Source organism: Sinohyriopsis cumingii, chromosome 4 (genome assembly GCF_028554795.1).
Source record: "Sinohyriopsis cumingii isolate HCF-2022 chromosome 4, ASM2855479v2, whole genome shotgun sequence".
Classification (NCBI taxonomy): Eukaryota; Metazoa; Mollusca; class Bivalvia; order Unionida; family Unionidae; genus Sinohyriopsis; species Sinohyriopsis cumingii.
The window spans coordinates 63939199-64076430 of NC_142964.1; the positions used below are offsets into that span (position 1 = coordinate 63939199).

Here is a 137232-nt window from a genome sequence, read left to right on the forward strand (position 1 = left end):
AAAACTTCAACATGTACATTTGAACAGTTCTGTTGAAGCTCCATCAGATGCGGTCTGTATCTAATATATGGCAAGCCGAATTGGTTGTTATTCGAAGAATTTGATATAGTATAATGCGGCACTCTGGTCTGTAACGGGAATTGTAATGCTAAAATATCCAATGCGTTAACATTAGTATCGCTCCCTGGCCTGTAACGGGAATTAAATGTTAAAATTATGCATAGCATGAAACATTAATTCGGTTAGTGGTGCAAGGATACACCTGACTGCCAGTATATTGTGGCTTGCTGTTCTGGTAATACATACCGCAATACGATTTTCTTAACCGCTATTTGTTCACGGTCTGGCTTTCATCCTGCAAATATATGTATTACTCAAAAGTATTTTAATTTATTTCAAGAACCATATTTTATTCTTCTCACAGATGCACGCTTAGCACGAGACTGCAAGAGAATGTAAAACGTGATGCACATTATCATTATTTGGGTAAAGTTTGATTGGGCTATCGCAAGTTAAGGCCAGGGGATAGTTTTCTAGTTAAAAATATTAATTTATAAACTTCATCAGCCCCAGAAACCCGTGTTCATAAATATAAAAATTCCTCAAAATATTTTTGATCCCATGCCTGGAATGTACATACAATTAAGCATAAAATATCTGCTGCGACAGTGATATTTTAGTTTCAAAGAACAACAAAGAGCAAAACATTTAAACGAACGGGATCCGCATCTGATGTTCGCGGTGTAAAATACAGTTTCTGTCAAATCAAAGTGCTTACGTCATGTTACTTTCCTTTTCTTGACTCCAAATATAGATTAACATCGACTTATTTTTAAAGTTAATTGAATTCTAATTTTCAGAACTTTTTTTCAAAATGTCCTAACAAAAAAGGAACAAATGTGGGAATTTTTCAGTTTAATGAAAAGGAAGAGTGGTGGCGAAATTGAGGACGGTTTTGTCGTATGCAAGAAGCAATAAATACTAACGGACGATATAACTGTTTAACGACCAATTTAAATACCCATCTAGTTCGAAACCACAAGACAAGTGGGTTGACAGCATCATCAGCTGTGTCATCCAGTGGCACCACTTTGACCATGGTAAAAAGTGATACAAAAACAATTCCGGCAATGTTTGCAGTTGCACCTAAATATATGTATAGAGACATGAGTGTTCTACATTCGAGCATAGCAAGAGTTATTCTTAAAGATAGGCAAGCTTTCAGTGCTGTGCCAAACGACAGTTTCAAAGAAATTGTTAAGGGTTATGGATCCTCTATATGACTTACCGTTGCTCACGTACTTCTCGAAACGGTTGTGTAAGACTTGTAAAAAGCTTGCAGAAACACGATTGAAACAAGTCTCTTAAACATGTCAGTAACACTTACCACTGATGGCTCCACGAGTAAGGCCACCAAATCATATGTGACTATTATTGCTTCTGTCTCAAATAAGGACTGAAAACTGCAGTTTTTCGTTATAGAGAACGGGGAGCTTCCAGAGTTACTCTGGCTTGAGCATCGCTAAAGCATTAGTTGTGCTATTGACGAATAATGGTCTCTACAAAAATCCTCCCTTAGTGACGGTCAATGTCGCTAATTTGGTTGTGGCTACTTCGGAGTCCAGATGCAAGAATCATATATATATATATATATATATATATATATATATATATATATATATATATATATATATATATATATATATATATATATATATATATATGCTGTTATCCTCTAAACCTAGCAGTGCGCAAAGCATTGAATGTCAACAGTCAACAACGGTCAAGAATTCTCGGTCGTATTAGAAGGATTGTATCATTTTTTCACAGGAACAATACAGCTGCTTCTATACTTAAAGGCAAAACTAAATTGGTCCTGACTTCAAAATGTACAACTGATCTAAGACGTACGCGCCGGTTTAAACTGCACTTTAGTCATGATTGATACGTTCCCGGAATTGCAGCGATGCTGTTTATGCTGCTATAGTTACTAATGAAGTGAGAAGCAGATGTTGCCCTTGCCGAGACATAATTAATTACCTGATTCCACCTCGAGAAAGTTATTTCAACTCTTAGCTTGGAGAAGACACCTACGATATCACTCGTATTTTCATTCTAGAACAAGCTCCTGTCCATTACCTTGGTGCCCAGGAAAATGACTCTAATATTGTCAGATAAATGGAAAAGTCCATTTTTGATGATTTGTCTACCAGGTAAATATACTAGATATAACTATAATACTTTTGACATTTTAAGCATTCTAAAGATTTTACTACACGTAGAGTTAAAGTCATACACGAATTAAAAGTATCAAAACAGTAATACTTGTGCAACTTTAAATAAAGCAATTCAGATTAATTGAACTGAATTTTGTCAGGCCACTTAGCGATTCGAGACGTAGTCTCCACTCCATAATGATATTAGGCCGTCCCTTTGCATGTCGGAGAATGTTAAGTTTTTGTTTAAAAATGTTCACGTCCATGCCCGTTATCTTGAAACGGGCAGCTTAACAAGTTTCACAGTGACCGCTGGCCACTAGAGTTGCTTTATATTGACCATGTTGAATGCAACAAGAATTAGCTCAATTAAGCATTTATGTCGAATTATATTTTGTTAGGCATAGGAAGAACCAAGAGTTTCTGCAGGAATGCACGCTATTAGAACCTCGATATAAGACAGCTTGCTTGACTGAACAGGAAACGTTCGACGCATGCAACCGACTAACTTTGGAAGCATCTCGAGATAACCAAGCTATCAGCATCAATCATTAGCATGGGACATCATCTCAGCCACAGCTTCCTGTAGATCCATCCCTGACAGAAATTGTTGATACTTGTACGTTATTGTATTTTATTATTTTTGCTGCTACATTTGCTGGTCGCTTGGGATTACTGAGCCCACTCACTTCATCTGAAACTGGAGTTCCAATTAGTGCACTGCTAAGCGACGTGGTAAACGTTTCAAGTTCCATTACCTTAACAGAACGTGTTTATTAATCAACCGTTTTGTTTCTTTGTTTGTGGTCTGTACTTCCAAATTGTTTTTGTTGTCGTGGTGGTGTTAAATGCCATTTTTAAGCACAAGATAGACTATACATGGCGGCCAGTATAACTCCACAGAACCCGGAAGAAACCCCAATAAGAACTACTGACCCACGAGAAGCTACTGGAGAGCTTTCTCATGTACATTTGTTAGCAGAGCCCGATATTCGAATCCACGCTGAAATAGGTGAGATGGTAATGATCCGGAACAGTATGCAATTTAGACCACTTGAGCAATCCCCCCTGCAGTAAAAGTTTTCAATGATGAATAAAGCCATATTTTATGTGATTTTTATTATTTTAAATTCATACTTTTACTCGAAAAAATGTAAATAAAAGCCTTGAAAGGGGTTAGCCTACTAAAATTCATTATTCATTTTATGTTATTTTTCAGCAAATGAGGTTAAATCAGATGAACCAGTTCTATCTGAGAGAAAAAAACCATCCCCTGGCCGACTTGCGTCGATTTTGGGTGACGTAATATTTGTCAGGGAGGTCAATCCGACCCAAAACAGACTTGACAGAGTGAAATATGAGGTTGACTTGTTCGGGAATGAATCGCAAATAATATTGGATGCTGATCCTTTGAAATGGTTGAATATTAAACAGTACTACTTTCCACTACATGCATAATTAACCAGGAAAAGGTATAATCCATAATCATTACAGCAACTTCCGTGCCCTCAGAGAGTGTCTTTAGTAAAGCAGGAGAAACTGTAACCGCACAAGGGGGGGGGGGGGCTACTTGGAGTTCAGACGTTGCCGATATGTTAATTTTCCACAAGAAAATTATGCAGTAACCTATTTAGCGTCTTGCTAAAAATTTCAACAGATAGTTCAAATGTGTTGTGAATTTTAAAACTATAGTTCTCTATAGTTTAATTTAAAATATAGCCTGAGTTTTAATTTATTATGTGATGACCTGTCTTCTTTCACGTGTGTGTCGATATGTTTCATTTTTATATCAAGAACAGATTACACAAGGGACGGATTATTTCTATATATACAAGGGACGGATTATTTCTATAAATACAGTCTTAAGACCAAATTAACTAATTTGAAGATTCCAGCAATCAGAACATGTATTATATATTTCAGTCAGGGCTTGTTTTATCACCTAATCATAATACAGCGCACGTGTAACGAGCGTCTCTGAGATTTACAAGTACGGAATAGTGCAATTACTACAATAAGCATGGCTGAAATGAAGACTTTGCACCCATGTGAGCCTAAAGTAGAAATTTCTTACACACCGGAGTGACAGAGTGACTACTGCTTCTGTAGATTATTCCCAATGGAATGTACTGAATTTGGATTTACCTTGTTGTTATTTCTTGTAATCGCAGAGATTTTTATATATGGTACTAACATCTTCTCCTCTATCACATTAAACGGACAAAAGAAGGAACAGTTGGAGCCCTTTATAGGAGGACAGAATTATGAATAACACACATTTATACAAACACAACCAGAACGGCAAACGAGAAAGCAGCAAGAGTAGATAAAACGATGACCAATGAACAAAAGAAAGCAAGTGAAAACATAATTGACAATCAGAGACATTCACAGTCCTAGAATTCTAGGTTGTTCTTGAAAACTTAGTATCAGTAGGGCTTAGGCGTTGATAAGGTTTACGGTAATTCATGTTGTCACTTCCATTATTCCTATTCAAACCCATCCGACCTTTTGAGAGTCATCCAGTACTGTCAGAAAAGAGATATTACTGATTATTGCAAATAAAAAAATTAAAAAGAAATCCATCGCCAAATATGTGTGCATGTATGTCTTATCAACACCAAACAAAACAAATCAAGAAATAGATACACTTACGTCTTTGGTGTGTTCTCGGGAATAATAATCCCAATTAAACTTCAATCCCATAACAAAGGTCAATTCTGTATACGTCATAGGAATGTCTTGTTTTGAATTTCATTGCTTGGATTGGGTCTTGTTAAAAGTGGACAGGTTGTTCAAGAACAAAGTGAAAACGACCATATTGTATTTGCTCCAGATCAGAAAATTGCATCAAATTTGTTCATTCTCATGGAAGAATATATCAAGTACAGAAAGTTCCTTGCAGAACTTCCGGTTCGACACCTCATGAAATCCAACTTCAGTCTGGATTCTATACGTGAAATGGATCATCGCCATGCCCTGAAAGCATTCAGACCATCAGCAGCTTTAGAAGCTATTGTTCCAAGAATGTCAATGTTAGACAGATTATTAAGTGCAGGAGAATCGGTTCCAAAGAGTAACACCCAAAAATGTACAGCCAAACATGAAGATGGATTATATAAGCATGAGCAATTTCTTGGACAATATGTGACTGAGAGAGATCTACAGCATGTAATACCAACTATAAGAATGATCCTACGTCGAGGATCCCCACCGACACATGGAGATCAGGTACCACAGACTATTTATGAATTTAAGTCCATACCTTTGTCTGGGTGTGTTTTGAACAGAAAACATTGCAAATTGGAAACTACCTCATCAATAGGTGCATGTGTCAACAGAGCTTCTTTTCTCTAAATGAGCATGAGATGCCAAGCCTTGACAATATTGATGCGCCCAAGGTTCTAAAACAACGCGTGAAAACTGGAAAGAGTGTTACCATCGCACGTGCAAAATTTAAACCTCAGAAACCTGGTTGCAACTGCACCTAAAATCCATGATCAGGGCGAAAAGAACGAAACAAACTAAAACTTACATTTACCACTTAAAAGATGACGGTGAGATTGTCAGTACAGAAAATATCAGCAAACCTGCAGTTACTGATACCTTGAAGGGAAAACAATTATCAGCAATGTTCTGACTGGTCATGTGAGAGACCTTCGAATCATAAAAGATATCGTTCTAGATATAGATAGTGAGTATTTTCCCAGTCCATGCACATGTGCTACTCCTGAGAATCACAAGGATATACCTTGTAAACAATTTCTATCCCAGCACGGTCCCATTTTGCATCAGACAAAGGATGTGTATGCTCTGAGAAGTTGGACATCAAGCAAAAGAAATGTGAGGCAGAGCTAGCTCAGGCAGATTGTCTTTGTTATATTGCAACCGGACTTAAAGAAGGAGAAAATGTTGTCAGCTATGTATCGTCCGAGGACATTGATAGTATTCCCATACACAGTCTAGCCATTTCATTGTATTTGCCTCTAAAAGATGACGGCAGTTTCAAGAATCATGTCTAGGTCGTCATCAAAAAACCTGGACGTGCTGGTAAGCTTGATATCTACAACATCACAGGAATCGTCAGGGCTATTGAAATAAGATATAATGAAGATAAAATAGCGCTGATTCTGTTTTTTAGTCTCCGCTTGGGTGGTAACGACTTTATTCCTAAATTTCATGGGATCTCACATGAAAAGTGGTTGAAAGGAATATTGGAAAATGAAACCTTTAGGAGAAATCTCTTCAAGATCCGCTCAAGGCCAGATTCTGGGCATCTCAGTGTAACCATTGACCCGGGGGTTTACATAAGTCTACTGAAGAACCTCTACTGCCCTAGCAAGCACGACGCTGAAAGACGTTCCTTGGAAGAAGTAAGACAAATAAGTATAAAACTGCCTGGTAAAGATGTAAGAAGTCCAAAGTTGTGAATGCCTCCAGGTACTAAGTTGGTGATGTAGTAGAGTACGAAATGGGCCCGCATGTCCGCAGACCCAAGAAACGGAAACTGATTACATCCACTCCAAGGTTAGTAATTGGTGATAGGTGAGACAAAGCCTGGGACTACTTGCAGGTCTATTAAGCAGATTGTGTATAAAAAATGTAGATGTCCTGATGGTTGCAAACATGGATAAAATCAAACTGGTAATAATCATCTTTGTACTGGAAGAGGAATATGGTATATATATATATATATATATATATATATATATATATATATATATATATATATATATATATATATATATATATATATATATATGTGTGTGTGTGTGTGTGTGTGTGTGTTTTCAGTTGAATCTGAAGCATGTGTGTCACATAATATGACATTATATTTTAAATACATGTATTTAAATTAGACTTAGAATTAAGTCGTGGAGGGAGTAGGCATGTTGATGTATGCTCTCTGAAGGTATATATACTTTTTAGTGATTGCAGGACTCCAAATTCAGTGCTTGAATACGTTTGATATAAAAGTATTTTTCTACTACATTCAAAAATAGTTTACTTGTTTTTGATAGACTAAAGAACAATTACTCCATATGTTTCGGTTGACAGGCAGAATGGCATTTTGGGTATTTGGTTTAATTTCCATTATTGCTTATCTCTTCAAATTAATGTTGCTTTTTTTCACCAACTTACATGACACACCAAATAATTACGTTACGTTAATTTAAATCAGAAATCAGATTTTTTTTCAAATACAAAATATGTAAAATCTGTTTTATTTTTTATGAGCAAACAACTCATTAAAATGTAATGCCTCGAATAAGCAAACTCTCATGCAACTAAGGCAACTCTAATGAAAATACTTTCCTATCAGTTTTGATTGAAAGAGCTGGCCTTTTACGTTCTTGCTAACTGTAAATTTTTTCTAAGAAAAGTAAATATCAATGGTTTACACAGAATTTACAAATAAATGGCATTAAACAGGAACTAAATATATATGATGGACATTGCATAAATGCTGTTCTTGTATTATGTTTAATGCATGTCTGTAATTCTAACTGACACAGATTAATACGAAGTTGTATTGGGTCCCCTGATGCTGGCACCTTTTAACGATGAGTGACAGTTCTTGTCTGGTGTGAAGAGTAGACTGAAGTCATGCTGAGCCAACCTTGATGGGGGTCATTCTGCAGCTAATTTTCACAAGCAAACATTTGGGGAAATCTCTACGAGTGTTAGGGGTGTTCCTCGAACTCCGGAAGAATGCAAGTCTCAATGTCCTATTATTCTTCACAAATAACTTTGCTATTGAAGGTTTACCACGGTATAAATGTTTCGTCTCCCCGGTAAATATCCAGGTATAGTCATGTTCGTGCAACGTTTTCAGTTTTCTTGTATCCGTCAGAACCATCCCGAAGGAATGTACTTACACTAATGAATGCTGATTGCAGGTTAACATCAGTGTACAATGTCTGTTCTACTGCCAAATCTCAAGCACTTGTGCTCGTGGAACTTGGTGACAACGTTGTTTCCACCATTCTAAACGAATTTGTTGCTCTCAGATTAGCCCCCGGTTTCATCCTATCAAATTTCCAGTAGCAGGCGTACAAGCTAGATGGAGCGTAGTCTTCCTCGCTTCACAAGGTCAAGTGTGTTACAGTGACCTGTCCTTCTTACACTTATGACCTGTTATATTTACTGGTTAATACCATTATGAAATGTTTGTTTTATATATATATGTGTGTGTGTGTGTGTGTGTGTGTGTGTGTGTGTGTGAAATGCAATGTTTGTTTGTTGACCTATTGAAAATCTACAGATGTATGCATGTTATCTAAAACATGGTCGGAGTGTTCCTTTTGTCATTATCCTTCTTCCGCAATGGAAATATAGGTTACTGTGGATTACATTTTTTTACACTAACTGAAACACACAGCAAGTTTTTAAGTCTTAAAACATTAAATAAATATGTCTCTTCAGACTCGACAATCTTGCACTACCCATAATTCTACATCTGAAATAAATTAACATTACCTTATGTAACTGATCATGCTATTGATAAGGAGATCTCTGTATTCACTTGAATGTACATGACCAATGTATTGTGGTGTGTGAAAATAATTTCGCATACAATGTAATTTTTTTTAAATTGTTTGCTGTGATAAACCACTAGACAACCATTATGTAAAAGTAAAGATGATCACGTGATTTGCTAAATAGATCTGCAACGAAGTTTTCAAAATATTTTTTTCTTTCTTTGTCAGACTGATAGCACATAATAAAACTATAGGATTTGATACAAGTTATACAACAATACATAGTACATGTCCAAAATATGTTTTCTACACACATTAAAGGCGGCGTATTGATCGAGGATTCCAAATGTAATTCAAAGTCATTTCACTATTATATTCTGCAGTTTCGTTAAGAAAAATCCGTATTTTATGTCATGTGTTAACTGAAATCTTACATGTGTGCTAATTTATGAAATTCGTCGAATAATGAAAGTCTTTTGCTGGCTAAGGCTCGCTTTGTTCTTCTCTATTCATTGGTTTCGTTTGAAACAAGCATTCATAGAAAACACCGTATGTATTTTTTTTGGATACTGACTGTGTGCTGGCAGAGAATGCGCATCGTTCATTTCTAGCGTTATATAAGTAACACATTGTCAATCCTCATTTCGGTTGAATTACAAAACATGATCGCTGATAGAACACTTCCTATTCCCCTGTCAGCGGACAATGATATCTGACTGAGCGTTACTATTTTTAATAATGGCCTCCACAACATGTGCTCTCCATTTCACACCATTAAAATACCTTGAACGCATATTTCTAAATGTCTCTCTGATGCAATACAGCAATTATGGGCTTTTCGTGTGATCATTACTCGAACTCGTCGTAAGTCATTAATTACATCACAAATTATTTAAAATGGCACGAGAGCGGACAACTAATCCTTAGAAAAATAGCGTTCAAACATTTCATAAAATCCAGATTTTAACGCCAATATGCACCAAACAAAATTAATTTTGCACGACATCTATTTACCACGACTCTTTAAATTTTGACGGGCTAAAAATAATTTAATTGGACATGCATTTAACACAATGTAAATACCATAATAAAGAATATGTAATTCATGTAATTTTATGGGGTTTTTTTTTCATTTTAGGTTTGTAGTCGATTAATATTATGTCGTAACACCCACCCATAAAAGCAGTAATGCAAAACTTTCCTTTTAGTGGCGCTATATAGGATTCTACATGGTCAAGAATACGTTCCAGTTCGTCTCTAATGCCCTGAGTCACAAGATTTCAATGTGATAGCTTTTATTCTCTTCAATACAGACAATTGTCGCGCTACGTCCAACTCGAGAACTGATACAGATTAATCAGTCGGTGTAAAGAAAACGCTTAAATGTATAAGACGTTATCCAGGAACACGGCAAATCTCTAATCCATCAATCTTTTTCATTTTTGTATTCATCGTCGTGACAAACCGTTTTATAGCCTTCCCTAATTTAATCAAAGTAAGATGGCCCGGCCTCATAAATTGTCAATCAGTGCCACCAATGCTTCTGAAACATATCTGGACAATAAAACGACAAGTCGATTATGACAGCTTTAATGACTGATTCGACCTTTTTTATTTGTATGATATAAAGAAATAAATAGTGCATTGCATAGATCAAACGTATATAGCTATATCAACCGATCACTTTTATACTTTTATTTAGACTGCCCAATGCACAAGTGAAATTTCCATGACGTTACAAAACTGCATTTTCATGTTCATATAATGGACCCTTTAAAATGGCATAGTACATGTTCATATAATGGGCCCATTAAAATGGCATATTACATTTTCATATAATGAACCCATTAAAATGGCATATTACATGTTCATATAATGGACCCATTAAAATGGCATATTACATGTTCATATAATGGACCCATTAAAATGGCATATTACAGAAATAAATAGTGCATTGCATAGATCAAACGTATATAGCTATATCAACCGATCACTTTTATACTTTTATTTAGACTGCCCAATGCACTACTGAAATTTCCACGACGTTACAAAACTGCATTTTCATGTTCATATAATGGACCCTTTAAAATGGCATATTACATGTTCATATAATGGACCCATTAAAATGGCATATTACATGTTCATATAATGGACCCATTAAAAACTCTATCCACTCAATTATAATAGATTCTGCTCTAGCAAATACCATACTGCATACTGAATGGAATGTCGAAAGAGAAACCATGCGGAGAATAGTATTATTATATGCTCAATTTGTTCTCCGTTAACTTTACATTGTCAGAATCGTTCAATATTTTACAATATTGCACACCTTCATATTGCACCCACGCGCAGGACACGTGTTCCCAATAGTGTATTACTAACTACTTTGTAAACAAATCATGTACATTCGCATAGTAGGCGCAATACGTTTTGGTTGATTAAATTTGTTTCTGAATAAACTAAAGCAGATGTTTCGTGGACTGCAACATACCAACTGTTTTTGCTACATTCTACGTTAACTTTTTGATACATTGTTTCAGATTTTGCGATAGACACCAGATTTCATAAAATTGCTTGGTACCTACAAATAACATGCAAACTATAAAGACATAAACTGTCTCCTTTAGCTGGCAATAAGAACGGCAAAAAAAATATACTTACAGTTTTACATCCTGAATTTCCTCAAAATATACTTTCTTAGTTCTGCAAATCCGAATTACATGAGTCATGTCATGAGTTCTCAAGCTTGATTACACATTTCGAAATTGTACTGTAATTTCGACTATATTCCAAGTGCAATTACATCTTCTTTACTGTACTCAAAATAAAATAAACATTAAATTCAATAGCCTCTTTTTGATAATTGCAATTGAAACACTTCATATTTTTCCCACATTATGATTTCAAATAGTCAATGACAGAACAAACACACTTACAGATGTAAAAACGCTTCTCCTACGTGGCTTCAATCTGATGTATTTCATGTACAATTTGCACAGATGAATCCAGTCCAAAATCACAAACTTTGGTCGAATCGAAGCAAAATCTATTCATTCCAGATCAAATGGAAATGTTGTTGCAATGCGCATTCATTCACAATATGACTGCAAATTTCAACGTTAACTAGACACGCCATTTTCTTTCGAAAGTTATGTCGAACGCGCGACTAAGTTCAAATTTATCTGGGCGGAGTTATGTGCGCATTAATAATGTTGTTGTGTAATGATAAATCTGCGCTTGTGTATTTAGTTTGGAATACGGCATACATTCATTTACGTTGTTTCTTGTAGTGTATTTTGTTTATGTAATTATGCCTTAGGTAGAATAAAAAAATGAGCATATAATAAAAAGGTTACTGCATTTGTATGGGAAAATACGAACTCGTTTTGTTGGATGGATATACTGCATTCCCAAGGTCGTGCAGTATTCCATTCCAAAAACTCGTTCATATTTTCCCATACAAATGCAGTAACCTATAAGTATATGATATACCTTTGCCCTTTCATGCTGTGTATGGGAGAGCGTGAACACGCCTCGGTTTTACCAGCAGAACGTAAGTCTAGGCTTGAATGTAAGTTTGGAGCACATCAATCTGATTAGCAGAAAGTTACATCCGATTTGAAATTGACCAATCAGGACTCAGTTTCACTAAACATCTCAAAATGTCTTCCTCAGACTGAGAATTTTTAATATAGTTCTTATTGATTGGTTGGTAACATTTTTCTCACATTACATTCAGCATGCATCAGGGATTAAAATGCAGTCATAAAATTGCGATATTTGTTTAAAGGAGTTTTTCCTTATCTCTGCGGACATTGTCTAGGATTTACTAACAATTGAGCACTTGCTCAAGGTTTTATGAAGATTCAGAGGGTTTCCACGTGTTCCATTTGAAACTAAAAGATGGTTAATGTCACCTGCTACGTTGTCTTGATAAAGATGAACCAACTGAAAGTGTTTCCATAGCTGCCTATATCCAATTTAAACGTGAGTATGCTAGTTGATATATCTTTCTCATACCTTTATGGTGTTCAATATCGTTAATAAAATATTAAATTTAATCAACTTAATATTTTGCACACGTTGCTGTGTTCTTCTCCAGGATGGACTCCCGACCAATACCGGTCAATTTTTTTTATTCATTTCCTCACATTTTTATATAGTATTAAACGCTGTTTTATTCCGTAGAGTATCAATTTATTTAGATAAAACTTCATTCGCTATAAGGCAGCCGATTGTGAAATGACTATAAACAAACATTAATGATCAGCTTTACAAATCCTTTAATATTCATTGTTGGTTGTGCATCAATTGTACATCCCAACAGCTTTTTCAGAAAAGCATTATGTAAGCAACAGCAAGAGTCGAGCTTAATGTCACCTGCTACATTGTCTTGATAAACATCTTTTGTTTCTACCCCCATCATATTAATTATCAATCAAGGAAATTAGAAAATGACCAGGCAGATTTAAAGTTCTGCTTAAGCATTTAACAATACCTATTTTTAAATGTTTCGTATGGTATAAACAATGTCATCCGGTAGTCGATGTAAACTGAATCAAAATTAAACAATTAGTTCTACAATTTCGACAGTGTCCATTATCGATGGTGACCTTATAGACATATTAAAGATCTTATTTCAAAATATAATGTTAGTAAGTGTGGGATCAGATTTAAGTGCGTTATGTAAACAAGGTTAATTGGGGGTTGTTTCAGTGGACATATTATAAGCGCACACTCGAGACATGTTGTTGTACATTGGTTGATTCTCCATTGCGATATACAATATATTCTGCATGGTGAAGACTCTGTGAGAAAACCATTTTACTTTTTGTCAAATGGAGAAGATGGCTAAAACAGATATTCTGCCAAAAGATCAATAATTCTGTTTAACTTTGTTTCGTTTCTTTCACGAAGTATTATTTCAGTATAATGCACTACCATTTGCATAATCCTTAATAGTTCGGATTCTAACATTTCCAGTTCATGATCAGATTTACAAACATTCTGTGAGGTTTTTGTTTGTTTCTCGTTCATTTTTCCAGATCATTTGCAGTCAGGTATTTTATTCGTTGCTTTCTTTGTATCTTTCATTTGCTTGTATATTTTTCCAATTCTGGATAAATGTTATTTTTATATTTCTCTTTTATAAATAATAATTTGTCCATTGGTTTGCTATTTTTAATGAAAGAATTTCACAATCTATCTTGATTACGACGATGATGCCTATACAAGACAAATACAATATCAAATTCAAGTTCATGGTACTTTAAATAACGACAGTACACTTCAGAGTACAGTTGTGCTAAAATAAACAATTTAAGCATTCTTATAAACAATTGGCAAGAGTTGTGTATATTTAAAATAATTTACATTTCTTATACAAATGTATCAAGCGTTAAATTGCTGTTATGTTTGATTCCCCTTCACATTTAAATGTAACTCTTTTGTTGTTTTTTTCACTCGATAATATATACATTTCCTTCCTTGTCATACAATTTTAATCCTTTTTAATTTACAAAATATTTTTTGTATGGTATTTTAAATGTCCTTTTCTTCTATCCGTTTGTCTCTGTTGCATTTTAAGCATTTCATAAGTAAAAATCTTATTGGAGAAATTAAAGTAGTAAAATTTACTTCAGTAGTATAATTTTAATTGCTTTCAAAACAGTTATTTAAATATTGGATATTTAAAATAATGCTTTTACTTATTTTTCTGCTATATATCTGCTGTTTACGTTTAATGGATGCGCTAAAATTGCTCATGGTAAACATCTGTGTATGAATACTGCATAATTTAATCAGTATTTATGTAAAGAGCTTTATAGCTTCTTCTACAGAAATTTGAAAGACGTTTAAATGTCTTCAACACTCCGTTACTATTTTACTATAATTACCTTTTCTTTTCAAAATATGGTAAACCAGCATGTAATCTTTTACACTGTATTCGTGTTTCAGCTTTCTCGAGATAAAGTTGAAATCAAATTTTTATAGTTTTTAATATTATCACATTTCATTTCTTCTTCACGCCATTGATTACCACGATAGAATATTGCATACGTTGTAGTCGCATTATCAGTTTTTTCGTGTGCGACATTCTGCTTTTCAGATTCAATCATTTGGAATGTACTTTCTTTATCCCCTCTAACTGTGTGATCAGTATTATGTATTTATTTCATTTTCGAATGCAATATTATTTTAGCACATGTTACGTCAATAATCAAAAGACATTAAGTTTTATGCTCCTATATGCTGTTACATCTGTAATGTGCTTGAATTATTTATTTTAATGACAATATTTACTGCTAGTTCCCAACTGTTAAACGAATCATCATGTTCTTTCCACTTCACAAGGACGTGCTTTGTACCTTTCATTCGTATGGTCTATAAAAGGTGTCTTGTCTGTCGTATAAAAATAAATAAGATTTGAAAAACACGCCGTAAGCATTATCTCCATTTACGTCCTAAAATTTTAAATGATTGGATCACCTTAAATTACTTAGCTGACTTTAATTATTATGGTTAAGAAGATATCCCTTAGCAAAGATTGATTTATGTTTTGAAATTAACTCTGACAGTTCAAGTAATTGTGAAATTAGGAGTTTTGAACGTATTAGTTGTCGAAGAACAAAATAGATCGATCCATACTTTTGATTTGTTTTCTTCCTTGCTTGCCGGAGTAATGTTTATTAACTTATTCATGAATTAGCTTTAGCAAAACGTCATCCATTTTCCTAGTTTCTTTTAGTGTGAAATGAATGTTCTTTTAACTGTAATATTCATGTTAAACATTTCCACTAACCATGCATATTTATCTGTGTAAATGGAAAAGTACGCAATACTTTCCTTTTCTAGCAGACCTTTAATCTTCCAGTTGCAACTAAAATTATTTTCCTACATCAAACTGTATCATTACAGATTTTAGCACTTTGAATATTTCTCCTGAAGTGAAATGCATGCATTTTTCTTTCTGCTTTTTAATTTATCGGCCCAGATGTAATTTGAGAAGGCATATGTCACTGCCAAAATGTATTTATGTGTATCGTTGTAATTGTCTTCATGCTTTAATGTCAACAAAATGTCTGCTTGTCACTAGGTATCTATACTGGGATTGATGCTTCTAAGTTAAACTCGTGAAAACTACTGAATCTATCAAAATAGGGCCATTCATTATTCATGTTTTAATTTATTTTTTAATTTTTTACTATCAATGCTTAGAATGTGGATAGGTTTATTATCTGGGCCATTATTCATGTTTTACATTTATTTATTTATTATTTTAACTCTACCCATTGAACTATCAAATGTTTAAACTGTGGTTTACTAACTAGTGTGTATATGTAGTAATCGCAGTATGAATGGTCCAAGTTCTCCTCTCTCTCGCTCTCTCTCTCTCTCTCTCTCTCTCTCTCTCTCTAAACAATTTGTACCAATTTTAGCTGTAGCTGTAACATTTGCACATTTATTCGAAGAGACACATTTTGTTTACACCATGTTATGTATAATTACTTCAAACTCATGCTTGATTTGATATACATATAAAATGCATATATGTGTTACATTATGTTCGCACCAATGTGGTGTCATATTAATTATGCTATTTTGATTGGCTGCAAAATTACCCAATGAAACTATTTCTTGTTTATTTTTTAAAAATCCGATTTCAAAATCTGTTCAAAGTTACATTTTTGTATATGCATTTTATAATACCAGTTTTGTGACAGGCCAAATACAACACCCTGAAAATGTTAGAATAAGTTATACAATACGTTCGTTGTCATGATTGTCACCAATATAATAATGATGTACTTTGGGGCTAACGGTCAGAATCTGTGAAATGAAACAGTTATCAAACTGGTTTGGCTTAGCTTAGAAAGTTTGATAGCTTATGATCGGGAACAAAGCCTTAATGCGATTTGGTTGTCCATGATTGTCGCAAGAACCATAGAAGAGACAACGAAATGATGTTAACAGTTGCTGCCAGTGTCCATTGTATCGAAAGATTTATGCGTGCATCTTCAAATAATTGCTATGACATTGCATGGATTGGGAAAAATTTGCTCTCTCGATCGATCAATCGATCGATAAAGTGCCATACATAAAAGTTGTTAATTGCTGAAAATTTCCATAGCATTAAAATTATATTAGTAGATTTGTCCAAAAATCCACCATGGTCCTCAAATCAGTTGAGAGACTTAACATTTTGTTGCAGAAAACTACATCTTTCTGTTTGCACGCTAGTGATGGCTTCAGGAGGCAGGGACTTCTTGCTACAGAATCCATTTGTAGTCAATGCAGACTTCATTCCACATTTTATTGATATTTTATACAGGTAAAAGCTTTAAAACTTCTCGAAAATCTTGTTACTGTTGCAAGAATACTCCCGAAGTAACAAAACTTTTTATCTGTTGTAGTTCATCTTGAAACCAGTCATTAGAGTATTTTAGTTACAAATACTATTGTATCAGGTTATAAATACGCGTATGTTGAACGTGTAGAGAGTCCCCAACAACGTGTATTAGGTTTTTCCACACAGTAAATTAGCTCTAAAATGAATATTGTGGTTGATGAATTTACGAATACTGTAACTGGTAATTTGCGAGTGCATTGGAATGTGTATTAACTTTACAATTTATATTATTTTCCCATTATAAATTAAAGTTTAAAATATATTTTGTGACCTCTTGGTAATACATTGTACAGCAGTAGGATCGGTGTTACCATCTCCAGCCTGATGCAAATTGATATAATTGTGATACGACTATTGGAGAATGATCAAAGTTTGTAAAAAATCACAATTTAAAATGTTTGCACATCAATTCAACATTAAATCAGTTTCCACCCCTTAAGGTAAATAGATACAAATTATGAAAAATAAATTTTATTACAAGCTCGAGAAAAGTTGTAATTTGGTTCAGTTGTCAAACATTTATGCATGAACCATAAGTAAAGTTGATGGAGGAGTCAGACAACCTAGTAATTAACAAGTCTTTTGTGATCTGAAATAGGGGTATTTTGTTTTTCTGTCGATGAAACTAAATTCTTCTTTACTACTTGTGATGATCTGGATTTATTAGCAGGGTCAATTCTGTATGATGTACATGTGACTGACGGGACTGGGCTTGATGCAGCTGCACTTGTATTTCTGTTCTGTCATTTATTGTTTGGAGTCATAATGTGTGGGGGGGATATGAATCGTTTTAATTTAAATTCGGAAAAAGACGCAAGATTAAATGTTGTTAGCTAGGGAATATCACAACCATTTCTTTTGAGTGCAATAAAGAGAATGAGATTTCTGATGGAACTGAACTCGAAATGACATTACGATTTCGCGGTATGGATCAATCTTTGGAACCCACATAATTATGATTAGCAGAAGTAACTAAGAAAGTACATGATGAGGAAATTCAAGATGCAAAAGGTAAGCATATTTATTGCGATTGTTATTACCACCTAAAGACGACATAATGTTTATATCCCTGTCACTTGCATGCTCTTTGCTGGAAAGATTGTAGCTATTTACATGACCTGTATCATTTCTATCAATACTATAAATAGAAAAAAATTCTCAAAAAATGTAAAACAGGAAAAATTGCAAAGCAACTGCAGTATGACAACCCATTTTGAAAGCTGAAATAAGGCTTGTTTCTCGTCTTGGTTTATTGGATCTGATGTTCTTGGTTTGATAGCAAAACCCGCCTTCTTCAGATGTATTTTCTTAAAATAGTGTTGGACTGACTTCCAAAATGGAACATCTCTGCTGGAGACCATATAGCTCCTGGCCTTAAAAATGCCTTCCTGTGCAATTTTTATAGACCCTTGTGAATACGGGTCATATTCTGAACTATTCGATTTGCGAATAGTTACGAACATGTCTCCGAAATAACTGTTTTAATTGTCAGAATGAATTACATTTGTTGTGGTCATAGTGGATATCACGTTCATTGGTTTGCTTGGTTGAAAGTTTATTTTGTGACTCAGCGAACTCATCCACATCGTCAACTTCATCATTTCTACTTTCAAATTTATAAAACAGCTTGTTTAGTTCATCCAGAGACAAAGCTTATAAATCAACATTTCCAGCGTCTTTTACATGAACGTACATTGTTTGTTTACAATCAAAAGTTGTTCCTAACATATGATACTAATTTTAGACACAGGACTCGGTGCTCGTTTTCACGCTTTTAAAAAATCCATAAAGTAATGTGCCTATCTGCATACCTAGTGTTTACACTTTCTTTAATTACAACTCATTAAAATGTATACAAAGCCATGTTAATATATATCCACTAAAACTTTCGTTGTGATTTGGCAATAACAGGTGTTGACTCTATGATATATGTTATGGTAATTGCAAATTTATTGCGAGAATAATTCTACCCCACCCCACCTCACCCCACCCCAATCCACCCCATCTATTAAGTGCAATAGTGTAAATGGATCCATATTTTCTACGCATACAGACGCACGCACACACACACACAGATACAATCGTTGAACATTAAAATAAGAAGAAAGGTTTCTGGTAAGTATTTTACATTTTGTTCAACTTATTCAGAAGCTACCCAATTAGAGTACTGCATAGAGACGATGTCAGAAATTAAACAATATGCGCAAAAACACAAAAAATAAACTTTTCAAGTACTTGTATATTTATCACATGATTTGGGAACCGCGGTAGCTCAGTTGGAAAATGGCCAGACTCGTAATCTAATGCTTGCGGATTCGATACCCGACCACGCCAGCCCGAATTCTCCGCTTCATTGTGTCCTTAGGTAATGTACTTGGCTCCCATTTTCTCGCCATGATATAACAAAGAAATAACCGCCCCAAGTTCAATGTTAATTCAAATACGAGCTTCACATGACAAAAACAGCAGAGGAAAACCAACATGTGTATCGTGTAAAAAATAAAAATAAAAACCAACAACTGTTATGTTAACCATGTCATAAAGTTTAAAATGAATGTGGTTATAATACTTAACCGACAACGGGTAAGAACTGCAGCACTGAAAGGAGTGTATTATTTACATAACTGTCTTATTATTTTATACTCTACTTCACACATCAGTATCATCGATCTCAAACAATCGGCATTGACGTTTAGATTGCTAGACAATCAGAATTTTCTGATAATTTCCATAGTTTACAAGGTTTGAACAAAAAGGTAACGTAGATATAAGTGCAGTGTTCAAATATAATTTTGTCCCAAATCCCTTCCTCTCACGCCATTACCTCATATGACGGATGCGGCTCATTAATCATCGGCGGGTGAGCGTGCTAAGTGTTACAAGTCTATGCTCTTAAAATAAGTAGCAGAAAAGAGTGAAAGACAACAAGCTTTGCAAAATTTAACAAATAATTTATTTTCCTAGAATACAAAGTGAAAATGAGAAAAAATAACTTGCGGTATTGCGACTTAAATCCCAAAATAATCCAAGAATTAAGACACAAGTCCTAGTAATTTAAAGTCCTGAATAAAACTCAGTACAAGTACCGAGGAAATCCAAAAGCTGAAGGCAATGACGTATCTGTCATAGCTTATAGTGTCAATGTGTCTTTTGTTGAATCACAGAAATATGTTTCCAGGTTTGAATACACTATAAATTCAAGTGAATGTCTCTATCCAAGAATTTTATCAGAGTATATTTGTATTTCCAGAGAAAATAATCACTTGAATTCAACAATTTGAAGAAACAGATTCCAGTCCGAAATTCAAAAAATCCTGGACACAACATACAACTTGATTCTGCTAAAACTTAAAGCACGAATGACCAAGTCCTCACAGTTGCAAGATTATATATGTATCTACGTGACCTCAGGTCACAATGAGCAGTTTCTAAACAAATGACATTACCTAATGGAAAATAACCTTTGTGAATGACCCTGATGTTTAACAAACAATAACCTGGATTATATATCATTCACTTAGGAAATTCGAAAACTTTAACCCAAATAAACATATTTACTTCTTTGATAATTGATAATACTGATTTTAAACATATATATATATATATATATATATATATATATATATATATATATATATATATATATATATATATACATACATACATACATACATACATACATACATACATACATACATACATACATACATAGAGAGAGAAGAATTGATTTATGTATTAGTTGTTTACAATAAATAAAATAAAAAATCAATTTAGGTCGTGATGAAATGAACTCAATCTTGGACAAAGTCAAGTCAAACAGACAATGTTACAAAACAATAGTATTTAATGAAATTTTAAAAAATATATATAAAAAACTAACAATTAAATTAAATATAACATACGATAAACGGCTGTTTTCACATTTACAGAGGATTCGGATGCGGGTAGGCACAGGAGAGGCATGAAAATACATATTTACTTCAAATATGAACTAATACAACAAATTCAAAAACCTTGATAAAAAGCAGGTATATGCAGAGTTACAAAATATTCTTTTGTGACACCGTGTATGAAAGGACCGGAGTTTTTCCGTCTCAGTCATAACATATATTTCGTAATTTTTGTGCAGTGTCATGCACATGATCAAAGTTCGTAAGACAAAATGGTTTTGAAATCATGAAACACCAAACCGTTTAAACTAGACTGAATCGTCAAACTAATTTAATTTTATATTTAACTGTGTGATATTGAATAAAGGTGTAAAGCAATGCAGTCGCTGACATGTATGCATGAGCTAGAGAGAAAATTAAGGAATGGTCAAAATCAAGAATGCTTTCATCGTTAATATCAAACATGGCTAAAATCAATCCATAAGCTAGCCAAGTTATATCCACTGCAGCTCCTGATGTCACCTGTTCTCTTTGTTATGAAGAGTCCCGAATGCATCATCCAATCCCTGTTGTGACATAATAATCAAACAAAATTCAAATGAACCTCAACCGCTTTCTCTCTCTTTCTCCCCCTCTTCTCTCTCTCTCTCTCTCTCTCTCTCTCTCTCTTTAATAAAATGACACTTAAGTTAATTAGTTTGTGTCTGTACTTCAGCTGGATTTACCATTGAATATTGCCCATATTGTCTATATTAGTCACGCCAAAGCATTCGCAATCCACGGTACGTTTTAATGAAATATCCCTTAACCCTATACTTTCTCTTGCATTTGTAATTCCAGTATATATTTTTTTTTAAATTTGCGAAAGCTTATGGTGATATTTTACAACATTGATTAGTTCCTGGGCTCAGTGCCTATTTTAATACCACTCTGTTATGATTTGCTCTTCTAAACTTCCAACATTTTTTTCTATTAATTTATTTATCGATTTTCCTTTAGATACATGGTAATTACTGCAGAAACTTCAATTGGTTCTATTGCAAGTGTTTTCACCAAGATCAGTAATTGGCGGTAGTCGTATTTAATCAAATCATCACTCAAAACCACGTTGCATCCTCATTTCTGAACTACGTTAGATGTTCAACTTCCCTAGTCAAAGAAGCCTGCAGTTTTGTGGCCAAACATTTAAAGCTTCTATTAAAAGCATCCCAGGAAGAGGAATGGGCGACGCGGAAAATAGAGGAACGAGAGCGACACTTTAACTTTCTTAATTTTTAATTATGTGGAAAATATCCCACCTTCTTCCCATATGTGCAGTTACATCATTAGATTAGCTGACCTTGAAAATACAAAACAAAAGGCTGTGACTTGTAGTTTTGATTAGAATTGGTATTCGAAAAATTAGACTTGGGAAAATTAGAAAACTGTAGAATTATATTAGGAATTAGTACACCTTCATTTACGCAGTGTTAATACGGTCAAACAGGAAGTTTTTTCTTTTCTTAGAAACTTCTACTTGTTATTTCTACTTAGTGTCTGGAAATTTTAAATTAGCTTCTCAGAAGTTTTGAGTTGCGTTTGTATCTGTAATTTCTAGTAATTTTGGGTTACTATAACCATTTCGAAATTTCGACTTCATATCCTCGAAGTTTAAGATTTCGAATCATTCACAGAGGCTGCATTGTTCAGACAAATATACTAAGGTAAAGACCTAGCCGGTTTTGAAAATAAAGATCTGAATAATTGAAAAGTCGTTCGAAATAGTATAAGTTGATGTTACGCCTTTTTCTGCTAGAGAATTCTCATTTCGATTTGGAAAACGCCCAAATACATTAAATGTGCTCCTGGCTTCATTTTTTGTTGGCGTAGATACTCTTAGTGTAATATGTATTTTTATTGTACTTTAACTCAGTGCAAATTGCATCTTCTGTGGCTAATTTCGCTGGAGAAAAGATAGTGAAAATATCTGGAGCCCAAGCCCCCATGCTTTCTCTTGCTTATGCTTTTACTAAACATCCGATCCGTTATGTTTAGATTTTTGCATATTAATGCGTGCTTGTGGGGGGGGGGGGGTAGCTGTTATTGTTGTTGTTGCTGCTGCTGCTGGTTTTGTACATTTGGGAAGTTATTAATACATTTTATGGTGATGTGATTTTGTTCAAACTCCATGAGGAATAAGACTCGCAGAAGATATTTTAAGTACAGTTCGTACAAATTGAAATTTGATTAAAAGTATATCTGTATTTCACCGTAGGACACACACACACACACACACACACACACACACACACACACACACACATACATCACACATACATACATACATACATACATACATACATACATACATACATACATACATACATACATACATACATACATTTTCATACTTATTCGTGGTATACACCGGAAAGATGTTAAACAGCGCATAGTTAGCAGACTCGATGCACATACACTATTACTGAGAATCACATTTTCTGCCATTTACAAGGACTGAACATTATGAGTTTTTATATAGTTCTTGTGTTTTGTTTGTGCGTTTGTTCTCAGTGTTAAACTTCCTTTTGGTAGAACAGGTTCAGCAGCTTGAGAAAAGATGAAGATTGACCTTCTTGCAGGAATGGTATCTGTTTGTTGCCTTGCCCGGCTTGAGTGACCTGATCTCTGCCTCAGTGTGTTGTCACAAAATTGGAAAGTCGTCGTGTATCATTGCACAGCGGGTACACTGGTGACACTTGAGCCACCGCTTGGTACACGAGTGTAGAGTTCTCGGCAGTATTTAATTTATCAGTATCTCGTTTCGCTCTTTTAGACGGTTTCCTGTTTTTTCCTGGATATGTAATGTTCTTGACCGTTGCTTCCTTGCTTCACATATATGAATGAAATAAACTATTTTAAAAGCAAAACGATTTTAAAAGCAAAACACCTCTAAAATCAAGTCGATTATTCAATAGAAAATGAAACAATAAAATAAACAAAAGACACACACACATCGTCCAAGCGCAAACACAACTGTCAAATTAACCAAACACGATAGTCGAATAATATACTTCATTAAAGAACAGAGGGCGCCACTGCGACGTATGGGCAAGATTACCCTCCAGTAGCAGTGAACACAAACGGAGTAGTTGCTGGCATTCATATCGTGGAAAGCATGATCTTGCGGATTCAAGAAACATTTATGTATTTTTGGAAAAAGAACGAGAGGGTGGTCTTATTGTTAAATTGCATGTAATGGGAGTTTCGAACCTAAAACCAGTTTCATTTTATCGCTGTCGCTACACATGCACTACTGGATGTAAGCGGCGAGATCTCACTAAGCTGGGGATTTTTCTTCTTAAAAACGAGCGCGTATCACACCATGTCATAGTGAAAAATTGTGTTTGTGTGATTTTTTTTTAACGTAGCTTTAATAATTGTTCAGTCATATCGCTACTATGTTTGCAGTGTGGCAGTTTATAGCAATTAGCACTGGGCATCATGTCGCAGACATATAGCATGATGATCGATCCCATCATGTAACACCCAGTTATCCTGACACCGGGTCCACCGGTCCTAACACTAACCTCTTAATGCTGAGCGCTAAGCGAGGCAGAATTTAGTACCATTTTTAAAAGTCTTTGGTATGATTCAGCAGGGGTTCGAACCCGCGACCTCCCGCATCAGAGGTGGACTCTCTAACTACTAGGCTACCGGAACGGTATATATTGTTACAAGCCAGAGATCTTTACTTGACCGAGCGGTGTCAAGCCCTCGCGCGATTCCCGCTAAAAGTAATAAGTTTACCCCAAATTTCCAAAGACTTCCATACAACTTCAGTTGTAAATTAGAAAGCCCGACGTGTCCGTTCTTACATAAATTTTACTCTAATCAATGCAAGACCACCACTTTCACGACTTGCCAAATATCTACCAACCGCATATCTGCATGAATTCTCTTCGTTAGGTTTCCGTACAGGCAGCAGTTCACGCCGTAGAAACTATACAACTATCCCCTAACACAGGGAAGTATTTTAACTCCGCCACCTTAGACCAGTCCATTCATGGTTTCCAGGTACATTGCGCCAGTACAACTGCACCACATTTGACACCATGGCGACATAAACGGTATCTGCCGAGTCCCTTCTTATTGATTCCATTGTGTAATTTACTGGTTTCCTACCGTAAATACTGCCACTGCAGTCACTATGTTACTCCAGGGACATTCATTCGGTTTGGTCCTGAATTCACTACTAGTGAACCATGGCATCATGGAAACTCGCTAACACTTCGCTCCGTGACGTTTGCTCCTAGTAAGTGGCTAATTATTTAGGGCAAAGGAATGTTTCTATTGCACCGAATTCCAATAATCAGACAAGTAATCACAAAAATCTAAGAATTCCTTAAAACCGGGCGCTATAAACAAATGCGCATACTCCAAATTTATTACAATATTCTCTTGAATAGTAGTACTGTATTTGGCGAACCATTAATTGTATAGTCTTTGGCCAAACATTAACATTACTGTGTGTAGAAACTGAACTGGTTGTCTGTGCCCATCACATTATGTATGCGTTGGACCTGTGAGATGTTAAGACCTAGAGAATGTTTAAATAGTGCGATTTTTCGTTAAAATTGCTGTTACATGTTTAGGCTCGAATAAACAGCAACACAGAAAGAGTGAAAACAACAAGCTTTTTAAAATTTAACAAATAATTTATTTTCCTGGAAAATTCTGTAAAAAATTAAAAAAGAAGAACTTACGGTTTCAAGAATCAAATCCAAAATTAATCTAGGAATAATCCACGAATTAAATTGCAAAAGTCCTAGTAATAAATGTTCTAATAATTTGGAATTCGAATTCTGATGTAAAATCCAAGATGGATGACGATGACGTATGCTGTAGTCAGTACTGTGTTTATCTACAGTTCCTTGTAGAAATACAAATAATGGCATTCCGATGTTGGAAATCCAAATTAAATTTGTAAGCAATGTATTTCCCTGTGTGAGCACTCTTCAGAATATTTCCAGACAAATAACAGAATTTATCCTTTTTGAATCCAAGTGATTTGAAATAACTCAAACAAGTAATTTGAAATAACTCTAAACAGAACAACATAACACTTTAACTGCCCAACTTCTACTAAAAATTATTTCTCTAAAACATTGAGTTATATGGACTTTCTAAAACATCAACAAGGGTCATGTGATCATGTTTCATGTTTATATCACATACACAGACTATGGCCTTGATTAGACCAGTGACTTTATTCCCAGAATAAAAATTAAAAAAGAGTGTTTACTTCTTAACCTACCTAGTTTCATCATGACATTGATAACAACCAATCATTTTAACATAAAGTAGAACTTTGTTTACTAATTCTGAACCCAGGTTAGAATTTTAGATCAACATCTGTTGTTTATATACTAACAGTCAAGGTCAAACCATTTCCTGAGAAAAGTATCATCTAAAGTGAATAAATTTACATTATAATAGCATATAATAGAATTTTTTTAAAAATTCAAAACTGACAAATTAAATAAAATATGTTAAATCAGATATACGTAACATTGCCCCGGTCACCGACATTTTCATGACTCTCGGCTTTATTGGTACTTTATTGATACAGTGTTAGGCAAAAGAGAAGATTCCAGTACAAATTTCGCCAAGAATGTAATTACTTTTCACAATAAATATATGTCGCTAACGAAAGAATTATATTTCGTGTCTCCGCCGATTCTCACCAATTTTAACAGGGAGCAGACCATTGTAATACAATTACAAAGCACATACTGTCGAGACAATAAGCTGAGTAGGCGAAGATCAATTGGGGTTATGACGTAATAGTCTTTCAATAGTTGTGATAACTTAGTATTATTCCCGTTGAAAGGCACCATAAGTGTGTGAAAAAAACGGAGACCTACTTGGTGGTCTACTTACAGGACGCCAGGGGGCTTTGCACTCACAGAAACAATCATGTCAAACATTTGCGTGAGGCTGCCTTCAGGTCGATGGTTCTTCTATTTCCAATGACCTAAGTGCAACAGTCGTTGTCAAATGAAGGGTTTTTAAACACGCTAATGTCACAAATAATTATTAGTAATCAACCTACGAATCATACACTCCAATTTTAAACATGCATGCTTTTGGTTGTTGGGTTTTTGGTTGTTTTCTTTTCTCTTTTCTTTTTCTTGCTTCACACTCTTCACACTCGTGTGATTCATCAGTACGCTTTCCTAAGAAGTCGAGAGGTATTGAATACCATGTACAACCAAACATGACCTAATACACAGAATTAATCTTAACCCAAATGGATCGATCTTCTTTTGTGTGCATAAGCCGACTGGCCATCAGCAAATAAATGCACATATATCGAAGTTTATTACAGAAATTTACAGTGACACGTTTGCTACATACAGCAGAACAAAACTGTCAATGTTTTACGAACGAAACTGTTCACATCCTGGTTTTACTATTGTGTCTTAGATTTTTATATAATGTTGTTTTCTTGAAAAAAATACTATTTATTGCCTTAACATCTGAAGCAGAATCGGTCTTATTCTTGTGTTCACTTTTAATTTGGGTGGATTTATTTTTTTAAATCATTATTCACTGGAATTACAAAGTGCTCAATAGTATTCATGGATTAAACATTCATTTGAAATTATAGTGATTTTAGACAAGAACATTTCTGGTTATTTTATTGTGATACATCAAAAAGACTGTTAGCATATCGCCATATTCCAGGCCATTTGCAAATTAGCACATTCGAGACATTCAACATTGAAACTTCATACATTTGGACTTGTGAAAGAACTTTTAGGACTATTTGAAATTAATTCACAATAATGTTAGTTCTTTTAAAAAATTTACTTTTGTTTTCTAGATGAATAAATTATTTGGTAACTTGGATTTCTCTCTTTTCTGTGACTTAGTTTAAGACTATAGAGTCGTAATATATATTTTTGGGTATCCATACTTCAGGATCAATGTCACGGTTAATCTGTAGGGTTTTATATAAAACTGCTTCGGGTAAAAGTATCAGCCGCAGTATTCCTATATTACTCATTACAACTAACAGGTCATTTACCATCGTTTTGATCATTCAAAGTCATTACTATTTTTCGCCACAGTCATAATACTTATGCATTTTGAGACAGTGATGAATCCTGGTAACCTTCCTTTCGAGCTCAGCTCAGTATACGGTCTCGCAACAAAGTTTTACAAGAATGTTCATACCATCTGTACTTGCTTTTAGGTCGCGTCAAACTGAAAACAATATAGATTCCGATCTGCCATAGCATAATGACTACAGATAAGGGTCTACGCTGTGTTTTCTACTGATTACTACTAACAAACTGCGTAGACCCAGGTCTGCAGGAGCATTATGAGATGGCGAATCTGGATCTGTGCAGTTTGCAGTTGGACTTGACTTATAAGCGAGTGCAGACGGTACAACATATTTACTGCCGCTAACTGTACTAGACGAGGTTTACAAAATGACGTTACCTAGCTGTAAATGGTAGCGAGCTGACAAAAAGCCACCTTTAATCAAGTGCGAATTATCGAACTTGACAAAGGAGAGGAGAAGATGCATTAAGTAAATTAATTCATATCCGCTAGCCCTGGTAAACCCGGCAAAATGTAGAATTAAAGAGCAAGGTGTCCCACATCAAATTATATATGTTGTTTTGGTCTCATTCTGGTGATAAAACACAGTAAAATAGATGCTCTTTTGTGACATATTATCCACTAAAAGCTACGAAATTAAATGTCGATGATATTTCTCCACAAAATAATGAAAATATATATTATCTCATTCACTGACCTTCACCCATTCTGACAAAAACGAGTATTTGTAAGGCGCTCTGTCTTAGCTTTGTTACATTTGCTTCATATGGTAGGATGTAAAATGAAGGAATTGTATGACAGACGTATCTAAAACCTGAGCTTAAAATAAAAACAAATAAAAAATATATGAAGGCTATCTACTATTAGATTTCAAAATAGTGAGCGATACCAACGTATAGTGAATGCTCAAACCTACTTCTAACATGCGAAGAGAAACAGCAGTACCCCTTTTGAGTAGCAAAATCGCTTTGATCTTATTCGGAAATCATTGCAAATTCCTTGGACATTTCTAGAATTAAAAAATATAAGAATGTAAATTAGCTTGGAAGTTGTCAGTTTGCACCCTTTAACTGAAATTACCATTCGTGTTGAAAATTGTAAATGTAGGTCTCAGCGGGATATTGAAGTTTTACCCTATTTTCAGTCACCTTCTCGCAGCTGATATGCGTGATTTGGATTTCTAACGTAGCTTTAACAATTGTTCACTCATATAGCTACGATGTATGCATTGTGGCAGTTTTATAGTGGTGTCTACCATTGGGTATCATGCCGCAGGCATGTAGCACGATGTCCTACCCAGTCACATTATCCTGACACTAGGCCGACCATACATGCATGTATACATACATACACACACACACACACACACACACACACACACACACATATATATATATATATATATATATATATATATATATATATATATATATATATATATATATATATATATATATATATATATATATATATATATATATATATATATATATATATTACAAATAATGCAGAAAGGGTTGGTAGTGGGATAATACATTTTTCATCAGAATTAGTAGGGCAAGCATAATCGTGACTTGAAGAAAATGTGCTAATTTACTAACCCATTTAAGAGCACGTGTCTTATTTGGTAAAGATTTAGAGGAAGATATTTTGAATATGTGTTAACAAAGTGGAATGTTGTGTGATCACCCTGCAGGAATAATATTTCTTGGTGTATAGTTGTAATTCTTTATAATTAATTCAATATACCTTGATTACTGTCTTATGAATCTGGAATGACTGTGTACTTTGATGAGAATTAATTACTAGGTCGACATGCAAGTGTGCCTATTACGCACGAATGCCTATCCAACCGATGGTCGATATGGTATGGGGTAGGTGCATATAGGCAAGGCAATTGGTGCCGTATATCCACGGATTTGTGTTCGAATCTCTGTACAGTACAAATTAAAATTATCTAAATTTAATGATAATATTATTTATTCGTATTTATAACAATTATTTAATATTATCAAGCATTCTCTTGTAGAATCCAGAGAGCACTTTCCGTTCCGTTATATATCCAACTCCCAAGATTTCTAGATTTTTACGTCAGTGAAGTGAAATTTAAAAACATGAAGTCACGAGATTTTACTCTTTTCCGTAAAAATGTTAGCGGATTAGAATGATGTATGACTCTTCATCTGCACATGTTGATCACTTTAAAGGTAGGTTTCAATGTTAGTGTCAAGTATTAATATGAACAACTTGCTGATCATTGTTCTTGAAAAAAATGTAAGGGGGCTAGTAATTTTTTTCGATTTCAAAGAGCTTGAATATTGCGTACGCCCCTTAATTCTTATGAAAAATATATATGCACTTTCTAAACCTATCTTAGGGATTGCAATTAAAGCCCCTTATTCGACGTTTACATTATTAAGCTTGTAACTGCATCTCCTCATGACGTTCTGTATCACTAGGGATTGGGAGATGTTCTATCATTATGAGTTAAGTGAATGGTATTGAAAGTACATGTATCTCGTGGGAGGAGGGGGATTTGGGTGCGGCATTTTTGGACATGTCTACTAATCTAATTGTATTATAGGCATACTCATTTCATTTATGTCATAGCAAGAGCTCGTAACGCGTTTTGTTTGTTTTGTTTTGTTTTTAAAATTCCACGTTTTCACGAAATGTGTGCATTTTTAAACTTTAATTTCCGTAGCACAAATTGGGGATAAAGTCACGTTCCACATAATTAGCCTTTGCAGGGGAAAGGATTATTTAATTGAAATATTTCTCGGAAAGTGTGTTAAGAATTAAATCTTGAGTGAGAATTATGTTAGAACCAAACTATGCCTTTGGCAAAAGTTTAGTGAATATACTGATAGAAATGTTTCACTCATTGCAATGCTCACTTTTCACGAACCGTCAAACTGCTTTCAGAAATAGTTATTGTCATCTTGATATATTGGTACATACACTTGAAGACATCATAAATATTTATTGTCATCGCGGACCCAAAATTAGCAAAACAAATTTCACTAACCCACATGAGCACAAGAATAAAGTATTTACTGATCCTACCTATATTATAACGATCCGGCTTAAATCAGACAGAAGCTAGAGTACGAACTCGAAACAACGACTTTTTTGCTAACAAGATCCAGCACAAGAATAAAGTATTTACTGATCCTACCTATACTATAACGATCCGGCTTAAATCAGACAGAAGCTAGAGTACGAACTCGAAACAACGACTTTTTTTGCTAACAAGATCCAGCACAAGAATAAAGTATTTACTGATCCTACCTATATTATAACGATCCGGCTTAAATCAGACAGAAGCTAGAGTACGAACTCGAAACAACGACTCTTTTGCTAAAAAGATCCACGAATGGTGCGCACTTTAGCCATCCTCTAAATATTCGGAGCAGAAAGTGTACATCACATCTTTCCTTTTCATTGTCTCGGCATTTCTGTTACTGCCTTAATCTCTTCTCTTGATTATATGTGCGACCATGTTCTCTCTTTTCATTTAAGTTCTGCCGTTTCGGCTGCGCACCGTGCAAATATTTCCCGCATTTACAACTGTCAACGCACAAGGTATCGAATGTTTATTAGCTCTGATAAATATTAAAACACATTGTTCTGAATAATTCTGGATTATTCGTTGAGTCGGCAAGTAAGACTTTTCCCGATTGGTCAATACTGGCCCGAGTCCCATTATCTTTTGTTATCATCAGTAATAAAAAGAATTAAGAGAACTGACACCATAGGAAGATAAACCATTCCAAATAAACCCAAATATCAAGTTATACCATATGCATCATAAACAATACAGATGCCACAATTATGTAAACGATATAAAAAAGATAAAGGTATATATATATATATATATATATATATATATATATATATATATATATATATATATATATATATATATATATATATATATATATATATATATATATATATATATATATGGAACAGAGGAACTGAGAGATGAACGGCTTGCTGGCTGGACGTAGATAAATAGATATATAACAATCTGATCAAATCAAATTAAGTTTACTGGAATCACTGTTAATTGCCAGAATGTAGCAACACGCCAATCCAAACACCCTATGCATCATTAACAATAACTAAACCGAGGCGAACTGCACATGGAATGGTAACTTATACGAATTAATATAATTTGATAGTACTGAAAACTTTTTTCTCAGAATCTGATTAGATCCATTTCAGAACGATAGTCATTCGAGTAGCAGTGGGTACCAACTCTTCCAGCAGTTCCCAGGGGACTTCCATGGCGTCATTACTGACAATTTGCTGTTCTCTACGAACATTTTACATAAATTCGATATTAGGAAATGTGTCGTTTCTGATTTGGTAAACATCGCAAACGAAGACATAATTTTATCAGGACAATGGTGGCATCAGTATTAGACATGGCCTCCAATATTGGATAACTCGGTTACTGTCAATGTTCATTATTGTACTAAGCTATAATAAGTTTATTTGTTACAAAGGTGTCGGGCATTAAATTTGAAACAAAATAGCTTTTATTTCTACTACCGCCTCCTGCTGGTCTCTCACGAAGCGGGTGTCAATACTTGTCAAGAATAGAGAATGGCATTTGTTCCCTGGTGTCTCAAAGCCAACACCTGGTACCAATATACTGTGAATATGTTACAAAATCAAATTAATGGAAACAGAGTTGACGATGGTAAATGCTATTTTTTTGCTGTGTTGTTTTTTTTTTTTTTTTGAGGAGTGTGTAACAGCCTCTTTTGGCCTCTCTTTCACGGTCGCAGAGACCCATACAGGTTCTCCTGGCCTAGTAGAGAAGGCATAATACGACACAGATGCCATCCTTTTGAAAATCTAGCGGGAAAATTACATAAATCAGTTTGATTCAATTTTAAAACCAAAAACAAAACAAAATATGCACAAACATTCATCCGCATCTGGGAGCAAATCATTTCAAGGGGAATACAAGCCAAAATTAAGTATAGTAAATCTAATTCTTTGCAGACTGTTAACTTTTGCATCCATAAAAGGCATTTGTTCAAAAATAACCATTATTATTAAAGCATACCATATACTTGACCCCAGTTTAGTGGAAAACCGAGATCCAGCAGTCTCTGCTTCCGACGTCGGCAGAACCAGCGTCATAGTAGTCTGAGTGTTCTAGTTTACGTTTTATTTAAATGTAATGTTTTGTTTTATTAAAATTTTATTTGCCATTGTATTTCCTGGATTATGCTCATATTTCATTATGAAGCATTATGCAAAACATTCCATCACTCCTTTGACCTTCTGCACTAAGTCACTCGTTTGAGCAAGCTATGCATGCAGGGGTCAACTTTCTGTGATAATATCGGTCAGTTTATTCCCATATCAAGATCTGTTTTCATGCATGACGAATTTGCAAAAGCAAAACTCTGCTAAACACGAAAAGTAACCTCTCCATTTCGAGCATTTATTTTTTCTAAAGACTCAACAACAATTCCAATTCAGCCTCCTCTATAACCTGTCTACATGAAAGCTGCTAATATATTGAAACATAAACAAACGTATGTGTTAATTGCTTCGTAAACCTCATTCTTCTAATGCTACTTTCCATATTCTAACAGGACACTTATCAATACAAAACTCTCCACATTCGTTGCTTTAATAATCCAGTTAGCGTAACACGATTACGTCTGCTCATTCTACAATATAAAATTAATACCAGAGGCATATTCTGCACATCAATTTGTGAAAATATTACCAAAAATGGCAAATTTATAAATTTTTACATGCCACATGTTATATAGTAAGGTCACAAAAATTAACATGCATGAAAATTTATAACCTAAAAGACAGCTTACAGTTACTGGGCAGACTTGGAAGTAACCTACGTTAGTAGTGAATAGGGATACCCTACGGACAATGGGAATTAGCATTACAGAACCCCTTGGGACAATCTACGGACAATGGAAATTTAACATGGCGAAAAATCGTGGGACAATCTACGGACAAGGGGAATTTAACATGGGAATAAATCGTGGGACAATCTACGGACAAGGGGAATTTAACATGGGATTTTTTTTTTTAAAATTTTTAAAAAAAGGGGTAGGCAATTCAAAGACTATCTCTTTTCGAGAAATATGGCTGGCCCTGAAAAGGGCCTTTGGTTTATGTTAATATGCCCTTAACATAAAGGGCATTTGCGACATCTTCTTGTCCTCAAACTTCGTCTTACAGCAGGGCCATACATCAGAGTCCTCTTGAGGCAACCTTGTCTCTCTATATAGACTCTTCTTATCCACAGGCTGCTGTTGGTCCTGTGGACAACGGTCCACTTGGATCGGACATACATGAGCATGTCCGTCCTGAACATCATTGTTGACACAAGGGTTGAAGATTCAACGTCGGTCCACATGTTGAGGCTCCGAGAATAGGTGAATCAATGCAGTGAACGGCGCTTATTTATAGGGACAGAAAGGATTGAAACGGATTGAGTTCATTCACCAATCCGAACACGCGTTACAGAATTCAGTCAGCCCGCATCCAATCCGAAGAGAGCAGTCTGTGACGTCACGTAGTCAATATAGATTCGCTAGCGCTTGTGTGCAGTCAATCTATGCGACAGTGATTCAACATGACGGAAACTCAGAAAACGATCCATTGGGGTGCACCAGCAGGGGAGACCGCCCAAGGGAACTCGGACTTACTTTCAGAAGAGGTGAATTGGGATTTTGTGGATTTTCTCTCCTCGCAAGAATTTGTTCCGGAACCTTCGTTACCTTCTTCATTACCGCAAGTGGAGAATTTTAGACAGAGACAGAAAGAAGAATTGGAGAAATTTATACAACGACAAAAGGAAGCCGAACAAGTTTTTCTCCTACAGCAACAGCAGCAAGAAGAAGAGGTAAGAAAAAAACAACAGCAGCAACAGCAAGAAGAAGTAGTAGCAGCAAAGAAACAAGAGGGTGAAAATCAAACGGTCACGGTACTGTTGGACATTTTAGCGGAGTTAAGAAGTCTGAAACAAATGTATCAGACTTCATTATCACGACCGAAGAGAATACGACCTTCCCGAGCTAAACACGTCAACCCTGTGACTAAGCCTACCGTACCACCCTTAGTGATTTCAACCCAATCATCATCAGCATTACGCAGTTCAGAAGTAGGCCTTGGCCGTGGCAAAGGCATAAGGCAGTTAAAATTGATTGGTTAAACTCACCCCTGCACCATAAAGAAAAAAGGCCCTTTTCAGGGCCACCCACATTTCTCGAAAAGAAATACAATTTCAATTTGCCAATAACTCAAAAACCCACCCATTTTACCCTTATAGTACGTGTCTGTGTATGAGTGCGTGAGTGTAGCTTCTTATTTTAAAATCATAACTCAAAGACTCTTACCTTATATCATTCATTTATTCTTTTCTCCATTTTTTACAATCCAATTCACAACACAACACTTTAATAAAAAGTTCATTGATTTCTTCTGTCTCCTTGTTTAGTCTCTCTGTTTTTTGAATTTCTTCACCGTCACACTCTTTTCCTCTTCTTCTTCCTCCTCGCTTTCTTCCCTTCTTCTTTTTTTCTCTTGTTTCTTTTTCTTCACCTGTCTTCTTTCTTCCTCAGAAGAATCCCTCTCTTCCTCTGAAGAATCCCTCTCTTCTTCTGAAGAATTCCTCTTTTCTTCTGACTCCTCTTGTTTCTTTTTTGGGCAATCTGGAGACCAATGTCCTTTTTCTTTACAATAATAACAGGTATCTTGACTTTTGTCTTTTTTATCCCCTGTTTTTTTTCTTTTTTGACGGTCTGGACACTCTGAAGACCAATGCCCTTTCTTCTGACAGATATAGCAAGTATCTTGACTTTTATCTCTAAAGGAAGGAGAGTAGTCCGTAGGCTGGTCTGAAGAGAATTTTCTAATGACCCCTCGCAAAGCTCTGACGAAACGTTCCATCTGGTCAGTCTCTTCCATCGTTGTGTTCGGCTTGAGAGTGAAATGAATAGTGAAAGGACAAGACACACACCCTTTTATATACGCTGGTCTGCTATGATTATAAAGTAGTTTATGGTGTTTGAACTTGAGTCATTTGACGTTTTGCTTTCAAGATGAAACGATCCCATTCATTCGAGAAGAAAGAAGAAGAAAGTAAGAGGCAGAAACGTGATCTATCGCCTCGTACCAGGGCTGAAATCTTGGCACAAATTCATGCCAGTGATTTTGAAGAGGACATGAGTGAACCAGAATCCGAACCCTCTAAACCAAGTTCACCACCCTTTGTCAACCCTGAAAAGTACTATTCCATTCGAGAGACGGAAAAGCGCTCCTCTAGAAAATTTAGAACCACGGCTTACAAATACACGGTGAAGTTTAAAGATTTCAAGGCTGAAGTGCCGTTAGAGAAAGCAGAAGTGTTCATCACCGAGGTGTGGGATTCTTTGCTCACTGCACTCAAGCAGCAATGTCAACCCAAAGAAGACGATCGCTTGAGACTTTCCATACAACACGACGGTTTGAAATCCCCTGTTTGGATCGAGTTTAGCACCCCTGCAGAATTGACTGCTTCCAAAGTCATGGACAAGATTCAACACGTGCAACAATCTAATGACCAGTTTGACATCACCGATGGAAAAGCCACACTGGACATGACCCACGTCTCTCCTCCTCAAGGGACTGGACGCAAAAAGATGTTATTGGTAGACGACCTTCGCAACACCAAAACAAGTCTCGTCCGAATTAACAACCCTCAAGACCAGATGTGTTTAGCCCGTGCCATCGTGGTGGGACGAACCTATGCCAACAAGAACGACACGGTAGAATGGAAAAGAACCTGGGACACTATTCAACGTTCCGACCGAGCCAAACAACGAAACGAAGCAGAACTCTTGTTACAACAAGCCGGATTGCCCAAAGACACACCCTGCGGCATTCCTGAGATGCAAAAATTGCAAGATGTCCTAGCTCCACGATACACCTTGAAAGTGCACCCTCAAGAAATGCGCGGACCTCTATTGTTTCGAGGCCAAGATTTTAAGGACGGAAAATACATTCATGTTTATCATCACGATGACCATTTCGATACGATTACCAGTATCACCGGATTTCTGGGATACGGTTATTACTGTGAGAAATGTGACCATGGTTATAATAATCGAGAGCAACACAAGCATTGTGGATTGAAATGCTCAGGATGTTTGGCCTCTTCACCCTGTCTGAGCGAAGAACCAGTGCCTTGTTCCACTTGTCTGCGCACGTTTGTCAGCCCTACCTGTTACCAACAACATCTGAAAACGCAAGGTTCACAGAAGAAATGTGCTTGTCAACTCCTGAGATTGTGCCCTACGTGTGAACAAGTCATATGTACCAATGCTGCCAAGGCACACGTATGTCGAGGAAAGAAAAAATGTCACATTTGTCACCACATCGTGGACTTGGAACACCAATGCTACGTGCAAAAATACCAACCCCCACCAGAGAAAGAAGACGGTCACAAGAAGAAAGGCAATTTCATCTTTTTCGATTTCGAATGCATGCAAGAGACCGGCATTCACATTCCTAATTTCTGCGTGGCTCATCGAGCGTGCGAGAAGTGCATTCAAGAACCTATCTTCAGTCATTGCCCTCACTGCAGCAAGATACCCGGAGGGCGTGAAAAAATCTTTCGGGGACCAAACACGTTAGCCGATTTTGCCCAATGGGTCTTAGACCCCGTCGACAAGACGTGGAGCCAAGAGGACATCGAACGTTACGGAGATTGTCATCGTCATGCCACGGTGATGGCTCACAATTTCTCCGGATACGATGGACAGTTTCTTTTGAGGTACTATACGGAACAAGGCACCGAGCGTCCTAAAGTGACTTTGAACGGAGCCAAAATCATTTTCATGCAAGTGGGACAAGTACAGTTTAAAGATTCGATGAGCTATTTGGCCATGCCTTTGAGTCGAATGCCTAAAACGTTTGGAATGACAGAAATGGCTAAAGGGTACTTTCCACACTTTTTCAATACGGAAGCCAATCAACATGCCGTTCTACCCCATTTGCCTGAGGTTCACTATTACGACCCCGACAACATGCGTACCGAACAACGAGAAGCTTTCTACGCTTGGTACCAGATTCACGCCTCGGACCCTTTCGACTTTCAGGAAGAAATGCTAAAGTATTGTCGTTCCGACGTGGACATTTTACGGCGTTGCTGTGGAAAATTTCGAGAACTGTTCATGGAACACGGAGGGGTCGATCCTTTGAAAGAAGCTTGCACCATTGCCAAAGCGTGTTCCTTAGTGTACCGCCAACGATTCATGCCTGAAAACACCGTGGCTGTCATCAGTCCTCAAACGACCCACTATGTCAAGCGTCAATACTCGGTCAAAGCCCTACGTTGGTTACATTACTTGTGCGACAAGGAAGACAAATGGATTCAGCATGCCCGCAACGGAGGAGGCGAAAAGACCATTGGAACGTATTCGGTTGATGGCTGGGACTTAGAAAACCCCAAGATCGTGTACGAGTTTAACGGTTGCTTATTTCACGGATGTCCCGTCTGTTACCCTGACCGTGGCACTAAAAATCAGTTTTTGCAACGAACCATGGAAGACTTGTACCAGGACACTTGTCAGCGACGCCTAAAGTTAGAACAGCAAGGATACCAAGTGGTGGAAATGTGGGAACACGAGTACGATCACCGTATGAAAACCGATCCCGAGTTTAAACACCTCGTGGAAAGTTACCAGTTCATGGACCCGCTGAACCCGAGGGATAGTTTGTACGGAGGAAGGACCAATGCCACCTGTTTGCTGTACCAAGCCGACGAAAAGAAAGGAGAAGAAATCAAATACTTGGATGTGTGTTCGCTGTATCCCTACGTGTGTAAATATTGTCGCTTTCCTGTAGGGCACCCGCAATTGCTGACGGAACACATCGACCTGAAAAACATTCGACAATACGAAGGCTTGATCAAGTGCAAAGTTTTGCCTCCCACGAACCTCTACCATCCCGTCTTACCTCACCATTGTCAAGGCAAACTGATGTTTCCCTTGTGCCGTACTTGTGCCGAAACGTGCAACCAAGACCAGCCTTGTCATCACAGCCAGGAAGAACGGGCCTTGACGGGAACCTGGGTCAGCGTAGAATTGTTCAAAGCTCTGGACATGGGATACGAACTGTTTGAAGTATACGAGATTTGCCACTTTCCCAAGACACAACAGTACCGCAAGGGTGATCCCAGTCAGAAAGGCATTTTCGCCGACTACGTGGATGCCTTTTTGAAACTGAAGCAAGAAGCCAGCGGCTATCCTTCCTGGTGTCACACTCCCGAAGACCAAATACAATTCAAAGAGAAATATTACGAACAAGAAGGCATCACTTTAGACCACATCGAGAAAAACGAAGGCAGGCGATCGTTTGCCAAAGTGATGTTAAATTGCTTGTGGGGTAAAATGGCACAACGACCGTGTTTACCCAAGACGGAATATTTGACAGAACCTTCCCGCTACTTCCAGATGATTCACGACAAAACCAAATACATGAAACACGTGGACGTCGTTCGAGAGAATTTGATCTTGGTCAATTACGAAGAAGATCTGGACTTTGTACAAGACGATCCTTTTGGAAATGTCATCATTGCGGCTTACGTGACAGCCCATGCTCGCTTAAAATTGTACGAAGCTTTAGAACTGTTAGAAGAACGCGTCCTGTACTTTGACACGGACAGTTGCATTTACATCCATCACCCGATTCAACATCACCCTAACATCGAAGGAGACCGTTTAGGAGCCTGGACAGACGAGCATCCCGACGACAAGATTCTAAGTTTCGTCAGTGGCGGTCCCAAAAATTACGGCTACGAATACCGGGACAAACAAGGAGAAGTGCACACGACGTGCAAAGTGAAAGGACTGACTCTGAATTATCGTACCAGTCGTGTGGTCAACTTTGGGGTATTGAAAGAAGCCTTGCAATCGGGAGAGGATGGAAACTTTAAAGTGACCACTCACCAACCGAACAAGATTGTACGTTTACCCACTCACCACATCGTCAGTCGACCTTTGGAAAAAGTTTATCAAATCGTGTACCAGAAGCGAGTTCGACTTCCCAATCATTTCACCTTACCGTATGGACACGTTGGTATAAAACATTGGTTGTAAGAGGATAGCCACCCACCAGAAAGATGACTTCGCCACAGCAAGAATCGAGTGAGAAAACCGATGAGAACTCCAAGTTCAAACCCTACCATTTTCAAGTCTTCTTACCTGACTATTGTGATTGTGCCCGTCGATTGGACACGTTTCAGAAATGGCCTACGGATAGGGAAGGATTACCTTCTTCGCATGTTTTAGCTAGAACAGGATTTGTCTACTTGGGACCTGAGTCAGGATTGGGATACGAGGTACAGTGTTTCGCTTGCGGACTGAAGTTACGAATGGATCTATGTATCTATAAAGATTCAGCTATTCTGGAACATACTCGATGGTCTCCGCACTGCCCTTACCTTTCTATGGCCTTTCCACCCATTACACTACGGTACAATGTTGACGGTACCTTAGAGACGGTACCTTCCGAAACAAGACATAAAAAACGTAAAAAAGGAAAGATGTACAAACTGGAGACTGCATTGCGACTAGTATAAAAAAGGGGCTATGGTCAAGATCGATAGTTCATTGTGACTACCAAGACCGAGCTAACAAGATGAATACTTTGAAAGAGACATCGTTCCAGTTTGGGGATTGTAAAAAAGCTGTATCTTTCTCTACTGGATGGATAAGACCCAGACATTGCGACGGAAAATGTCCGGAAGGAAACTGCGATTGTCCATGTGGTTACCATTGTAATTGCGTAACGGAGTTTGCAGACGAGTGCGATTGTGAGCCTTGCGATGGATACGATGCTGTACGTTGTGACCTGAGCGATGCCGTAAAGCATCATGGGAACTTTAGTGCCCCTACCCCTATCATGGAAAGTGATGCTGTGCGTGTCAAACCTGTCGGATGCGAAAGTGATGCCGCTCGTCCTCTTGGACATTTTACTGGGTTTCGTTTTAAAGGGGAATGTTCACCTTCACGTCTACCCCCCTACGGATGTCATCCAGCCTTGAGCAAACTCCTACCCATGTCACTCAACCCTCATCGAAACGAACCTGTGAAAAACGAATATTCGTTTCCTGTGCGTTTGTCGGAATACTGCGACTTTGAAAATCGTCTTCAATCGTTCAAAGGAAAATGGCCAAAGTATCTGGGAGGACCGACCCCCGAAGAATTAGCCAGAGCCGGATTTTTCTACTTGGGCGAAGGAGATAAAGTCAGGTGCTTCAGTTGCGATGTGACACTTCACCACTGGGAACCGCAAGATTCGGCCTACGTAGAACATGCTCGATGGTCACCGAATTGTCATTACTTACCCTTAGTGGGACCGAGACATTGAAGTAACTTCTTACCATAATCATCTGTTCATGGATACTTTACAAGAGAACATTGGTGCTTTGCCTGTGGAGTTGAGAGAACGCATTTACCGAGAGCTGGTCAAAATACAAGTGAAACGTAAAGAACAATTGCATCCGTCACGTCACCGGTGTTTGAACCACTGGTACCTGAAGGCTATACAAGGATTGATTCAATTGAAAGTGTTCCATCGGACAGACATTGATCAACGATCCTCTAGTTTTAAAAAGGATTGGTTTGGTATGGACGATTCTACCTACATCATTGTAAACGTACTGCATCGAATTCCAGAGGAAGAGTTAACGAATTACCAACATCTTGAACACAATGTCAACTTGGTGAAAGAGGAAACTTCTGAACGAATTGTCATGTGTAGATTAGTGACTCAACGATTTAAATTCGACACTGAAGTGAAACCATGTTTGTGCAAAGAGTACATTTCTTGTGTCAGACCAAAGAGGATTTAGTATGACCTATTCATGGATACTTTGCTAGAGAACATTCGTGCTTTGCCTGTGGAGTTGAGAGAACGCATTTACCGAGAGCTGGTGAAAATACAAGTCAAACGTAAAGAACAATTGCATCCGTTACGTCACCAGATCTTTAACCACTGGTACCTGAATGGTATAAGAGAACTGATTCGTCAGAAATTGTTTCAGTGGTCAGACCTTGTTCAACACTTTGAGTTAGTGAATGATCGAAATGTTCATTATTTTGGTTACTTCGAGATTCACCTACAGCAATACATTGAGGAAGACAAGTTAAAGGATTATCAACATATTTTACGTGGAATCTACTTAGAGGAAGAGGAAACTTCTAAACGAACTCTGAAGTTTCGGTTACAGTATGCAAGATTTAGATTCCCTACTGGAGAACGAAGATCTCTGGCTAGAAAGTACGTGTATTGTTTCCGAAACAAAGAGACTATAAAAACAGGCTGCCATGCCACGACTTATGTCACATGTCATCCAACAGATTCCGTGGAAGGAACTCAATGACCATATTCAAACCGTGGATCATTACCATCAATTATTACAAGAACTGTATCCATTCAATTTTGGACGACAAGTGGTGTGTGTCTTAGTGACTTGTTTTCTGGGATTTCGTTTACCAGCCGATTCTTTGTGGACTCTTTACGATCAGTACTTACCACCTCCATGGCCTTAAATGGTCACGAAAAACTCCTTTTGCTCAAAGCCTTGCGGTTTCATCTGGATACTTCTCGACCTCAACAGGAAAAAAAGATTCGTCAACTTTTAGCGACCCAAGACGTGTATGACGATGTGTGTGTAGCTTGTGACTTACACCCTCATTGGACAGATGTTCGTGATTGGAAAAAGGGGGGTTTTGAGGCTTGGACCCAAGAAGTGGCCCAGTATGCACAAGAGTTGTTCAAGGAAAAAAGTTACTTTTCAACCTGTGTTAGTGACGGTGCCAGAAGAACCCGTCACCGAGAACAACCACTCGCTTCAGGACAGGACTGTCATGGACATGCCTGAAAGGTCATTCCGGGAGGACACTTGTGTGACAATACCTCATGTAGAGACTGTAAGAACATTACACACTGTCCCTAGGACATCTTGGTTAACCAAAACATGTTGTACAGACACTTGTTTATATTCCACTTTGATCGCTTTGCTGTGTTTTATATTCCTGTACATCACTATTTGGGTTGTATGTATTTTTGTCTTTCGTGTTCATATTTGAAACATTCAATAAACGTGTTCTGAAAAAGTATATAAACTCTTGTCTTGTTTGTTTTTTCGTGTCACAAGTGACATTTCTCATACCATGGCTACCTCTGCTGTCTCTGCTCCCTCTTCCTCTACTGTCAAAGTCATCGACGAACACTTAGATCGTGCCAGTTGGGAGGCTTTGTATCTTCGCCATCCCTTTAACATGCTCATTGCTGGACCTAGCGGTTCAGGCAAAACCGAATTCGTCAAACGTTTGATCGAACATAAACATCATTTGATCGATCGGCCCCCTCAACGGATCGTGTGGTGTTACAAAGAGTGGCAATCGGCGTACAGCCTCTTGCGAGAAAGTCAAGGCGATTCCATCGTGTTTGTGGAAGGCATTCCTAAAGAAGACGACGGCATCGTCTCTGACTCCCGTCAAACCCATTTGGTCATTTTCGACGACATGTTAGGAGAAGACGAAGAAGAAATTAAATTGTGGTTCACGCGCAAAGGGCATCACCGTAATGCCAGTGTCATTTACATCACCCAAAATTTGTTTCAACAAAGTAAAGCCCATCGCACCATCAGTCTCAATGCGCATTACGTGGTCTTGTTTAAAAGCCCTCGAGATAAATCGCAAGTGCAAGTCTTAGCCAAACAGTTAGGAACGCCTTGGCTGACTCAGGCGTACGACGATGCCACTCAAACACCACACGCCTATTTACTCGTCGATTTGAAACCTACGACCCCCGATGATTTGCGATTTCGTACCCACTTGTTTCACCACTGGTGCCAAGACGGAGGGCCTGTCCTGTACACGTCTCCGTCCTCGACTTCATTTCACTCCCCATGAAAAAAATCTATAAAAACCTCAGACCCTTTTTCGTCTGTCTCACACAGTGTGAACATGACGTCCCTTCAGTCGCATCTTCCCGTCAAATTGATTCGTGCCTTGTATGGCATCAGTCGAGAAAAAGATCCACAAACACGAGCCCGTGTCTTAGAAGCTAGTCTCAAAGAAGTCTTACGATGGTTCACGGTGACGGCACGTCAATTACTCCAAGGAATCATTCAGATTCCTCATCAAACCAAACGCTTTTTCGATCGAAACAAAGTCGCTTTGGTCCAACTGGCCGATCCCCGCATCGACACTCAAACCAAAAAACAAATCATTTTGAAACCTGGAGGGAGCGGTACTCTAGGAGGGGTCATCATTCGCTCACTCTTAAGATGGGATCCTAATGCCCCCAAAGTTATCCCCAAGACAAAAGTCCAACGAAGCCCCAAGAAGAAAAAGAAAAAGACCAGGTCCCCAAGAAGAATAACTTCTCCAGTGGCAGGACCCTCCTCTTACCAGACACCACCACCATCACCCCGGAAAAAGAAAAGAAGCCCCCAGAAAAAGAAACAGAGAAAAAGTCCCCAGAAAAAGAAAAGTCCACAGAAGAAAACTAGTCGCAAGAGAGGCACTTCGGCCAGGACGCAACCTTACACTCGCAAACCACGACCTGCCACAGCAGTGACTGCGTCTCCGGCATCCTCACGTTCATCCACTTCTCCGTTGATGACACCCAGAACTGAAGAGTACTTGGAGACGTTGATCACACCAAGAACATCTCCGTTGATGACCCCCAAAAGAACTTCCCCAGTGGCAGGACCCTCCAATTTAGTGGCAGTGGCTGCTGCTCACAAAGTACCTTCTCCCAAAATCAAAGTCCAAGAAAGATCGGGCATGTTACAAAGTTTACTGGATTTGTCCAAGCAAGAACTGGCTCGATTTAGTCCGTTGCGTACCCCTGCACGACGTGTCATGCCTGTCCTCAAACTGATAAAACGTAAAGACAATCAGTGGCGACGCGTTCCAGTATAAAAAGAGCCTGTGACCAAGTCGGGGTATCAGTGAACTTGTAAAAGATGTCACCTCCAAGAAGCCACAAAAGAAAGAGACAAAGGCAGACGCGTCATCCGACAAAGCGCTTAGCCAAGCATCGACATTACCCTAAGAAAAGACACAGTCGTTCCAAGAAAAAGAGGCGTCAACAAAGGGGAGGATTCCTTGGCGATTTTGGGAAAAACATTGTCACCTTTATGACAAAGCGATAGTCCCAAAAAAAGATAAAAGGGTGCGCGTTAAGTCATCGACGTTAGTGTCTGTTCGGTGAATGTCCCGGAACCCACAAGCAAAAATGTCACCCTCCAGAAAACCCCAAGGAAAGAAAAGGAAAGGACTGCCACCACGTTTAGCTAAACATGGGGACCTGTTATCTGTCCTGTCCAAAGCTTCTCCACCCCTACGAAAAAAACTCATTCAAACGGCCTCCAAAGAGGTCATCGATACCGTCTGCGAATGTTGTTTGAACGTTTTGAAAGGCACGATCCCTTTGTCCAAACACCAGAAACAATGCTTAGGCAAACATCGTCACGTTCTTCGCCAAATGGTTCAAAAGAAAATTCCCATTCGTCAAAAAAAGAAGATGTTGGTTCAACGTGGAGGCATTTTGCCTCTCTTGTTAGGCCCCATACTGAAAGGAGTCTTGGGAACCATGTTGGGAGGACTGATGGGAGCAAGATAAAAAGGCCTTCGAAAGTCCCAAGATCTCAGAATTGACCCCTGACAACCCCATGGAAGGACGAAAACTAGCTTTAGTGCCTTACAAACGATGGATGGAATACCATCGGTGGCAAGAACAACGCACCCCGCATTTACCTCCCAATCCCAATTTGAGCGAGATGTCCCAGTTACAACACGAATTGCAGTCCTTGATGGATCGCCAAGATTTGTCCGAAACAGAAAAATCGCAAAAGTACGGTCAACTCTTGCAACGACTGCAACTCTTTCACCAGAAAGCTTTAGACGAAACAGCTCTACCCACTCTGAAAGATTTTAAGACCTTGATGAAAAGTCCAGCACCATCACCAGTACCAGTACCAGTACCAGTGGTCAAGACAGAAAAAGGAGAAGAAGAAGAGGAAGGGTTTCTAACTCCACCAGAAAAAGTACGCAAGTTAACAACACCACCTACCTCCAGAATTGGATGGATTAAAAAGATGATGGCCACCCCTTCTTCATCACAAGAGAAAAAGAAAGTGAAGACAGAAGTGAAACAAGAACCGATATCCCCTGCTCAGACATCCTCCTCTTCGACACCTATTGCCGGTCGCACACGCAAAGCCTTGCAATCCAAGAAAATACCCCAAGAGAAAAAGAGTAGCCTCTTCCAAGAGTGGGTGCCTTATTAACACAAAAAAATGGAAAAAGTCTTAGCCAGCATTTACTACGATCCCTCGCATCCTGCAGGTTACGCAGGAGTTCAAAAATTGTATCGTGCTGCCAAAACTCGACTGAAAAGTCTCCGTTTACCTCAAGTGCAACGATGGTTACAAGAACAAGCTACCTACACTTTACACAAACCCATTCGACGCAAGTTTGCCAGAAGTCGCACCCGAGTGGAAGGCATCGATCATCAATGGCAAGCCGATTTAGCCGATGTCTCTCATTTGGCCAGCTACAATCGCGGCTACAAATATTTGTTTTGTGTCATCGACGTCTTTTCCAAATTTGCCTGGGTCGTGCCTTTGACTTCCAAATCGAGCAGCGAGTTAGTGCGAGCCCTGCAACGGGTGTTGAAACAAAGCGGTCGTCGCCCTCTTCGATGGCAAACGGACAAAGGCACCGAATTTCTGAACCAAGCTTTCCAAAAAGAATTAAAGAAACGTGACATTCATTTTTTTACCACCGAGAATCCCGAAACCAAAGCCAGTATCGTGGAACGTTTTCAACGTACTTTGAAAGAACGCATGTGGAAATATTTTACGCATCACCACACTCTGAAGTACATCGACATCTTACCGCACCTGGTGCAAGCGTACAACCAATCTTACCATCGAAGCATCGGACGTGCCCCGCAAGACGTGACTCCCGACAACGAAGTGCTGGTGTTCGAGCGCCTGTTCGGTACGTCCCCGACGAGGGCTGTCCCCAAGAAAAGTGGAGAGTTGACCGTGGGAGATTGGGTGCGCATTGGCAAAACCAAACGCACTTTCGACAAAGGTTACTTACCTAACTGGACGACCGAACTGTTTCGCGTCACTGGACGAGTACATGGCCGTCATCCTGCCGTCTATAAATTGGAAGACATGAACGGAGAAGTACTCAAAGGAACGTTTTATTTGCCCGAGTTACAACGTGTCACCAAAAAAGAAGACGACGTGTACGATATCGAAAGCATTCTCGAACGCAGAACCCGTAAAGTGGGCAAACGACGTGTCAAAGAAGTCAAAGTACGTTGGAAAGGATATCCACCCAGTTTCGATTCTTGGATCGACGCTTCGCAAGTCATCGACTATAAAAAGAAGAAGTGACCATCATGCCCTTTCACACAGCAGCAGACGCAGCTACGTCGACCAGTCCTTCTTCCCCTAGTTCTTCTGTGCAAGATTTACAAAAACAACCCTTGTGGGTGTGGTGTGGAGAACGTGTGCCTAAAACGCAAATCGTCTTTTTCTGCCAAATCTTCGTGGTGTATTGTGTCATCGGGGCAGCCATCGCCAATTTGAGTTTGCAACAAGGAGACAAACAATTGTGGACCATTTTATTGAGCAGTTGCATCGGTTACCTGCTTCCCAATCCCTCCCTGAAATTCTCCTCGAACGGGAACGTTGTGTCCAGTGCCAGTGCCAGTCACCACTCCAACAACCACAACCAGAACCCCATTTTGGGCGGAGACACACCTCTGACATCCACTAATATTCCCTCGGACAGCCACAGAACTCTGGAATTATGAGTCACCAAAACCAATTTTACTTAACCTTACCCAGTGACAGTTCCATGGAGGTGTTTCCCCACAACACGTTGTGCTGTTACACGGCCAAATTACCTCAGGCCATCCCCTTAGATCACGAAGCCCATTGGGAAGTGGCTTTAGTGGAAATCATTCACCCGACCCAAGTCCTCAATGTCATTCCCAATCAAAATTTTTTTAATGTGGAAGTTCATGACGAGTCATTGCAACAGGAGTTGAATAAGAAAGTCACGTATGACAATAAAATCTATAATGAGAAAACTCAAAAATGGACCTACCACTTTTTAATTCCCCCAGGTTATTATTTCAGTGGTCAACATTTGGTCAACGTCATAGCTGCCAAGTTTAATGGCGTGTTTGGGAAAGCTTTGGAGCATGCCAAAATAAGTGTCACCATGGAGTACCACAAAGTAGCTCGTCGCTTCTCGATGAGATTTGAGCGGAGTAAAATCATGTCCATTTTATTTTGTCCTGAATTGTTTGACATGTTGGGCGGAGACATGAACCTGAGAATGAGCATACTCAAGAACAACGAATTACCCATCGTTTACGATAACGAGTCTTTTAGCAAGTTATTTCGTACCCCAGTAGAACTGAACCAAGGACTGAATTTGATGTTCGTGTACTCCGATGTGGTGGAATACAACGTGGTGGGACACACCTCCGTGCCGTTACTGCGTGTCATTCCTTTCAAAGTGGATTCTGCCGCAAACGCTGACGAGGAAGGTGGAAACACTTACCACGTTCACCGCGAATTTGTCCATCCTCATTATTTGCCGGTCAGCAAGTCGTATTTGGACACGGTCAACATTACTATAAAAGGAGATTTGGGACAAAATATTCCATTCACCAAAGGAAAAGTCACGGCGAAACTCCATTTTCGAAAACGGTTCTCTCACGATTCGTAAGCAAGTCATGTATCCAGTGTACCAAGGGGTTGCACGACAGCGAGGACACGGTTTAGGAGATATGTTAAAATCGGCCTTTCGTTCGGTGGCCCCGGTGTTGAAACCGATGGTGACACGCGGATTGCACGCCTTGAAAGATGCGGCACTGACGCAAGGCAAAGAATTTCTCCAAAATGTCATCATCGACAAACAAAACCCTAAAGAAGCCTTCATGAGGGCAGGCAAAAATGTCCTGCTGCAAACGGGTAAAGACATTTTAGGCCGACGAGACACACCTATAAATGCCCTGCACGCTACCGAGTCAGGCATTCAGCAAGGACAAGGCAGAAAGAGACGACGAAGAAAACACCCTTTCACCAGACTTCAAGCTAGAAAAGCCAAGAAAAGAAGAACCGTTCGAGACTTAGACGTTTTCGATTATTGAGACACAGAAAAAATGATGCACCGAGAGTCATGTGCTTGTTCCAAGACGGAACTGGATATGTTTGCCATGCCCCCCACCATGATGACGATGCAAGAATCCCAGTGGGTGGAATTTCATCCCGTCTCCTCTTTGACGGATTCCGCTCCCATCGAGTTCGAAATCAAAGGACAACCCGAAGATTACATCGATCTGAATAGCAGTTACCTGTATTTGAAAGTCAAAGTGATCAAAACTGACAACACCAATCCTGGAGCCAATGATAGGGTAGCGCCCGTCAACAATTTCATGCATTCCTTGTTCAGCGAAGTGGACTTGTACTTGAATAACAAACTGGTCAGCAGCAGCATGGATACTTACCCATATCGTGCCTACTTGGAAAATCTCTTGACGTACGGAAAAGAAGCCAAGAATACTCATCTGGATGCTTGCGTGGTATGGAAACCTGACACGGCAGGTGCAGGCACGTTTAGCGACACAGCCCTGACAGAAGATGACAATCCTCACAATGTGGGGTTTAACACACGTAGAACTAAAATTTTGCAAGGACGTAGTTTAGAACTGATGGATCGTTTGCATTTGGACATGTGGTTACAAGAAAAGTATTTACTGAACGAAGTTGATATTCGCCTGAGACTGAATCGTAGCACTGCCGCTTTCCATTTGATGGCCCATGCCAACGAATACAAAACTGTTATCCAAGAAGCCATACTTTACGTACGCCGTGTGGAAGTGTTACCTAAAGTGGGAAACGACATCAGTCAGACGTTGAGCAGAACGACCGCCAAGTATCCCATACGACGTGTGGAAGTGAAAACGTTCACCATTCCTGTTGGACAGCGATCCATGATCGAAGATCATCTGTTCCAAGGACAGTTACCCAAGCGTTTGATCGTTGGTATCGTCAGGAATTCAGCTTTCAATGGACTTCACAACGAAAATCCTTTTGAGTTTCGACACTCTAGCGTGTCCAAAATCGAAGTCAGTCGTGACGGCAAGACCTTGTGTACACGACCCTTTGAGCCTAACTTTGCCCAGAACAATTACTTGAGATCGTACTTGTCCCTGTACGAAGCCACCGGACAGTTAGGAACCAATACCAGTCACGGTATTACGTACGAAGATTATGCAGGAGGCTACGCTTTGTGGGCTTTCGATTTCACTCCAGACCAAGGCAGCGACGAGGGACATTTCCACCCTATAAAATCTGGCCAGATTCGTGTGGAAATTCAGTTTGCAAATCGAGACCCTGCTGATCCAACGTTGAACGTGATCCTGTATGCAGAATTTGACAATACGATAGAAATCAACAGTTTGAGAGAAGTCATTCTAGATTACTAGAAGCCATGGAAGACTGTTATCCCTCTTTACCTAGTGAAGAAACTTTGGACATGAAATGTGAGGAGACCGTGGAAGGAGAATCCCAAGACAAAGACGAAGAAATTGTCATGATGAAGTCGAGATGGCCAGAACAAGAAGCCCATTTAGTCTCCTGTTTTGCCAAACACTTGGTCGACAAAATGACGGAATTGATCAAGAAAAATTGTTATGGATGTCAAAACGATCATCCCAGTCAAATTCAACACGATAAATGCCTGATGTTGAGTCAAGAAGAAAAATTGGACGAGTATCTGGACGAAGCTTGGAGTCTCATCTCAAACAAAGACGTGTTGCACCAGTGGTATAAAGACTTGCGTGAACATTCTTGTCCACCATTAACCACTCAAGAGATCCATCGTATCGAAGCTCTCCTGAATCAGAGTGAGGAAACAGAACGAATAACCGTTTATTCGTCAGACATTTTCAAGCAAAAAGTCAGGATCGAATTGACGACTTATTATTACCTGTGAAGAAGAAAAAAAACACAAATCAATGGATACCTGGGAACTTTATTACCTTTTAAACCATAGTTCGTATACGGCTTCTTGGAATCCTGTCGTCTGTGCTAAAGATGAACTCCCTCATCGCAAACCTAAAGACCATCAAGCTTACGTGATCAACACGGACGAAAGTCATCTCCCAGGAACCCACTGGGTAGCCGTCTACTTTCCTCAAGAAGGATGTGTGGAATATTTCGATTCGTACGGATTGCCCCCTTTGGAAGACGATATCATCGACTTTATGAGAAGAAATGCTCAAACCACCCGATTCAATAACGTGAAATTACAAGGCACAGATTCCTTGGTGTGTGGACAGTACTGTGTGTATTTTCTGCATCATCGCAGCCTGGGCTATTCCTTAGAACATTTAGTGACTCATTTTGATCCTCGTTCTTCTGCTAGAAACGATGTGAAAGTAGATCGATGGTTTTGTGACCATTATGCTTATCTTTTGTCTCAAGCTAGGAAACGTAGTGTCCATCAATGGCCTAATGATTTCCAACAGTGGAAATCACAATTTCATTCACAACGTTGTCAGCCTTGTTTAAAGTAGATGGTATTTGAAGAAAAAAATGTTTGTGATTTGAAAAAATTATTTGATGTTATAGTGTTGGATTATTGTTAAAAATGTTAGAGTTGTTGTTAAGTGTTAAGTGATTTTTGAATAAAAAAATGTTGTGTTTTGAAAAAATGCCTTTGTCTTTTGTTTAGCTATAAGAATGTTGAATTGATGCTCTTTCATTTCTTACTATCCCTCTCATGACAATCACTGAACGTTGCGAATCGAAAATCGTGTGGGGATGTTTTCCTTCACGTCCGCGCTTTAACTTTAAGAACCGGGTTGTTCCCAGTCTAGCCATCCATTGTCGACTCATCCTCCTAAGAAGATGTGCTCCAAACTAGCTAAGCTCAACGAAGCCTACGTGAATTTGCATAGGGTCAGACACAGTCTGATACCGAAGCCAGAAGAAATAGAGAATGTGAGAATGTTAAAAATCACTGAAGACCTGATAGAAGAGCTCTTCAGAGAAGAAGTGAACAGAGAAAAAGAAGAATGGACGGAGAAGTACAGACTTCAGAGACAGCAGCAACAGCAGCAACAACAGCAACAGCAGCAACAACCTGAAGCTGACAGAGGCTTTGTCGATTGCCGTATCGACACCAAAGAGTTCTTCTTCTCTTTCCGAAGAAGCAGACCTATCGCCAGAAAGTCTATCCTCAGAGGACATCGCATTCTTAGAAACTAAAAAAGAATGCCATAGCAAAAAAAACAGCCCTTTTCAGGGCTACCCCAATACTCTAGAAAAGAAGTAATGATCCATTTGCCAATGTGTGTAGGTAGAGTAGTGTGAAAATAAACACTAACTCTTTCTTAAAAATTGTGAGGGTATGTGTTGGTGTGTTTGTAAGTGATAAAGTAGGTTGGTGTGGATAGTAGATTAAAATGATGTTAGTTTGTTTTTTTGGGCTGCTTGAGGTGTATATTTGGGGTTAGATTGGATTGCTTTGAGTATGTGGATAGTCTATTGAAGTGATGGGTAGCATAAAAAAGTGAGCGAGTGTTTCTTTTAGGTCCGCGCGTTGTTGTTGATTTTGGTCATGATCTAGGTAAGATGAATTTTATGTTATTAGGGGGATGTTTTCCTTCACGTCCGCGCTTTCAGTATAAATTGAAACTCGTTCGGCAGTCCAGCTACCCTTGTTGATTGATCAACACCAAAAAAATGAACACGAGACTTGAGAAACTGTTGGAGCTTCATGTGCATCTGGAATATGCCAGGCGCATATTAAATGAACTGGCCGCGGAAGCCATTGTCGAGGAGGGAAGGATAAGAGAGGAGGAAAGAAGAAACAAAGAAGAAGAAAGAAGATATAAAGAGGAAAGAAGAAACAAAGAAGAGGAGGAGGAAAAGGAGAGAAGAAATTTCAAAATCCCAGAGAGCGAAAATTGGGATTCTGAAGCGACATATCCTGCCTCTGCTCTCTCCCCCCAAAAGGTAAAAAGTAACTGGGGGATAAGATGTGTATGTGGCGCCAGGCCTGGAAGGTGCCACCATTAACCAGGTGTCCATGAAGTTCCAAACAAAAACAGCCCTTTTCAGGGCTACCCAATACTCTAGAAAAGAAATAACTATTAATTTGCCAATGTGTGTAGGTAGAGTAGTGTGAAAATAAACACTAACTCTTTATTAATAGTGGAAGTGTATGTGTTTGTGTGTTTGTAAGAGCTCAGGTATGTTTGTGTGAATAGTAGATTATGGGTTTCTTAGCAAATGTGGAGAGTATAGTTAGGGTTATATTATATAAAATGAGAAAGTAGGGGGATGTTTTCCTTCACGTTCGCGCGATGTTGGTCATCATCTAGGTAAGATCCATTTTATGTTTTAGGGGGATGTTTTCCTTCACGTTCGCGCTTTTCGTATAAGAACCCACAGTATTAGTTGTTCAAACCATTCTGCAAAGAATACAAAGAAGAAGATGGCGTCAAACCAAATGGACAAATTACAAACCTTGCAAGACGTTTTAGACAACTTAGGAATAATGGAACAGATGCTAATAAGACTGGTTGAAGACCATTATTCCTATAGTCCCCATCGTGTGAAGATGGAAATTAACAATTTAAGGAAAGCAAAGGACAAGATTAGTGGTGTCATGAAAGAGATCAAGGAGGAGAAGGAGGATGAAGAGGAAAAGATAAGAATAAGAACATGGAACGAAAAAATTGAAAAAGAAGAGGAAAATGAAAAGAGGAAGAAAGAAGAAGAGGAGGAAGAGAAGAAAGAAGAGAAGGAGAAAAAAAAGAAGAGAAAGAGTGTTGGAGCTAAAATAAGAACTTGGTGGAGGAAAAGAAGAAATTAGAAGAAGAAAACCCAAAGGCCCTTTTCAGGGCCAGCCATATTTCTCGAAAAGAGATAGTCTTTGAATTGCCTACCCCTTTTTTTAAAAATTTTTAAAAAAAAAATCCCATGTTAAATTCCCCTTGTCCGTAGATTGTCCCACGATTTATTCCCATGTTAAATTCCCCTTGTCCGTAGATTGTCCCACGATTTTTCGCCATGTTAAATTTCCATTGTCCGTAGATTGTCCCAAGGGGTTCTGTAATGCTAATTCCCATTGTCCGTAGGGTATCCCTATTCACTACTTACGTTCACTGTCCTGTCTAAATAAGCATTAGAGCAGTGCGGGATAAGGGCCTTCCAGGGCCCTAAGCAATGATAATAATATGGTGCCCCCAAATGCTACAAAATGCGAAACTAAAAAAAAAACAACACAATATTGAAAGCTAAAAAGATGGGAAAATACCAATGCCGCCATCATTACAAATTAAAATACTCGTGCGTGAAGATCGAAATGGTCATGTTGTTGTTGGTGGTGGTGTAGGGTTTAACGTCATTTTAAGCATAAGATAGGCTATACATGGCGGCCAGTATAAATGGTGGAGGAAGAACCAGGGAAAACCCCGGAAAGAAAAACCGACCATGAGAAGCTACTGGCAAGCTTTCTCACATACCCACATTGGTCGAACCCGAGACTCTAATCCACGCAGTCACGGGTGAGATAGCAATGACCCGTAACGGTGAGCGCTTTAGACCACTCGGCCACCGAAATGATCATATATAATTTATCAAACTTTATCATCAACAATTAATTTGATTTTTTTCTGGTGCCCTAAGCACGTGCTTATTGTGCTTAATGGCTAATCCGTCATTAGACAAAAGAGAAAATAGGGGGTAAAATAAATTGATTAGTAATCCTGACCTCATATTCTCTAGCCATGGTTCCGGTATGTTAACCTTTGATAGGGTTAACATATCCGAACCTTGACTAGAGATGTCTTGACACTGAAGATAAAATTTTGTGTTACAAGAAATGTCACAAAACTATTATGGTTAATCCCTATACCTCAAACAGTTTTTATAATACAAAGAGAAACAATAGAAACCAGAAAATACAGACTTGTGAGCTTGACCTTGAGGATCAGACCTCAAACTTGCAATGCAATACATCATCCAATGACAATGACAAGGATACAATATTGAGCCATGGACCTGAAGATAGCACCACAAATGTACTACACAACACATTCTTATCATGATGTGTAAATATGCAAAGTTTCACTTGTTAATCTCTTACAGCTTTTAAGTTCAAGAATTGAAGAGCAAGTGTGATGAAAACATAAAAGATTTAGTGGGAACCTTGAAGTTTCATCCCTTGCTTTCAGATGGCTTTAAAGTTATAAAGCAATATAAAGCAGATACTAAAATGGTCTGGGCTAAACGCAAATACTATAAGCAATGATTTCCGTAGAAAATGTGTTGGGGGGAATACTCAAAATATGGTCATTTTCTGAAAATTAATTTTACAATCTTACATAGCCCAAAATGGCATACTAATTTGTTTTTTTTCTTTTTCTAACCCTCAGCAAAGATAATATTAACATTCACAAAAATTCTTTATTTGATTTTAGTATATATCTTAAAAAAAAAACTGATCTGGTGTGCAATGATTGCACGACAGTTTACTGTACCAAGGGGAGTAACCACAATTGAATCGATTTCCTTACATCCGATAGCTGAAAATGGAGTTATGTTCCTTTACATATAATTTAAAAAAAAACAAAATAAAACCTTAAAGGAGAGAATATTTTAAAGGCACTTCAACATCATTCAGTGGCAATGAGTGTTTAAAATCCCTAACTGCCAAAAAACTAATACATTAATATTTGAAAATACTGAAGAAAAGATTGTCCATGTCCATGTACAATTTGATTAAAGATGAGATTTCTGACAACAGAAATTTAATGGATGGCATTATTGGATAAAGTCCTGTTGATCATTATATTCACCAATCAAATTACAACTTTCATATTTATACAAGTGAAAAGCTTCATTTAGAACATAATCTTAATGATGATAATTTTCATTAAAGGGAAACGCAATGCTTTATATGATTGTAACACATGAAAAAAGGGGACCATGAATTCCGAAATTCACTAGAACATTAATCTCTGTCAAATGTACTTACTATAAGTAGACCTCAGTCTTAATCAGCCTGGTCCACGTATACATATTAATTGCAAGCCTGAGTCAGCGAGCAGGAGTTCACAGAATACCTACACTTCTGTGACACAAGTCATATAAGTGAAGTGTCCTTCAACAGTTTAATGTAGGATTAAATGATCATGGTTGGGTATTTATCAATGTACAAGTTTTACCTATCACTCACAAACTAAATAAAATCCAAAGTTGATAAGTACCCAACCATGATAATTTAATCCTTACAATTCCAATTTTCTTAAGTTTCTGTCACCATATCAGTGGATTTCATCAACAAAGCATTCACTTTTGAGTAGCTCATGGTCTTGAACTAACTGCTTCACTGCACCAGAATATGTAGCCCCATCTTCACTAGCCAAGAGTCATTGACTCTTTATATAGAACTTATAGGGTAGAGTGTCAGCATGGGTCATGCCAGTAATCGAAGGAACTTGGTATGGTCATTTTTAAAATTGTTTGGGGATTGTTGTTATTTAAACCAAGCAATTCCTTGTTTTAACATTACACTTGTGTATGGCATGTGTTGTTTTAGCATTCATTGTTCTTGCTTTCTACACATTTCAATCTTTCAAAAGTGAAATCATATCCATTGTTTGTGAGATCCCATGCTTGTCATATGACCGTGACCGTTAATAACAGCTGGTGGAACAATGTCAAAACAAAATGCAATAATTTCTGCATACTGGCTTGTATAGCATGCCTTATGCTTTCTAGGGGTTAGTACTGAAATGCATGAGGATAAAGCTGTACCAATGTCACTTTTTGCCGATTATGCCGATACTGCATATAGCCGATTATTAAAATTGCTGATACCGATTATTTCAAGAAACCGCCTGTTCTACAGTTAGTGACAGCACTAGCATTTGATTGACAAGTAAACCATGCTGTATTTTTGTTATAAATAAGTATGCCTAAAATGGGTGCAGATTTAAGTTAATAGTTCAAATGTGGTCTCAAGCTACCATACATGTGATAACTATTTCCCACATTTTATATCCCACCTTATTTCTTATTGTTAACTCATATATGCAAATAAAATTTTTTTTATACTAAATAACATATTTATTCAGAATTAGTTTTTGGGGGGCACATATGCTCTGTGATATGTTATTTCATTCCTTCTTTTAATTTAATGATGGTAATCAATGCTTATATATACGGTACAGTAATGCCAGGTCAAGTTGACTCGTGTAAGTTTCATTGGTGGGAACGGAGATCATAATTTGCTTGTCGAGAAAAAATCTACAGCATTCAGTGATCATTCCTGGGATTTAGGAAGCAATTCACTAACAAGCAAAGCATGTAAAGCGTGGCAAAAATAAATTTCTGAACTCCTAGTTGACAACGATGTACTTTGTGAAACTAGCCATTAAAAAAATGGGGGGGGGGGGCATTTAATTCCTGAATGCACAAAATCGATGGTCGCTTTATACATCACTTATTTTACATTGAAAAGTACGATCATTGGGTTTTAGTATTAAAATGTCATTATCTAAATAAACTTTCTTACAAAACTATTAAGTGGAAAATAATATAAATAATATAGATTTGTTTAATACCTGATGTTTCTATTAAAAAAAGAGAGACTGTAGGAAAGTAGATATTTTACATTTAATAATGCATTTATTTCAGGTGACAACAGTTAGACCTATGCACTAACGGTGATGCGCAATGCAAAGACCATGGAAGTAGTGCAAAACAGTCATGTAATGGTTTATTTTGTAATATTATGGATGTATTGCTTGTTGTCAATTAAGTAATAACTATCCCATCTTTTTCAATTTTCATTGCCTATTAATAGTCTTGGAAAAATATTCACTACTTATTCTGGCGACATTTTTTGAAAATTGGCAACAAAATATTGAGATTAGTGATTTTTTTTTGCGACAATTTAGCCAGGACCATCCCTGTAATGTGTATGCTGGAAGTTCAACAGCCACACAAGGCCTCATTGACTGGTTGGCTGCTGTGATTGGGATGAGTGCATGCATTTTATTGATAATTTGTTGTGAGCAGGCAATCAGTGGTAGTTTACAGTAAGCATGTTAAAAAGTATTTACTTTTAAGAATATACTGTCTTTCAATTAACCCCCAAATCAAATGTTTATTCCTTAATTTCCACTATTTAATTCTGATTAAATGTATATTTTGGACATTTGTTTACATCGGCACCAATTATTTCTGCCAATACCGATTATACTTATTGTTCCAATAATCGGCCTGATTATGAGTATGGCCGATTAATCAGTACAGCTTTACATGAAAGTCTGTGTGATTACACTGTTTTAACTTCTAATGGGTGATTTACACTGGGGGTTGTAAATTTTGATCAGAAATCACAGGAGGGTTGTTGTTGTTATTATTGTGTAATGCATTGGTATATATAAAGCTTCACATAACATGACCTAGAAACAGGGAACCAAAATTTGTCTGCAGAATTCACCAATGTGTAAATAATTCCAGATCGATATCACATGACACTTTAAATCCAATTAGATTGCAGAAAACTTGGTCAATTCATAACAAATGGAATTATATGGTATTGGAATAAAATAAGTTTAAACAAATGTTGAATAATTCCTGGAAAGTAGATCACAGCAAATACATAAGAGTTTGCAGCTCCCAAAAAATTAATTCAAATCTAGTTTTAATAGGTCTTAGGAAATAGGTTACAGTACATGTAAATTATTTTTGGTGCACATTCTTCACAAGATGCATTCCCAGTGTGATCATGGTGGCAAAATATGACAAGATTTGAGCCCTTTCAATTAAGTCTGAATAACTCCTGAAAACTAGGTCTCTTTGACTTATTTATGATGTGCAACACACCATACAGTTCTGGTGGCAACAGTCATAGAGATATGTTAGAGCCTGCACATGTCCTTTTAGCAGTAACTCTGACAAAGTACGTCCATCTGACTCTTTTTATGTACCAAACACCCTGATTCCAATTTGCATGCTCACTTCAAGTTTGATGATAACAGTTCAATAGCTATTGGAGGTAGTTGTAAGCAATTTGGAAAAATGTTTGGAAAAAAGGTCACAGCAATAACATGATGCACTGACAGTTCATTCCATGTCAATATGACTAATGATATAGCAGCTACAATGAATAAAGTGAATTCCATAGAATATATGCTTTTATTTTATGCTAAGCAGTGAATAACTTGATTTTCAAATTAAAATAATATTGATATTTCACTGTAGTGAAAAAATAACAATATTTTTTCACTACAGGAACTACTTTTTGGGGTCAGAACATACTAACCTCCCTTTGATTTTCTGTCAGTGAACTACTTTTAACTTATATGCATGTCATTGACATTATTAATAATCCCTGTCTGTTATCCTTGAAACTTGTAGTTTATTATTCTGGAAATATCAGTTAATTTATATCAATCTGATGTGGAACTTATTTTGTGCACAGGTACACATAGCACAGTAGAACATGTAAGGTAAACAGCTGACATTACCGTAAGAAATCTGCTAATTCACTGTGTCACAAACTTTAGGTAGCCAACTTATGTGAGCATAAAATAAAAAGAATATTTGTTTGAAATGAGTGAATAATGGATACATTTCATCTCGTGGGTGAAAAACTATAGTATTTTCACTCGTGGCTTCGCCATTTGTGAAAATACTGAATTTTTCATTCACTCAATGAATTATTTCCGTTATTCACTCGTTTCAAGCAAATATCCTCTATATATTCCAAGTTTTTATCAAAAACTTTCTATAGTGTACAAGGTGAAACTTTCTAGCTGCCAAGTAAGCTCTTAACACATGTAAGAACTACATTGACAATTAAAGGATGCTCAACCGAACAGTGTGAATGAAAAAGGTAACAGCTTTGATTTGACTGGTAAAGAATGTTGAGCCCTTCTGACTGTAGATGTTTCTTTCGAGATATAGAAACACAGGACATTCTTATTAATAAAGATTTTATTTCATGCCAAATATTTTTTGGACAGCAACAATCCTGTATTAAAACAAGGTAGACTTTCACAAAACATCATATTACTTTATACACAAATTTGACAACAAAAACTATCTCTGCATTACAATGATTTATTTGTGATCTGATGAAATAAATCAGGCATAAAATCACCATCTCCATTTTAAGTCTTTGCTACAAAATCACCAAAATTGATAAAACGGCACATCACATGTAATTTTACAGGTCTAAATCTTTGACTCTAAATGTAACCCTTCCAAGATTACAACAGAAATATAAATTTAACGCTAACCTTTCTTCAAAGAAAACCTGGATATTTTGTTCTTGTTAAAGAACATTAAGGTGTGTATTTCAAAAAGCAAACCATTACTCATTCTTTCTGTTGTATTTTCTCTCACTGATTCCTGCTTGTAAAAATATCCAAAAGTCTACTGAATAATCCATGATTTGTTGGTGATGATCCTTGATGTGGAATTAGTAAATCCTCTCTCTTTATTGGTTTCTTTGACACGTCTTTATTGTCCCACTGGGCATTAAAATTGGCAATATCCTCTGGAAAATAAATAAATAAACAAAAAATAATATTAATAAAAATAATAATAGTAATACTAATTATAATTCCAGCCTTCTCTGCAGATGTGACAACTGTTGGTCCCAATAAGGCTATTTCCACTGTACTCAAATCTTCTTTACAAAGCAAGAAGTCCAAGTTCAACTGGGAACTGACACATGTAAGCATGTAAATGAAAATTAATTCATGTATTGAATCTGTGGAGTGGAAAGAAAAGTTTGTTATGTGTCGACATGTACATATAATATAATATGTATTACATGTACTGTCACACATATTTGGGTGCTTTAAAAGTGTAATACTTCAAAGTTTAAGTTTAGATATTTAGCTAACATAATTTATACATGCATAAGAGAAAAATAATACCTCCATTATGGGTGTTAATTAAAAAAAATTAACATATCTTTTTAAAAAAAATATTTTTCACAGATGTAAAATATTAAAAAAACTATAGCACAAGTATTTCATTTTTCTCAATCTTTTTCTCTCTCCCACTCTTTTAGGTAAAATGAGAGCAAACAACTATGATTCTTTTAGTGTAATATAAATTGCAGATACCATGTACAGGCTGAGAATGTTTTGATCATATGTCAATGAACAGTCATCATGTCAACTATCAAATGTGCTGCTTTATTGTTGTGTCAATTTACTCTGCTTGTCATATCAACTATAAAAATATGCTTCTTTATGACTGTGTCAATTCACTCCTTTTATCATGTCAACTATCAAATATGCTGCTTTATGACTGTGTCAATTCACTCCTTTTATCATATCAACTATCAAATATGCTGCTTTATGACTGTGTCAATTCACTCCTTTTATCATGTCAACTATCAAATATGCTGCTTTATGACTGTGTCAATTCACTCCTTTTATCATGTCAACTATCAAATATGCTGCTTTATGACTGTCAATTCACCCCTTTTATCATGTCAACTATCAAATATGCTGCTTTATGACTGTGTCAATTCACTCCTTTTGTCATGTCAACTACCAAATATGCTGCTTTATGACTGTGTCAATTCACTCCATTTATTATATCAACTATCAAATGTGCTGCTTTATTGTTGTGTCAGTTGACTCTGTTTATCAAATCAACTATCAAATGTGCTGCATTATGACTGTGTCAATTCACTCCATTATTATATCAACTATCAAATGTGCTGCTTTATCATTGTGTCAATTCACTCTGTTTATCATATCGACTATCAAATGTGATGCTTTATTGTTGTGTCAATTCACTGTTTATCATATCAACTATCAAATGTGCTGCTTTATCATTAACTCAATTCACTCTGTACTACTTTGTCACATGAGCAATAAAAGAAGTGGTTACCTGAATCACCAAAAGCTTTTTTCTGATTAAGTCCAAAGAAAAGATATCATTTCTAGGTGAAGAAATAAATATAATATTTTTTTGGCAGACAGTCACTCTTCCAAAAAGACAGAACTATAATGGAGAAGTGAATGAGGTTACAATGCCAGGAACAGCAATGAGGTAACTTTTATGTTCAAAAACACATTTATATTTAACAACTTAACAGCAGTTAAGGATCCAGATGACAATTGTTTTATTCTGACCACAAAATAAATGACAAATAAATGACTTCAACAATTTTGGCAATAGTTTATAAATAAATACAAATTCCAATATTTTTTTTTAAAAATATTTTTTCTGTATATGTGCTAAATTTGAAAATTCCTTAATAGTTATAATTGAGTTCTGAAAAGCACTTCTTAATCATAATATGGACACTCTTAATTATGCACAAAACAATAACAAGAACTTGTGAAATCAAATATTGGATTAACTGAAGACTCTGGTCATATAGATGCATGGCATAATGGAAATCATGCACACAAATAATATACATGAAGGGGTACTTTTAATAAATAAGCAAGCTTGGAATATCACTGTCCTATCTCTTTATCTTGTAAACTGTGTCAGGGAAAGAGGGTGAGGGTTATGGAAATTCAACAACTGTCTTTGGATGATCTTAAATATGCAAATACCAAAAAATGTTGTAACTTTTATATAAATGATCAATATAAACTGGATGAATATGAAAATTCTGACATTTCATTTTACCATTCATAATCAGTTATTCTGGGAAGCTCTCTAAAAAACGACACATGGAAAAACAATATCATAATCAGTTACTCTGGGAAGTTCTTGAAATAATGACACATGGAAAAACAATACCTTAATGAGTTACTCTGGGAAGCTTTCTAAATAAAGACATAATGAAAAACAATATCATAATCAGTTAATCTGGGTAGCTCTCTAAATAATGACACATGGAAAAACAAAAAAAAACAACCATCTTCCAGGAATAAACTGTAAGATCAACTGGAAAAGGAGAGAGAGGATAAATTTAAGAAATTGTACAACAGCAATCTATGTGATGATAAATCGGATGAAATCACTATTTTAGAGGAGCTATGGTTGCTCAGTGGTTAATGTGCCAGACTCACAACTGAAAGGGTGTAGGTTCAAATCCTACCATTGGACCAGCCTGGGTCAGTAACTGTGATGTGTCCAAGGCACTTTACTTCTATTGACTAAATAACCTACTTGTGTTGCTGTGCAATAAAGCACCAAACCAAATTTTTTTAGAAGCATGATTAAAGAGTATTAGAGCATAAATAGATAATATACTCAAGGTAAAAGCTAAATGAAAAGTAATGACTGAAAAATGCAGCAACTCTTTTGTAACTTGGAAAAAGACACTGTATAGAAAAACTGATGCCTTAAGTAAATCTTCATAACGGATTAGAAATATCTTAATCCAACACCATTCTCCAAGAACAAAAGTCTTTCCATGAAAATCTGTTTTAACATAGAAATCGTGTCAGTGAAGATAACCACATAAGTATATTCTGACCCCTCTTAATCCATTTTTAAGTTAGATATCTATAGATGACATTGACCTACTTAAAGGCCACCTTCAATACCACAAGGTTTACATGCTTTTACTCTAGAATATACAAGTTCCTGTGGTCAGATCTTGGACATTTTACAGCAAGGGCTCTGAATTATGCATAGTACAATAGTTCCTTCTCCGCTACACAAAAACAAGGGATCATTACTTGTATTTAAAAACCAGGAAAATCAAATTTCTGTTTGAAAATCTGGAGACATGTCTCTTAAATTCTGATCTCAGAACTGCATCTCCTGATCTAGGAAACAACTAAATAAAAAATATTACACAATTGTACACAATTTATGATTTGACTGAAAAACAGAGTAGAATTATATTCCAGCAATGTTAGATGTACACGTACTTGTCTTTGAAAATCTGCTGATTCTACAGAATGGTCTTTTATTGCACAATCTGTGAAATTTGTTAAATTCTATTCTAAAATGGTTCAAAACCTTCTAATATACCTTATCCAGTTATGTGCTAAATAATGGACATATTTCATATTTTTACAAATGAACATGTTGTCAGACAGGATAAACCCCTTTCACCATACTTTATTCATGTTATAGTTGTAGAATTTTAGTTCTGCTATAATAAATAACTCTCATAAGAATGGAATAGGTTTTAATAATTCTCAATATCAAACAAGTCTGTATGCAGTTGATTCTACCCATATCCTAGTTGAAGACACATCTCTTGACAGTTGAGAGCTTCTCCTAGTAGGGTTTGTACTGAGACAAAGAAATCCCAGTCAAAGGGTTGCATTACTTGTCTCCCCATGAGGCAAATAATGTAATCCAATGACTAAAAATTTCACAATTTTGCTTCTCACCCAATTTCTTCTAATTAAATTAAAATAACCATCCATTTTTGCATAACAGTTAGCAGATTCAACACCTACAGTATTAATCAGGTACACCACTCACTCAATAACTCACACCCTGATAACTCGCAAACCTGCTTATAATGCAGGGTCAGGCATGGATCCCATTATTAAAAAAAAAAAAAACTGATCCCAATTTATTGAACCTGAAGTAAATCACGATGAAAATTGGTAACTGAATCTTTGATATATTGCTCATTAATTGTAGATAGGGCCTAGAAAATTATCAACTTTTAATGAGAAGTCATATATTTCTGCTATTTTCTTTCCGAACGACATTCTTAGTACACCTTCAGAAATGGAATGCAACAAAATTTAAATCAATGAAAATGTCACATAACGTCAAAGTGGAGGCAGTACTTAAATATTCAATGAAATTTGTATTCAATGAAAATATCACTTACATCTAGTTGTGGCAGTACTTAATAAATTAAAACCAATTAAATACGTTTTTTATCATGTGAAATTTTGTACTTTAGTTCTCTCTTTAAGATTGGTTTAAGTGTAATCATTATAAATGCTAGACGTCCTCTTGAATTTAAACATAAAATGTGTCAATCAACTGTAACAGCTATGTCTGCGAACATTTCTCTGAGAACCTAATTAAGTACCAATCGTGTTTTGATATCTGACATGCAGAAATGCTTCTTCTATTGTTACACTGAATTAAAAGCTGATTTCCTTTGTACAATGATGTCAATTGTGTCTTTTGTATCAAATAGGGGGAGTGGAACAAAAGAAAAGTTAAAAGACATACGAATCCTACATGCGTAGGATCTATTGGTCACAGTCACATGTCTGGTGAACTCATTTCAATTGATCAATTGAACACTGTTATAAATATTATTGTGTATGTACTATAAATGAAATACCTTAAACTAACCTACTCAATCATAAATGTAATCAAAGTGAGCAAAGCAACCAAGTGAAATGAATATGTTGTAAAATAAAGATCTTTGTTTCACTGATACAGATCATGGTGGAGAAACAAGTTTCAGAGAATTCCTGAGTTGGCACTTAGAGATATCCTCAAAGGATGAGAAGTTTCATTATTACTTACAATGATATGATGGCATCAATATTTTACAAACTTAACAATACAAAAATTGAGTTTTGATGTAGATGATTAATGTTGCTAATCTTTGAAAAAAAGGAATCTTGTTTGGTGATGTATCAAGTTAGTCTGGTTCCCAGCTTTGTGACTCCCTGCTTCACACTCAGTTATAACAAACCAAGCAGAGAACCAGACTAATTAACAATAATAAAAAGAAGTAATGTAACACACAAATATTGTCGCATACACATAAAGGTTGCTGAAAAATGTTAACTATTTTCAGATGTTGGGCATCTTGAAAATAGATATAATTTATACAGAATGAACAACTTTGTTAGGAAAAATGCTTTATTGATAATTATTCTCAATACAATTATAAAATGATTATTCAATCATTAACCCACCCCACGCAGTTTCTTGATGTCTAGCAGGAATGGCATCATTTCTTGATCTTTTTCAGAGGTCCCTTGGTAGCTCGTGCCCTCGCTTACAGTGCGGTCTCTGTTTTTGGACCTCACTGTGCATGAGTTATTGAGGGAGAGGTGTATGATAATTGCTTCTCTATTATTACGGTCATAAGGTCTGGTACTCTTTTACGAAAATCTGAATAATTATCTAAGTAGAATCTGGCTTTATATGCCGCTTTCATAAACGAAAGGAAAAAAATCAAGAAAAAAGTTATAATTGTTATGTGCTGGAAGTACTACACAATAAGCATCTGAAGCAAATGCTATTTGTTTGTAAATAATAGGCATTAATAAAAAATACGTTAATAAGGACAATAGGGTGAACTGACAAACCTAAATACACAAATTCTAAGCATGAGAAAATAGAAACATAAAATATTTGATATTATTATTGTATTATCCCATTTAATCAATGAATGTCAAATGAAAATAACAATAAGTAATTAATATCTTTTATACAATCAACTTTTAACTTTCATCAGTTCAAATTTGGAAAATGTTCTATGGTAGGCAATGGTACGATACTGTGCAGTACAATACTGGGTACACAGTTCTAACAAAGTGTGTAGTGATGTGAGCAGATTTCTAATTCATGGCTTTCTTGGGCAGTTATATTTTCTGTCTTTAAATTATGGCAAGTATTGCTATTACTAATGCAGTGATACACTGCATGGAAATCTTCTTGTGGAATAGCGTGTGAACTGATGAATGAACCACTCTGATTGGTAAGTGCTGGAGTTTTCATTTGTAATTGCATTATTATGTTTGATTCAACTGGGGCAGATTGGGGGTGTTTGACAGCTTCAAGAACCACTTTGATATAACACATTTCTGCTTGTTGCCAGCTTTGCAGTAGCTCTTGAAAGAGTTTGGATTTTTGTAGCCAGTGATGTGTATTGCCTGTGTGTCTGGAGCTCTACCAAATAGCTCAACTGTGTGCTTGTGTGTGTGTGTGTGTGTGTGTGTGTGTGTGTGTGTGTGTGTTTGAGTGTGTTTGTGTGTGTACATATGAAAATGATTTTTATGGTGAGTTATCAAAGTTGGTGAGACGATAAGATGTTGTTGTTTGATTTTCAAAAAAACTCCATCAGCAACTGCAGAAGACAACAGGGATTTCTTCTTTTTAAATTTAGTTAATAGTGCATGAACCATGGCTAAGACAACCGGATTGAGAGAACCAGACCGATGATACAAGTAAGGTTAGCAAATCAGGTAGATTACTCTGTTGAATGGGTGAGAAAAGTACTTCATAAAACCACTTATTAAATGAGTCCAACTGCAAACTGCACAGTTCCAGATCTGCTGTCACATAATGCATTGACAGATCTGGGTCTGTGCAGTTTTTAAGAAGTAATCAGAAGAGCAAACAACAAAGACTCTGATCTGCAGGCACATTATGTTACTAATGAGCAGAACTTACACACAATTATAACACTGATACATATTTTATGGAATTCTTAATGCTATATCTAGGGCTTGGAAATATATCGTATATCTAACGGTTGGAAAAATATCATGAAATATAAACAAAAGCTTTCTTTTGCTATTCCTAATACTTGGAAAAATATAAAGACTAAAAAAATCTTTCTCTTGCTATACCTAGGACTTGGAAAAATAGCGTTAAACACAAACAAAACCTTTCATTTGGTATATGTAATGCTTAGAAAAATGTCATGAAAAATAAAAAAGAATTTGTTTTGCTATATCTAGGGCTTAGAAAAACATCCTAATATATAAAATCTTTCTTTGCAATACAGGCAGCTTGGAAAAATATAAAACATGAACAAAAACTTTCTTTTGCTCTATCTAGGGCTTGAAAAATATCATAAAAAATAAATAAAACTTCTCTTTAAGATATTCATAGAAACAGCACAAAGAATTAACTTTTAAAGTCCAGGACAAATGAAATGTTATACTAAATCACAATTACAAATATGACATTCAATATGTGTGGATCCCTACCATTATTACCCTCATTCAAGTTCTTGGTCATATATATTCAATGTTTGATCCATAATTAGAAAGAAATTTCAGTTTCAGTCTAGAACATGAGATAAAATGTAAAATGCTGAGCAAAAATTCTAATACTAAGATGCTCTTAATAATTATCTAAGTAAATTGAGAAGTTGAAACACTCAATTCCACAAGACAAAAGCTGACATGTGCATACATGTTCAAAACTAATCTTTACAGCTGAACATGCATATGTAAAACCATCAAAACAGGATGCTTATCTCTTATGCTAAATACCATACCATCTGTCTTACAAGCATATGTAAAACCATCAAAACAGGATGCTTATCTCTTATGCTAAATACCATGCCATCTGTCTTACAAGCCCTATCTTGAGCTTTTATGAAATGTAAAATATGAACAGAGAAGTAAAAACAAAGATGAATAACCCTTATTTGTGTGGTATGACATTTTTTTTATAACAAAACATTAACAGAGACAGCTATCAGCTATCTTTGCTACAAACACTTTGCCTAGTTAAGGCAAGGAACCTTCCTCATGGGTACTTGGAATAACTAGCCAGAAGATTAAACCTTGCAATCCGCTATTTCTATGCTGGGCACTCTACCAACTGAGCTATGCAACTCCTAAAAGTAAATGCTGAGCAGTAAAACGACTTACTTTCATCGATATTTTGAAACGTCTCCACTGTTTCACGTTGCCCATTTTTATCTTTTGTTGTAACAATATGGCTTTTATCTCCTATAGTCCGGGTTACAGTTGTTTCCTCATTACCACTTGAATCTCTCACAGTCTGTCTTATTTCTGCTTTCTGTGTATGATAAAACATAAAAACAGTCAATGAACTAACCAAACTTACACTTGCTAAGTTATATTTGACATGAATGCTTGTCATCCTATAAACAAATTTCTGGCAAATTTCTTTTCTTAAAAAAAATGTGATTATCATTGAGAAAATATTCAGTATACTGTATGATAAAGGTTGTCATTTTGTGTTTAATGCCATTTCTAAAAACAAGATAGGCTGTACAGGGTGGCCAATAATATGATACTTGATTTACAGCCATATATATATACATGTATATATATATATATATATATATATATATATATATATATATATATATATATATATATATATATATATATATATATATATATACACACACACATATACATATACATACATATATACATACATACATACATATATATATATATATGTTTATGTATATCCTCATTGAGGTAAAATCTCACAGTACCTTATAAGTCCAACTGTCAACTGCACAGACCCTGATATGCCATTACATAATGTGCTAACTGATGATCTAGGTCTCTGTAATTTATTATAAGTAATCAGCAGAACAAACAAAACAAACCCTGATCTACCAGTGCATTATGCAAATGCAGTTCAGGGTCTATATTGTTTTCAGTTGGACTTGACTTATAAGCATGTATATATCGTAACTTGTTGCCTTTCAGCATGTAAATCCAAGATCAACACCTATTATCTATGTTGTGATGTTCCATAGGAGTATGTTCTTGGACCAGTTCTCTTCATTCTGTACACTCAGTCGCTCTCAAGTGTCATAGATCATCATCCAGTGTCTCACCAACTGTACACTGATGACACCCAAATATACAAATCTAGCCATCCAACTGAAGCTGATGCTACCATCCAAGGTGTAGAGAGGTGCATTTCTGATGTGAAATCATGAATGACATGTAACAAGCTGCAGATGAATGATGATAAAACTGAGGCCATTCTGATCACAACACAAAGACTTTCTCATTCACATCCTTTACCTCAAACAATAAATATCAGCAACACCATCATTTAATTCGCACAATCAGTAAGAAACCTAGGTATTACTCTGGGCAGTACTCTCACATTGCACCAACATGTCATAACATATGCAAGGCTGCATATCTTGAGTTGAGATGTATCAGCTCAATTCGCAAATATCTTTCAGTTGATGCCACTAAAACACTTGTGTGTTCATCAGTACTTTCAAGACTGGACTATTGTAACTCAATTATGTCTGGTCCATCTCAAAATCTGCTCCAGAAACTTCAAAAAAGTTCAAAAAACCGGTGCCCGGATCATACTTAGTGTACCACGATCAGAGCACACCTCCCCGCTGCTCTGTACCCTACACTGGCTATCCATTTGATCCACAATCAAACACAAAATTTGCTCTCTGTGCTACGTTTCACTGTCGGACTCTAGTCCAACATACCTATCTGACCTCACCCATGTGTACACGCCAGCAAGATACTTATGCTCCTCTTCTGACAATCATATACTCATTATTCCCACTATGAAAACAAAGTCATATGGACTGCGTTATTTTGCATACCAGGGCCCAGCAACGTGGAATGAATTGCCCACTGAACTTAGACACAAAGACATAGTGATCACATTCAAGAGGGCTCTCAAAACTCACTTATTTTGACAGCAAGAACAAACTTAAAAACCTAATAACTTTCCTACCTTAAATATGTTTTTTTAATGTTTTCTAATTTCAAGGTGTTTGTTTTTGTAATCATACCATTATATGTTTTTTATCTTATAGGTGTTGTCTAATGTTGTAAAGCGATTAGAGCTTCTTAAGATTAGGCGCTATACAAAGTCCTCATTATTATTATTATTATTAACTATGTCTTGAAAATGTTTTCAATAGTTCAGGCTATTTGTTGTTTTTGGTAAAAGTGAACGCAAATAACAGTTTTCATTCAATTTGGATTATGTGCACTGAAGACGAAAATAGTTCAAAGAATATCTAAAAGAAGTCACTAAATCTCATAAAATAATTCTGCAAACTTCACAGATGGAAGCCTGAAAGATGAAACACCATTAAGGCCTTAATGTGACCACACGTTTAAAATAGAAAACTGAATTTTTTTATCTACATGTGACTTTGACTTTTATCACACATTTATTAGTGACTGATAACATCTATGAAGAACACGAGATTGAAAGTCCCATCTAAACATACCAAAAAAGATCTGGGGTTGATATGATTTTACTCTGATGGCTATGAAAGTTTTAAGATGCTGTGACGTTATGACAAAATATTTGTACAGCATACATGATCAAGACGAAGTCCTTTAAATCAGGTTAATAACTGAAATATGATGACATGATCATGTGGCCATGATGGCAAATTCATATTTGTATGTTGTTCGACTAACATGCTGCCACAATATGATTTAGGTATGTAAATTTATTATGTGTACATAATCATGTCAACATATTGTAATCAGTTACTCATCTTGTTGAAATTCCGTAAATATTAGCTTATAAGTTGAGTCCAACTGGAAATAACATAGATCATGATCTGCAGTAGCCTAATGTGCGTGCATATAAAGGTCTATTATGTTTGTTCTACTGACTACTTCTTACAAACTGCACATTATGCAATGGCAGATCTGAGTCTGTGCAGTTTGCAGTTGGACTCATAAGCAAGTATATGTGGTTAATGATGTCTTGATCACTTATGCAATATAAATATCTCATCATGAAAACTGGCAGCTTAACACTTCAACTTAATACAGCAACTCTATCACCACAGATGGCACTGTGTTAGTGCTAATGCGGGCCATTGAATAAGGTCCAACTCAATGAGAATGACCAGTTTGGCAAGGATGGAGGTGGGGCTGTCATTACAACAGATGCAACAGACTAGTCAACAACAGAAAATGAAGTGATATTCACATGCATGCTGAATGCACATGTAATATTATAATTTCTCCAGATCATGAAAGCAAGATGGAGGCATATCAATATCTTTATTTATGTGTGGATTCATGGTTATAATCTGGATCAATCCAGCAAATTTTCACAACTACCCTTACCCCATCTGCACCCCTGACGGTAACTGAAGACCAGCTCCTTCCAAACGACCTGGAAAATCCATGGGGCTCTTGTTGCCCAATGTCAAGAGAATCATTGTCTCTTTCATCAGCATTTTTAAATATACTGGAAATCCCATACTTGTCCACATCTCCATCTAAATCTGTTGCAGAAATGATTATAAGTGTTATTATTTTCTTTCTTAAGAATATTCCTGTCAGTTATACATGTATTCATGTGCATGCTCATGTTTTTTACAAAACCTACTTCTCTTGACAATCCTGATATGACCAGAGGAAGTGATACAACAAAACAGACATAAAAGAAAATATTTACACCAAGGAAAGTGCTGTGTTTCCAGTACCGTAACTAACCATGTTGCATGGCTGCTCACCCAATTTTTTTTCTCAGTATTAGCCAGTTGTAATCATGTTTCTGAAGTTTATAAAAAACCAAATTAGTCAAAGGTAATTGGTACAAAACACAACCATATAATTTGCTGACATTAGAACTCCCTTTTTACATTGATCTCATTGTATGATACTATATGCCTAAAACCCCATGAACTGCAAGTCCACTATGCTGAAAATTAGTTCAATCATTACTGCAATTATACAGCTCCACTCTGTTATAATGTTGTTCAGTATAACATGATCTCAGATATAACACATTTATAATGTCCTTCATTATAATGCATTTCCAGATATAACACATTTATAATGTCCTTCATTATAATGCATTTCCAGATATAACACATTTATCATGTCCTTCAATGTAATGCGATTCCAGATATAACACATTTATGTCTTTCATCATAATGCAATTCCTGATAAAACACATTAAATTTTATGTCTTTCATTATAACACAATTCCAGATACAACACATTTATAATATTCTTTGTTATAACTACAGATATAACACATTCATAATGTCCTTCATTATTAAATGATTCCAGATAAAACACAGTTATTTCTTTCATTATAACATGATTTCAGATAAAACAGTTATAATGTCTTTCATTTTGACATGATTCCAGGTATAACAGTTAAAATGTATTTCATTTTAACTTGATTCCAGATATAACAGTTATAATGTGTATGCGTGTGTGCACGATTATGATTTTTAACGTAGCTTTAAACATTTTTCAGTCATATCGCTACAATTTCTGCAGTATGGCAGTTTATAGTGATGTCTAGCACTGGGGCATCATGCCGCAGACATGTAGCATGATGTCCCACCCAGTCACATTATCCTGACACCAGGCAAACCAGTCCTAACACTAACCTCTTAATGCTGAGTGCCTAGCGAGGCAGCTGTTAGTACCATTTTTATGAGTCTTTGGTATTCAACCTAACTCATGAGTCCATACACTAGTCCCTTTCCTATTAGTATCAACAGTTTGTTTTGGGTCAAGTTTGTCAGCAATACTTTGATCATGGCTTCAACATGAAAGCCCTGGGTCTTCTTGTTTTAGATTAGGATTAGACCTAAAGATGATTAACTAGATAATTAAAATACTAGACAAGTCATAGTACATATGGATTAAAATACATTTTGTACTACATGTACCTATTATTTTTTGTGATTTATATTTATTCTGTTAAATTATGGTTTATTATAGGAATGTTAGTTTTTCTTTTAAAATGTAGTTCTTATATATATATATATATATATATATATATATATATATATATATATATATATATATATATATTTAGATAGATAGATATAGATATATATATTAAAACAATTCATTTTTTTCTTTAACTTCATGAAAGAATGTGTGCATCTTCAGTGACATATATCATGACCATTTTGCAGATTCTGTCAGTGCTACCACAAGCTGAAATCTGCCACTTTCCTGCAGAAATCCCTGCTAATTTATACCTCATATTTCATGGACTCCACAAAATGTAACAGTAAATACAGAAATTAAAGTCATGAGCCAGAAACTTAAGCATTATTAATAAATGTTTCAATGTTTTTGACAAAATTCATTAAAAATGACAACACAAATAAGACTAACCTCAGACTCAAATGGTCTGTGTAGGTACATGTAGTTGCATTGATTAGCCATGACTCTGACGATCAGTGTGGTTCCTCTTACGAAGCTGGGGCACCAGTATGATAACCAATGTCCCTCAGAGGGACAATAATACACAGCACTAACATCTTTATTACTGTTACTGATGATATAAAATGCTATTCAATTTTCTTTTTTTCTCAACTTTAATTTATGTATTAGATGATACATCATTTTTCAAGTGCTAATACATACACTGATATAATGTCACACCTGTAATTTTACGATATTCTAATAGTAGTGCAGATAATGATGCATTCTATATCAACACAGAAAATATCATGTCATTACATATCAATTAATTATTAAAAACTGAGTACTGCTAAGATATCTGCTTACAAAGTATTTCAGCTGCAAGATGCAGCATTTTTGAGGTTTTCTTAAAAGTCAATTATAAACTGGTGGTCTTGCAATGCCTAAGTTATTGTGTTGTTAGGAACTAGTATTTAATAGGTGGTAATATGCAAGAATAGATGTCCATAATTTTCAAAAAATGCAGTTTAGATATAAAAAAGACAGGATTAGTTGATCTATAGGTCTCATTCATTATAGTACCCTTCACTACTGTTCTACCATCAGGCCAATCCCCACCAAAGCCAACAAACTGCATCTGCAATATTTACCACTCAAGGTGTTTTGACTCTTCCAAGCACTCATCTCTTAACATATAAACTCACCTCTGTCTTCTTTCTTTTGTGGGATGGTATCCTGTGTCCATGAGAAAAAATTTCCAAACTGAAGAAAAAATATTTTCCTGTGTATATGATGGAAATAGCAATGGAATAATTTCTGCAAATTTTAACAAGAAGCAAGCAAAATTTTGTGTCTCCCCTGCTCAACAATGTCATAATCCAAAACTAGCCTAGTCACTAAAGCTACTGGAAAATGCACTGATCAAGTTTTATAACATACTCATGACAGCACAAACTCTTTTTACTTTTATAACATGGGTGTCACAGCTCATACACTTTTAGTTTCATAACGTGCATCACAGTTCATACACTTTTAATTTCATAACATGTGCATCACAGCTCTTACACTTTTAGTTTCATACCATGTGCATCACAGTTCATACACTTTTAGTTTCATAACATGTGCATCACAGTTCACACACTTTTAGTTTCATAACGTGGATCACAGTTCATATACTTTTAGTTTCATAACATGTGCATCACAGTTCATACACATTTAGTTTTATAACATGCTCAGGACAGTTCATATTCTTAACTTCATACCATGTCCATCATAGCTCCTACTCTTTTAGAATATATTGCTTCCAAAATGCTGCTTTCATCTCCAGGTAATCTAAATCTTAGTCAATCACATATATGTATTAGTACATAACCATGCCAACCCAACCTTGCTTCTCTTATCACTGAATGAAATCAAATCAAAAATGCATGAAAAGAACCAGACAATGTATGGCACCTCAGATCCACTTTATTGTTATCCCATCAGTATATTGTGATATCTGCTACATGCTACTTAGAAACAGTCAGCCCTGTGTTCCAACATTACTGGTAAAGAATTGCCTACTTTTCCTTCTACTGAATTTGACAAATCTACGTTATTCTGCACTGAAGCTACTGATGAAAAAAGAATGCCGCAAAAGAATTTTAAACTGTGCGCAAAACGGTTATCAAAACATATGGTTTTTACCACCAATTTACAGCACCGTGGCATTGGTGACATCCTATTAAAGGGAGGTAACTCACTGTGAAGGGTCTGGTTTCATAGTACAAGTTACTTTTCAAGGACTTCATTAAGTATTCTGTTTATTACCTGATTACAGCATAAATAGGTACAAAAGTAGAAAAAACAACAGGAAACCAATTAGCATGCCACTACAGCAAAGGTATGCTACTCAATCCAATCACTACCTGTATTGTGTGTCATTTGATCCACCCACTTGTCTTCCATTTTATGTACTTATGTACTCGTTATTTTTGCAATTTAAGTAAATAAAAATATTTAATTAAAAATTAACTTTCTGTATTCCCTCAGAAATATTAAAAGAAATTTGGAAAAATGTTTTTCAATAAACTAAGACTTTTCAAGCAAAAAACAAATGTTTCCAATAGTTTTCAAACAACTCTCAAATTTTTGAAATCCTGACAAACCATGTATAACAACAACAATGCCTTTGTCACTACCAGTGTCTCCCAAAATCACTAATTGCAATAAAATTTTTCAGATGGTGATTGAAAATTAAGTAGTGTGAATATATTTTAGCCATAAAGTCACTAGTGTAACATATTTTTTTAAGTCTGTATATATGATACAAGTGATACAATACCTTAACAGAAGGAACATGCACAATTTTGGCAATAAATCAAGCTTTTGTTAGTTTAAAAGAAAAATTTAAGGAAAAGAAGAGAATCAAGAGAAAAAAACAATTGTAAATAATGAGTAATGACCTTAGATGAATAGATGGCACTTCTGCAAGAGAAAACTGAATTGTGCTGATGTTTTCTGGAATACTTCATAATCAAACTTGTCAGTATTTTTCAAATCAAAATTTGGCAACTATCTGGGAAATTCAGGCGCCAACCAAGACTGTCACAGGGAAAGTTCTACCTATGTTTCACCTATTTTCATAACGGAGACAAAAACCACAGAAGATGAATATGACTGGAAAGTGGACTGTTGTATCACAGAAGATAAATATGACTGGAAAGTGGGTTGCCGTATCACAGAAGATAAATCTAACTGGAAAGTGGATTGTTGTATCACAGAAGATGAATATGACTGGAAAGTGGATAGTTGTATCACAGAAGATGAATATGACTGGAAAGTGGACTGTTGTATCACAGAAGATAAATATGACTGGAAAGTGGGTTGCCGTATCACAGAAGACAAATCTAACTGGAAAGTGGATTGTTGTATCACAGAAGATGAATATGACTGGAAAGTGGACTGTTGTATCACAGAAGATGAATATGTGATGTGATGTGATTTGGATTTTTAATGTAGCTTTAACAATTTTTCAGTCATATCGCTATGATGTCTGCAATGTGGCAGTTTATGGTGATGTCTAGCACTGGGGCATCATGCCGCAGACATGTAGCATGATGTCCCACCCAGTCACATTATCCTGACACCAGGCCGACCAGTCCTAACACTAACCTCTTGATGCTGAGTGCCAAGCGAGGCAGCTGTTAGTACCATTTTTGTAAGTCTTTGGTATGACTCGGCTGGTGATCGAACCCACGACCTCCCACATCTGAGGCAGATGCTCTAACCATTAGGCCACCAGAGCAGTGATGATGAATGATGACTGGAAAGTGGATTGTTGTATCACAGAAGATGAATATGACTGGAAAGTGGATTGTTGTACCACAGAAGATGAATACGACTGGAAACAGGATTGTTGTATCACAGAAGATGAATAATGCTATGCAAGTCTTACAATTGTATCTTATCTATATGTTGAGTACAATTATTTAAAATGTTGCAAACATTTGAATGAGATCAACTGACACTCATTCCATCCATTCTGATGATTATTAAAACTCGTCATTATGTTTCGAGTAACTGTTAGATACTTATGTATTACTAGATGATGATATTTTGTTGCCTTACTTTTTTACAGTGTATTTTAATAAAATATTGCCTCCCGGAATGTGTTCCACTAAGTTTCTAATGGTGCCATTGTTCTCAGCATTCTATGTTGCTGAGCACAAGGTGGTAGCATTCCCATTTCTAACCAGAATTGGAGAAACTCAAGTGTCCCCATTGTTTATGTTTATGTAAACATCCAAAGTTCTCCAAGGGTACCGAGAGTATAAATAAGGATCCGTCATTGCAGACGTGAGACTGACAACATTGAAGTCAGATCAGTCTGTCTCCTTTCAGACCAAAATTTCAAAATTCTAAATCCAAATTTTTATCAGTCATGACTAATTATATTCAGGTAAAAACCATCTCTGAAAGTGTTAGGTTATTACAATACCAAAATTCGGATTTGCCCAGATTTTGATTTATACAAATTTTGGACTTGTCCAGATTTTGATTTATATAAATTATGGGTTTGTCTAAAATTTCAGAATTGCCCAGATTTTCATTTGAAGGTTTTACTTTATAGAGAGTTTCTATAAATAGGGTTAGTACAATTCTCCACCAATAGGATTATACTTTGATGTTATAATAACATAATCTTCATTATTTTTAAAATTTAATTTATAAAACATTTATGCTAAAATCATTATTTCTTAAAGATACATGAAAAATTGTGTATTGATATTAATCTTGTTTGCTTATGTTGTATAGTAAATGTATGGTCATGAAGTAACTTTATTATTGTGTATGTCAATGTAATTGTGATTTTGTGAATACTAGAAAAAGGAAATAAGAGAACACAATAAAAAGTAAAACATAATTTATTCTGTATTTATTTACATCATAAATAGTACACATTTCTTCGTTCTTCTCTATAATTTCCTCTGTCGTTCTAGCCTTTTATTGTCCAAAAATATCAATACAAACACACAATCAAAATGCTACATTCATTTCACCTCAAGCCAGTACCAGGTGAACCCAGAATGTTATGACTGAAATAACCGTGCCAAATAGTTGTAACAATATGACTGGAAAGTGGATTGTTGTATCACAGAAGATGAATATGACTGGAAAGAGGATTATTGTATCACAGAAGGTGAATATGACTGGAAAGAGGATAGTTTTATCACAGAAGATGAATATGACTGGAAAGGGGATTGTTGTATCAAAGAAGATGAATATGACTGGAAAGTGAATTGTTGTATCACAGAAGATGAATATAACTGGAAAGTGAATTATTGTATCATTTAACCCTTTACCCCATGCAAGTGTCTTTGGACGCCTCTACTCCATTCACATGGAAGCGCCTTTTAACGCCTCTACTCCATTCACATGGAAGCGCCTTTTGACGCCTGCTGTAAACATCAGCCATTTTGAGCTGGTTTTCATAGCGCCACCTTCGGGTAACCCCCCCCCCCATTAGATACTACATTCATTTCTGCGAATGACAATTACCTCAGATCACGTGGTCACTGTTTATGCACTGGTCGATATCTGCTATTTAAAGTAACTGGGTCATAATCTTCACTCTCCAAAATGGTGGTCGCGGATTTCATTCAGTATTTATGAAGTTTTCACGATTAGAATCACAACTATGAAAGATTCAGTAATTTAGGTAAAGGCTCTGATATTGATGTAGGCAGCAATTAGTTTTTATAAATTATCAAATTCAGATGACTTAGTAATGTAGACGCAGACGAAAAACATGTAAATTTCGAGTATGAAAAATGGCATCTACGGTAAGTCAAGCGGCCTCACTGACATGACGGTGAATGAGTTCTCTCAAAATTTTAAAGCACATAAAAAGTTTTTCTGTGAAAAAATAATTACACAGCTATAGCAATCAGACTTTACTCTTAAATTTTTCCACATATATGTGTACCAAAAATGTAAAATGGTTAAAATTGCTGTTAAACGTAACATGCACTACATTGCTTAACAGTTCACAGGCAAGCCTATGCGTATGCGGTCGGCTAGGTAACAGGTGTTCTATTTATAGCGTGCTGCACTTTGTCACTATGCTCTGTGAGGTAAAGGGTTAATATGCAGCTTCCCACAACTTCTTGCTCTACATCAAGAAAGAGATCTACATTCCTAAATCAACCCTGCACATCTACAAACCTCCAAACTATAATGCGATGTTACAACCTGGAATAATGTACAAGTTATGAAATATTCAGCATTTAACAATGAAACACAGGTAGGCTTACATTGGCAGAATCATATTTGTTGTCTGCAGACTGCATGTATATAGTACAGATTTGTGACCACCAAATTACTACAAGCAAAATAAGGTGGTGCCTTGGGTACTGACACTTTAAAGAAATATACATTACTGTCTATATTTAAAAGAATCAAATACAAGGGTCACTTTCAAAATCATAAACCTAGCATTTTCAAATAATTACCGGTAATGCTGGCCTCGATCTGTGTCCCCATTTTGATCTGCTATCATCTTCATTAGATTCAGAATCTTTCAGCATGTAATCTCTTGGGTTATTCAGACTGGGCTCTTTTTCTGGCAACTCAGTGACTAAAAAAATGAGAAAAATGTGAAAACAATAAGTTATAGGCCAAATACTGCCTATTCAAGCCATCGTACAGTAAATGTATCATTTCATCAAGGTTAATCTTCACAAACATCATCCATCCTTACATTTAGTTTAATATAAGTTATCAGTGACCATGACAAATGAGGTCAGAGTTGTGAACTATTCTGTTGACAAATCTGGTATTGAAACTCAGGGTATCTTTTCATGACAGGCTTCAATTTTTCTGTACAATCAAAAGATATGTCCCCTCCATCACAGAACTGTAAAAAAAACAAATGTAACTCCAAGCTTGTAAACATTACTCAAAATTAACATGCAGCCTTTTGATTTGTCAGGATCTGGATTTGACTTACAGTTTTATAACGGAGGGACCTTGTTCATCATCACAAACCACTGGTGAAACTCAGCTATGCTTCTTTATTACCCACAGTTGCCTCTGCCAAGATTTTATAGTTTCTATAAGAGTACTCATAAACAAAAATGCAACATCAGCAACATAATGAAACAATCTTACTTGTGCTGATATTGATTGGTTAAGCAGATATGCAACAAAAGGACCTTGGTTTCAAACCGGTTTTGTTTCCTCTCTTTAGAAAAAAATACATTCAGTTTTTTACAGCAGCTTGTCCTAATTCAGAGACTTTTTATAGACATTTTCAATTATGTGGGGACTTGTAAAGTACAAGCCATACCGGTACAGGTCATGCAGGCATGTTATACTATTTCAGCAAATGGTGTCATTTTTCCAAATCTGATTACACATACCTTCAGTTATTTCACTTGCTCATTAATAGTGTAAGAAGTATTGGCCATTTTTTATGAGGCCATCCAACATGTGTAATCCAGCGTAAACCCAACTGAATGGTTGCACGTACTTTTGTGGGTTAGGTTTAACACCATTTTTCAGCACATGATAGGCCACCATGGCCATGGCTATAATTCGACATTGAAAGTTCGACATAATGGGGGATTATTACCCAGCACTAGTATTTAGTAAACCCAATGTCCTATTTTCTTGACGCAGTTTATTATTCAGCCATGATTGTAAAAACTGATAGTGATCAATAATTCTCATCTGGAATTTTTTTGATGACAACTACGAAATACATCAGTCAACTATCAGGACCAAACAGATTCTATAAAAAGTATAATAAGCATTGAATTATAGAATAATTAAAGGAACCTAATGACAATACTGATGTACACTTTAGTAAGTGCATTTTAAGAGATCTGAAATTTTAAAGTACCAACTTCAGAGGGTTTACCATGTTTGATAAAGAAATTTTTTAACATGCAAATAAAATGTACTAATTCTATTGAAATATTATATTTTCTACAAAATAAAGATTTAATGATTGTTTACTGTGTTGTGATCTTTTCTTTTTAATTCCAACTTCTAACTAATTGACTTCCCTGTAATAGATGCTCTACAGCCTGAAAAGAATATCCAAGAATTCAAGAAAATAAAAATGTTTCTTTTTTTTGACTACCGGTACTGCGTATTGGAACCATCACTGAGATTCTTGAGCAATAAGATTCTGAAATTAGCCACGATACTGGGTGTAATATTGGCACCATTTTCATTAAGGACCAACCAGACAATATTAGAAGACTTTACGTGAAAATCCCATGCCAATTATGACCATCCATTCTGGAGAAGTTGGAACACGATTTTCATTTAAGGGCCAACTAGATATCATATCTTTTCATGAAAATTCTTTGTCAAATCTGAAGAAGTAATGAAAACAAGATGGTCACTACGAAGATCAGTATCATTTTCATTCAGGACCAACTTGACCTCATAAGAAGTCTTAAGGAAAAAGCCTACGTTGATATATCCATTGAGAAGGAGTAGCAACAAGATTTTAAAGATGGGTGCCATGGTGACCATATCTAATGTCAGATCAGCACTGCTTTCATTTAGGACTAACCAGATATCATAAAAAGTCTTCAGGTGAAAACCCCGTGTTGATATAACTTTCCCTTTAAGAAAAGGAGCAATAACAAGATTTTCAAGATAGCCACTGTGGTGGTCTTACTGAACATTAGCACCACTTTCCTTTAGTATGATCAAGAGAATTCTCTGGTAAAAACTCCTTGCCAAGATAACTTTCAAAATTTATGTGTAGTGTTAAAAAGATTTTAAAGCAGGCTGCTATTATGGCCATATTGGATGTCAGATCAGCACCATTTTCATTTAGGCCCAACCAGACTTCATAAGATGTCTTTCATTGAAAACCCCATATAGATATGACCATTCATTCAAGAGGAGTTGTGATAAGATTTTCCAGATGGCCATGGTGGCCATATCTAAGTAGGACCATTTTATTCAGGACAAACTAGACATCATAAGAAGTCTTAGTGAAAATACCATGTCAATATGATTTTCCATTAAGGAGTAGCGATGACAAGATTTCAAATGGCCATGGAGGTGCCCTAATTGGATATCATATCAGCAACATTTTCATTTAGGACTAACGATAGGCATAATAAATAGTCTTTCAGTGAAGCCCCCATGTTGATATGACCATCCATTCTGGAGAAATAGCAATTACAAGATGTTCAAGATTACTACTATGGTGGCCATATTGGATTTCTAAGCAGCACCATTTTCATTTAGGACCAAACGGATGTAGAAATGAATGTGTACATAAAGTTTCATGGTAATCCTCCATATAGTTTAGGATTCATGGAGGAGTAGTTATAGTCAGCTTGTGCTAATGGATGGATAGATGATGGATGACTGACAACAACAGTCTATCCCATGCAATCTTCTCATCTATGATCAACACAGCCCAAAGCAAATAAACACAGCATCATAATATGCTTTAACAGTACCCCATTTGTTTTGAAAAATAAAATCTTGTTTTCTGTTGATAACAATGCATGCCATATGAATATGCTAATGTTCAAGACAGTGGCAGTTTGACACTTCATTACCTGATTGCACTCTGTCATGCTGCCTTGTATGTGTGAAGCCACATGATCTTTTTTCCATGTGATGCTGTGTGTTTGTGTATAAAATGGCTCCATTTTCTGGGACATTTAATGTGACATAATGAAGGTAATTAGCAGTGATATAGTTCATGGCTCCAGGAATAAGACTTAAGTGTAAGATGGATGTGAATCATTCAAAATATAGAAATGTATAAATTTAACAAATGGTATCAAATGGTCTCTAAGATTTCAATCCATTTTCATTAAGGGGACAGAGGTGTGTGTGTGTCTGTGTGTGTGTTAGAGAGAGAGAGAGAGAGAAGGAATAAAAAGCAAATTCATAACAGAGTTAAAAGTTGTACGTATTTAATCAAATTTAGTAATCCCACAGGAATGTGACCTTCATCAAAGCTGTGTGGGAATATAACATTTCAGTTTGTGAAATATAAATCCAAATGTAAAGTCACCACAGCATCAGACATAAGCACATAGTTTTAGTGTGTGTGTGCGTGATTAGTAATTTTAACGTAGCTTTAACAATTTTTCAGTCATATTTGCTACGATGTCTGCAATGTGGCAGTTTATAGTGATGTCTAACACAGGGGCATCATGCCGCAGATATGTAGCATGATGTCCCACCCAGTCACATTATCCTGACACCAGGCTGACCACTCCCAACACTAAACTCTTAATGCTGAGCGCCTAGCGAGGCAGCTGTTAGTACCATTTTTGTAAGTCTTTGGTACGACTCAGCAGTGGTTTGAACCCACGACCTCCTGCTTCCAAGGCAGACGTTCTAACCACTAGGCCACCAGAGTGGTCCATAGTTTTAGTATCAGTAAGGAACCATATCACTTTTACTCACAATCCCCTGGCAGCTTGCTGTAGGTAACTTAGTTTTATTTTAAGTGTCAGTTTTAATCAAACTTTAAATTAAAAATTTTCAATTTTGGAAGGACATATACAAAATGCAAATTAACTATTTAAATTTGAAGGGAATCAACTTTAGACCAGTGCTTAAATGAGAATAATTTTATGGTATGTTAGAACTATCATTTATACCAGGAGTCTCAAACTCAAACCACAGTGAGGCCATATGAGGGCATTTTCAGTGGCCCAAGGGCCACACCACCTTTGTTAACTCTCATGACCCCTTGTGATGTCAATCATTTTGCAGGTCACAGGATATGGCATGGCAAGCCGCATGTGGCCAGCATGTTTGAGACCTCTGATTTATATTATCCTTATTCTTATCCTGCATGAATTAATCACTGAGAACATTTAAAAGTATCTTCTTCCTATGCAAACAGCGTAAACGAATTGTACAAAGAACAAGAAGTGTACTTAGAAAGGCATATTTAGAGGGGTTCAGCTGAATCCCTTCACTTCAATAAAAGACTACATTTTAAGTGTAACAAGACTCTCTTGAAGGGTTGTTGTTATTGTTGTAGGGTTTAACGCCATTTTCAGCACACGATAGGCTTTACATGGCAGCCAGTATTAATGGTTGAGGAAGAACCCGGGAAAACCCCGGAAAGAACCACTGACCCACGAGAAGCTACTGGCAAGCTTTCTCACATACCCACACTGGCCGAATTGGAGACTCGAACCCACGCAGACAGAGGTGAGATGGCAATGATCCGTAAAGGAGAGCGTTTTAGATTACTCGGCCACTCGGGGCCCCGTCTTGAAGGGACTGATTCTCTACTGGAAGAAAATAATTTCCAGGAAATGAAGCTAAGATCATTACTGTTCAGTGTGAAAACCATCTCTGATATTCTTCAGTAATGACAAGATTATCAAATTAGCTGCTGTGGTACACATTCTGAATGTCACCTTTGCACCATTTTCATTTAGGACAAAGTCGACATCATCAGAAAATTTTACCTGAAATAATAATCATCCGTTCAGGGATAGTGACATGATTTTTAAGACATTCATCATGATAACCATACTGGATATACAACCGGCACCATTTTTATTTAGGACAAATTATTTATCATGAGAAGTCTATTGCAGAAACCCCATGTTAATATAGCCATCCATTTGGAAAGGAGCATAGATAAACAATATCTTCAATATACAAGTCAGGATTAGCAATAATGTGATTTTCAAGATGACTTTTGTGGTGGCCATAATGGACATCAGAATGACAAAATTTCATTTATGAGTAACAAGACATCATCGTGAAAACCCAATGTCAATATGACTTTCTGGTCAAGTAGAGTTGTCATAACAAGATTGTTAAGATGTTGGCCATAGTGACTGTCAGACTGACACCATTTTTTATTTTGGACCAACTCGACATAAAAACCCCATGGTGATACCACCATAAATTCTGAAGCAATTAGAAGATATTCAAAAACTACTACAGTGATGACCATATTGGACATCAAATCAGCATCATTTGTATCTATCACCAACTAGACATCATAAGAAGTCTTTCAATGAAAACCCAATGTTGATATCACCATCCATTCAGGAGATGTAGCAGTAACAATATGTTCATGGCTGATGTGGCAGTCAAACTTTAGTTAGATCAGCACCATTTTTATTTAGGACACAACCAGACATCATGAGAAATCTCTCAGTGAAAACCCAATGTTGATATGACCAAATATTCAGGAAGAGTAACAATAACAAGCTGGCCACTGTGGTGGCCATATTGGATGTCAAATCAGCACCATTTTCATTTAGGACCAACAAGACATCATGAGAAATCTCTTAGTGAAAACCTAATGTTAATACGACCATCTATTCAGGATGAGTAACAATAACAAGCTGGCCACTGTGGTAGCCATACTGGATGTCAAATCAGCACCATTTTCATTTAGAACCAAATATGAATGAAGCCTTTTGAACATTATAAGAATGCTAACATGACCATCCATTCAGATGGCTGGCATGGTGGTGATATTGGACACTAGATAGGCATCATTTTCATTTACATCCAATTAGACATCATGAAAACTCTTTTAGTGAAAAAGTAGCAATAACAAGATTTTCAAGATGACTGCTGTGGTGGCTATATCGGTTGTCTGTGCTGCGCTGTTTTCAATTAGAACCAAGTAGACTTGGAGGATGAATGTGTGTAAAAATTCAAGGCAATCCTCTACCGATTAGGAGTAGCAATGACAAACTTGTTAAACAGACAAAGATATGACAACAGACAATGGACAACATACTACCCCATATGCACTTCTGGTCTATGGCCTGTAGGGCTAAAAACAATTTTTCTTATTTTGTGCAAACTGAACCACACGTTAAACTTCTGTCCAGAAAACAACATCTGGAATTGCCTGTAATTTATTACATCTTTTACCAATTATTCTTTTAGTATAAAAGTTTAATAATGTTGGGCCATGTGTGATGCCAAAACTTTACACTACTCTGAACCAGAATTTTCAGTAAAAATGAAATTTAAAAAAAACTGAGCTTAAATTCTGATTCATCAGACTGTATTCTACATGGACACCTACCAGGTGGAATGTGTGGATGTCCAAAATTCATGAAAAGCTGCTCAAATTCTTTGTTAAACTCTTCTATTTGCCTCTTCATCTCGTGATGAAACTGAGAAAATGCATCACCAAAATCACCTGGCTCATCACTTGCATCATCTGAATCATCATCATGCATTCTGTTTTAAAAGGGGATTAAGAAATTAATGCATATAAAGTACAAAGAAAAACTGATTTCATTATGCAAGAGGAAATTTAAAAGAATAAACAGAACATGAAACAAAAATCTGGAACACATGACGTAAGCTAGGATTATTAGGTAATGTGATGCTTTGTGGCAAACATAATTTTTTACTGTAAATTAATTCTACACATGCAATTATTCAATAAAACAAACAGTGTATCCATTAAGGACCTGTATCATGCAATGCAGTCATGTAACAAATCTGTACATTGTATTTACACTTACATATCTTGCTATACTACAAGGCTCTTGGTTTTCAAAAAGGTACAACTTCATATTTAGTGAAAAAATAATTTGCCAAATTCAAAAAAATAACAACTTATCTTATAAGCAGATGATCTAATTTTTTTCAGTATGTTCAAGTAGAAAATAAAGCAGAAAACATTATCAACACAAGATCAATAAAAAGATTAGCAAAGCTTTGAATTATATTACCGTACTCATGTTAGAACCTCTTCCCTGGTTCTGAGGTCTGTAGACCAAATACATGTGTTGAGGTACAAGTCATACCCACAATACTTTGCAGAAAATTACCCAGAATCCTTGTAAAAATAGCATCTGGTGTACATGGCTTTATGTTGCTGTAAGCACTGCAGTGTCCCTGCTAGTTGTATTTAGAAGGGTGTGGCATCCTGCACTGGTTCCTTAACAACCTTTTATTTTTTCATTTTGCCACTTTAATTTTCCATAACTCATCATCTTTTTCTACTCGACCAGAAATGAGTTTGGCTGTCTTCCTGGTTTATTTTTAATGTTTCATACTGTTACAAGCCACGGGGTCTTTACTTTACCAAGTGGTGTCAAACCCGGGCACAATTCCAGCTAACAGTAATAAGTTTACCCCAAATTTCCAAAGACTTTCCTACAACTTCAGTTGTAAATTAGAAAGCCCAACATGTCCGTTTTATATACAAATTTTACTCTAATCAATGCAAGACCACAGAAAAAACAACCCGCCAAATATCCACCAACTACACACCCACACGGCATCTCTTCATTCAGTTTCCATACTGCCAGCAATTCTCACCAAAGAAACTATGCAACTGTCCCTTAATATTGGGAACTATTTTAACTACGCCACCTTAGGCCAGTCAAACTATGGTTTCCAGGCACTTTCCAACAGTATAACTGCACTACATTTGCCACCATGGTGACATAAACAGTATCTGTCTAGTCCCTTCTTATTGATTTCATTGTGTAATTTATAGGTTTCCTAGCATAAATACTGCCATTGTAGTCACACCACCAATGTACACCACTAGATCTTAGTAGGGACTTTATTATTCCATGGACATTGATTCAGTTTGGACCTGAATCCACTACTAGTGAACCATGCCATCACGGAAACTCACTAACACTTTACACCATGACATTTGCTCCTAGTAACTGGCTAATTATTTTGGGCAAAAGAATATTTCTATTGCATCGAATTCTAATAATCACACAAGTAATCACAAATATCTAAGAATTCCTTAAAACGGGGCACTATAACTAGATGCACATACTCCAAATTTATTACAATACCATATATACTCACTTATAAGTTGAGGCAAACTGCAAACAACAAAGATCCTGATCTGCCATAGCATAATGCACCTGCCTGCAGATCTGGGTCTATTTTGTTTGTAATACTGATTACTCCTAACAAACTTAGCCTACCCAGATCTGCTGATGCACTATGAGAAGTCAGATCTGGGTCGGTACAGTTTGCAGTTCCACTTGACTTATAAATGTGTATTATTATATATGATACTGACAGAACTGCATACAATGGTTGCCACAAAGTACAGATGATGCTGTCAATTCAATTTTTTAAAAGTGCACAAGATTTAATAACTTGCGGTCAGAAAAAGATTGTTGAATGCAGTGAAAGCTAACATTTAAGTTCTTTTTGTATCTATGAAACTGTTGCAAAATTTCAAACATGAAAAAATCCATCATTTTACTCTCATTTGTGCCAAATATATGAACGGAATTTGACATATTGCCGTTGAAATTTAGAAATGCTTCAAAAAGGAGATAACTAAAGATTCTGACTACTCAACCTCACTATCTAATTAAAATAACATTTAAAACTGTCGTATATATATAAGGTCAGCAGAAATGGTTTTCTTATCCGACAGGAGCTGGATTATTTAGCTGGCTACTTTTACTTTACACCCTGGTCCTTTAAAAAGTCTGTACCCCACTAGGAGAGGTCCCCCAAACCAAATGCCCACTTTGGCAACTCACCCTTCAACTTTAAATCTAATGGAAGTTCCTGCAGCAATATATATGACATTATTTCTTATCAAAATAAAGTACCTTGCTCTAAATTTTTTAATTTAAATAAGTGGTTGAAAAACGTAAAGAAACATTTTAGCGAATAAAATAATGTTGTATATGTGTTCATATATATCAGTAAAGGAAAGCTAGTCACATTATTACATTGACTTTTATAAGTTGAAAACAGTTTCAAAAGCAAATTTTGTGCATATATATTATAAGTACTATATACTATACATGTAGGCTGATGTGCTTGTCCATATTCCTATTCAAACATGCGAATATCTCGCCATAAAGCTTTCCATATAACTGGAGGTTCAAGGACGTGTTAAAAAGAAAATCTATGCAAGCAAGAGATGGCGAAGCATCTGATGAAAGAAATGCACTCATTAAACACACATTACCTAATGGTAGCAGTTAACCAAAACTAATAGCAAATCCTGATGATTGTAATGACCCCACTCATCCACCCACAATATGATCCAGGGGTGATGCACTCCTGCTGTCTGTACAGTTGAGATGAGCAACTGTTACTGTAATAGCCATTTTTGTGTATTTAACTTTAGACCCCTCTTAGATTCACTGGGAGGTGACCAGACAGAACTTGCAATGACTGCAGTCATCAGAGAGAATAAAGCATTAAAAATAAACTATTCAGGCCAACATGGACACAAAAAGTCAAATTATTAATAAGTATGTCTTAAAAATATACCTTTTTGTATTCATTTGAATGTGGTATGTACATTGCCAGATTATCCATTAAGCATACCAAGCACGTGCTTAAGATCTGCAGCCCAACAGTGGCACCAGAAAAAAATTATTTTTTGCTGATGATAAAACTGAATGAATTATATATTATCATTTTGATCTGCATGTACAAGTATTCTGATTTGGAACAGTGGCAGCACTGGTATTTTCCACCCTTTTTTTAGCTTCTGATATGTTTTTTTTTTTTATTTCACATTTAGTAGTGGGGGCGGGGTACAATAATATTTTTAGTAATAAGGGCCCTGGAAGGCCTTAATCTGGCAATTGTTATATATTATCATTCTCTCTTCATCAATATCACACAAATAAGATGCCATAACAATGGAAACATCATTATATGGATGACAATTCAAATTATACAAAATTATCATTTGTCATATAAACATAAAAGGAGCCAGATGACTACCGATGAAAGTAGTGGTCACAGTGTAGAACAACAACTCCTCATTTGATTCCCCGTTGTCATATTTACATTCTGGAATAGATGATGTAACCCTGAGATGACTAGTTAGTGATGCTTTCTTTGTCAACTCATCATTTACCCATCTATTTCAGCCAATAAACCACAGGGAACTAGATACATGGGTACAACACCCAACAACCCCAACACCAACCTTGCAGATACAATACCATCCTTTGATGGAGTCCACGGACTATTTTAGCTTGTATTGGATCCACAGCAAATTGATTTTATTTCTGTAGTGGCCAGACTGGATTTTTAAATATAGCAGACATGGAAAATTCATATATGCCATAATCTCTTAGTGCACCTCCTCTGTGAGATGCTCATTTGTATACTTTAGAGCCTGTTTGACTTGATATATGCCCATAGTATTGTCACACAGGTAATCAACTGATATCCTGGGGAATTCATTCAATTTCCAAGTGGATGCATCCATCCTGAAGTACAATTTGTGCTTATTCAGCAAGTAGTTCTCTTGAACCAGTATTTAAACCTTATTCTGTTACAGGAATTTATTCATTTTCAAGCCAAAAAGGTGGAAATAGTCATCACTGAATAAGGAAGAAGGAAGATCAAAGTTAAGGTATGACTTTGTTTTAATTAGCTCATGCAGACCTAGTAAAAGTGATTTAACATCTGTTCTTGGATAGTTTTCAGACTTGTTGCAGTGATAGATTGCAGGGATTCATTAGTGAAGATTTCTAAATGGAATTTGCAACATCTACTATTTGACTTTATAAAAATACTAAACTCTGCAAAAGACTGGGTTATGGCACACACTGGGACATTAACAAGCTGTTTTGATGTCCATATGGTCTATTACATACAACATAATATCTGTGAGATCTTGATGTCGATGGAATTTGAAGTTAAACTGATTGTGGGCCTTTTTTGGCATCATTTGAAGTGTTTTAGACCATTCACCAAATTGTCATATCTGACATAAAGTCTCCTAAAGTCTCATTTGTTAGGTGCTTTTCATACATTTGATAGTATTAACTTTAGCAGTCATACTTAGTCTATAACGATATACACAGCCTGCAAATTCCATATAATCAGTTATTGTAGGGATGGAGCCAGAAACTAATTTTATGAACCGTATCTAAAACGAAACAACTCAGCTTATTATGTATTATTTATCATAATTCCTGTTTCATATCATAAATTCTTGTCATCCATTATGTCATGTTACACCCCAACATTTTTCATTCCAGAACAGTTTTGGTCTAAATATATTCTATGCCTGATATGTTTCATGGTTAGTGCCAACTACTCGCCCCACCCCATGTTTGTTTCCACTAGAAAAAATAGGTAGATGAACATTCTTTTAGTGCATTATTAATGCCATTATTATTAGTGTGTGTGTGTGTGTGTGTGATTTGGTTGTTGTTGTTGTTATAGGGTTTAACGCCATTTTTCAGCACAAGATAGGCTATACATGGCGGCCAGTATTAATGCTGGAGGAAGAACCCGGGAAAACCCCAGAAAGAACCACCGACCCACAAGAAGCTACCAGCAAGCTTTCTCACATATCCACATTGGCCGAGCCCAAGACTCGAACCCACGCAGACAGAGGTAAGATGGCAGTGATCCATGATGGAGAGCGCTTTAGACCACTCGGCCACTCGGGGCCCCAGTGTGATTTGGATTTTTAACGTAGCTTTAACAATTTTTCAGTCAAATTGCTACAATGTCTGCATTATGACAGTTTATAGTGATGTCTAGCACTGGTTGTTGTTGTTGTTGTTGTGGGGCTTTAACGCCATTTTTCAGCATGCGATAGGCTATGCATGGCGGCCAGTATTAATGATGGAGGAAGAACCCAGGAAAACCCCGGGAAAAACCACCGACCCACGAGAAGCTACTGGCAAGATTTCTCACATGCCCACATTGGCCGAGTCCTAGACTCAAACCCATGCAGACAGGTGAGATGGCAGTGATCTGTAATGGAGAGCGCTTTAAACCACTCGGCCACTCAGGGCCCCTTCTAGCACTGGTAGTAGTATTTTTAATAGTAGCAGTATTATTCATAGTAGTGGTACTTATATTCAAGCAGGATGTCCTTTGAATAAAAGATTTTCATCTGTAAATTTTATTATATTTAGGATTTTCTGTTGTTATAATCATGTTTTTCAGGTTATGAGGTTATCATTTAATGAAATAAAGAAAATATGCTATTGTAATACATATGCAGTATTTAGATAAATAGATTGAACTAACTTGTTTTGTTAATTTTCATTTTGCTGGTGAGGAGGTAGGAATACCATGAGTGTCCTTTTCAATTAATAAACCATAAATCAATTCAGTTACTTTAGCTTCCACTCTGACCTTGGGACATGTTTACCAGTTTGTAAATAAAATATGTAATTTATAATTTCAGTAATTGCTAGGAAAATCATTGATTTAATAGGCAAGTAAAAATTTATGTCAGTCCAAAACCAGTTTTTCTTGATTTGGAATGATTAGGAAAATGTGATAAAACATTAAGCCTTAACAATATTAGCACTAACATACATGTATTTAAAAAAATAACTATGGAATAATAATCACTTCACAACACTGGTTCCACCACAATCATTTTCTGATGCAAAGATATTTGGCCACTCTCTTCTTGTTTCCTTTTAGATGAAAACCATACCCATAAAAATATTATACTTTAGGAACATAAAAATAAAATGATTTGCAAATGATTTAGGCTCATATAATTACTGGTTATTGGCGCAGAAGTAATGCAAATAAAACTTTCAATTAAGAAATCATAAATCAGTTCAGTTTCCTGGCTTCCATCGTGACTGTGGACATGGATCCCACTGTTTGGAAATGGTTTCTAATTTCAGTAATTGTTAGTAACATCAATGATGTAGTAAGCAAGTTTAAAATTTTTATGTCAGTCTTAAAATGATTATTCTTGATGTGGACGAGTGCACTAGAAAATGTGATAAAAATTCAGTATGAAAAAACTGAATATAAATATATTTGTATGAAAGTTATACTATCTAATTATGAAAGAATAACCGCTTCACAACACTGGTTCCACTACCTTTATGCTCTGATGCAGACTTGATTGGCCACCCTTGTAATGTTCCATTTTAGATGAATAACATACTGATAAAACTCTTTATCTTGCAGGACATAAAAATGATTTTCAAATTGTGCATTATTTTTTGCAGGTTCTGAAAACTTAGCAGTTACTAATTTTATTTCAAACCTGTAAATTGACAGCAGTTGATATTATGGATATTATGTCTTAAAAAGGAAAATGTTAAAAAGCAAATATTTTTAGCCCATTTGGGGGAATCGAAATTGGGGCAACAATTTGGTGCAAAAGATGCTATAACATTTGAGCTATTGAAACTTTTGTTGATGGTTATGTATATTGTGCAGATGACACATTTTTTCCAAGCAGATTTATATAACTGCAGACAACTGTTCTTTGCCCAGTTATTGCTTTAGTTTTAAAGAATTAATTTGTTACTGCATGACAAGAGACCAAGTTAAAAAAATTTAGTGAAAAAATATGCAGGACGTAAATGTTATTTCCATCAGAAAATTTACAAATTCATTTAAAGATAACATGTACAGAATTGCACTGTAATAGTGAATTAAACGTAGCAAATGGTATCTTGATGGAAATGAAGAAAAAAAACTTTTATTAATGTATAAAATAAATTATATATATATATATATATATATATATATATATATATATATATATATATATATATATATATATATATATACTTTCCCTATTGTTTACAGCATCCTTTTGAAAAAATACAATTCCATTTAAGGGGCACCGAGTGGACGAGTGGTCTAAAGTGCTCTTCGTTACGGATAACTGCCATCTCACCTCTGTCTGTGTGTGTTTGAGTCTCGGATTCGGCCATTGTGGGTGTGTGAGAAAGCTTGCCAGTAGCTTCTCGTGGGTCGGTAGTTTTTTCCGGGGTATTCCCGGTTTCTTCCTCCACCATTAATACTGGCCACCATGTATAGCCTATCATGTGCTGAAAAATGGCGTTAAACCCTACAACAACAACAACAATTCCATTTAATGTTTACTCCATGTAGTCTTTGTTTACATATAGTTCCAAATGCCTCTTCAGCTTCTCTCTGAAAAATTGTTCCCAAGGCAATTTAGAAAGAATGAAGAAAGAGATAAATGAATGGATAACATTGGTTTTAAAATATCTGAATCCTTATTATTCCAGGAATTTTTTAAATATAATAATGAAGGAAATAATACAGTACACTCTTGTAATGCGGGTCTAATTGCTCACGGTAGCGATACATAGACAGCTATGGTGCAACAGGGAAAACTACAACAATGATACACAGACAGCAAAATTCAAGATTTTTTAATTTTTAGTGATTAGCGCAACTGTGAACACATAAGTTAATATGCGAACCTAAAACTTTTAATAAAAATTAATCAGTATAAAAAACCTTGTCTGAACATGATCAAGCCTGCGTTTATCTTATTTCTAGTGTCAAGTTGCTCAAATGTAACATTTTCTCTTTAATTTCCCATACCAGTCCATGTTCAAAGGTCATGTTTAGGTAAGAAAAAGAAATTTATATGTATATTTAATGTAGAATAGGGTCAATTATACATCGAATAATACAATGAGACACAGAGTTGTGATATTTACAAGAATGTTTTTCCCCCATAAAGTGGCCCTTATTCAATATAGTCCTTTGTAGACCCATTAAATTCATGTTGGTAATGATTAACCCTTGTGATTTTCTTTTTCGTTTTACTTCTACCACAATCAAATCTATCCATCTATCATTCCACAATGTTTCTCGAAAACAGTGTCGAACTTTTGTATTAAAAAAATATAAGTTGGATCAAACAATAAAACTAGAATGTATCCAATTAAACACACAAATTAGTAACGTAGTACACGTTGTTTTTGTTTTAGTGCTATGTCTTACTATCCAAATAACAGCCTTGTATAGCGTGTTCCGATGTCATTGACATTGGAATGAGTGATCAAAGTTTCAGGAACATCTCACACACTTGATAGCCTATATTGACACTCTTCCACTAATTCATGTGTAATTAATATACTTACTGTGCTCTTTATCCTGGCAGAATGAAAATATGATACTAGCAAATGGATGCATTTTCACATTCCGTTGACATACATTTGAATTTGTTGCAATGCGATGGTAGTCAAGGTATGCCAAAGTAAGTTCAAGTAGGTACATGTTGGGGTTATGTTTCTTGAATGAAAGAAACCACTGTTTAGGCATGATATATTTTTTATTCATTTCATTAAAGAATAATATTTCAACTTAACCTGATTTCGGCATTCCCGGCTTTCATCACTTTCCAGCCAACTGAAACGTAGGCTAACTAAACTTAAAAACAGGCCCATTTCTTTTGTAAGAATTTGAATTTATTAGAGGAAAGACATCTGAGTAAGTAAAGTCTGACTAAAACATTATGACTTGACTTTGTAGAAAGCATCATTATTTTAGCTGTCAGTTGTGTGAAATATTACTGAAAATTCTACTTTCATAATGATGTTAGTTGACATCAAAACACGCTACACAGCGCCGTTAGTTAGGCTGTAAGACCTTGACGCCCACAACATAAATATCAGCGTCAAGGTCTTACATGTAGGATTAGCATTAGTCCTACATGTAAAACATAGCACATTTTGATTTTGTTTAGGTGCTATGTCTTACTATCCAAATAATGGCCTTGTATAGTGTGTTCAAATGTCATTGACATCGGAATGAGTAATCAAAGTTTCAGGAACATCTCACTCACTTGGCAGCCTATATCGACATTTTTCCACTAATTTATGTGTAATTAATCTACTTACTGTGCTGTCTTTATCCTGGTGGAATGAAAATATGACACTAGCAAATGGATGCATTTTCATGTTCTGTTGACATACATTTGAATTTGTTGCAATGCGACGGTAGTCGAGGTATGCCAAAGTAAGTTCAAGTAGGTTCATTTTGGTGATCAGTTTCTTGAATGAAACGAAACGTTGCTTACAGTTCCAATAGGCATAATATAGTTTTATTCGTTTCGTTAAAAAATAATATTTCAACTTAACCCGATTTCGGCATTCTTGGCTTTAATCACTTTCTAGCCAAATGAAATGTAGGCCAAAGAAACTTGAAAACGGGTCCATTTCTTTTGTGAGAATTTGAATTTGTTAGAGAAAAGGCATCAGAGCAAGTAAAGTCTGACTAAAACATTATAACCTTACTTTGTAGATAAGCTTCGTTATTTTAGTTGTCAGTTGTGTGAAATATTCCTGAAAATTTTACTTTCGTAACAATGTTAGTCGACATCAAAACACACTACACAGCGCCGTTAGTTAGTCTGTAAGACCCTGACGCCCAAAACATAACTATCAGCGTCAGGTCTTACATGTAGGACTAGGATTAGCATTACAAACTCTAAGTTGTACCATTTGTTGCCATGTGTAAGTCATTTGGTTGACGAAAAAATGATTAAAACAGCATTTGTATTAATTTTTAATTAAAATTTTATGAAAATGCCTTTCTTTTGGAAGAATCGAGAGGACTGACTGTAGGCGACAGTTCTCGAACTTCCATTTCGAGATGTTTCCACAGAAGTGCACTAACTTATGACTGATTCAAGCCCTATCAGAAGTACACAAGATATTTATAAAAGGAAGGCGAAATATACAATCCAGTACAGCATACCTTGTTCCAAAATTATGGTTTCCGAAGCCGAAAAAACCTTTGAACAAATTGTTGAAATCCATGATCTCTATATTTTTTCTGACCCAGCTGACGAAATTTGTTCAGCAGTCTTGATCAAGAAAGTCTTTGACAAATGAATTATGACGGTTAAAAAACAAACCTTTCAATGATCGAGATCATGAAGGACGTGACTAAGGTTAACTTATACGAATGGCTCGATGTCAGTATCCCAAAAAAAGTTATGCCGTTAACAGTTAGTGGGTGCGGGTATGATCTGGATTTATAACTGTACTTTCAACACATTACAGTATACTTGAAAAGAAATTGAATAAACGTATGCCATAAACAGTACCAAAAGCGAAATAAATAGATAGATAAATAAATAATACGCTTTCTAAGTTGTCATCGGGGTCACCAATTAATAAACAACAATAACGAAGCTCCAAAACTGAATAGTTAAGGTCGGATTACGTACACATAAGACATGAAGGAGATAAAAATGAAAACCATGAGTACATACATTAAACCACCTATCACACGTTCTGGCTCATGTATGTTGCTAATTCACGAATTACAACATAAAACACTAAAACCCCGTAGCACGATCAACTTTGACTAATAACATACATAAAATAATTTGTAAACAACAGTAAAACTTCACAAATTATAGGATAAACATAGTAAACAATGATAAAGACAACATAAGAGACATTGTAAACTACAAGAAGGTAATATGGAATGGATGAAATAAATTGCACACCTCACATACAAGATATATCAACTATCTGACATAACAGTAATACACACCCATAAAAAAAATGCATAACTTATAAATAATCGACGTTGTGCCCTAAGAATGAAAACTGTACTGATACATCTAAAAGAGTACGAATTTTGCTTAAAATGCACAAGATCGTGCAAATAACTTTGAGATTTCTACATCTAGAAGAGTACGCGTTTTGTTTCATGTGTACAAGATCATGTAAATAACTGAGATTTCGACATCTAAAGGAGTACTAGTTTTGAATAATGTGTTCAAGATTATATAAATAACTTTGATACTCGTATTTATAATCTTAGAAACTTGTAGTGTACTTGACTTGGTCTTCTTATTCTTAGATACGATAAATTGTATCTTTCTATAAACTTGTAGTCATCATCAATGAATCTCAGTCAGATAAATTAGAGTAAAAAATGCGTACGGTTATACTCGATGCTTTCCAACATACAGTATTGCGACTGATTTATCAGACGAATGAGTAGTAAATTGTAAGCTTTCCTGTTCTATTACGGTACTTGCTTTTATTATCTGGTTGTTTTGATACATTCTTACATAATTCTGATACGTAAGAAATAAAAACTAGTTGAAAATCCACTAAAATTCGTAAGAGTTTAAATCCCTCTTCCTATTCAGTGGTAAGTAGTGAAGGAGGTACTTTACGGACAAGGGGAAAATACACTACAGACCCCACCCCTTGGGCACGTCTACGGACAAGATTTTTCAGACCTCTCCCCCCCCCCCCCGGGCACATTTACGGACAATGGGAATTGAACATAGGGAATATCGGGGCTGTATACGGACAAGGGAAAGTAGGGTTGTCACGTAGAATCAAGCGAACAGTGCACGTCGTGATGGAACTCAACACTGCAACACAAGGCTTGGCGCCAAGATGGCTGCCCGGTATCACAGTTATTCCTGCACCAGCCCTAAGGGCCATTAAGACCCTCGGGGAAAAAAAAAAAAACAAGCTACCAACTGGAGTTTGAGAGCTGGAGCAAAAAAGAACCACTCTACTTTTAACCTGGGATACCACCACTGAGGGAGAGGACTTGAATATCGAGAAAATGAGAGACTATGGTTTAGTCTGGAATAATATTAGCAGGAGACCTAGAGAGAGGAGGAAAGCTACACAAATAAGGACGGCAAACCACTCGGATACGCCAGCTAGTAATTCCAGCAGTAAACCAAAAAACCTAGAGCAGATACAGACCCCCCCCCCCAAATGTTGAATAGAGTAACAACAACAACAACATCCACCCAGACCAATGCTCAGCAGGGAAAAAGGAAGGAAGCAGAAACTCAGACTGATATAGCCACAAACGATGCTACTACTGTTACTGAGATACCGCTAGAAACTGAAGAACAGAACTCAGAAGAAGAAGGAGCAGTAGCGGAAGAAGAAAACTCTGATGAGGACAATGGAGAGGAGAAGGTTAGGCTTGAACAACGAGCCAATGAGTTAGGAATACAGGAAACTCTTAGTGGCCATAAAAAGGCAAGGAACTTTAATTAGCTGTATAAAGTGCATGGCGTGGAGGTCACTTTGCATGAAGATGAAACCGACACCCCACCACCCCACCCACCCCCAGCAATGGTTGTTTGCATAGCGTACCCAAAAGTATACCAGGAATATCCGCTAACTAGCATTGTGGACTATGCAGACGAGCTGTCACTACTGTCCGGCTATGAGGTATATCCCGAAGAAATATATGAGGGACAATACACGGCGGCTGAAACGTAGGACTACGAGAAACGCCGAAAAACCTTCCGACTGCTGACATAAAAGCCCTTCTTAGGGCTTTAACAAAACTGCGTTATCTAGGGAACCGTTTTGGCTTGGTATCCCATTTTGATAAAACTGTCAACCTTTTATGACCTATTAGTGACCAAACTTTTTATATGTCGCTTAGACATATTAAACAGGATAAATTAGGGCATTGATTATGTACACTATGTACTAGAATTATATAGATTTGTTAGAAAGTAGGAAACTTTGTAGACTTGTTGGATTTGATCTAATTGCACAGGTGGCTAATACATTATTGGTATTTTTTACTGTCCAATAGAATAACTGGACTAGATTTTAAATAAGTATGGGATGGCTTTTCTGGGAGTACACGACATCCATTGCAGGCTTGCCGAGTTCTTTGCCTGCCTTGCCTCTCTCGGAAATCTTACATTGACGGAGATGTGGAACAGTTTCCACCAGTCTAAACACCAGGTGTCCTAATGTGAGGTGGGAAGGTGTCTGATACGACGAGAAGTAAAGGAGCTCGTAAGAGCACACCTCTTTGAGTATTGGTTAATTTTCACATTTTCATATTTTCACATTTTCATTTTGTGCGTTTTGTGATCAATTTTTTATTACAATTTTGACTGTATTTTCAATTTTCAATTTCAAGTTTGTTTTGTTTTTTTTTCAGTTTTCATTATCTTTACTAATCCAATGGTTTTTTGTGTGATTTTTTAAGTTAATTTCAACTGTCTTGTGCAGCTGTATTTTGCATTTTGCATACAGTTTCATATATTTTGACATTTTGCAAGAGCAATTTGCAGTCTAGTTAGACAGGTTTTTGTGCATTTGATAGAACGGGACCCACTGAGTGATATTCATTTTCGCTCGGTGAGTTCTAATTATGCACTTCAATTAAGACAGAGATTAGTACATGTCTAACACAGATTATCTCCGAAGCAAAACAATATGGAGACAGCACCTAAGTATACATACAAGGGAGCAAAGCTAAAAAATTATTTCCATTAAGTCTGGAGAAGGGAATAGGAAGAGATATCTTTGTAGAACAACATCCCTCGAGCTGCCAGATGTTGGACTTCGAAGTTATAAATGACTGTCCCCGACAGTCCGACATAATTACTGTCTTGAAATTAAAAGGGATTTCAATAGACAAGATAGAGAGAATTCAGAATGGAGGGATAAATAAATGTATTATTTACCCCAGAGAGTTTGATATTCCCCTAATTGACGAAAGTGAAATAGAAGTCAGGAGATTTAAAGCGCTGGTATCAAGAGCACCACCCATAACAAGGGAAGTAGAGCCAAAATCGAGAGAGATCTTCATATCCGGGCTCCCTCTCGAGGTGGATAGCGAAGTATTAGTAGAAAAGATGCTACACAAATTTAGAGTAAATATCAAGGCAACGGTATGGGGGTACCAAACCATTAAAACGGGAGTAATAATTATTGCCTTAGTGAAGGAAGACACGGGCATAATCCCAACATTGTTTTATGTACTGTGTTTTTAGTCAAATCCTGGTATAAGGATTGTGAGAAGGAAAGAGCCTGTACACGATGTATAAAAGTGGGCATGTGCCTAAAGATTGTCCAAACTCCTTATGTCCTAAAAATCTATGCTCGCGTTGCAGCAGCAACGTTAGCACCAAATGAGGGGGAAATTGACAAAGATCCAAACACCCAAATTCCGACTACAGATGATCAAACAACAACCCCAGTGACAATTGCCCAGATTACGACACAATTAGTAGTTAATACGACGGGGGTTAGCAGCGCACAGGTGCAACCAAATGACATTACAAAGGGGAAAGATCTAGCGTGGGATGATTTCCAAATACCCCTAAAACCTCTAAACCAGAAGTAAGTGGATTTGAGGAGAATATCCTAGCAACAAATCCATACTTCTTGATTCAAATTGAAGATGACAATCCCATAGAGAACGAAAAAATTAGAGAAGAAGTAAGTCCGGTGGACTTAATGGTGTGTTATACCCCTCACGTCCACCGCGGCCCCAAAAAAAAGAGGAAATACCAGACTGCCTTATTAAGCTCTTCCCTGGAAGGAGTTGAGCTTAGATGACATTGGACAAAAGTAGTGAAGGGGGGCACTCTACGGACAATGGGAATTAGCATTACAGAACCCCTTGGGTCAATCTACGGACAATGGAAATTTAACATGGCGAAAAATCGTGGGTCAATCTACGGACAAGGGGAATTTAACATGGCAATAAATCGTGGGTCAATCTACGGACAAGGGGAATTTAACATGGCAATAAATCGTGGGTCACTCTACGGACAAGGGGAATTTAACATGGCGATAAATCGTGGGTCACTCTACGGACAAGGGGAATTTAACATGGCGATAAATCGTGGGTCACTCTACGGACAAGGGGAATTTAACATGGGGAATAGTTTGGGCTTGTTTAGGGACAAGGGGAATGGAACATGGGATTTTTTTTAAAAATTTTTTTAAAAAAGGGGTAGGCAATTCAAAGACTATCTCTTTTCGAGAAATATGGCTGGCCCTGAAAAGGGCCTTTGGTTTATGTTAATATGCCCTTAACATAAAGGGCATTTGCGACATCTTCTTGTCCTCAAACTTCGTCTTACAGCAGGGCCATACATCAGAGTCCTCTTGAGGCAACCTTGTCTCTCTATATAGACTCTTCTTATCCACAGGCTGCTGCTGGTCCTGTGGACAATGGTCCACTTGGATCGGACATACATGAGCATGTCCGTCCTGAACATCATTGTTGACACAAGGGTTGAAGATTCAACGTCGGTCCACATGTTGAGGCTCCTACAATAGGTGAATCAATGCAGTGAACTGCGCTTATTTATAGGGACAGAAAGGATTGAAACGGATTGAGTTCATTCACCAATCATAACACGCGTTACAGAATTCAGTCAGCCCGCATCCAATCCGAAGAGAGCAGTCTGTGACGTCACGTAGTCTATATAGATTCGCTAGCGCTTGTGTGCAGTCAATCTATGCGACAGTGATTCAACATGACGGAAACTCAGAAAACGATCCAATGGGGTGCACCAGCAGGGGAGACCGCCCAAGGGAACCCGGACTTACTTTCAGAAGAGGTGAATTGGGATTTTGTCGATTTTCTCTCCTCGCAAGAATTTGTTCCGGAACCTTCGTTACCTTCTTCATTACCGCAAGTGGAGAATTTTAGACAGAGACAGAAAGAAGAATTGGAGAAATTTATACAACGACAAAAGGAAGCGGAACAGGCTTTTCTCTTACAGCAACAGCAACAAGAAGAAGAGGTAAGAAAAAAACAACAGCAAGAAGAAGTAGCAGCAAAGAAACAAGAGGGTGAAAATCAAACGGTCACGGTACTGTTGGACATTTTAGCGGAGTTAAGAAGTCTGAAACAAATGTATCAGACTTCTTTATCACGACCGAAGAGAATACGACCTTCCCGGGCTAAACACGTCAACCCTGTGACTAAGCCTACCGTACCACCCTTAGTGATTTCAACCCAATCATTATCATCATTACGCAGTCCAGAAGTAGGCCTTGGCCGTGGCAAAGGCTTAAGGCAGTTAAAGTTGATTGCTTAAACTCACCCCTGCACCATAAAGAAAAAAGGCCCTTTTCAGGGCCACCCACATTTCTCGAAAAGAAATACAATTTCAATTTGCCAATAACTCAAAAATAAACCCCACCCATTTTACCCTTATAGTACGTGTCTGTGTATGAGTGCGTGAGTGTAGCTTCTTATTTTAAAATCAAAACTCAAAGACTCTTACCTTATATCATTCATTTATTCTTTTCTCCATTTTTTACAATCCAATTCACAACACAACACTTTAATAAAAAGTTCATTGATTTCTTCTTTTCTCCTTGTTTAGTCTCTCTGTTTTTTGAATTTCTTCACCGTCACACTCTTTTCCTCTTCTTCCTCCTCGCTTTCTTCCCTTCTTCTTTTTTTCTCCTGTTTCTTTTTCTTCACCTGTCTTCTTTCTTCCTCAGAAGAATCCCTCTCTTCCTCTGAATAATTCCTCTCTTCTTCTGAAGAATCCTTCTTTTCTTCTGACTCCTCTTGTTTCTTTTTTGGGCAATCTGGAGACCAATGTCCTTTTTCTTTACTATAATAACAGGTATCTTGACTTTTGTCTTTTTTAGTCCCTGTTTTTGTTCTTTTTTCACGGTCTGGACACTCTGAAGACCAATGCCCTTTCTTCTGGCAGATATAGCAAGTATCTTGACTTTTATCTCTAAAGGAAGGAGAGTAGTCCGTAGGCTGGTCTGAAGAGAATTTTCTAATGACCCCTCGCAAAGCTCTGACGAAACGTTCCATCTGGTTAGTCTCTTCCATCGTTGTGCTCGGCTTGAGAGTGAAATGAATAGTGAAAGGACAAGACACACACCCTTTTATATACGCTGGTCTGCTATGACTATAAAGTAGCTTATGGTGTTTGAACTTGAGTCATTTGACTTTTTGCTTTCAAGATGAAACGATCTAATTCATTCGAGAAGAAAGAAGAAGAAAGAAGTAAGAGGCAGAAACGTGATCTATCGCCTCGTACCAGGGCTGAAATCTTGGCACAAATTCATGCCAGTGATTTTGAAGAGGACATGAGTGAACCAGAATTTGAAACCTCTAAACTAAGTTCACCACCCTTAGTTAATCCTGAAAAATACTATTCCATTCGAGAGACGGAAAAGCGCTCCTCTAGAAAATTTAGAACCACGGCTTACAAATACACGGTGAAGTTTAAAGATTTCAAGTCCGAAGTGCCGTTAGAGAAAGCAGAAGGGTTCATCACCGGAGTGTGGGATTCTCTGCTCACTGCACTTAAGCGACAATGTCAACCCAAAGAAGACGATCGCTTGAGACTTTCCATACAACACGACGGTTTGAAATCCCCTGTTTGGATCGAGTTTAGCACCCCTGCAGAATTGACCGCTTCCAAAGTCATGGACAAGATTCAACACGTGCAACAATCTAATGATCAGTTTGACATCACCGATGGTAAAGCCACACTGGACATGACCCACGTCTCTCCTCCTCAAGGGACAGGACGCAAAAAGATGTTATTGGTGGACGACCTTCGCAACACCAAAACGAGTCTCGTCCGAATTGACAACCCTCATGACCAGATGTGCTTAGCCCGTGCCATCGTGGTGGGACGAACCTATGCCAACAAGAACGACACGGTAGAATGGAAAAGAACCTGGGACACTATTCAACGTTCCGACCGAGCCAAACAACGAAATGAAGCAGAACTCCTGTTACGACAAGCCGGACTGCCCAAAGACACACCCTGCGGCATTCCTGAGATGCAAAAATTGCAAGATGTCCTAGCTCCACGATACACCTTGAAAGTGCACCCTCAAGAAGTGCGCGGACCTCTATTGTTTCGAGGGCAAGACTTTAAGGACGGAAAATACATTCATGTCTATTATCACGATGACCATTTCGATACGATTACCACTATCACTGGATTCCTGGGATACAGTTATTACTGTGAGAAATGTGACCATGGTTATAACAATCGAGAGCAACACAAGCATTGCGGATCGAAATGCACAGGATGTTTGGCCTCTTCACCCTGTCTGAGCGAAGAACCAGTGCCTTGTTCAACTTGTCTGCGCACGTTTGTCAGCCCTACCTGTTACCAACAACATTTGAAGACGCAAGGTTCACAGAAGAAATGCGCTTGTCAACTGCTGAGATTGTGCTCTACGTGTGAACAAGTCATACGTACCAATAATACCAAGGCACACGTATGTTCAGGAAAGAAAAAATGTCACATTTGTCACCACATCGTGGACTTGGAACACCAATGTTACGTGCAAAAATACCAACCCCCACCAGAGAAAGAGGACGGTCACAAGAAGAAAGGCAATTTCATCTTTTTCGATTTCGAATGCATGCAAGAGACCGGCATTCACATTCCTAATTTCTGCGTGGCTCATCGAGCGTGCGAGAAGTGCATTCAAGAACCTATCTTCAGTCATTGCCCTCACTGCAGCAAGATTCCCGGAGGACGTGAAAAAATCTTTCGGGGGCCAAACACGTTAGCCGATTTTGCCCAATGGGTCTTAGACCCCGTCGACAAGACGTGGAGCCAAGAGGACATCGAACGTTACGGAGATTGTCATCGTCATGCCACGGTGATGGCTCACAATTTCTCCGGATACGATGGACAGTTTCTTTTGAGGTACTATACGGAACAAGGCACCGAGCGTCCTAAAGTGACTTTGAACGGAGCCAAAATCATTTTCATGCAAGTGGGACAAGTACAGTTTAAAGATTCGATGAGTTACTTGGCCATGCCTTTGAGTCGAATGCCTAAAACGTTTGGAATGACAGAAATGGCTAAAGGGTACTTTCCACACTTTTTCAATACGGAAGCCAATCAACACGCCGTTCTACCCCATTTACCTGAGGCTCACTATTACGACCCCGACAACATGCGTACCGAACAACGAGAAGCTTTCTACGCTTGGTACCAGGCTCACGCCTCGGACCCTTTCGACTTTCAGGAAGAAATGCTAAAGTATTGTCGTTCCGACGTGGACATTTTACGGCGTTGCTGTGGAAAATTTCGAGAACTGTTCATGGAACACGGAGGGGTCGATCCTTTGAAAGAAGCTTGCACCATTGCCAAAGCGTGTTCCTTAGTGTACCGCCAACGATTCATGCCTGAAAACACCGTGGCTGTCATCAGCCCTCAAACGACCCACTTTGTCAAACGTCAATACTCGGTCAAAGCCTTACGCTGGTTACATTACTTGTGTGACAAGGAAGACAAGTGGATTCAGCATGCTCGCAACGGAGGGGGCGAAAAGACCATCGGAACGTATTCGGTCGATGGCTGGGACTTAGAAAACCCCAAGATTGTGTACGAGTTTAACGGTTGCTTATTTCACGGATGTCCCGTCTGTTACCCTGACCGTGGCACTAAAAATCAGTTTTTGCAACGAACCATGGAAGACTTGTACCAGGACACTTGTCAGCGGCGCCTAAAGTTAGAACAGGAAGGATACCAAGTGGTGGAAATGTGGGAACACGAATACGATCACCGTTTGAAGACCGATCCCGAGTTTAAACGCCTCGTGGAAAGTTACCAGTTCATGGACCCGCTGAACCCGAGGGATAGTTTGTACGGAGGAAGGACCAATGCCACTTGTTTGCTGTACCAAGCCGACGAAGAGAAAGGAGAAGAAATCAAATACTTGGACGTGTGTTCGCTGTATCCCTACGTGTGCAAATATTGTCGCTTTCCTGTAGGGCACCCGCAATTGCTGACGGAACACATCGACCTGAAAAACATTCGACAATACGAAGGCTTGATCAAGTGCAAAGTTTTGCCTCCCACGAACCTATACCATCCCGTCTTACCTCACCATTGTCAAGGCAAACTGATGTTTCCCTTGTGCCGTACTTGTGCCGAAACGTGCAACCAAGACCAACCTTGTCAGCACAGCCAGGAAGAACGGGCCTTGACGGGAACCTGGGTCAGCGTAGAATTGTTCAAAGCTATGGACATGGGATACCAACTGTTAGAAGTGTACGAAATTTGCCACTTTCCCAAGACACAACAGTACCGCAAGGGTGATCCCAGTCAGAAAGGCATTTTCGCAGACTACGTGGATGCCTTTTTGAAACTGAAGCAAGAAGCCAGCGGCTATCCTTCCTGGTGTCACACTCCCGAAGACCAAATACAATTCAAAGAGAAATACTACGAACAAGAAGGCATCACTTTAGACCACATCGAGAAAAACGAAGGCAGGCGATCGTTTGCCAAAGTGATGTTAAATTGCTTGTGGGGTAAAATGGCACAACGACCGTGTTTACCCAAGACGGAATATTTGACAGAACCTTCCCGCTACTTCCAGATGATTCACGACAAAACCAAATACATGAAACACGTGGACGTCGTTCGAGAGAATTTGATCTTGGTCAATTACGAAGAAGATCTGGACTTTGTACAAGACGACCCTTTTGGAAATGTCATCATTGCGGCTTACGTGACAGCCCATGCTCGCTTAAAATTGTACGAAGCTTTAGAACTGTTAGAAGAACGCGTCCTGTACTTTGACACGGACAGTTGCATTTACATCCATCACCCGATTCAACATCACCCTAACATCGAAGGAGACCGTTTAGGAGCCTGGACAGACGAGCATCCCGACGACAAGATTCTAAGTTTCGTCAGTGGCGGTCCCAAAAATTACGGCTACGAATACCGGGACAAACAAGGAGAAGTGCACACGACGTGCAAAGTGAAAGGACTGACTCTGAATTATCGTACCAGTCGAGTGGTCAACTTTGGGGTATTGAAAGAAGCCTTGCAATCGGGAGAGGATGGAAACTTTAAAGTGACCACTTACCAACCGAACAAGATTGTACGTTTACCCACTCACCACATCGTCAGTCGACCTTTGGAAAAAGTTTATCAAATCGTGTACCAGAAGCGAGTTCGACTTCCCAATCATTTCACCTTACCGTATGGACACGTTGGTATAAAACATTGGTTGTAAGAGGATAGTTACCCCACCAGAAAGATGACTTCGCCACAGCAAGAATCGAGTGAGAAACCCGATGAGAACTCCAAGTTCAAACCCTACCATTTTTCAGTCTTCTTATCTGACTATTGTGATTGTGCCCGTCGATTGGACACGTTTCAGAAATGGCCTACGGATAGGGAAGGATTACCTTCTTCGCATGTTTTAGCTAGAACAGGATTTGTGTACTTGGGACCTGAGTCAGGATTGGGATACGAGGTACAGTGTTTCGCTTGCCGACTGAAGTTACGAATGGATCTATGTATCTATAAAGATTCAGCTATTCTGGAACATACTCGATGGTCTCCGCACTGCCCTTACCTTTCTATGGCCTTTCCACCCATCACACTACGGTACAATGTTGACGGTACCTTAGAGACGGTACCTTCCAGAACAAGACATAAAAAACGTAAAAAAGGAAAGATGTACAAGCTGGAGACTGCATTGCGACTAGTATAAAAAGGGGGCTATGGTCAAGATCGATAGTTCATTGGGACTACCAAGACCGAGCGAACAAGATGAATACTTTGAAAAAGACATCGTTTCAGTTTGGGGATTGTAAAAAAGTTGTATCTTCCTCTAGTGTGACTAATATTGGATGGATAAGACCCAGGCATTGCGACGGAAAATGTCCGGAAGGAAACTGCGATTGTCCATGTGGTTACCATTGTAATTGCGTAACGGAGTTTGCAGACGAGTGCGATTGTGAGCCTTGCGATGGGACCGATGCTGTACGTTGTGACCTGAGCGATGCCGTAAAGCATCATGGGAACTTTGTTCTCACTGCCCCTGTCATGGAAAGTGATGCTGTGCGTGTCAAACCTGAGGGATGCGAAAGCGATGCCGCTCGTCCTCTTAGACATTTTACCGGGTTTAAAGGGGAATGTCGACCTTCACGTTTACCTCCCTACGGATGTCATCCAGCCCTGAGCAAACTCCTGTTCCTGTCACCCAACCCTCATCGAAACGAACCTGTGAAAGACGAATATTCGTTCCCTGTGCGTTTGTCGGAATACTGCGACTTTGAAAATCGTCTTCAATCGTTCAAAGGAAAATGGCCAAAGTGTCTGGGAGGACCGACCCCCGAAGAATTAGCCAGAGCCGGATTTTTCTACTTGGGCGAAGGAGATAAAGTCAGGTGCTTCAGTTGCGATGTGACACTTCACCACTGGGAACCGCAAGATTCGGCCTACGTAGAACATGCTCGATGGTCACCGAATTGTCATTACTTACCCTTAGTGGGACCGAGACATTGAAGTAACTTCTTACCATAATAATCTGTTCATGGATACTTTACAAGAGAACATTCGTGCTTTGCCTGTGGAGTTGAGAGAACGCATTTACCGAGAGCTGGTCAAAATACAAGTGAAACGTAAAGAACAATTGCATCCGTTACGTCACCGGTGTTTGAACCACTGGTACCTGAAGGCTATACAAGGATTGATTCAATTGAAAGTGTTCCATCGGACAGACATTGATCAACGATCCTCTAGTTTTAAAAAGGATTGGTTTGGTATGGACGATTCTACCTACATCATTGTAAACGTACTGCATCGAATTCCAGAGGAAGAGTTAACGAATTACCAACATCTTGAACACAATGTCAACTTGGTGAAAGAGGAAACTTCTGAACGAATTGTAATGTGTAGATTAGTGACTCAATGATTTAAATTCGACACTGAAGTGAAACCATGTTTGTGCAAACAGTACATTTCTTGTGTCAGACCAAAGAGGATTTAGTATGACCTATTCATGGATACTTTGCTAGAGAACATTCGTGCTTTGCCTGTGGAGTTGAGAGAACGCATTTACCGAGAGCAGGTGAAAATACAAGTCAAACGTAAAGAACAATTGCATCCGTTACGTCACCAGATCTTTAACCACTGGTACCTGAATGGTATAAGAGAACTGATTCGTCAGAAATTGTTTCAGTGGTGAGACCTTGTTCAACACTTTGAGTTAGTGAATGATCGAAATGTTCATTATTTTGGTTACTTCGAGATTCACCTACAGCAATACATTGAGGAAGACAAGTTAAAGGATTATCAACATATTTTACGTGGAATCTACTTAGAGGAAGAGGAAACTTCTAAACGAACTCTGAAGTTTCGGTTACAGTATGCAAGATTTAGATTCCCTACTGGAGAACGAAGATCTCTGGCTAGAAAGTACGTGTATTGTTTCCGAAACAAAGAGACTATAAAAACAGGCTGCCATGCCACGACTTATGTCACATGTCATCCAACAGATTCCGTGGAAGGAACTCAATGACCATATTCAAACCGTGGATCATTACCATCGATTATTACAAGAACTGTATCCATTCAATTTGGGACGACAAGTGGTGTGTGTCTTAGTGACTTGTTTTTTGGGATTTCGTTTACCAGCCGATTCTTTGTGGACTCTTTACGATCAGTACTTACCATCTCCATGGCCTTAAATGGTCACGAAAAACTCCTTTTGCTCAAAGCCTTGCGTTTTCATCTGGATTCTTCTCGACCTCTACGGGAAAAAAAGATTCGTCAACTTTTAGCTACCCAAGACGTGTATGACGATGTGTGTGTAGCTTGTGACTTACATCCCCATTGGACAGATGTCCGTGTCTGGAAAGAATGGGATTTTGAGGCTTGGACCCAAGAAGTGGCCCAGTATGCACGAGAGTTGTTCAAGGAAAAAAGTTACTTTTCAACCCGTGTTAGTGACGGTGCCAGAAGAACCCGTCACCCAGGACAGGACTGTCGTGGACAGACCTGAAAGACCCTTTCGGGAGGACACTTGTGTGACCTTACCCCCTGTTGAACTGGTTAGAACATTACCCAAAAGATGTGATTGTTGTACAGACACTTGTGTTTATTCCACGTTCATCGTTATCATGTGCCTTTTATCCTTGTACTTAAGCCTTTGGCTTTTATGTATTTTTGTCTTTCGTATTCATGTTTGAAAAAAACATTCAATAAACGTGTTCTGAAAAAGTATATAAACTCTTGTCTTGTTTGTTTTCGTGTCACAAGTGACATTTCTCACACCATGGCTACCTCTGCTGTCTCTGCTCCCTCTTCCTCTACTGTCAAAGTCATCGACGAACACTTAGATCGTGCCAGTTGGGAGGCTTTGTATCTTCGCCATCCCTTTAACATGCTCATTGCTGGACCTAGCGGTTCAGGCAAAACCGAATTCGTCAAACGTTTGATCGAACATAAACATCATTTGATCGATCGGCCACCTCAACGGATCGTGTGGTGTTACAAAGAGTGGCAATCGGCGTACAGCCTCTTGCGAGAAAGTCAAGGCGATTCCATCGTGTTTGTGGAAGGCATTCCTAAAGAAGACGACGGCATCGTCTCTGACTCCCGTCAAACCCATTTGGTCATTTTCGACGACATGTTAGGAGAAGACGAAGAAGAAATTAAATTGTGGTTCACGCGCAAAGGGCATCACCGTAATGCCAGTGTCATTTACATCACCCAAAATTTGTTTCAACAAAGTAAAGCCCATCGCACCATCAGTCTCAATGCGCATTACGTGGTCTTGTTTAAAAGCCCTCGAGATAAATCGCAAGTGCAAGTCTTAGCCAAACAGTTAGGAACGCCTTGGCTGACTCAGGCGTACGACGATGCCACTCAAACTCCACACGCCTATTTACTCGTCGATTTGAAACATACAACCCCCGAGGATTTGCGATTTCGTACCCACTTGTTTCACCACTGGTGCCAAGACGGAGGGCCTGTCCTGTACACGTCTCCGTCCTCGACTTCATTTCACTCCCCATGAAAAAAATCTATAAAAACCTCAGACCCTTTTCGTCTGTCTCACACAACGTCAACATGACGTCCCTTCAGTCGCATCTTCCCGTCAAATTGATTCGTGCCTTGTATGGCATCAGTCGAGAAAAAGATCCACAAACACGAGCCCGTGTCTTAGAAGCTAGTCTCAAAGAAGTCTTACGATGGTTCACGGTGACGGCACGTCAATTACTCCAAGGAATCATTCAGATTCCTCATCAAACCCAACGCTTTTTCGATCGAAACAAAGTCGCTTTGGTTCAACTGGCCGATCCCCGCATCGACACTCAAACCAAAAAACAAATCATTTTGAAACCTGGAGGGAGCGGTACTCTAGGAGGGGTCATCATTCGCTCACTCTTAAGATGGGATCCTAATGCCCCCAAAGTTATCCCCAAGACAAAAGTCCAACGAAGCCCCAAGAAGAAAAAGAAAAAGACCAGGTCCCCAAGAAGAATAACTTCTCCAGTGGCAGGACCCTCCTCTTACCAGACACCACCCCGGAAAAAGAAAAGAAGCCCCCAGAAAAAGAAACAGAGAAAAAGTCCCCAGAAAAAGAAAAGTCCACAGAAGAAAACTAGTCGCAAGAGAGGCACTTCGGCCAGGACGCAACCTTACACTCGCAAACCACGACCTGCCACAGCGTCTCCGGCAGCCTCACGTTTGTCCACTTCTCCGTTGATGTCACCAGGAACTGAAGAGTACTTGGAGACGTTGATCACACCAAGAACATCTCCGTTGATGACCCCCAAAAGAACTTCCCCAGTGGCAGGACCCTCCAATTTAGCGGCAGTGGCTGCTGCTCACAAAGTACCTTCTCCCAAAATCAAAGTCCATGAAAGATCGGGCATGTTACAAAGTTTACTGGATTTGTCCAAGCAAGAACTGGCTCGATTTAGTCCGTTACGTACCCCTGCACGACGTGTCATGCCTGTCCTCAAACTAATACGACGTCAAGACAATCAGTGGCGACGCGTTCCAGTATAAAAAAGGCCTGTGACCGAGTAGAGTATCAGTGTTTTTAGGTGCTCCTAAAGACTCAAAGATGTCACCCTCCAGAAAACCCCAAGGAAAGAAAAGGAAAGGACTACCACCACGTTTAGCCAAACATGGGGACCTGTTATCTGTCCTGTCCAAAGCTTCTCCACCCCTACGAAAAAAACTCATTCAAACGGCCTCCAAAGAGGTCATCGATACCGTGTGCGAATGTTGTTTGAACGTTTTGAAAGGCACGATCCCTTTGTCCAAACACCAGAAACAATGCTTAGGCAAACATCGTCACGTTCTTCGGAAAATGGTTCAAAAGAAAGTTCCCATTCGTCAGAAAAAGAAGATGTTGGTCCAACGTGGAGGCATTTTGCCTCTCTTGTTAGGCCCCATACTGAAAGGAGTCTTGGGAACCATGTTGGGAGGACTGGTGGGAGCAAGATAAAAAGGCCTTCGGAAGTCCCAAGATCTCAGAATCGACCCCTGACAACCCCATGGAAGGACGAAAACTAGCTTTAGTGCCTTACAAACGATGGATGGAATACCATCGGTGGCAAGAACAACGCACCCCGCATTTACCTCCCAATCCCAATTTGAGCGAAATGTCCCAGTTACAACACGAATTGCAGTCCTTGATGGATCGCCAAGATTTGTCCGAAACAGAAAAATCGCAAAAGTACGGTCAACTCTTGCAACGATTGCAACTCTTTCACCAGAAAGCTTTAGACGAAACAGCTCTACCCACTTTGAAAGATTTTAAGACCTTGATGAAAAGTCCAGCACCATCACCAGTACCAGTACCAGTTCCACCACTACCCGTAACCAAGACAGAAAAAGGAAAAGAAGAAGAAGAAGAAGAAGGGTTTCAAACTCCACCCGAAAAAGTACGCAAGTTAACAACACCACCTACCTCCAGAATTGGATGGATTAAAAAGATGATGGCCAACCCTTCTTCATCACAAGAGAAAAAGAAAGTGAAGACAGAAGTGAAGACAGAAGTGAAACAAGAACCGATATCCCCTGCTCAGACATCCTCCTCTTCGACACCTATTGCCGGTCGCACACGCAAAGCCTTGCAATCCAAGAAAATACCCCAAGAGAAAAAGAGTAGCCTCTTCCAAGAGTGGGTGCCTTATTAACACACAAACACAAAAAAATGGAAAAAGTCTTACCTAGCATTTACTACGATCCATCGCATCCTGCAGGTTACGCAGGAGTTCAAAAATTGTATCGTGCTGCCAAAACGCGACTGAAAAGTCTCCGTTTACCTCAAGTGCAACGATGGTTACAAGAACAAGCTACCTACACTTTGCACAAACCCATTCGACGCAAGTTTTCCAGAAGTCGCACCCGAGTGGAAGGCATCGATCATCAATGGCAAGCCGATTTAGCCGATGTCTCTCATTTGGCCAGCTACAATCGTGGCTACAAATATTTGTTCTGTGTCATCGACGTCTTTTCCAAATTTGCCTGGGTCGTGCCCTTGACTTCCAAATCCAGCAGCGAGTTAGTGCGAGCCCTGCAACGAGTGTTGAAACAAAGTGGCCGTCACCCTCTTCGATGGCAAACGGACAAAGGCACCGAATTTCTGAACCAAGCTTTCCAAAAAGAATTAAAGAAACGTGACATTCATTTTTTTACCACCGAGAATCCCGAAACCAAAGCCAGCATCGTGGAGCGTTTTCAACGCACTTTGAAAGAACGCATGTGGAAATATTTTACGCATCACCACACTCTGAAGTACATCGACATCTTACCGCATCTGGTGCAAGCGTACAACCAATCTTACCATCGAAGCATCGGACGTGCCCCGCAAGACGTGACTCCCGACAACGAGGTGCTGGTGTTTGAGCGCCTGTTTGGTACGTCCCCGACGAGGGCTGTCCCCAAGAAAAGTGGAGAGTTGGCCGTAGGAGATTGGGTGCGCATTGGCAAAACCAAACGCACTTTCGACAAAGGTTACTTACCTAACTGGACGACCGAATTGTTTCGCGTCACTGGACGAGTGCATGGCCGTCATCCTGCCGTCTATAAATTGGAAGATATGAACGGAGAAGTACTCAAAGGAACGTTTTATTTGCCCGAGTTACAACGTGTCACCAAAAAAGAAGACGACGTGTACGACATCGAAAGCATTCTCGAACGCAGAACCCGTAAAGTGGGCAAACGACGTGTCAAAGAAGTCAAAGTACGTTGGAAAGGATATCCACCCAGTTTCGATTCTTGGATCGACGCTTCGCAAGTCATCGACTATAAAAAGAAGTGACCATCATGCCCTTTCACACATCAGACGCAGCTACGTCGACCACTCCTTCTTCACTCAGTTCTTCTGTGCAAGATTTACAAAAACAACCCTTGTGGGTGTGGTGTGGAGAACGTGTGCCTAAAACGCAAATCGTCTTTTTCTGCCAAATCTTCGTGGTGTATTGTGTCATCGGGGCAGCCATCGCCAATTTGAGTTTGCAACAAGGAGACAAACAATTGTGGACCATTTTATTGAGCAGTTGCATCGGTTACCTGCTTCCCAATCCCTCCCTGAAATTCTCCTCGAACGGGAACGTTGTGTCTAGTGCCAGTGCCAGTCACCACTCCAACAACAACCACAACCAGAACCCCATTTTGGGCGGAGACACGCCTCTGACGTCCAGTAATATCCCCTCGGACAGCCACAGAACTCTGGAATTATGAGTCACGAAAACCAATTTTACTTAACCTTACCCAGTGACAGTTCCATGGAGGTGTTTCCCCACAACACGTTGTGCTGTTACACGGCTAAATTATCTCAAGCCATCCCCTTAGATCACGAAGCCCATTGGGAAGTGGCTTTAGTAGAAATGATTCACCCTACACAGATCCAAAACATCACCGAAAAGCAAAACACTTTTGAGGTCGAAATCCTGAACCAACAATTACAAGAAGCCATGAATGACATCGGGTTTTCAGGGATCACAAGACCATCCACCAGCAATCCAGCCTTCAAAATCTACACCTTCAAAATTCCAGCAGGGTTTTATTTTAGTGGCCAACATTTGGTGGACACTATTGCGGACAGGTTCGAGTTCACCTTTGGCAAAGCCCTGAACAGAATCAAAAAAAGTGTCACCCTGGAGTACCATAAAGTGGCTCGTCGCATACTGATGAAATTTCAAGATACCCAAATATTGTCCATCAGTTTTAATCGTGACTTGTTTGATATTTTAGGTGGAGACACAAACATGGCTCCAAATTTTAATCCGAAGATCAACAGCAATACGGAATTTTACAAGTTTTTTCGATTCCCTGTAGAACTGAACCAAGGACTGAATTTAATGTTCGTGTACTCCGATGTGGTGGAGTATAACGTGGTGGGACACACCTCTGTACCGTTACTGCGTGTCATTCCTTTCAAAGTGGATAGTACCACGACCAGAGACCAGGAAGGTGGAAACACCTATCACGTCCACCGGGAATTTGTGCATCCTCATTATTTGCCTGTCAGCAAGTCTTATTTGGACACGGTCAACATTGCTATAAAAGGAGATTTGGGACAAAATATTCCATTCACCAAAGGAAAAGTCACGGTGAAACTCCATTTTCGAAAACGGTTCTCTCACGATTCGTAAGTAAGTCATGTATCCAGTGTACCAAGGGGTTGCACGACAGCGAGGACACGGTTTAGGAGACATGTTAAAATCGGCCTTTCGTTCGGTGGCCCCAGTGTTGAAACCGATGGTGACACGCGGATTGCACGCCTTGAAAGATGCGGCACTGACGCAAGGCAAAGAATTTCTCCAAAATGTCATCATCGACAAACAAAACCCTAAAGAAGCCTTCATGAGGGCAGGCAAAAATGTCTTGCTGCAAACGGGTAAAGACATTTTGGGCCGACGAGACACACCTATAAATTCCCTGCACGCTACCGAGTCAGGCATTCAGCAAGGACAAGGCAGAAAGAGACGACGAAGAAAACACCCTTTCACCAGACTTCAAGCGAGAAAGGCTAAGAAAAGAAGAACCGTTCGAGACTTAGACGTTTTCGATTATTGAGACACAGCAACAACAAAAAATGATGCACCGAGAGTCTTGCGCTTGTTCCAAGACGGAACTGGATCTGTTTGCCATGCCCCCCACCATGATGACGATGCAAGAATCCCAATGGGTGGAATTTCATCCCGTCTCCTCATTGGCCGATTCCGCTCCCATCGAGTTTGAAATCAAGGGACAGCCCGAAGATTACATCGATCTGAACAGCAGTTACTTGTATTTGAAAGTCAAAGTTCTAGATAAGGATAATGGTGAAGTAGCAGACACTGAGCCAATAGCTCCCGTCAACAATTTCATGCATTCCTTGTTCAGCTCAGTGGACCTGTACTTGAACAACAAACTGGTTAGCAGCAGCATGGATACTTACCCTTACCGTGCCTACCTGGAAAATCTCTTGACGTACGGAATAGATGCCAAGAATACTCATCTCAATGCCTGTGTGCTGTGGGAACCTGATGAAGCGAAGGCATTTGAGGAAACAGATAAAGACAATGACGGCTTTGTGGAAAGACGAAGCAAAATCCTAGGTGGAAAGAGTTTAGAACTGATGGATCGTTTGCATTTGGGCATGTGGTTGCAAGAGAAATATTTGCTGAACGGGGTCAATGTCCGCTTGAGACTGAATCGTAGCAGTGCCGCTTTCCATTTGTTGGCTGATGCTGCTGCTGGCAATCCTAAAAGCCAAATTTTAGAGGCCAAACTCTACGTACGACGCGTGGAAGTGTTACCCAAAGTAGGTAACGACATCAGTCAAACGTTGAGCAGAACGACCGCCAAGTATCCCATACGACGTGTGGAAGTGAAAACGTTCACCATTCCCAAGGGACAACATTCTATGATCGAAGATCATCTGTTTCAAGGACAGTTACCCAAGCGTTTAATCCTTGGTATGGTCTCGAATTCAACCTTCAACGGAGCCTTCGCTGAAAATCCTTTCAACTTTAAACACTTCGACGTGAAGAAAATCGAAGTGAGTCGCGATGGCAAGACCTTGTGTACCCGACCTTTCGAACCTGACTTTGATCCCACAAAGATGAATTACTTGAGATCGTACTTGTCCCTGTACGAAGCCACCGGCCAGTTAGGAACCAACACCAGTCACGGCATTACGTACGACGATTACGCAGGAGGCTATGCTTTGTGGGCTTTCGATTTCACTCCAGACCAAGGCAGCGACGAGGGACATTTCCACCCTATAAAATCTGGCCAGATTCGTGTGGAACTTCAGTTTGCAAAAGAACTACCAGCAACAGTGAACGTCATCCTGTATGCAGAATTCGATAATACCATAGAAATCAACAGTTTGAGAGAAGTCATTCTAGATTATTAGAAACCATGGAAGACTGTTATCCCTCTTTACCTAGTGGAGAGACTTTGGAGATGAAATGTGAGGAGACCGTGGAAAAAGAAGAAGAAGAAGTAATCATGATGAAATCGAGATGGCCAGAACAAGAAGCCCATTTAGTCTCCTGTTTTGCCAAACACTTGGTGGAAAAAATGACGGAATTGATCAAGAAAAATTGTTATGGATGTCAAAACGATCATCCCAGTCAAATTCAACACGATAAATGCCTGATGTTGAGCCAAGAAGAAAAATTGGACGAGTATCTGGACGAAGCTTGGAGTCTCATCTCGAACAAAGACGTGTTGCACCAGTGGTATAAAGACTTGCGTGAACATTCTTGTCCACCATTAACCACTCAAGAGATCCGTCGTATCGAAGCTCTCCTGAATCAGAGTGAGGAAACAGAACGAATAACCGTTTATTCGTCAGACATTTTCAAGCAAAAAGTCAGGATCGAATTGACGACTTATTATTACCTGTGGTGAAGAAGAAGAAAAAAACACAAAACAATGGATACCTGGGAACTTTATTACCTTTTGAACCACAGTTCGTATACAGCTTCTTGGAATCCTGTCGTCTGTGCTAAAGATGAACTCCCTCATCGCAAACCTAAAGACCATCAAGCTTACGTGATCAACACGGACGAAAGTCATCTCCCAGGAACCCACTGGGTAGCCGTCTACTTTCCTCAAGAAGGATGTGTGGAATATTTCGATTCGTACGGATTGCCCCCTTTGGAAGACGATATCATCGACTTTATGAGAAGAAATGCTCAAACCACCCGATTCAATAACGTGAAATTACAAGGCACAGATTCCTTGGTGTGTGGACAGTACTGTGTGTATTTTCTGCATCATCGCAGCCTGGGCTATTCCTTAGAACATTTAGTGACTCATTTCGATCCTCGTTCTTCTGCTAGAAACGATGTGAAAGTAGATCGATGGTTTTGTGACCATTATGCTTATCTTTTGTCTCAAGCTAGGAAACGTAGTGTCCATCAATGGCCTAATGATTTCCAACAGTGGAAATCACAATTTCATTCACAACGTTGTCAGCCCTGTTTAAAGTAGATTGTACATTGAGAAAAAATGTTTGTGATTAGAAAAAAATGGTTAGATGTTATAGTGTTGGATTATTTTTAAAAATTTTAGAGTTGTTGTTTAGTGTTAAGTGATTTTTGAATAAAAAAAGTTGTGTTTTGAAAAAATGCTTTTGTCTTTTGTTTAGCTATAAGAATGTTGGATTGATGCTCTTTCATTTCTTACTATCCCTCTCATGACACTCACTGAACGTTGCGACTCGAAAACCGTGTGGGGGATGTTTTCCTTCACGTCCGCGCTTTCACTATAAGAACCGGGGTTGTTTCCAGTCTAACCATCCATTGTCGACTCATCCTCCTAAGAAGATGTGTTCCAAACTAGCCAAGCTCAACGAAGCCTATGTGAATTTGCATAGGGTCAGACACAGTCTGATACCGAAGCCAGAAGAAATAGAGAATGTGAGAATGTTAAAAATCACTGAAGACCTGATAGAAGAGCTCTTCAGAGAAGAAATGAACAGGGAAAAAGAAGAATGGACAGAGAAGTACAGACTTCAGAGACAGCAGCAACAGCAGCAACAACAGCAACAACAGCAGCAGCAACCTGAACCTGACAGAGGCTTTGTCGATTGCCGTATCGACACCAAAGAGTTCTTCTTCTCTTTCCGAAGAAGCAGACCTATCGCCAGAAAGTCTATCCTCAGAGGACATCGCATTCTTAGAAACTAAAAAAGATTGCCATAGCAAAACAAAAAAACAGCCCTTTTCAGGGCTACCCAATACTCTAGAAAAGAAATAACGATTGATTTGCCAATGTGTGTAGGTAGAGTAGTGTGAAAATAAACACTAACTCTTTCTTAAAAAATGTGAGGGTATGTGTTTGTGTGTTTGTGTGATTGTGTTTGTAAGTGATAAAGTAAGTTGGTGTGGATAGTAGATTAAAATGATGTTTGTTTTTTTGGACTGTTTGAGGTGTATATTTGGGGTTAGATTGGATTGCCTTGCGTATGTGGATAGTCTATTGAAGTGATTTATAAAAAATTTTACAATAGTGATGGGTAACATAAAAAAGTGAGTGAGTGTTTCTTTTAGGTCCGCGCGTTGTTGTTATATTTTTTAGTTCATGATCTAGGTAAGATCAATTTTATGTTATTAGGGGGATGTTTTCCATCACGTCCGCGCTTTCACTATAAATTGAAACTCGCTGGGCAGTCTAGCTACCCTTGTTGATTGATCAACACAGCCAGAAGAATGAATAGCAGAATAGTGAAACTGTTAGAACTCCAGATGCACCTGGAATATGCCAGGCGCATAGTAAACGAACTATCAGCGGAGGCTATAGTAGAAGAAGCAAGAATGAAGAAAGAAGAGGAGGAGAGAAGAGAGAGGGAAGAAGAGGAAAAGAAAAGAGAAGAGAGGATGTCGTTCAATATTCCCGAGACAGAGGATTGGGGTGTTGAAGCGAATCATCCTCCCTCTGCGCTCCCCAAAAGAAAGGTGAAAGAAGACTGGGGAAGAAGATGCGTGTGCGGCGCCAGGCCAGGAAGGTGCAACCATTAGATAGGTGCATCAGGAGTTCAAAAAACAGCCCTTTTCAGGGCTACCCAATACTCTAGAAAAGAAATAACGATTGATTTGCCAATGTGTGTAGGTAGAGTAGTGTGAAAATAAACACTAACTCTTTATTAATAGTGGAAGTGTATGTCTTTGTGTGTTAGTGTTAGTAAGAGCTGAGGTATGTTTGTGTGAATAGTAGATTATGGGTTTCTTAGCGTATGTGAAGAGTATAGTTAGGGTTTTATTATATGAAAAAAGTAGGGGGATGTTTTCCTTCACGTCCGCGCGTTGCTGGGTCATGATCTAGGTAAGATCCATTTTATGTTTTTTAGGGGGATGTTTTCCTTCACGTACGCGCTTTAAGTATAAGAACCCACAGTATTCGTCGTTCAAACCATTCTGCAAAGAATAAAAAGAAGATGGCGTCAAACCAAATGGACAAAATACAAACCTTGCAAGACGTTTTAGACAACTTAGGAATAATGGAACAGATGCTATTAAGACTGGTTGAAGACCATTATTCCTATAGTCCCCATCGTGTGAAGATGGAAATTAATAACTTAAGGAAAGCAAAGGACAAGATTAGTGGTGTCATGAAAGAGATCAAGGAGGAGAAGGAGGATGAAGAGGAAAGAATAAGAATACGCAATTGGAACGAAAAAATTGAAAAAGAAGAAGAAAATGAAAAGAGGAAGAAAGAAGAGGAGGAAGAGAAGAAGAAAGAAGAGGAGGAGAAGAAAAAAAAGAAAGAGAAGAAGAGTGTAGGAGATAAAATAAGAACTTGGTGGAGGAAAAGAAGAAATTAGAAGAAGAAGAAAACCCAAAGGCCCTTTTCAGGGCCAGCCATATTTCTCGAAAAGAGATAGTCTTTGAATTGCCTACCCCTTTTTTAAAAAAATTTATTAAAAAAAATCCCATGTTCCATTCCCCTTGTCCCTAAACAAGCCCAAACTATTCCCCATGTTAAATTCCCCTTGTCCGTAGAGTGACCCACGATTTATCGCCATGTTAAATTCCCCTTGTCCGTAGAGTGACCCACGATTTATCGCCATGTTAAATTCCCCTTGTCCGTAGATTGACCCACGATTTTTGGCCATGTTAAATTTCCATTGTCCGTAGATTGACCCAAGGGGTTCTGTAATGCTAATTCCCATTGTCCGTAGAGTGCCCCCCTTCACTACTGACAAAACAAAACCCAATTAACAGTAATTCCGCCAGTAAGGACAACAATTGTGACAAGAACAACAAAGAAAAATAGACAAATGGACGAAACGGAAAACGAAACAAGGACAGACAACAACAATGATATGGAAACGAACCAAGACTGACTTAGAAATAGATACCGAAGAAGGAAATGACAAAACAGAAGACGAAACAAGCTTAGAGGAAATAACCGAAGAGGAAGTTAAAAAATCTAAAGAGGCTCTGGGAATAACCCAGAGCCCTACTAATATATAATAAATAAACTCTAATCCAACAAACTTAAGATAACAATAGATATGTGTGAATATTATAAATTACAGCGATGCGGCCCCTGGTTAAGTGTAGCCATAAAAATGGAAGAAGTAAACTTCCGAATTGCGACTATTAATAGTAACGGAATAGATAAAGCGAAAGTAGAAAAACTTACCAAAGAAACAAACTTTGATATGATCCTGATACAAGAAACGCACAATGGAATTTCACCAGAACTAGAATACGTATTAGAAGACAAACTAAATGAAGTTGTTATCTGCAACGATTATATAAAAAAGGACACTAAGAGTGGAGTAGCTACAATTATATAATTAAAAAAACAAGGAATAAGTTGGGAACGTTTTGATGAGGGTATTTTTTAAAATGCGTCTAATACATATTAAAATTTTTAAAAAATGGCATATAATAAACGTATATATACCAGCAAATAGAAGCAGAAAACATTTTTTTAAAAAACTTTTTCCTTATTTACAGGAATACTCAATGGAAAACTGAATCCTAGGGGGTGATTTTAACTGGGTAGGAGATGAAATTGACAGAATATCTAATTTGACAATAAATGATTAGCTTTTTAGAAAAGAAATGATAAACCTAATAAACAAACATAAAATGTGCGTTATGAAACTTAATCGAATAAGAAGGGAATATACCTATGAATACAAACTTGGCAAAGCAAGCAGTCTAGATCGATTCTATGGGACAAATTTTAATCCAACAATATATAAAAATGCAAAAATAACTGATTTTAAATTATCTGATCACAATATGGTGTTTGTTGAACTAAAAATAAAAAAACAGATGTAAGTGGGGACCAGGACAGTGGAAAATAAACAATAACATTTTAAATGACGTAGAATTTACAAATATAGTAAGAAATGAAATTGATGCCTTTAAAAATGTAGAGACTCTCGATATGAGGAGTGGAACTTTTTAAAGAAGATAATAAAAAAGAAAAGCTATACAATATTCAAATACAAGGCAGAGAAATTAAAAAAAGATAAGAATCATTTAAAAATAAATTTAGATAAAACAAGGAATGAAGAAGAAAAGAAACAACTAATAAATAAAATAAAGGAAATAGAAGAAGAAGAATTCCATGGAAGAACTATCAGGGCGGGGAAATTCACGAAAATGTATATATAAAAAAGCGCAGAGTCTATATAAACGGGAAGAATTGAGAAGAAAAAAAGGGTGGGGGGATAAAATCCTTGACAAAATAAGAGTAAATAATGTAATCTATACAGAAAAAGCGGATATTTTAAATAGTATTTTCTCTTACTATAAAGATTTATATACCTCATAATGCATCGATCATAAAGCAATTGAAAACTACGTAACACATATTGAGTGTGAGATGATACCAACAGAACACAAAGACTTGTGTGATGATGTCATCTCGGACGAAGAAATCACGAGAAATATCGCTACGCCTACGAAAAAAGAAATCACCAGGGAAAGACGGGCTCACCGCGGAATTCTACCAAAAATTCCAGGGTGAACTAATGCTGATCCTGAATGCTTTATACAATAACTTTTTAAAAAGCAAAAGACAAATGTCTAAATCAATGAGGAAAGGGATTATTACAATTATTTATAAAGGGAAAGGGGATAGGGATGACATCAAGAATTGGAGACCGATATCACTTTTGAATACGGATTATAAACTTGTAAGCAGGATACTAACAAATAGAGTAAAGGGTGGGTTAAGTAAAATAATTAATGTAAATCAAACCTGTTGGGGAAAAGGGAAAGACATTCAAAATAATATTTTAAATATTAAAACTATAATAGACTATATTAATGAAACAGGTACGAAGGATGCTATGGTACTCTTCGACCAAGAAAAAGCCATTGATCCATTAGAACACAACTATATACAGAAAGTATTTTTTAAAAATTTGGTTTCGGATCAAATTTCCGAAAGTGGACTGAAATCCTATGCACAGGAATAACCTCATGTGTACAGGTAAATGTAAAATGCACGAAAGAATTTGACATTCAACGATCCGTGAGGCAAGGTTGCCCACTATCAATGTTATTATACGTAATAGCAATTGAAATTCTAAGTCACAAAATACGCAACAACCAAGAAATACAAGGTATCCAAATACCAAATCTAAAAGAGGAATTTAACATGCTCCAGCATACTGATGATTGTACAAACTTTATAAGAGATACAAAATCATATAAACTTCTAAAGAAAGAATTTGAACATTTCGGGAAAGCATCATGCTCAAAAATCAACCATGACAAAACCGAAATCTTGAAAATAGGCAACTGGAGAGGGATCCACCCCGGGCTCATCCCCACCTACTGAGAGATACCGTGAAATCTCTAGGGGTATATTTTGGGGGGGAAGGGACACTATAGAAAACTGCAAAAATATAATCAATAAAATAAGAGAAAATGCGAAAATCTGAGCTTTAACGCCACTATGCATCATGGAGCGGGCCCAAGTGGCAAAAACATTTTTATTCAAATATTAATTATACAATTAGATCAATAGACATGGAAAATGAAATTCTGAATAAGTTGGATAAGGAAATCATAAACTACATATGGAACTACAAAACCCATTATATTATTAAAGAGACTCTGTACAGAGCACAAAGTAGAGGGGGATTGGGACTGCCAAGCCCACTACTGCTAATAGTAACTAATATAATAAATAGATTGAAAAAAGTACAACCCGAATCTAAGACAGAGTGGGAGGCACTATATATCTACTGGTTCGGCTTCACCATAAGGGGCCGACGGAGATATACAGAAATAATAAAATTAAGAAAAAAAACTCGAAGTGCCACGAAAATTCAGATATGTTAAGGAAATACTTTTAAAATATAAAGATCAAGCAGAATTATAGACATTGGATACAGGAAAAACATATGATTAGAAGTAGTTAAGTGGGCCACTATACGTACAATGGAAATTAGCATTACGGAGACCCCTGGGCCACTATACGTACAATGGAAATTTAACATGGCGAAAAATCGTGGGTTAATATACGTACAAGGGAAATTAACATGGGAAAAAACTGTGGGCCGATATACGTACAAGGGGAATTTAACATGGGGAATAGATCGTGGGACTGTCTAGGGACAATGGGAAATTTAACATTACGGAAACCCCTGGGGGATATAGCCTCAAGGGAATTTAACATATGGAAATTGAACATGGTGGGTCTGTATAGCGTCAAGGGGAATTGAACATGGTGGGATTGTCTAGGGACAATGATGGTAGAGGGTCAAACACAACAGAGACAGAAACATACATACACTAGTACAAGCGTGAGATTTATATATAAAGCATTACCAATACCTGAAATCTTGCTGGGGTGTTCAAAAATTTGCATAATTGTAATGATGCTATAAATAGCTATAATCAAGGAAATGCTCAACGACAAAATGGATGTGACTAAAAGTAATGCTAAAATGACGAAATTGTCCCAGAATTTAAAGGAAAATAAACATATCCCCGAAAATTAAGTTACAATGGTTTAGACTAAAATGGATAAAATTAGTAACTACTTACAATATCAACTTCTGTGACGATCGTGGATAAATACCTATGTATCTATAATCAGCTGAAATTCCTATGAAATCCCACTATCTATTTATAGCTCCAACTTGTGGGTTTTTCCTTTGGAAAATCCCACTATCTTTTTATAGCCTCAGCTTGAGTGACGTTCCTGTTTATGAATTCTAGTATATATGTATAGCTACAAAATGTGGAAATCCCCAAGTCGATATTTATAGTCTCAAAATTTCCAGCGTCAGTGACGTCACTGTACTGAACACTAGGGGATAAATGGCAACAGTGTTGCAAGTGGCTGACCTGAATACGCGCTACTGTAGGTAGGTAGGTAGAGTGTATCTGATAGGGATAAAGTGAGTTTTATAGGGACAAACAGAGACCAATACACACACACACACACACAACATACGCGCGCAGACTCACACACACACACACACACACACAGAGGGAAGAGGAAAAAACAAACCCCAAAATATACTATCCACACTCGGGAGGAAGAAAAAAAACAACCAAATATACGATCTACACAACGTACGCGAACAAACACACACACACAAACAACATACGCGCGCAGACTCACACACACACACAAAGAGGGAAGAGGAAAAAACAAACCCCAAATATACTATCCACACACGGGAGGAAGAAAAAAAACAACCAAATATACGATCTACACAACGTACGCGAACAAACACACACACACACACACAACATACGCGCGCAGACTCACACACACACACACACACACACACACACACACAGGGAAGAGGAAAAAACAAACCCCAAATATACTATCCACACTCGGGAGGAAAAAAAAAAACAACCAAATATACGATCTACACAACGTACGCGAACACACACACACACACACAAAACATACGCGCGCAGACTCACACACACACACATAGAGGGAAGAGGAAAAAACAAACCCCAAATATACTATCCACACTCGGGAGGAAGAAAAAAAAACAACCAAATATACGATCTACACAACGTACGCGAACACACACACACACACACACACACACAGAGGGAAGAGGAAAAAACAAACCCCAAATATACTATCAACACAGAAGGGAGATAATACAAACCCCAAATAAACTATCCACACAAACGTACGCGAACGCATACAAACCCCAAATATACTATCAACACAGAAGGAGATAATGCAAACCCCAAATAAACTATCCACACAAACGTAAGCGAACGCATACAAACCCAAAATATACTATCCACACAACGTCGCTAACGCATACAAACTCCAAATATGCTATCCACACTCGGGAGGAAGAAGAAAAAACAACCAAATATGCGATCTACACAACGTACGCGAACACACACACACACACACACACACACACACAGAGGGAAGAGGAAAAAACAAACCCCAAATATACTATCAACACAGAAGGGAGATAATACAAACCCCAAATAAACTATCCACACAAACGTACGCGAACGCATACAAACCCCAAATATACTATCCACACAACGTCGCTAACGCATACAAACCGCAAATATACTATCCACACTCGGGAGGAAGAAGAAGAAAAACAACCAAATATGCGATCTACACAACGTACGCGAACACACACACACACACACACACACACACACACACACACACCACAGAGGGAAGAAGTAGAAAACCATTATACACTATCCACACGCAGTGAAGAAATAACCCTTTATATATATACTATCAACAGAGAGTGAAGAAAATAACCCATTATATTCCATCAACACAGAGTGAAGAAGAAAAAGTTTTCTGAAAGCACCTAAGCCCTCACCTGCAATGACCAACTCTGCCAAACACCTACACCCCACCCACCCTCACTCCCAACACTACAAAACCCATTTAACCCGTTATTTTATGGCATCAGTGTGTGATTTAGGAAACATCAAGACACAAAATGATGGACGAATAGACTGACTATTGTTTACGGACTTGCATGCCTAAAGAGCGTGCGTGAAGGAAAACATCCTTCCATTTCAATTCTAACTAAAACATGATCCAGAGGGATAGAGAGAGGTGAAAGAGCACAATTTCATAAAGTGTGAGTAAAAACAAAACACGCCATCCTTATTATACAATGTCAAGACCAAGAGACACTTACGTTTTCTTTCTGGTCTATTCTCTTTTAGAAGGTAGTATGAAATTTCACATCAGGGCCAACGCATCGGCTCACATTGTCAATTTTTCCATTTCCATGTTTTTACTGGCACAAGTTCTTCATCATCTTCAATTTCTTCTTCTTCTGAATCCCTCTTCTCTGTTTCGTCTTGTTTTTGTTTCTTCTCTTTTCTCGTAGGGCACTCTGAATTCCAGTGTCCTTTCTCCTGACAACGATATTAGGTATCTTGACTTTTGTCTCTCTTTCTTAGACGAAGCAGGTATTCTGGAGACAAATACCCATTTACCTTTGCAGATATAGCAAACTTCATTAGCACTTACACACTTTCGTATGACTCTCATCAAATCAACGACCAAAAGAGTAAGTTTTGTTGCCACTTTCGCCTGTGAATTATGCTTTCGTATGACTTTTAGCAAATATTTGACCAGCAGGTCGATCTGTGCTGACTCTTCCATCTTCTTGATCGTTCGAGAGTGGGGTGAATACTCTGACGCTAAGACACTCTCCTTATATACATGGACCTGCTGCGTATGAAACCTAGTCAAATGTAATTTTGCAATAAGATGAAACGATTTCATTGAGGAAGTAAAAAGCAATGATGTACCGTATCGCCTCACACAAAACCTGAAGTTTTAGTTCAAATCCGTGTCAGCGATTTCGAAGACGACATAACTGAGCTTTAATCAATGCTCTCCATTATGCCACAAAACCACGAGTCCTGATTCACGCCAAAAGAAATTTCGTTCGGTCCATAAAAAATAGTATCACATCTGAGAAACGCAAAAACGAACTTCCAGAAAACTGAGAACGACGGCTTACACCTACAACGTAAATGTGTGAGTTCAAGTAGTGCGTAAAACTTAGTCAAATTAGATTTTTATAGTCAAGACGAAACGATCTCTTTTCGAACAAGAAAGCAGACACCAAGCGACAATGGCGATCCGTGTCACACAACACTTTTCAAAATGTATATTATCAGAGGTATGTTCTAGCGATCTGCACGGTTAAATTAAATGTTGATGTATTTTGCAATAAGACGGACACAATTTCCATGGGATCGCCCATGGTACGATTGTTCGTGCATTAGTTTAATTTTTAAAAATATTTTTTTATATAAATCGCCTATAGGATAGACCCAGTAAAGCATGGCCATTCTCGTCACTGTCTGAATAGCTACTCAAGTCAATTCGAAGCGAACGCGGTAAGAAAATAAGTATAGCCAATGAAATGGCTTACAACGGGTGATGCATTGTTTTGTTCTAGGGCTGTGTGGCATAATAATCCCTATGTTCTTGCGTTGTTACCATTACAGTGCAGACAGACTGAAATGTGAACTTACAAGCCCTCTTTGTGTGTGTTGTACCATTTCCTCTTACCACATCAAAATACTGAGCGTCACAGTATTGGTTCGCGTTTTCAAGCTGACCATTTTTTTATATCTCACTTAAATATTTCGACATAAACACTCACATCGGTAGAGTCAGAACAGACGTGTTACAGTATTGAGGGGCATGTTATCTTTTCTTTTTCAAACTAATAAATTTGGGGTTTGTATGAAGTAAAGAACCGAAAGTACAGTGAAACTCAAGGATGATGACCCAATCTGTTTGTCTATTGATGCGTGTATTTACTTAAGAAGAAATATGACCTCTAAAACACAAAGAGATACGGCAAGCATGATTAGATTAAACACAACGATGTTTTCCTTCACGCCCGTGTAATTTAGAGTTTCAATCGTCTTTGAAGACAAACTTTGTCTCCTTTTGTAGGGCTTGAAATAATAAAAAAAACTGAAAAATCTTAAGCACTTTGCTATAGATAATTTCATCAACAGACCAAACAACATAAATACCGTTACAACAATAGAAAGCCTTAAATCTTCTATCAAAAAGAAATGCATGAAAAAAATTAAAGATTAACGATAACTAACCAATGAAACCGAATTTAACAAAGGCAATAACATGTGAAGAAATGCCTCTCACTTTGGAAAGGTAGGCGAATGTACTCTGTCATGCACCGTCAACTTGAAAAAAATTATAAACAGAGAGAAACCTGAATTCAAAATTCAGTTGTTTCTTTTTCTTCAAAATTATTTCGTTTCTTTTTTCTTTTTTTTTTGGAACAAATCTAAGCACTAATATAGAGTGGAAAAGGGAAAATGCACATACAAGCTTTGATATTTCTGGAAAAAGGAGGGGATATTCCTAACGTTCATAACCACCTATATATGCTTGGACTTGTCTGTGTCTTATCCACAAAACAAGATATACATATTTCTGGTCAAGCTGCAAGTGTGTGCGTGTTTTTGAAAATGGTAAAAATTGGATATACAATTTTCTCGTGACACTTATAAAGTGAAGAGTCTGTGCAAGTGTCAAAAGCCAAAGTCATATAAGTTTTGTATTTTGTACGGCTTGTAAAGATTTCTACTTTAGAAAATGTGAAGTATCACAAGTTATTATCACAAACAGAAGTGGAACATAGGGGCTTGCAAGAAAGAAAATAACCCAGACAGTTGGTGTCATCAAGAGTGCTAGAGACGGTACCCGAACTTGCTTGCCTGCTTACTTGAATTAAAGTGATTTTCGCTCTAATGGAGCATGTATCACTGGTTTAATAACGCACTGCGTGATTTTTAATTACTCCTGGGGAAGGAAAGAGAGCCTCATCCCCCAGGCTTTTATGTACTCACAGACTATTTTTAAATTTAGCCACTCAGGTGTAGGACTAACTAGTCCTTAACAACCTGACTGAAAGACTTTAAACATGAGTGGGAATTGTCTCACCACACACTCATTTTTCTGTCCGAGCGTGGTAAAGGAGGAAAAAGGTGCTCAGCAAGACAGCCATGGATGTTAAGTACTCACCAAAACGCTAGCCCGTACTTATTTGAAATCAAGTCCCGTTTTTGCTAATGGACAATAAAAGGTACCAATAATGTGTTAACCACCTGTGCAATTAGTTCAAATCTAACGAGTCTGTTAAATTTCCTACTTCCTAACATATCTGTCTAATATTAGTACTTAGTGTACATAAAAATAGCCATACTGATCTTATTTTAAATTATTATGTCTAAGCGACATATACCAGTTTGGTCACTGTTAGGTTTAAAAAATTAAGTTTGTTGTGGTGTTCCAATGGGTCAAGTTTGTTTCGAGAATAGTTTAGTCAAGGAGGGATACCAAGCCAAATATGGTTCCCTATTTAATAAAAAGCAATCTTTTGGAGCCCTAAAAAAAAGTCTGTTTTTTCTGTTAGAAGGTAACACGTCTCTCTTTTGCTTTCACGTTCTTTCCCGCACTCCTAGTCTCATGATTCTTGATATCAGGAAATGCGTAGCCATGATGGGCGGTAATGTAAGCAGCGGTTTCTACCAGTTGACTGAGGGGGTATCCAATGTAGACTTGTCTGTAGAATTGGGGAAGAACTCTGACCCCTAATCCCCATTGAGAAGGTCTTGGTTTAAAGGTGTCTAGAGATTTGTAGGCAACGTATTGTATGGCTGTAATAAACTGCCCTGCTATGTTGACGTCATACAATGCTTGATCTAGCCCCATTTCGGTGTACTTCTCAACGAGGGTCAGCGTCCCCCTCCTCCTCAACCGCCTCAATTTCCTCTTCTTTTGAATTCAAAATTGTTGTGTTGTGTTGTGTCTCCAGTCTGTCCATCCATTGTCGACTCATCTTCCTACGAAGATGTGCTCAAGATAAGCCAAGTTGAACGAACAAACTTAATTTTTTAAACCTAACAGTGACCAAACTGGTATATGTCGCTTAGACATAATAATTTAAAATAAGATCAGTATGGCTATTTTTATGTACACTAAGTACTAATATTAGACAGATATGTTAGGAAGTAGGAAATTTAACAGACTCGTTAGATTTGAACTAATTGCACAGGTGGTTAACACATTATTGGTACCTTTTATTGTCCATTAGCAAAAACGGGACTTGATTTCAAATAAGTACGGGCTAGCGTTTTGGTGAGTACTTAACATCCATGGCTGTCTTGCTGAGCACCTTTTTCCTCCTTTACCACGCTCGGACAGAAAAATGAGTGTGTGGTGAGACAATTCCCACTCATGTTTAAAGTCTTTCAGTCAGGTTGTTAAGGACTAGTTAGTCCTACACCTGAGTGGCTAAATTTAAAAATAGTCTGTGAGTACATAAAAGCCTGGGGGATGAGGCTCTCTTTCCTTCCCCAGGAGTAATTAAAAATCACGCAGTGCGTTATTAAACCAGTGATACATGCTCCATTAGAGCGAAAATCACTTTAATTCAAGTAAGCAGGCAAGCAAGTTCGGGTACCGTCTCTAGCACTCTTGATGACACCAACTGTCTGGGTTATTTTCTTTCTTGCAAGCCCCTATGTTCCACTTCTGTTTGTGATAATAACTTGTGATACTTCACATTTTCTAAAGTAGAAATCTTTACAAGCCGTACAAAATACAAAACTTATATGACTTTGGCTTTTGACACTTGCACAGACTCTTCACTTTATAAGTGTCACGAGAAAATTGTATATCCAATTTTTACCATTTTCAAAAACACGCACACACTTGCAGCTTGACCAGAAATATGTATATCTTGTTTTGTGGATAAGACACAGACAAGTCCAAGCATATATAGGTGGTTATGAACGTTAGGAATATCCCCTCCTTTTTCCAGAAATATCAAAGCTTGTATGTGCATTTTCCCTTTTCCACTCTATATTAGTGCTTAGATTTGTTCCAAAAAAAAAAGAAAAAAGAAACGAAATAATTTTGAAGAAAAAGAAACAACTGAATTTTGAATTCAGGTTTCTCTCTGTTTATAATTTTTTTCAAGTTGACGGTGCATGACAGAGTACATTCGCCTACCTTTCCAAAGTGAGAGGCATTTCTTCACATGTTATTGCCTTTGTTAAATTCGGTTTCATTGGTTAGTTATCGTTAATCTTTAATTTTTTTCATGCATTTCTTTTTGATAGAAGATTTAAGGCTTTCTATTGTTGTTGTTGTTGTTGTTGTTGTGGGGTTTAACGCCATTTTTCAGCACGATAGGCTATACATGGCGACCAGTATTAATGGTGGAGGAAGAACCCGGAAAACCCCGGAAAGAACCACCGACCCACGAGAAGCTACTGGCAAGCTTTCTCACATGCCCACATTGGCTGAATCTTAGACTCGAACCGCCGCAGACAGAGGTGAGATGGCAGTGATCCGTAACGAAGAGCGCTTTAGACCACTCGGCCACTCGGGGCCCCTTCTATTGTTGTAACGGTATTTATGTTGTTTGGTCTGTTGATGAAATTATCTATAGCAAAGTGCTTAAGATTTTTCAGTTTTTTTTATTATTTCAAGCCCTACAAAAGGAGACAAAGTTTGTCTTCAAAGACGATTGAAACTCTAAATTACACGGGCGTGAAGGAAAACATCGTTGTGTTTAATCTAATCATGCTTGCCGTATCTCTTTGTGTTTTAGAGGTCATATTTCTTCTTAAGTAAATACACGCATCAATAGACAGACAGATTGGGTCATCATCCTTGAGTTTCACTGTACTTTCGGTTCTTTACTTCATACAAACCCCAAATTTATTAGTTTGAAAAAGAAAAGATAACATGCCCCTCAATACTGTAACACGTCTGTTCTGACTCTACCGATGTGAGTGTTTATGTCGAAATGTTTAAGTGAGATATAAAAAAATGGTCAGCTTGAAAACGCGAACCAATACTGTGACGCTCAGTATTTTGATGTGGTAAGAGGAAATGGTACAACACACACAAAGAGGGCTTGTAAGTTCACATTTCAGTCTGTCTGCACTGTAATGGTAACAACGCAAGAACATAGGGATTATTATGCCACACAGCCCTAGAACAAAACAATGCATCACCCGTTGTAAGCCATTTCATTGGCTATACTTATTTTCTTACCGCGTTCGCTTCGAATTGACTTGAGTAGCTATTCAGACAGTGACGAGAATGGCCATGCTTTACTGGGTCTATCCTATAGGCGATTTATATAAAAAAATATTTTTAAAAATTAAACTAATGCACGAACAATCGTACCATGGGCGATCCCATGGAAATTGTGTCCGTCTTATTGCAAAATACATCAACATTTAATTTAACCGTGCAGATCGCTAGAACATACCTCTGATAATATACATTTTGAAAAGTGTTGTGTGACACGGATCGCCATTGTCGCTTGGTGTCTGCTTTCTTGTTCGAAAAGAGATCGTTTCGTCTTGACTATAAAAATCTAATTTGACTAAGTTTTACGCACTACTTGAACTCACACATTTACGTTGTAGGTGTAAGCCGTCGTTCTCAGTTTTCTGGAAGTTCGTTTTTGCGTTTCTCAGATGTGATACTATTTTTTATGGACCGAACGAAATTTCTTTTGGCGTGAATCAGGACTCGTGGTTTTGTGGCATAATGGAGAGCATTGATTAAAGCTCAGTTATGTCGTCTTCGAAATCGCTGACACGGATTTGAACTAAAACTTCAGGTTTTGTGTGAGGCGATACGGTACATCATTGCTTTTTACTTCCTCAATGAAATCGTTTCATCTTATTGCAAAATTACATTTGACTAGGTTTCATACGCAGCAGGTCCATGTATATAAGGAGAGTGTCTTAGCGTCAGAGTATTCATTCCGCTCTCAAACGATCAAGAAGATGGAAGAGTCAGCACAGATCGACCTGCTGGTCAAATATTTGCTAAAAGTCATACGAAAGCATAATTCACAGGCGAAAGTGGCAACAAAACTTACTCTTTTGGTCGTTGATTTGATGAGAGTCATACGAAAGTGTGTAAGTGCTAATGAAGTTTGCTATATCTGCAAAGGTAAATGGGTATTTGTCTCCAGAATACCTGCTTCGTCTAAGAAAGAGAGACAAAAGTCAAGATACCTAATATCGTTGTCAGGAGAAAGGACACTGGAATTCAGAGTGCCCTACGAGAAAAGAGAAGAAACAAAAACAAGACGAAACAGAGAAGAGGGATTCAGAAGAAGAAGAAATTGAAGATGATGAAGAACTTGTGCCAGTAAAAACATGGAAATGGAAAAATTGACAATGTGAGCCGATGCGTTGGCCCTGATGTGAAATTTCATACTACCTTCTAAAAGAGAATAGACCAGAAAGAAAACGTAAGTGTCTCTTGGTCTTGACATTGTATAATAAGGATGGCGTGTTTTGTTTTTACTCACACTTTATGAAATTGTGCTCTTTCACCTCTCTCTATCCCTCTGGATCATGTTTTAGTTAGAATTGAAATGGAAGGATGTTTTCCTTCACGCACGCTCTTTAGGCATGCAAGTCCGTAAACAATAGTCAGTCTATTCGTCCATCATTTTGTGTCTTGATGTTTCCTAAATCACACACTGATGCCATAAAATAACGGGTTAAATGGGTTTTGTAGTGTTGGGAGTGAGGGTGGGTGGGGTGTAGGTGTTTGGCAGAGTTGGTCATTGCAGGTGAGGGCTTAGGTGCTTTCAGAAAACTTTTTCTTCTTCACTCTGTGTTGATGGAATATAATGGGTTATTTTCTTCACTCTCTGTTGATAGTATATATAAAGGGTTATTTCTTCACTGCGTGTGGATAGTGTATAATGGTTTTCTACTTCTTCCCTCTGTGGTGTGTGTGTGTGTGTGTGTGTGTGTGTGTGTGTGTGTGTGTGTGTGTGTGTGTGTTCGCGTACGTTGTGTAGATCGCATATTTGGTTGTTTTTCTTCTTCTTCCTCCCGAGTGTGGATAGTATATTTGCGGTTTGTATGCGTTAGCGACGTTGTGTGGATAGTATATTTGGGGTTTGTATGCGTTCGCGTACGTTTGTGTGGATAGTTTATTTGGGGTTTGTATTATCTCCCTTCTGTGTTGATAGTATATTTGGGGTTTGTTTTTTCCTCTTCCCTCTCTGTGTGTGTGTGTGTGTGTGTGTGTGTGTGTGTGTGTGTGTTCGCGTACGTTGTGTAGATCGTATATTTGGTTGTTTTTTTTCTTCCTCCCGAGTGTGGATAGTATATTTGGGGTTTGTTTTTTCCTCTTCCCTCTGTGTGTGTGTGTGTGTGTGTGTGTGTGTGTGTGTGTGAGAGAGAGTCTGCGCGCGTATGGTGTGTGTGTGTGTGTGTGTGTGTGTGTGTGTGTGTTCGCGTACGTTGTGTAGATCGTATATTTGGTTGTTTTTTTTCTTCCTCCCGAGTGTGGATAGTATATTTGGGGTTTGTTTTTACCTCTTCCCTCTGTGTGTGTGTGTGTGTGAGTCTGCGCGCGTATGTTGTGTGTGTGTGTGTATGTGTGTGTGTGTTCGCGTACGTTGTGTAGATCGTATATTTGGTTGTTTTTTTTTCTTCCTCCCGAGTGTGGATAGTATATTTTGGGGTTTGTTTTTTCCTCTTCCCTCTCTGTGTGTGTGTGTGTGTGTGTGTGTGTGTGTGTGTGTGTGAGTCTGCGCGCGTATGTTGTGTGTGTGTGTGTGTGTGTATTGGTCTCTGTTTGTCCCTATAAAACTCACTTTATCCCTATCAGATACACTCTACCTACCTACCTACAGTAGCGCGTATTCAGGTCAGCCACTTGCAACACTGTTGCCATTTATCCCCTAGTGTTCAGTACAGTGACGTCACTGACGCTGGAAATTTTGAGACTATAAATATCGACTTGGGGATTTCCACATTTTGTAGCTATACATATATACTAGAATTCATAAACAGGAACGTCACTCAAGCTGAGGCTATAAAAAGATAGTGGGATTTTCCAAAGGAAAAACCCACAAGTTGGAGCTATAAATAGATAGTGGGATTTCATAGGAATTTCAGCTGATTATAGATACATAGGTATTTATTCACGATCGTCACAGAAGTTGATATTGTAAGTAGTTACTAATTTTATCCATTTTAGTCTAAACCATTGTAACTTAATTTTCGGGGATATGTTTATTTTCCTTTAAATTCTGGGACAATTTCGTCATTTTAGCATTACTTTTAGTCACATCCATTTTGTCGTTGAGCATTTCCTTGATTATAGCTATTTATAGCATCATTACAATTATGCAAATTTTTGAACACCCCAGCAAGATTTCAGGTATTGGTAATGCTTTATATATAAATCTCACGCTTGTACTAGTGTATGTATGTTTCTGTCTCTGTTGTGTTTGACCCTCTACCATCATTGTCCCTAGACAATCCCACCATGTTCAATTCCCCTTGACGCTATACAGACCCACCATGTTCAATTTCCATATGTTCAATTCCCCTTGTCCCTAGACAGACCCAAACTCTATTCCCATGTTAATTTCCCCTTGTCCCTAGACAGA

General features: G+C 37.7%; 1 protein-coding gene across 1 annotated transcript; it reads right to left on the reverse strand.

Annotated features, from left to right (window-relative positions):
* Positions 1 to 60212: 60212 nt before the first annotated feature.
* On the reverse strand, positions 60213 to 97144 carry LOC149801332 (HCLS1-associated protein X-1-like). Its single transcript, XM_089955381.1, has 7 exons — positions 96995 to 97144; positions 86583 to 86740; positions 80023 to 80147; positions 74734 to 74791; positions 71975 to 72135; positions 68777 to 68927; positions 60213 to 60795 (listed from the first exon to the last, which is right to left on the reverse strand). Exons 1-7 carry the CDS (start codon positions 97054 to 97056, stop codon positions 60638 to 60640), a joined length of 873 nt encoding a protein of 290 aa, XP_089811507.1. The 5' UTR covers positions 97057 to 97144; the 3' UTR covers positions 60213 to 60637.
* Positions 97145 to 137232: the final 40088 nt, after the last annotated feature.

What these genes read in the sequence shown, in the direction of transcription:
- LOC149801332 (XM_089955381.1), bottom strand. Translation starts at nt 97,056, where the DNA reads ATGGATTTCAACAATTTGTTCAAAGGTTTTTTCGGCTTCGGAAACCAT. An exon ending in ACAAAAGAAAGAAGACAGAG is followed by an intron (nt 72,136 to 74,733) that starts GTGAGTTTATAT and finishes TTTCTGCAACAG; the next exon opens with ATTTAGATGGAGATGTGGAC. An exon ending in CCGTCAGGGGTGCAGATGGG is followed by an intron (nt 68,928 to 71,974) that starts GTAAGGGTAGTT and finishes TATCATACACAG; the next exon opens with AAAGCAGAAATAAGACAGAC.